Below are 144,179 nucleotides of genomic sequence, written 5' to 3' on the forward strand. Positions count from 1 at the left end.
ATGACATGAAGTATTGGGGCTTATTTACTGAAAAACTGAAACGCTGTCACACTTCGTAGCTTAAGATAGTGTTGCTTAAGATAGTGTTGCTTTCCATAAAAATAAGTCTTACATGTATTCATTTCTCTATTGTATTTTATTCCCTATTAAAGAAGAAAATATTTACCATGGTAACCTGGACTACATAAAATACATATAATTTGTTCTAAAAGTCATGGTGATGTGTAATGAAGTCTGTCCCTGAGAGGTTCTTAAGAATGTTTTCATATCATGCAATGTGGTCTCATCACTAGTTGCACAAGATTACCTGTGGGCAAAAAGAAAAGCATTAGAGGAAGCCTAAACACTTGATGAGTTATAATATCATACTCTGAAGATGGACAGTCTGTATGACAGGTTGTCTTGTATGAAAGAATTGGCTCTTTAACACACTCTACTTCTATTATCACATTTGGTAACAAAAAGAATACATGCAGAGCACATCTCAGTGAATGCCTCGGCTTCTGTTATGCAAACAGCACACACTTACTGTCTTTTCAGCACTGTAAGATTTTAGGAGAGGAGGGACCAAGGACAGATAAACAACAGAATGCAACTTAAGAACATGGCATATTCCACTAGTAAGAAACTAATGGTAAGAAAGATGTGATAAATAGATGTTCTTACAAGTGCATTATACAGTCCTTTGAAAAAATTACTTAAGTCATTCAGTCAGATATTCACAGAATTCTCTATGTGAAAGGTAAATATTAGCTATCCATGTGATCTTGAATACAAATTCAGCTTTATGGTCTAATGTAGGTAGGCACAGCTCAAGCGCCTAATGTATAACAAATCAATGAGCACTTCTGGTGCCTTGGAAGATTTGCTGTGGACCTCAGTAGGGTCAGTATTGCCCGGTATGTCTTCCATTTGTATGAAGGCTTAACATAAACTACCTTTTCACTCACACAGTATTAAAGTCTGGATTTTTTTTACAGCTGTTTGACCTAGTGGTAAATAACATTGCCTCTGCATTTTCACATGAACAGATTGAAAACTGTGGAGTACAGTATGTTGACATTTTCCATGCAAGCACGCCCATGAACTATGTCCTCTTTTTGCATAATTCTAAAGAGCTAGCTTCTGAAGAATCTAGTTTGGTATTTATGTTTTATTGCACCCTTTGGGAGCCAAACCCTAAGACACACAGCTGATGCAGCCAGGCTACACGGGGGATCATTGTATGAGAATTAGAGATGGAGGAACCCTCCCCCCTGTTCAGCGCAACACAAAGTCAGCTCCACCACACTGATGCTACAGCCCCTTGTTCCAACTAGTGCACTGCACGGTGGTATGGGGAAGTGGTAGATGAGTCGATTTAGTCACAGAGCAGCTGGACATGCCAGCTCTGCTTCCAGACCCTCAGTCCTAAATTGCAGAACTGAGCTTTCAGAGTACGTATTTAGGTCTCCACATTTTTTACTTTACCTTTATCTTGCCAGTCTCTCTTCTCCTAGAATGTTCATCTACATTCAAGGCCAACTGATAAGAGCTCTTGGACTTTTTAAAGTGCTCGGCACTACTATGGCTTCGGAGTGCTAAGGATGGCACCTGAAGATTCACACTGCTGGTGACAATCTAGAGAACAAAACCGGTAATGCCTGTAACTCATGGGAACAAGACCATGATTGAAGGAATGGGCTTTCTTCACTGAGGAAGGAAACTGCTACAAACACCTAGAAGGTTGCTGCAAAGGTAGAACTATCTGTTCGCAATGTCTTTTGTAGAAAGGATAAGAAGGGCTTAAATTAATGAAAAACCTCAAGCTCAGATTAGAGTTTGGGGAAAACTTTCTAATAGTAGAGATAGTGAAGGTCTGGAGAAGATTTCCTGGGGAGGTTTCGAGAATTTCCGTCTTTGATAACTTTTAAGAACGGGTTCAACAAACACTGTCAGGAATCATAGAGATATATTTGATCTTATTTTAGGCAGTGGTGAACAAGGTGACTACCTGAAGTCCCATCCAGCCCTACTTTTCTATCATTCTGTGATTTCAAAAGATAGTCTGTAGACAAAAAGAAATAAATATCATTTAATGCACTATTTACTGAACACAATGTAGTGAGATATTTCAGAATGTGGGAAACAAACCAGCTGGTTTTGTGTGTTTAGTGACAAAGACCAATTGGTGATGAAGTAAAATTCACAGTAAGTTACTTAAAAATTAAATTAAGTATTCAGTACATTCATGATTTGAAATATTATATATTTAACAATGGAAACTTTATAGAAAAAGAACAGAGTATTCAACACTATGGGCTGAGGTTGCCTTCTACAAAATCTACTCAGACAACCAGCTGAACTAAAAGCTGAGAATAGCTTTTGCTATGAAATGGCATAGCTCTTGGTTCGAGCTTTAAAGTAAATTGTCCGTTATGAAGCTGCTACAATATTGATCATTTACTAGAAAAAGAAATAATGTGAATAGAAAAATACATTATCTCACACCGTCTTGTCTACTATTTCTACACATACTAATCATACATATTAAAATACTTAAGAAAATAGCAACCATCACTTTAAAAATGGAGAATTGTATTAAAATAATTTTACTGGCAGAGTCACAGACATAGTAGGAGACCACAGCATCAGAAATAGCATTCTGAAATTCATCCTTGCTTTCTCTTACTACAGTACTTTTCTCAGCATGGGCAGGACTTCACAGTGCAGTATGAAAGATGGTAAGCCTATCAGGTAGAGCACTGTGTAAGTTGAAAAAAATAGACGAGTACAGGTGGGAGAGCGTTATGATGCAATGTCATTAGCTAATATAATGTGACTACACATGACAACTAAACTTCAGTATTTTGTTTCTTATAGAAATACTAATAACTACTATATAGTTATTATTTAATTATTATTAAATTTATATGTATCAAAATTGTATTATATGTAGGTTAATAATAAAATCTAATAACTAGTTTACTGAGAAAAAAAGAACAGAGGACAGCACTTTTCAGCAGTATTAGTCCCACCCCTTTATGAGACTAAAACTGGTAGAAACTTTAGAAAGTAATATGCAAATTTACTGAAAGTCCATTAAAAAACTTACATAGCATGACAGATTTCCGATAGCTGCTACATTTTGGAATACCTGTCTGTGTAGGATATTTCGGGTTATCTGCTGTTACTACATGAATGGTGCTACATCATTCATTATAAAAGCACTTAGAAAATGAAGTTTTGTAAATGTTTGACGTACTATGTCAGTTCTGGTCATGGAAGATCTCAAGGCTTGACAAGTGGCACAATTCTAGGAGATGAATGTGGTGTGCCAAAAACTAGCCTCCCCATTAGCACTTTTTTTGACAAAAAAAAAAAAAAAAAAAAAAAAAAAAAAAAGTCTTAAATCTTTTTACCCACAAGTGCACAGAAATCAGGCATAGCAACCAAGCTAGCAATACTGGCAAATACTCTTAAAATGTACGTGGATGTACTCACTAAAATATTTAGCCCCAGCACGAAAGGCTAGATTCAAAACAAAGCATATTTTAACATCAGTAGTACAAAGGTTAAAGTTAGCAGCCACTGCAAAGCTGTAATACCGCTACTGAAGTTATTTGAATAGAACATACTACAAAACCCATGGAAAATGTTGGAAGAGCAAAATGTAGTTGTGTAGTGTGTGTTTATTCCTATTAGCTGAACTGCCAATGCACACCTATTTGCATATATTTAAAATACTGAAATATCTGAAGGGAATGTGGGAAGATGGTTAAAGTGTTAAGACAGGGTTTGGTAAAGTAAGGGGGAACAGATTACCATGGAAAATATTTTGACAAAGAGGTTTTCCATGTTTTATTTTAAACTGCAAAATTAATTGAAAGCTCAATTCCCCACCCCCCCACCCCCCCAAAATGCCAAACAAGAGGACACAACTGAAAACTCCAGAAAATTATACAGGGTATACATTATCTATTAGAATAATATGATGTTATTTGCATATGGCTTTCGCTGTTAGGGCAACTATTGAAGTTTTTTTAGGTTTTACTACTGAATGTAATGGTGATTGTAATTAAAAGAAAATCTGTAGAAATAGAATAAAAATACAATAACTTTGTTCTTCCCACTATTTGAGCTGCTATTGTGAATTCAGATTTTTGATTTTATATACTAATAAAGATAAGATACAAAATACAAAAAATAAGATATAAAATGTAAAAAAGCAGAGCTAAAGATGGTGAAGAAGTAATTTTCCAATTAAATAAAATCTTTCAAGAATTTCTAAATTGATTCCATCTTTCGACAAACTATTACTTTTAGTGGAAGAGATTCTTCCTCTGCAGAGGAACTAGCAGTTTAAGATTAATCAGCTTTGGCACACAGCAGCAGACAGTTTGTTGTTATATAGTTCCCGTCAGAAGGGGTTCAATTTCAAAATCTGGCAGGACAGAAACATGAATACTTGGTTTTGCACCACCATTAAATGTTCTAAGGATGGAGTAATTGGCTGTACTACAGAGACAACATGTACAGCTGAATGCAAAGGCAGTCAAGTGGACTGCATACTATAGGACCTCTTCCCATGAGCATGTCTGTAAATCTGGGCAAACATGAGGTTGCGTGTATCACACAGAGCATGTCCAGAGTCCAAAACATCAGAAACAGGTTCCAACACTATTTATATGAAGTAAGTTAAACTGCTACATTTGAATTAGTCATTTATTTAGGGAAATAAAAATGTCACTTTTGGCTAACTCACCAAGGTGTCTATCTCGTGAAAATATCAAACAAGTTGAGCATTTGCTGGTGTTAATAAAGAGATGAATTTTCCTTAGTCCCCTGTAACCAGTGGCCTCTTTTGAGATCAGATTCTGCCTCTAGTTTTGAGCAGAATTTTTGTCTTGCTGCAAAGACTCCTACCAAAAGTCTCAGTTTTGATAAAACCTGGTCAGAATGCGTCTCGTCAGAAAATGTCTAACTAGCACTAATGTTCATTTCTTAGGCTACATTGAAGGGAACTTGCTAGTGCTGAATATTCCCATCATATTCCCCTGTGTCAAATGCTAAAATTTGCCAAAATGTGATTTGGAATTTTTTATGTATTATAGGTAAAAATGTATCTGAAGGAATTTTCTGCTAAAATATTAGATATTTCCAAATAAATGTATTTCATTAGCCTTTCTTTATCTGATTTTATATGTAAAAATTTATAGCTGACAAAACTAATGCTGATGTTTGATTTAATTTCAGTTTCACAGATCAATCTCTTAAATGATACCTTGAGGCTGGTCATCACTTTACGGTAAAGAACCTGAATGCTTACTACTATCTTAGATTTGATAGGAAGCCATAAGCACTGGAGGTTGAAAAGTGCTGCAAATGAGCCAGGCATTCTCATCCAAGCAAGCGTTATTCATTGGTCTTGGCAGAGACTGCAGCAGCCTACACACTGCTTTAATATATGCTAAATGGCTGTTGACCCACAGTGTCATTTGGCTACTAGCATTGCATGTTCTGCCACAATCTTTTCTGTCTCCGACAACTCCTCTTGTGCGAGCTGACTAGTAGGGTTAGTTGACTAGTTTCTCCTCGTTGCCCAAAAGAGAAAGAGAAGGCCTAAGAATCCTTTCTCAGGAGTCTAAAGCCTTATTTTAAATAGTAATTTTAAATATTAAAACATGTCTTTTAATGCAAGAAGAAAAGATGTTTAACATGAATAATATTTAGGATAGGAAATGATTAATTGAAATAAATTATCCTTTTCAGCTCCATAAATTCAGTACAGTAGCCTGCAGTAAAAATAAGCTCTGAGTTGATTTGTAATGTATGGAAGCAATTAAGTGGATTTCTTCATGTAGTAGGTATTGAGAGAAGATTTTCTTCTCTATGTATGTAAATACACATATCAGAACTGGCAGACACTGAAAGTTTGCTCAAAAGTGTAAGTTGCAGCTGTGCTACTAGAGATTATGAGCAGAATTAGGGTGTGCTATATAGTCCAGTTACAGAAGCACCCTGAAAAAAAATTCTTGTGGTTCACACAGTCATTTTTGCCTGCCTGATTACAGGAGAATTAACCAGTTTGTATCTTCACAGACATAAAATATAGTCCTAACATTTTGTTCATCTTGGTCACAGATCTGGTCCAGGTAAACCTCTTAAGATTGGGAATAATAAAGGATAAGAATATTTTACTGTCACGTGGTCTTTCTTTTTCTTCCAGGTCATCTGTTTTTCTCCCTAAGTCCAGCTGTAACTCAGATTTTTGAATCCTAAACCTATAATAAATTAATCACCAACTGCAGAAGTAGATCATTGACTTCTAGTGGTTAATATTGGCTAGGAAGATAATGGTAGCATTCTAAATTGAAAAAGATTATAAATACTTTATTAATATTTGCTAAATGATTGCAAAGTGTCATTATGTACTTTAATAGCACTTACTAAAAGACATTATAAAGTGTGCTATCAAAGCATTTTCAAGAAATTCTATTTTTAAGGCCTTCTTAACAAAACTGAGTTAAAACAAGTAAGATAGATAAACTATGCCTGGTTCTGCAGACACTCTAGCATGTGACTACTCAAATGAAGTCAGTGGGTAAAGGTATGGACATGCATAAGCATTTATAGGGAAAAGGAGCCAAGCACAGTATAAAGTTCCATTAAGACAATGAAGTGGATCAAATTGTTTGGGAATTGCTTCATTGCATCTATACAACTTTTTTAGAAGAGAAACATTGTAGAGGCAATCTTGATATGAAATATAATTTAAAGACTATATTTGCAATTCCTTAGCACATAGCATTTACCCTGCTGTTTGCCCTTAAGGATAATAAAATGTAACAGAATATATAGGTACCAACATGAGATAATAATGACCTTGTGGCATCTAGGTGCAACCTTTAACCTTGAATCCCAATGGTAAATGAGCTCGTAATAACCATTCTGCCCGAAACTGCTTTGCTGCTCTTATAGCAATGTTACTCTAGAGGGGAAATGTCTTTTCTAGTGGAAAGATGGACTTGGCAAACTGAAATGTTAAATGATAATGTCAGCACTTTGATCAGAGTTGTGCGGTTTGTGTTAATAATTGTGTTTACCAGACAGTCTGAATTTTCCCTCTAGTCTAAACATTTTAATGATTATATTCTCTCAACTTCATTCTGCACTAATTTTCAAACTAGCTTCAAAGGATACTCTCCGATTTTTGTGATAGTTTTAGTAAAGTGGAACTATTTTTTCATTTAACAGCCACTCAGATTAAGTCGTCAGTAAGATGCAGAAAAACTAAGGACATTAATAACCTGGAATTACCAAAAATAACAATGCTAACAACCTAGTCATTAATGAGAATTACTAGTTTTGTTACTATAGAAACAGGACTGAATCAAATAGAAATTATGTGTAATTTCTCATTCCCAGAAGTGACACATATTATGTCATTACCATAGTAATGATATTATTACTCCAAATGCAATAAACTTAAAAGCTACTTACCATGAGAGGACACCTCCACACCTGAAAAAGCTGACACGTACATTCTGATGTTGATCTTCATCGAAGCTCCACAAATAAAAAACTGAAACTGAACTGACAAATTTACAAAGCACTGGAGATGGTGGAATCATCTCAGGACATTTGCCAATAGTTTTCTCTTTTTACTTATGGCAAACTCAAATTAAGCTGTCAACCAGTGTAGATGATAAGAGGACAAAGGTAAAAGCAAGTCTAGCCTGGTGTCCTTTTTTGGTGTGATCAGTAGTAACTTGGCTCAGACTGGGAAACAAGACAAAACTTCACTTGCAAAAGGGTTGCCATTGCCACTGCAGACAGGACTAGGTGAAAGGAATGTCTGTTTGCTTGTTTACTTTTCCTCTAGCCATACTAGAAAGCCAAACTGAGCATTTCTGTAGGAATGAAAATATGTGTTGGATGTGTTATATTAGATAAACATATAGGAAAAGATTTTGGAGAGTGCGAATAAAAAAAAGATTGCCTTGACAAAAGAAACCACTGGAAACTTCTCTAGCAACCACAGCTAACCTTATCATTCCCCATCAGATTCGATGTTTTCCTGGTTGGGATAAAGTACCTTGCAGGTCAAACATTTTGAGGATGGTATCTTTTACTATCATTGCTATTACCTTTGTTACCCTCTCTGTAATCAGTTTTTCAGTGTCATGTGTGGGATAAACCCCCTAACATTAGGAAGCAACAGTAGAGTTGCTGTGGCTAATGTTTGATAGTGATGTTGCCTCCCATATTTGGGCCAGGAACCAAGAGTATTTGTGCATGTGTTGTCATTGAGTTATTCTTCAGGTGCCTGTGACTTCAGGCAATGGGTGTGCTGTTATTCCATTATTAATTCTTATTAAGGCTTTTTCAGTGCTCTAGGACTTGACACACTTCCATTGCCATAAAAATGGAAGCCAATCTGCAGTGTCTCACTGTGGAAATTATAAAGAAGGGATCACAAAGAACCTGAGAGTTATCACTTCTAGTTTCTGCTTCTCTTCATCACCACTTGTTCAGCACTCCTATTTTTCTTAAAGGAAAAACACCTTTTACTGGGAAGGTGACTGAGCACTGGCACAGATGACACGTTGTGTAGTATCCATCCTTGGAGATTTTCAAAAGATGTCTGAACATAGTCCTGGGAAACCTGCTCTAGGTGACCATGCTTGACCAGGAAGGGGTTGGCCCAAATGACCTCCAAAGGTCCCTTCCAACCTCAACCATTGTCATTCTGTGATTTTCAAGATTTCTAGAAAGCCTGGGATAGTAGTTGGTTAACTACCTAGATTTACCTTTTGGGTTGTCTCAAAGCATTGTGGCAACTCATGTCTCTTATTGATCCAAGTTGGAAGCTATTGTTATTACTTTGGTAAATCAGGTTGATCATAAATTTATGAACTCATATTTTGACACAGAGAGCTGAAAATTCCCTTGCCCATAAACTGAATTGCTCAAGGATAACAGCATGAAGGCAAGCAAGCCTTCAGACCTGCTTGAAAGTAAAGTTATGCAAGCATTTTATGTCTTTTTAAAAGCAGTCAAAGTTGTGTGAAAGCACATTGACAAGGGCCAATAATAAGGAATAAATAGAATACCAATAGAATGTCATAACTGATGAATCCCTGAACATATTTTAACAGTGTCCAAATGGGTTTACAGTGTCATTGGTTTTGTTAACATGGTAGAGCTGTTACAAAGAGTTAGAAAACCACAGGTCTTATTCTGGTTTTCCATTGCAAATTTGCTTGTTGTATCTATACAACTTAAGAAAATCTGCACTAAAAAGCCCCAACATGTTAGAGAAATGATATGCAATACAATTCTAAATGAAGATTCTGTTTATGATGATAGAGAACAATTACACAAAGCATCCAGGTGTTTTTTGTTACAATTTTGTGTCTTAAAATGCCGGAAGATTTAAATGCAACTACACATATCTCTTTTTTTATATGCCTCTACTTGAACTGGAAAATACACACCTTCTACTTTTACCAAATGCAACAAATGTTTATTTAGCAAATGCATAGTCTTGCACCTTTGGCGCAAAACATTGCAGTTTCTAAGGCAATGCAGATGATTACCTATAAACTTTACATATACACAAATGTGGTTGCTTTCCTCAAGCTGTATGCTTAAAATTAATGCAAGACAGCTTTTGCTTGCAGAGCCATGTTGATCTATTTTGTGGTTTGATGTGCTACCAAAACTGCAAATCATCTTCAGTAATAGCTCTGCCCCTGAAAAGCAAAGGAGTAGGATGCATAAGAAAAATGTTGATTTTGCTCAGAGCACTGTAAGGGAAGGAGCCAAAAATCCAGGCCTCAAACAAGCAATCGGTATTTAGAACTTACTGTGCATCGCTGAGTTACGAAAACAAGAAGAGGCATGATGACTGTATAAGCATGAACGGAACTTGGAAAAAAGCCCTAATGACTGACAACAAGTGTTATTTTAAGGATAATGCTCCAGCTCTGGTGTAAGTTGCATGAAGATATGTGCACTCAACATTCTTCTGTCACCATTCTTGGACATAGTGGCTAGCTAATAATTAATGAAGCAGCAAGTCATGTCTATGACATAAACAGTTGCTTATTCCTTTGAATAAAAAATTGTGTTCGATTGATTCAGATCGACTGTTTGCAACCTCATAAAACCACAGTCATGTACAATAACTGATTTACTCACCTCTCCAAGCTGGCAATACTGTATATTCAGAAACACTGAAGTGGGTATGTGCCTCTGATGTACAAACTCAATTAAGGTCATTACCTCTATTTATTAATCATAGGATAATATTACATTAGATAATAATTCCCTTTTTCAGTGGAAGAAATCTTGAGGAGACACCACTTGCAAGAAGCACCCAGAATACTTGGGTTTTTCTGCTAACTAGGGTATTTCACTAACCAGTTACATATTTTGGGATGCATTTGAAAACTTTTGATTTTGCTGGTCATGTGGAATGGGTCTGGTTAAAACCATATTCTAATATTTCACTCTTGTTGAGACTTTTCTAAAAGACTGATGTTATATATGTATGTAAATCAGCTGATTTCTTGCCTGATATTTTACATAATTTACTATCTTTTGAAGCTTTTAAAGATGAGTTTGACTAGCAACTTTTGCTTCCATCAAATAAATGGATTTAAGCATGAATGACACTGCCACCTATATCAGTATCTTGCTGATGCCAAGACACTAGCAAATGAACCAGGAAGCCTCACCTGTATGCAAGATACAGCTGAAGGCATGAAAATACTTGATTTTGACTCATAAATCAGTCATCCACAATCTGATTCTATAGCTCAGAGAGGGTCAGTTTACTCTTCTTTTATGGGCATGTGCATTTCTGTCCTACAAAGATATTTAATGCAGAGTGTGAGCATATTTCCTCCTTGGGGCAGAATGTACAGTAGACGCAATAAAGTAAGCAGTTGCAGGCCAAGAGAAACAAGAAGAGTATGTGTTAAAAAGGTGTGGCTATATTAGTCTTATCCATTTATGTCAGTCTTGCAAAATTATTACAAAATTTTGACAAAGCAAGGCATGACGTCGGCTTGCTCACCACAGTTTCGAAAGAAGAGGAGAAGCATAACATCTTTGTGCTTATCAAAGAAAAAACAAAGCAATAACCCTTTCTGGGGAGAATGCCTTTTACATCTTCTGTATTTTCAAGTCAGTGCTACAATTACTGAGATTGCAGTCTATTATTCTGGTGTTAGGAAATACCAGTTGTACAGCTGCACACTGAATGTGAATTATATTCCATGGTGTAATGCATTATTATGCAGGCTTTAATTATAGGATAATTGACTGGTCTTTTCCACAAAATACTGACCTCATTTACTTTGACTCTAAATATTTGCAAAACTGGCTTTGACATAATCATGAAATATCTATGGCACTTTGAAGTGTATGACCTGAAGAAGGACTTGCATGACTGAAAAGGTTTACATTCTCTGGCTGTCCTGCCTATACACTTAGAAGATGTTGGTAACAAAGAACCCCCTCTTGCTGGAATAGTTGTCTTATCTTTGGTATATGTATGACCATCTTCTGTGTTTGCTCAGTGCTTCATGCTAATCCAAATGCCCCAGGTTATGACTGAGGCATAGAGACACTGTCTTAAAATATTTGTCTTTTAGATAAATTCAACCACTTCATTATATGGCTTTTAAACTTATGCTTTCCTTCAAGCTTCTAATATAGTACAGTTTTAAAAAATATATTTATTTTTCAGGTTCTCTTTTCAAATTGCAGAACTGGTTCCTTTCCCCTTTCAAACATGTAAACAGGAATTATGAGTCCCAGTCATGTGAAATTTTATTCAGAGAAAATAAAACTAAGAATCCAGTTCTGGATGTGACAATATTTAAAACTTCCTTTATACTATTATCTAATAAAAGCTGTTGAACAAAAAATTAGTCTCATCTGTATCTGTACAGATTTTCAAAGTGAAAAATTTTCCTTGGAAGTTGGTTTCAGACTGTAAGAGAAACACCTATATACTTCAAAGATTTGTTCCTAGGTTTTTGAGTTCTTGAATTTTTTTCTTTTTGCTGCTTTTGCTTGGGTTAAATATTTCTGTGCTGCAAATATATTTGCACACTGCTGAGTAGATCAAAATACATCCTATCTGTAATAATAGTCCTTAAGTCAGCAATGTTAGAAGTTTTTTCATATTGGTAGTCAGCACTGAGTTACTTTTAAAATATCTTCCTTTTATTAAAGACACAAACCCCACCCTAATCTAGAAGAAGCCAAATACTATCAGACAACTAGCCAGATTAAGAGTTTTGGTGTTTTTTTTTTTTTAAATTGGAACTCAGGATGACAAATAGGCTTGAAGAGAAAGGAGATTAAACAAATCCTGTTCCTTACATGGAGTCAGGAAAGCAAGTAATCACAGTGACATTAATAAAAAGTCATATTTGAAATATAGTCGAAGGAGCATATAGCATAGACAGGCTGGTCTTAGAAAGCAAAGAAAAGTAAAGCACTTATTTGAAAGCTAGGTAGAATCTTTACAGTTATACTTCACTTTCAGTATATTGAAATTTCCTTCCAGATTTATTGGAAACCAAACATTTATCTAAGTAATATCTGTTCACACAAAACTTTATATTGCAAAAGTGTCAAAACCCTAGATGGATTTTTGGGCCACAGCTAGAACGAGATTGACTCCAGAAACTTGTGTGCTGCTTTCCAGTATTCCTTTGACCATTATGTTTCATCTCATTGTCACATTCTTTGCTTCTCTTTTCTCTCTTCTCGAAAAACTTTGAAAACTTCACTTTTTCTTAATTAGAGCAGGCACAAGGATCTTCAGTAGAAAAGGCAGTGGAAATTTGCTGTTTCTGAGGATGAGGAAAAAATTATTTGCATCTTTCTCATTCTTGGTATCAGAAAAGTAAAAATTGCTGTAGCAAAACAGATGTTCCCAGGTGCTTAGGAGCAAGGACCAAGAATCAGCAAAGGTGTTTTGAGGGAAAGTAAAGTGAGGAGAGGAGCAAGGACCAAGAATCAGCAAAGGTGTTTTGAGGGAAAGTAAAGTGAGGAGAGAATGGATAATAGGCCCTGGAAGGTCAGGAAGGTTTTGGAGGGCTGTTAGAAAAGAGGGGGCAGTGGAAAGACCACATGCTTCATGCATAAATCTGTGCCCACCTTCCATCCGTTCCCAATAGCTCTTCCCTCTGCAAACTCTTGTGTGCCCAAACAGGAGGGAGGGAGTGATACAGAAGGAAGGGGGAGGAAGGAGACCTGGGCAAGGGAGAAGAACACCTGGACAAGCTTGACACAAGGTGAGGCTCAAGAGCAGGTTGGGGTCTGAGAATGGTATGAGACATTCCCACCACTACTGCTTCCTTTTAGCAAGACATATCACCTTATCTACCCCTGCTGTTCCCTTGGAAGGCTATCTGTGTCCAGTTGTTGAGAAATAAAGCGAGTATGAACTGTTTGGTGGTGTACATGGCTTGAGCGCCAGCAAAGTGGACCTCAGGGCTATGGGCGCCTGTTAGCAGAATTGGTTTCCTATCCCAAGAGGCCAGGAGACTGCTTATTTTGCACAGAACTAAAATTAGCTCTAAACAAAAATTTCTCAGGTTCAGAAGAGAGTTTCCTGATTGGCTCTTTCAAACAATGATGTGACAACTTGGCAAATCCTAAGCTTTTAAAAAAGTTTAACCACTAAATAACATGTTCATATGGTCAGTGATCTGAACTGTTTAAATGGTTATGGCTGTAGCAGATCTCTACAAATGTATTACTCAGTGGAACCTACATATATAGGAGCACTCTGCCTAATCATTTTCATAAGAATTATTTTTTTAATCCATTAAAGAGCACACGCATGCAGATTAATAGAACTCAGCGACAGAGCTGATGAATGAGCATTTTTCTGCAAAATAAAATGCACACAAATATGACCTTATTGCTCTGGTTGGGGGTGAACTGTAGTTCAGTGTGAAAATCTGAGAAAGTATCTTTAAGTTTTAAATAGAATTCTCTTGGTTCACTGAAACCATGAAATGGAATTGAGGATTATTTTTTTAATGCTATGATCTTCTCCCAGACAACTATACTCTCCTCCAGCTTGTATCTGCTATGACCTACAGGAAGCTCAGCAGTGGCATATGTGGAAAACATTCATCACTGACTCACAAGAAAAATCACACTCATTCATTTTCTTCCTGCCAAAAGAAAAGTCACCACAAAAATCTATTTTCATTTAGTGTTCTCTTTCCCAGTTGCTGAGTGCCATTAGAAATACAATTGCCACATCTCAATGGGAAAATATTCTGCCCATAGTTTTGAAAAGACATTATGCTATTGACTTAGAGATCCTGTTGACTTTTCCCAGCTGTTTTTATTTATTTGTTTAAAATATTGCTACTGTGGATTTCATATTCTCTCTTTCCTCCTAGCAATCACGAGATTAATTTGTAATCTGCACAAAAACCAGATCTAAGTGGAGAGCAAATGCAGGCAATGTGTGAGGGAAATATGTGGAAGTTTTGAGCATGAAAAACTTAATAGATATTATATAAAAAATTGCAATAAATTAAAATTCAGATATACGAAAATACGGTGAAACCTCAGCATTCCCCAGGTCTTCTGCCACCCCAAGCTATGAGTCAGGTTAAATTAATATGGGAGGCTGGCTACAATGGTACATATTGCATAGGGCTGGGCCCGGAGTCCTGGTCATGACAGGCAGTTCACTCCTGCCTTTCCATCCTAATCTGTATTTACTTAAAGATTTCACATTTCTGCTGGCCTTCAGATAGACAGAGTTGTTTTATCAGGTATTAGATAATTGCCCTTACTAAGCTCAGAGCTGGACTGAACCAGAAAATTCAATGTGCCTGATTTATGCACTCACATTTTCCAATATAAAACTGCCTTCAAAGTAAAAGAAAACTATCTAAATGTCTTATTTACTTTTGTGTTTGGGACTAAAGATATGTGACTTTGTCATCAAAGGAACTTGTGATGTTGAAATGAAATTAAATTTGTGCCTAAAATGCCTAGACAGTATACAAGATTTTCAAAAACAACCTGGAAAGTTTTCATTTCTTTCTTCTTTACTTGTGCTAAGGACAAGTGACTTAGCTATCAATGATGCTTATTAGAATCCTGTAATATAATGAAAATGAAATGCATTGTGCCCAATATGCCTTAGTTTTCGTAATAATGACAACACATATGCTGCATTTCTTTCTTTGTTTTCTTTGTGTCAAGGATATAAACTGTCTTTCTGCCATCACAAACTGTGAATAATGTATGAAATAAATAAAAAAGAAAAAAAGAAAAAGAGAAGATGCGAAATATGAATAGAAATAGGCTGTGCAGGAGACCAGACCCATATGCTCTGCTTGGGGATGGGCTTGATTCACAGCCTATCAAAGTCAGTGCCAAGACTCCTGTGGAAATCAATGGGCTTTGATCAGGCCCTAGAGTCATATTTTGGGCCCTGGATTCTTAAGTAATAAGAAAAGAAACAACTCGTCAATGAACAGTATTCTTCTGCTAAGAAGCTCTGCTAAGAGCTCTCTTGACACCTGAAGTCTGACTTTCTGCAGCTTCCCATACCCGGCCCTGCTGTGCATGGAAGGCCCACTTTTAAGGATATTGCCTATGGCGCTTAGGTTCAAGGTAGGGTCATCGGGCAGCTATCAGACTGGCTGCTAAGTTCAGAGGATTATTGGTAGTTAAATGAGCTATATTACTGTCTAACTCCATATTTGTTAGACATACGAGTGCCTCTGTTTTGAGCTTTGATTTGTTAGTCCCTTGAGTCATCACTTAATACATAGTTGACATTTAAAAATAATACTTCTTGCAGAAGGGGCCAGCTTGTGTACACTGGGCCTGGAGAGCAACATGTCTGCTTTAGGCTCCTGCCCACGGTTGTAACAAAGCTAACGAGTAACACTCCGTAATGCCAGCCCCCATGAATTAGTGATGAGTAATGGGCTTTTGGCTGAGATTGCACGATGACATAGGAACCTCCAGGACACTGAGAAATTCTGGGTCCATCACAAGGAAAGCCTTTCACACTGCCTGCCTCCCCATCTCGCCTGCTTCCTGAGGGAAGGAGCCATTGCAGCCTGCTGTGGGAGGGCTTTCTCTTCTCCTCTTAGCAACCTGACACTTCTCAGTAGAAAGAAGAGAGCTGAAAAAAGCATATTGTGATGAGGTCTGTTAGCTTCTTTCCCCACCTTCCACGTGCAGTGGGCAGATCGCTTGTTCCTTGCTGTCTACTTGCTGGAAAACGAAAAAAAAAAAAGGATCATTCTGCAGTGCTCATGCCTCATCCACAGGAGCTGATAAAAGGCAAAAAAGGAGTCTACAGGGAGCAAGATAGGGTTGGTGTGCTGGCAAGAACTGACAGAAGGTTGGGAACCAGAGATTGAGAGAAAATTTGAGAGGAATGTGAGCTGAGGGCAGAGCTGAAGATAAGAACTGTTGGTCCATCTGGCTGGGTGCAGGGCGCATGGGGGTGCAAGCAGGGACAGTCTGATGGAGGAGGGGACCAGGCTTGTGCAGTGCTGAGGGAGCTGAGAAAATGGAATTATTTGCTGCGAAGCTCAGCGGGGTAGAGGAAATGAGAGATCACGTAGTGCCAAATGCTTATCATCGTTCATTTTCCATGTGTCTCCCTTACAAGGATACAATCCAGACACAGGGAATTTGGAGAAAGACACACAAGTCAAAATCCTCAATACTATTATTTTTATTATTTTAAACAAAGGATAACAACATCACAGTACCATTTTCCTGTTTTTTGAGGAGGAATATCAGGACCTAGAGGATCTTTTGGAGTTGTCATTTATGCAATCTCAGAAAAATACAAAGATTCACTATTTTTTTTATGTTTATGTATATATATTTTTATTTTTCATATTAAAATTGTTCTGACTAAAAATGGGGTAGGTTGATCCGTGAGCAGTCCAGGTATATAGTCCACGCAATGTAAGAAGCCTTCTGAAGAGTATAGTAAGAGGAAGGAGCATCACAGCAGGTGTTAGACCTAAGGCTGGCCAGACCATCCCACCAGTCTGGAAGTGCTATTTAGATCATGAGATACATGATACTAAAGGAAACCTACACCTGAAGCCATCCATACTATGGGACCACCATAGACCTCAGAGAATTCCTTTAACAATTGCTGAAAGATGTCAAAAGGACGTCAGCAGATGAAACCTGTCATCTCATAGTTGATCCTTTTTGTTAGAGACAGACATTCTTGCAAAAACTGATATTTACACCATCCCAGTTAAAGCAGTGGAAAACATTTTATTTAGGATATTGAATTTCATGAAGAAGAGAGCTTACCTTCAAATGGTAATATACATGAAAGCATCCTACATAGTCTTATTTATAGGTGAAATATGTTTCTTATTTCTAATGGAAAAGTGGAGGTGAAAAAAAACAGTGTGGATTTGTGCTATAAACATAAGACAAACTAAGATCTTTCATCTTCTTAAATATCCAAAAATAACTGCTTCTGTCCCACATTTGCAGAGTTTCTAACTAGCAGTGATGAAAATACAGGAAATTTTTACCATGGAAATGAAGGAATAACCAACTTTGAATTTTTTGTATCTGATTTGTTGCTTTTCAAACAGAAAGGTACCCTTCCGTAACTCATAAAACTGCATTTTCTTTCCATCTGAGTAATGTACTGACAATTGCAACAAAATATGACTGGGTAGACAGCAGAAAAAAAATAGACCATAAAATAAAAAGGACAAAACCAGGCTGCCCAGAAAGTTTGTGGAGTCTTCTCTGGAGACATTCAAAACCTGCCCGGATGCAATTCTGTGAAACCTGCTGTAGGTGACCCTGCTTTAGAAGGGGGTTGAACTAGATGATGTCCAGCAGTCCCTTCCAGCCCTGACCAGTCTGTGAGTCTGTGATTCCTCAGATGTTTGTCAGGAGAGAACCATTCTTGCCCATTTAAAGACTGTGTACAAGGCTGTTGCTCAAATGCAAAGTAAATAAAACACACCAGAGTAAATAAATTGCATCTGATAAAAATGTTACCTGAAATCTTAAGGCAACTAGATATAAAAATTTTTAGACGATTAGTCTTCTCTCCAAACCAATCTAGTCAGACATATGCCCACTTGTGCTCTAAAATCAGTGGTTTGCTGAAGCTGCTTGTAGAAACTTTTGGATCAAATCTGGTATTCATGTGACACTGTTGTGAAATGGATGTAAAATAAACTATCAGACAACAACTATAAGTAAAAGCACTGGAAAAATGATGGCATTGATACTGCTGATTTGGCATTAGTTATGTGAGTAAATGATTATAACAAAGGGATAGAGAAGGTGCACAGGAGAGACTACTATCAGAAAAATGTCTGATAAAATACATTTTTAGCTTTAATAATCTCTAAGTCATAGGCTGTCTGGCTAGAATAAAACTAAAAGTGGACCATACTTGTCTTTATTTTTTTTTTCGGTTGAAGAAAACCTTTGGCTGTATTTAACTATGCAGAAATGATTGACTGCATACTAATACACAGTTACACATGCAAATACCATTGGCACACAGAGCTGACAAATTTATGAAAAGAAATATTGTACAAATATTTATTACTCAGTAAGTAGCATAGAAGAGGTAGGAAGTAATAAATACAGATTATTTTAACCCTTTACAGTCAGAGTTAGACCTACTAAGATGTTAAAACCCATTACTGCTGATGGAAATTGACAGTCACAAAATACAGCTGACTTCAGCCTATATAAGCATTTTAATTATTGTCCTTAGTTTAAATAAACAAAGGCTGTGAGTTAAACTTTCATACAGGGCAAGTACCTCAATATTTGGGTTAAATGCTGAGCATTTAGGCGTGAGATGTAAAGTAGTAACTTAGCAGCATGACTCTTAAACAGTGCCATATAGCAAATACTGGTTATGTCTAATGTTTTTAGATCTCCATCGATAATTCCACATTTGAAATGGAGTATAAGGTAATTGTTTCCTATGCATTGGTGGCATGGGTGCTGACATACAGTTGAATCCTGTTTGATGAGTTCTGCACTTTTGGGTGGGCTGCATGTTTCTCATTTGCAGTTATAAATGTGAGCTTGAAATGCAAGCATTTAAAACCATGCTGCAAAGACGCTGGCACTCTTTATTGTCCCTTGTTACAAGTGCAGTGAATATATATCTATTATAGATATTTTGTATAAATACAGAGAGAGAGAAAATTAAAAGCCAGTAATTTATAAATTTGAGAATAATATGCAAAAGGTCTTAGTATTTTATCAGGAATTGTAAACACTAGATCTAATTTAGAGAAGGCAACTTCTAAGTCATAACGGAAGTGGTGCATTGTTAAAAATAATCGATAACCCATCTATATCAGCATTTTTATTTTTATTTTAAAGTGAAAACTGTAAATTGTTTCTACTTAGCAAGCAAATATATACCCCATCTCCTGGTCCCCAGGTCACAAAAGAGGGTTATCCTGTCACCACCACTGATTTCTTAAAAGTGTGACATGTATTTAGTTGTCAGTTCCTATCAGCAGCATTCACGAATCAACATTACATCAGCAGCAAAGCACACCATTTTATGCTCTTTTTGAAGATAATTAGAGTTCCCTTTTGTTGCAAATAAGATGTAAAACAGCTATAACTGCTGGTGAACGTGATTAAAGTAACCTCTATAGAACCCCATTATTCTAGACAGATTCCTTCAGATGCATAATTTCCCCATTTTAAGAAAACATAATGCATGCATATAAAATTCAAATTGTCGAGACACCTCTAACAAAAATTAGTTCTCTATTAAGGCATTCTTAGTAGCTGGTTAACATGTAAAACTCTTAAAGTGTATTTTAAAATAATCATGAAATAATAGTACATGTCATTAAAGGTAAACATTTTACAGTGAGAGGTTTGTTCAGACAAGAGCTGTGTATTAAACTTTCTTACAAAACTCCCATTAGAAGTGTATGAAGAATGTAACACATTCTCGTCTCTCTATCAGGTATGTGCTGGAACATCCCTCTTCCCTCCAGCTTTATAATCATGCATCTCTGTACACAGACAAATTAGAGAATGTCCTCTTTTTTCAGCCCATAAATTATAGCTGAAATGTCCTCATTAGACCTCATCTAATATTGTAAAAATTTTGTTCACAGAAAAAGTATTCATCTGCTGTTGGACAACATACATAACTTATTTATTTGTCACATATGGTCTGATCATCTACAGAGATAGCTGATTAGTGGAAAGATTGCCTGTGAATAAATTTTTTTAACAAGTGATAGAAAAAATTGATCCAATAAACTAGTGCATATTAGTCCAAAGGTTCTCATTATAATCCCATTTACCGGTTTTAGAAGTTATTTCAAAAAAGGCCTAAATATCTGGCTTTCAAATAATTAATTGTGATTTTATAGCCTAGAAAGGGAAACTCCAACAAATTATTTCAAAACATGTGAGTGATGTTCTTTGGCAGAAAATGTCAAGTTTCTCCTGAATGTAGCTTTGTGCATACTATGATCTGTGGTGCGGAGGGCTAGGCACTGGGGCAGGTTCCCAAATGCTGCAAGACACCTCGGGGCAGCTGTCGAGCAATCTGATTTCAGAATTGGATGGATAGAGTTTGACTCTAACCATACAAGGGCAATATGCAGTGTAGTTCCCAGAGTTAGGTCCTTGGTGATAGTTTACTTTTGAATTATGTAACAGATAATAGTTTGCTTGAAATTTTCAAATGATAATAAACTATGATGAACAAATTAGGCAAAGATTGCCAATAGAGTGACCATTACTTTTGCTGAATAGTTATAATTATAAAATCAAATCCTGGTTTGCTCTGTTGGGTACCTCAACATCTAAAGGAAATGTTATTAAAGAAGCTTACAAATGAATAATCATTCCCAACAACTCACAGCAGCACTCACAGCATGAAAGTGTAAGAAATAGGGAAAGTTTTCAAGGAGGGAACTGATTAGGGTGAGGAAGATTCTCTGTCAGAAGAATGTATTGTGCAAGTGTCCTCTAGAGAAAAAATTTTCACCTGAAAAGAAACAGCATTATGAACACTACAGAACTGTAGATTGCAGGACACTGATCTTATTAAGAACCAATGCTAATTTGCACACTGTCTCCCGCTGAACTAGAAGCAAGTTTACCACTGGGTTTGTTAATTTACGCAGGACACCATTATCTTTGGTTGAACTTAATGTATCAGAGTAGAGGTCATTAACTGCTGGGTTCATGATTATCTAGCATGAATTACAGACAGTATCACAAAAATACATTTGTTCTGAAGCTTCATTTCTCCTCATGTGATTTTTCCCCTATTGGTGTTTAATTCCATTTTCAAAACCCTAGGCATTGTGTATTACACATACACACACACAGTTGGTCTTTTTTTGGTTGTTGTTTTGTTTTGTTTTTTCTTCATTAACCATTCAGAAAAGTAATGCAATTTTAAATAAAAATAAAGTGCAATAGTATGTACTTTGCATTTAATAGAAGTAACACACAGTCAGCTTGACTTTTTCAATTCACAATTGTAGGCATAATTACAATGTAAGCTCTAAGGTCCCCATTGTAAGTAAATCAACGATTTAGGTAGCTCAGTATTGGGGAAATACATGGATAAAACTGCCCTAGATGCTATACCATGGATTTATCTCAACTGCCCACTGAACTTCTGAAGCTTTTCCTGTACCCTAAAATGTTGCTGGAGAAAGAGACTGTCATTGGAACACCATTTTCAAGTATACCTCCATAAAATCATACATCCACGAGAAATCAGGAATTTGGAGTTAGATTTGAAAGCATATTTAATAGAAATATTTGTGTTTTCTGGTTAAGTAAACACATTTTCATAAAGGTCTATGCTCAGTCTATTTTACTTAAATGGAACCAGCCATCTACAAATTCATTTACAATTTTTATATCTGTACAAGCATATTCCTAATAGCAGGGAACGCTTTTGTGTCTCGGCATGATATCTTTAGAAAGAGGTGAATTTTCATTTATTTAATGCAAATATTCATACACGGTGAACTGCTTAGGCATATATGGAGCATGTTTTCATGGAAGCTTTGTGGCAACAGGAAAATAATATAACATAATTGTACAATAAATGGAATGTTGCTGTTTCAAAATTACCCATGCTATGGTGCAGTGACTAAGGAAGAATAGAGGAAGACTGAGATACTAGTTGCTGGGGTTTGAGCTGCTTTGCTTACAAATGATTTTATTCTAGTTTATGTGCATTTTAGGAATATATCTTCTTTTGCATGAGACAAATATCAATGGGGAAGATATGCCTGATCTTCTCTGAATACTGTTAAAGCTCTGGATACTGAAAGTTGTTTGCAACATTATTGGAGGTTGAACTACTTCATATATGTAAACTGCTTGCAGCAGCTCTGTTTTTTTAATAAATTTAGCCCCTTTTCTGTTCATAGACTTTATATAAATGGGGATTTTGTGTTTTCAAAGTTATTTTCATTCCAAGTTCTCTTAATATGCAAACAATTTAAGTCTTACAGTTTGTCATGAATTGCCTGCTATGACTATAGTTTTCATTATTTCTGCCTATTGTTATTCACTTGATGTTACTGGTTACTTGAATAACATAGTATTTTTTCCTGCTACCTGCATGGTTGAAATATTCATGAGGAAAAGAAGGACTTGAAAAGTTGTGTGGTAAAGCACATGTGCACAGACGTTCATGCACCCATAAACATTCTGAGAAATGAATAACTTGTGAGAGTAGTTGTGAAAAGTAAATAAAGAGTTTGTATAAATATCAAATTGAATTTGTGGCTGAACTTGTCACATCTGTAGAATACTGTTTTTAACTGGTATAACTTCGATGCACACAATACTTCAGTACCATTATGTCAGGTCATAGGCAGTATATGAACTGCTCTTTTGTTAGGGTATGACAACAGCAAGCAACAGCATTTAGGAAGAGATTATTCCTGCTGTTATATGCTGTCTACACCATTGTGACCATGTATAGTAACTGTAAAATTCTCCAACTAGAGAAGCAGATCAGGAGGAATTCTGCTTCCTAAGACCACTCATTCTTTAATTTTTCACCGTAGGGATGTGTCAGGTTAGAGTACGCGTATAAAATCACGTAAAATAAAATAAAATAAATAAAGTCATAAAATAAAAGTACAGCCTTTTTTAGAAACTCTACTGAGCTTAAGAAGAAATTTGCTGATGTCCTAGATAATCCTCCAGATAATAGACATTATGGATATCTCAAATAGAGATTAATGACGATAAAGCTAGTTAACTGCTAGCTGGGGACAATGTCTTGTCCTTTTATTGACATGAAAACTGTACTCTCTTGCCTGAAGATTTAATGGTAATGAGGGTAAGAAAAAAGAAAGAAAACAAAAAGAGGCATCGTATGCTTTATTTCATTACTTTTTTACAAGATCTTTTCAAACAATCCATGCTAATATGCCATTTTTATGGACCATTTCAAGACCAGTGTGTTCCATATAAGATAAACAAAGATAAACCCCAGTCAATTATGTGTTTAGAGCATTTTCAGACTTATAAAATATCATGCGTTTTTTAATAACTGCTTACTACAAACATGCTCCAAATAATGAGTTAAATTCTAAAAATTCATCAACATCAACTTTCAATATTTTATTTTATTGGAGATAAAGAAATTTTTCTTGCACATGGTGCTTAGTTAGGATTTCATTTGCCATAATCCCTTTGGGTTATGACATCCCCACACTTTCGTTCTTCACTAGACTTTACAAGGAGGTTCCCCCTGCAGCTGCCTTCTGCCCAGCTAACCTTAATAGCCACCACCATATACTGCCTTTCCTCTTACAGATCCCTTCCTACAACCTTTACCTTTTATACCAAATGATATTAATTCCCCCATGGACCTCTTGGCTCAAGGCCTTTAACATTAAACATCATTGTATGAGACACCACTGGAGAAAACAAGGCAGACTGCTGTATTTGTATGATCGCCTTGCTAAATAAAGGTTGTGGGATACTAGATATTAGCAAGGCTTCCAACAAAAGCAAAGCAGTGAATGGAGGTAGCAGTACTCCAGGCATGTCACCACATGGATAAACATGAGACTGAAGAAGAAAAATTCAAGTCTGAGCTCTTTTGTTTATATTGAAATTTGTGATTTGGACTCCTTTCTACTTTTGAAACAGTTCAGGTGGAGGAAGAAGAAAGGGATGAAAAAAAGAACAATAGAATAAGGGCTTTTCATACCTCAGAGCTCAGCCAGATGCTCAGTATTTGCACATATCCATTGGCTTAAGCAGTGTCTGCCTTTTTTATACTGACAATAAATTTTCTCCTATTGAAAAAGAAATTCAGAAGGCCCACATATGTCCTTTTCTAGAGAGAGGGGGAAATCTTAGACTATATTACTTATGTTGAACTGGCACTAAATATTCTAGAGAGCACAACTACCAGGATACAGAAATGTGTCCCAAGAAATTCATTTACTCAAATCATGTACCTCAGGTGAAACAATGTAAAACTGAATTAGGAGAGCTCCTCTGGCAAAACAGGAAACTCACGGATGAGACCTATTAGCAATATTGCATGATATACCACCTAAAATAGCTCTGCTAAAACTAGCCTGGTAGAAATAGATTCCAATCTATCTGTGGTTATTCGGTATCAAGAAGCATAAAATAGAGTGTTGACTTCTTTTCCATTTATGAGCAGAGCACACCATACTTGTTTTGCTGTAGGTATCTGAACCAATAAAAATGCTTACTGCATTGAAATCCCAAAATGATTGCCAGGAACTATTTATCTACCCTGTGTTTGCAGTTTTAAATAAGAGTAGAAGGTTATCAAAAACCATAGCAAATACATTTGAGGAAGTGCTTATAAACATCAGGGAGTTTGCAGACAAGTTTTGTACTATTGTACAAGGACAAAAAAAGGGAGAAGTCTTCTGGCATAAGAACTGACAGATTATGTTACTGTCCACAACTACAAAATTAAAAGGACTTAAGCCAAACAGTACAGCACATGCAGATGACGTCATTCTTCACATCCAGGAGGAGGTCACTCTACCTGTGGGGGAAGTGCTGACAGGATGTTTATGTGGGATTGAAGTCAGATATAATTTGGGCAAATGAGGGCAGGAAGAGGGTGTGTAAATAGGAAGTCCCTTAATTTTGTTTAATTTCCTTCATTCTCTTTTTATTGTAACTTCTTTCATACCTGAAAAATGAACTCTTTTCCATGCAAGAACGATAAAAACATAAAACAAAAGAATTGTCTTTGTACACTTCAGCCATTTGTATAAACAGTCACTTTATTTTTACCTTCTTCTTTATTTGTGTTATTTAGGACAATGTAAGCATAAATTTGCCACTGTCCTTTGGCTGTATTTATTTATTCCAAGTGGTGGTGTTGGTTCACCAAATCTTTAATTGTGAGGTGATTAGGTTTTTTAAAAAGTATAAAAGATGACACTTTATACACCATTATTACCACTGCTGTTAAAAGATTCCATGGAAGATTTATTGAGAATTATTTTAACTCTAGTCAGTTGGAAACTGATGCTTACTGACACATTGCCCTCAAGTAGTTACGGTATAAAACATGCAAATGTAATGATAGCTTTGTTATAGATGATGAGTTAGAGGGAAAAAGAGTTTTGTAATAATTGCAATACCTATAATGAAACCATTATGTTAGTTTATTCCCTATTTCTTCCTCCATTTCATTAATTTATTTATTTGAAATATACCAAAGAAAAATCTGAAAGCAAGATGAGAATTTTAATGAATGTTTTCTTCTGCTTCCAGACCAGTATATGTAATGGCAATGTGCATAATTTGCTGAGTTACAATATGATAAGAGCACAACACATGCAATAGAAGAGTTATTGTGTGACCCCTAATGGAGTTCTTTGACATACCACTGGAACTGACCAAATTATTCCTTACAGATACATTATCCAGCATATTTCACCTTTTTTAATGTTCTTGAACCAAACTTGACTTCGGTAAAGGTCCATATTTGGAAGTATTCACAAAAAAATCACCAAAATAGATTTCAGACAAACTTCGTAGATTGTCCACAGTAAAACACTGGCGTATATTTCATTGACTAAAACATTTGTAACAAATTAAAAAAAATAATAAATTACCTGTACTGGATGGTGAATAGTCAGTAGCAAATACCTTTGCTACTGTAAAACTTTGAGTGCACGGTCATTCTGCTTATCTTCATCAAAGGAAAGCTTTGCATACATAAAGAGGAAATAGACAAGTAATGCAAATGGGAACTGTGAATGCAAGTACATTCACAAAAAGAAATCTTGTCCAGTTTCTGCTTTTGTCTTTTTTTTTTTTTCTGCCCTCCCCTGCCTTGCCCTCCCCACCTTTTTGCCTTTTCCCTTTTCCTTTCCTTAAATTAGGCTGTTGTTTCCCCTGTAAATAGACACCATGGAATGATACTGTACACTTTTTGTAAGAGGTAGGGCACTCCCTTTGTTTCATGGCAGATTTCAGTAGAGAGGGAGACTTACATAAATGTCCTTGGAAACTTACATAAATGTTCTTTATGATTTAGTATTTTAAAACTGGACCTTGGTCCTGCAGTCAGACAGTATGTTTCTGGACCTTGGTTGACTTCAGCAGGTAAAAAATCTGGCTGCTTACAGAGTTGAGTTGCAGGAGAATAGCTTGCTATGTTAAAGAAGAATATCCTACAGAAGAGGGAAACCTGTCAGAGTTTTCATAACCCAAGTTCCATTTTCTCACTTTGCTGTACTTTTATTATTTACAAGCTTTTAGTTAACCACTGCATTATATTTTTAAATATTATTTTACTTCTACTTAGTCCACTTTTGCATCATTAATGTATTAATTTATAGTATTTTCTTCACAGAATTGTTTATATTAACATGTTCCTACTGTCTGATAGTTCTCTGTTAAAACTAAAACTAAAGAAGAAAAGATGTTTGAAGATGGCAACCATTCCTCCTTTGAAAAAAACAGGTTCATATAATAGCACCACTCTGTTCCCTAAAACAGGTAGAAAAATTTTAAAACTTCTCTCAACACCTTCATGATCCATATGAGTCATCAGGCTACTAGGAAGCCAACATTGCTAATTTCAAGTCATTGTGTCTGCCCTCAGCTGTAGAAAGCTGGTGACACCACCACAAGGTGGTGACACCTCCTTGTGGTGGTGCCATACCCTGACTAATCATGTTAGTAGGTTAGTAGTTTCAGCAGTTGAATATTATTTAGTTGAGGAATGTAAACTGGTGACCAGCAGCCCCAGGGAACAGAGAAATTCTGAAGACAATTTTCAGCTGACACCTGTTCTTTCATCGATTTTTACAAGTTCTTACCTGAAGAACTTACTGCCAGGATGCAACAACATCATGCAGCTACTTATTAGCAGAATCCACAAGCCTGAAGCAGACACTTGGGGTTTCTGATTTGTTGTATGCCAATATGTATCCCTCATCACTGAGGGCAGTTTGTCTGAAAATCAGCCCTTTTTCAATCAATATTTTGGTGCCTCACAAGGAAGTACATGTCTTCTTCCACTGAAGATCCTCAGCTGGAAATACATAGCTCAAAGTAGATGTGTAATCCCTTTCTTTGAAAGAGTAAGGGTGGGAGGTGAAGGGAAACCATTCCCTGCAATCCAAACACACTCACGTGAAGAAATATCAAGGATGGCAACTCACTTCTACCAAACAACAGTTTGATAGTTTGTGCAATCATCCAGGGCAGACAATTGTTTTCAGTGCCCTGTGACTTCAACAGGTGCTTTATGCCTCAAACCATATATTCTTCTTAAAGGAGGTGGGGATTTCAGTCCAGCTGAACCTCCTCCACTTTTCATGCAGTACCCAGAGACAGAATGTTAATCTTTAGCCTTGTGATTGGAACACTTACCCGGCACTGGGGAGACTGGATATCAGCTCTTTTGCTAGTAAGTTTGACTGGCTTCCTCAGTGGATGTTGCCAACCTGTGAGTTAGTCTTGTTTGCTTTCACATTGCCTCTCTCTGGCTTATTGAACAGTTCTTACCAACTGCAATTCACCATGCTGAAAAAGGTACCAAGACTGGTCTTCTTCAGCTGCCTGGGTGGCATATGCTGTGTGCCATGGCGGATCCCGGTGGGCTATGATCAGGTCAGATGCAAAACTGTGCAGTGCTATTGCATTGCTGTATGGCAGTCCCCTGCATCTGGCGTAGTGGTCAAACATGGTGAGAAGTCCTAACAAGGAACGATAATTGGCTCAATATGAAGCAACCAGTCTGCAACACAGAAATTACCTAAAAAAACTTCATCCATGTTTACACCAGCGATCTGAAATTCATGGCAAAAAAATGATTGGAATGCACCATAGATTCCCCAGGCTAGGACAAATTATGAATTAATTCTTTTTCAATGGTATGTTCATCTTTATATATGGGCTTGAAGGCTCTATTTGACACAACATACTAGGATTAAAAACACAGTGCTGCTGGGCCCCTTGCTAGTATCAAGGGCTAATCAATTATCGCTATACTATTGCAATAAAGCTTTAAAATGAAGACAGTGAATCTGTTTGATTAATCTCAGACTACAAGAGAAATGTAGGTGTATTTGTTTTGTCATTATTTATGAAATCTGACCTGAAATGAAATGTTGCCTTTTGTTAGTTTCTACTGATGACTGGGTTTTGTACTACTTATACAAGTAAAATTCCCCATAAGTTCATTGTAGAGTTAGCCCTGAACCAATAAATAAAAAGTTTAAATAAGAGATCTGCCTTCAGATGGATTATAGAAAAAATATTCCACATCAACCCATGCTCCATTCATTCATGCATATACATTTCTATTTAAAACAATGGTGCTATACTTGAATGAACAGGACTTGCCCCTGCCAGAGGATCTGATTATTAAAAACAAGCTCAATGGAACAAGATCTGCAACATTAAAAGTACACCAGAAGTAACCAAAATCAGTGAAACTAACAACATAAAAGATTGCAAAATCAGGTGCTTTGTTTTTGAGAAAAAGTAGAAAACTAGAAAAAGGGAGTAAAATAATAGAATATTTACCCCTCCTTTAGTGAGAATAGATGTAGTTTGGAAAGAAAGCAGGCAGTTTCCCTACATCTGATTTATCCAGCGTGGCAGAAGGATTTACACAACAAAAGACAAAACCATTTAATAAAATTGGATGCAATGTGTGTTTATAAAGTGGACATTTCCTCTTGTCCCAGTGAATAACATAAGGATCTTGTATGCCATTTTAGTTCACAACACCTGTGATGAATTATTTGTAAATGCAATGAATAACATTACTAGGAACATGTCAAATTATACGTTGATAATGAATTTTTGGATGCATCTGCTATGTAATTGTTCCCAGCGGATGTGTATTCATCTTCACCTGGCATTATTTTCCTGATTTTGGGGTTTGTTTTTTATTATGCATTTTCATTTCTATCATAATTGTTACAGTGATCCCTGTTCCTTTGTTCTAATCAGGTCCCTTTAATGGTGTTGCACATTCTGAACAAAAGAGGAGGGGAAAACACACCAGGCTATTGGCAAAACAAAACACTGGTCTTTATTTGTGACTTTCTAAGTGCCTGCTTGGCCTCAGAAGGTTGGGTGGTGTTGACAGGGACCAGTTGTTTCCCTGAATGTGTCTGCCAGCTGCTCCAGGCATGTGTTCTGCAGAATAGGAGGTGAATAAATGCTAAAGGCTGCTCTGCTGACAGACAGGTATACACTGCTTTTGCTAAGTGCATCTGAGATTTTTTTAAAAAAGGTAAATAAAGCAAATTAGTAGCATTAGGCAGTAAGGTTTTTTCACAACACATATACAGAAATGCTTGCAATGAAAATATCTGTCGTCAGTTTATGGTTTCAGTAAGCAATCCTACATTAATTGTGTTTACACAAACTTTCTGTATAACGTACTGTTTATGATCCAAAGGTCACTTTTACTTTACAGAGTATACTTGTCTCTCAATACGAGTAATTTCAAAAAGCTGCCAAAATCAATGGATTAAATACTGGATCTATGTGCTCAGAAATTAAGCTTTTATTAGGATTTTACTTTTTTTGTAATTCATTAAACCATTTACAGCATCTGTTTTCCATTCTGAGATATTTGCTCTGCACTTTACACCCCTCTGACTTCTATATTGGTACATGCAGCAGCTGACATTTCTCTGTCTCACTGGATAGTGGTGTGAACTACATGAGCAATTTTAGCCGCAGTCAAAAGAACAGTCTGGTTCTGGTCTTTTCCAGAGGTTCAGGGTTTCTGTTCCAGGGATATTTTTGAAAGAAAGGAAGTCACAGAGCTTCAATCTAGATTTGATGACACACACCTCCCCACCTACTCCTCCACCAAATTCAGAGGGATGGGTTTCGCCCTGTCTATAAAAAACATCAGCTGGAAATTTTGAAACAAAACTTAATTGAAAAAAACACCACCAAAGCCTGAAATAGCTTGCTTTCTTCCCTTCTTCCTTTTTTCCTTTCTTCCTTTCCTTCCTTCCCTCCTTCCTTCCTTCCTTCTCTCCCTCCCTCCTGGTAACAATAATTGAATGGTTTATGGCTGTTATTTAGTATTCCATTCTCTTTTGTGGAAGACTAAATCAGAAGGTACCTTCACATAAGCTGCCTGATTTTGAAACATTCGTTGGCATTCTAGATTTTTTAATGTTTCTTTTAAACATTTGTAGATTCTTACATTCAGCCCAACAGTTCCATGAAGTCTCATTAGAATCATTTATAAGATGCTGCTCTTTTAAAGAAATTACATAGAATTCTAAATATTTGGCTTTCTGAAAGAGGATATAATATGAAGGTAAAATACAGCTGGTCTCTTTAATCAACTGGGAAATGTTTGTATTCAGAATGATTTTAAACTATTTTTCCGTCAGTGTTCTAGCATCACTCTCCCTGCATGCAGCACGGCATGCAGCTACACAGTATGCACCTAGATTTTTTTTCTTTAATTGTGAATGTGAAAAATAAACTTAGTGTTACATGACAAACATTAGTTTACAGTAATTTTTACAAGGCTACAGAACACGTCTTCAAAAAGAGCACTGCATGAATGCAGATTATATTGCATTTGTTCACATTAAATAATTAGAAAGTGAACATTAAATTGACAGTAATGTAGAAAGATGTTTATTTATAAGGCTTAATAGCTACAACACCATACCAATACTTTGTACATGGACAGCACCTCTTAGCAAGGAATATTTTCAAAAATATTAATGAGCTAAACGTTAGGGACACGTGGAACTAAATTTTTCTCTAATATGCTGACCTGAGATAAAGTATTTAACCTCATAGTTGCTTCAGGAAAATTGGGAGCAGTATCCAGTCAAACATGAGCCATTCAATATCAGTGCTTTGTAGATATGTTGCAATAGAATTTGGTTTGTACTTATAGAATGGATTTACATTTCACATGCAGATATAATTGTTTCTCTCTTCACTATCAGTTTGTGTCAGTAGGTCTAATACAATTGACAACACAAATATACACGCACAATAATTTAATAATTTACGCCAGCTTTTCCTGTTGAAATCTGTACTTTGAATTTCTTCAGAAAAAGATATACAGCTACTGTGTGATGCATATTTGGGAGTTAGCCTGAATTGCTGCAATAATCATACACAGAAAAATATTTAATTTAATCACTCATTAGTCTAATATATCTGTTCCTCGTCTGATCCTGCAAGTTTCTAACGAGGCAACTGAACATCCTCAGTTTTTGTTCCTCTGGGATTTCTTCATCTGTCAAGAGAATTTTGCCCAACTATTTCCTAAAAATTATGAAAATGAAAATCAAGTGGCTCAGTTTACAAAAGCTATAATAAAATAAATGCCACTTTCTTCATTATGCTAAACCAATTAAATCTAATTTCTCTTCTGTTTCCATACATAAGCAACAGCTGTACATGCCATCCATGGGTAATTAATTGCTTCCCACTGCCTGCCAATGAAAGTGTTTTTCTTTAAATCGGTGACACAGCACAACACAGGCCTCGCAGTACACCAGAGCACATCAGATCTTGCTGTATGTGTGACACACTACAAGGTGCACATTTCTGTGTGTGTGGCTGAGGAGCAGCACACGCTTCTGCAGTCTGTGCCCTGCAGCCGAGGTCTCTGCTGGAGAGTGACCATTGACAGGGTGGGGGCTCAGCGCACGGGCTGGACTGCCTATAGGGCATCCTATAGAGACAGACAACAGGTGTACTGTGCCCTTCCATGGTGCCCCCACCATCACACAGCCACTTCAGGCAGCAGGGAGCCATTGCTTCGGAAAAGTGGCTTGCCATTGGGAAGGACCAATACAGGTTCTGCCAACTTCTAGCAGTAGTTGAAGTTCCATACAAAATGCAGTGGATTTTGATGCAGAGACTGGAGTTAGCGTCCCAAATGTGCCTTATCAACCTCTTGCCCCCTCAATAGATAAGGCAAATGGTTTTCTTTTGGAAGAGGATGTACAGTCTGAGAGCCTGATACTATAACTGGATTGTGTCTGGTCTGGATTGTTAAAGAAATGAGTTTATGTGATCCAGAGACAGCAAGGTAGCCATGTGGTTCATAGTTAATAATAAATGACATTTTTATTCTTTTTTTTCTGTTTGAAAAATTCATTATAGAGATTTCATGTAACAAGAGATTTTTTCCAGCTCCATTAGGGAAAAAATGAAAGATGTTTGAGTCGGGGGGGGGGGGTGGCACACAGAAACAGCTTTTATTGTTTACTCTTGAAGTTCAAAAGAAGTAGCGTGTGTGCCAAGCCTTTGTAAAAGGAAAGAATAAACAATCATTTTTCAGTGAAAAATGAAAGAAACTGCAAGGGTTTAAAAAAAGGTACATTGTTTTTCCAGGCTTAAGGCATCGAGTTAAAGCTTTTAGTCTCTTTATTCTGACATGTTTTTCCATATTTGGATTATCAGGTTTTGTGCCCTGTATGTATGGATAGGAGTACAACTTAAATTGTATGTATATGAAAGAGAGGAGAGGAGACCTGATCTACCTTGTACGTACATTGATACGAACTAGGTGAGAAAACACCAAAATCTTTGCAACTACATAAATATAGAACTTGAGTAAACGGGAAGCAAATTAGGCATGGAATAAAATTAAGACATGTTAAGAACACATTAAGAGCCCTACTGGTTCAGACTCATGGTCAAAGTAACCAACCCTGTCTCTGACAGTAGAGGAGGAGATGCTATTAGGAACATACGAGCCCACAACATTCTAGTAAATTCCCCTCAAACTCCCACAGCATCCAGAACTGTTGCATCAGGGATATTAGTAGGTAGATCCCTGCCTAGTCTTTGTAAGAGCCATTCATGAACCTGTTGCTTTTCTAATTCCTTTCTGAACCTGCTCATACTGTCTGCTCTCCACAGCCTTCTATGGAAGCAAGTTTCTGAAGTTATCTACTCTCTGCACAAAGAAGTACTTCCTTTTATTTGTTTTTTTTTAGGTGACTCCTTATAAGTTTCAGTGGGTCGTCCTTGCACTCATATGGTGTGGAACTTGTTGAACAATTCCACAACCACATCATCCACTTGGTAATAAACCTTGACCACAATACTCCTTAGCCAACTCTCTAATCCCAGACTTCCTAGCCTCCTCATACGCAGTTGATCCATCTTCTTGATTATTTTGACTGCCACCCCATTCCTCCTCCACTTTCATGGCATCCCTCTTGAGACATGGAGAACAGAACCACACATAGTACAAAACAAGTGGGCACATCCATGTTTTTTTATAGCAGCAAAATTGTCTTCTATCTTGTTCTAAAACTCTTTTCTGATGATGTCCTATATTTTGTTGATTTTGACTGCTACTGCACAGTGAGCTCATGACCTCAGAGATTTGCCAGAGATGAGTCCGAGACACCTTTCCTGAGTGCCGAATGGTCATTCTGAGTTAGCATCAGGGCACAGCTCAAATTGTTCTTCCCCAATGCATTGCCTTAGACTTAGCTATGCTAGAGCTCATTTGCTACCTTCCTTCTCTGCTCAGTTTTTGTTGCAGCACTAAAAAACCTAGCGAGCTGTAACAAGGATTTTTTTACCATCACATTCCAGGTTAACTTCAATAAGTAGCTCCTGCACCTTGCCCCGGCACAGCTACCAATCCCCCACAAGGTTTCAAAAGTTGATCTACTGTCCGTGCTGTTTCTTCATTCTCTTCAGCCCAGTCCACCCTGCTTCTTGCCTCTGCTGCATCCAGAGCCTTCCTTCTCTGGGCTCCTCTCCCAGCCAGCATCTCATCTGGGCCCCCTGCTTCTCCCAGGGCCTCTCCTACATTCAGGGCACTCTCTCCTTCCCCTGCTTCTTCCAGGTCTCTCTTTATCAGATGCCCCTCTTCCATACCCCTTAAAGCTATGTAACTACTTAGCAGGAACCAGCCCCAGCTCCACATTATCTACATCAGCCAACCCACCGCCCCTGAAGCCAGCCCACAGCTGTGTATTATCAATGATAATTAACCCAGCTTCATTCCTCTATAATTCCTCTACAAGTTTTGCCACCTTTCTTCTCAGCTCTGAAGTTCCTTCAGCCAGTAGGCAATGATATTTGCCCACACAGAATGGCTTGACATCATCCTCAGAGTTGGTGATTTTACCTCACACTCTCTTCTCCAGGTCATTGATGAAAATATTCAATAAAATCAGTGTCAGTGTCTACCCCTCAGGGACCTCAGCGCTGAAAGTGAACTATCCATCCTGTAAAACAACCACAAAGGCCTACTCTTTGCTTCCTGTTCTTTAACCAGTTTGCATTCCATAAAAGACATCTTTTCAACACCTGTGGTAACAGGGTTTCTTTACTAACCCTTTCAAAGGCTTTTTGAAAATCCAAATATATTATGCCCTCTGTATGCTATTAATCCATGTGCTTACTGAAACATTCAGAGGACTCCAGCAGGTGAGAAAGGCAGCGTTTCCTGTTGTAGAAGTCATGCTGATTCTAGACAGTTCCTATCTGTGTGCTCAGTGATCTTACACTATAATACAGAGTACCCTCTTACCAGGAACAGAAGGATATGAGAACAGCTCATGATTCCTGAAAGGCTTAATGAAAGATCTGAACAATTTTTTTGTAAATCATGTCATGCACATGTTCTTTGTAATGCATCTGTGGAATACAACTTTTTAATATCATAAGCATTATTTATATTACAAATTCATTAAGAATAGAAGTTTTCTACTTGCCAGTTTTCACATCCTGCTGCAGAATTATCAATTATTCAATAAACTCTTCAGGAAGGAGTTAGAATAAAAAAGGTATGGACATGGAAAGAGTATGGTTGTGCATTATGATTCGTCCATGCATTCCAGATCTTCTCCAGAACCCAATCCTGTACTCTCTCTGGCAATGGGAAATTTTCCCTGCATGAGGAGACGAAACTCTGGCACCCCTCACTTGTTTGACAGAAAGGCATAGTAGCGTATTGGCTTTATCCAATAGCTTTAGATTTTTTATCCTGCATTTTCTGTAATAAGAACCTGTCTAAAGAATGTCTATAACAATTATACTTACAAATCAGTATTCCTGGTTAAGTTCATCATTAGAGCATACAGAGTTTTTGCCTTGACACTTCAAAAACCAAGTTCAGTGTTTCTCCTTTAGTACTAGCAATAAAACAAATGCCTGAACTTCCCTGCTAGAGGCTCTGAAACACCAGTCTTCTGAAAACTTCATTTAAACCAAGGAACATGATCAATATTTTGTTATTTTGCATGTGTCTATTATGAATATATTAAATACACTGCATATGTACAATAAAAATATACTCACTCCCTATAAATTCTATTCTGTGTACACATATAAACCACTGCAATTTAGTTATTTACTGGGTACTACAAGAGCTATAAAATGCCACTTTTTAAGAATACAACTGAGGCTTAAGTCAGCATTTTTATGATATCATCTGTACTGGGAAAACATTAAAGGCTCAATATTTAATAAACATAATAAACATCCCCATGAAACAAATTGTTCATAAACTACCTGTTTAATTTTTCAGGGTTCCTGAACCACATATTTTCTTATTAGTTGTGAGCCTGCTGGGTTGCAGGATAGATAGGGCCTGTCAGGGATAGAATATAATGTAGCGGTTTTATGAATTATTTCTGTGAGGAAAAGCCTATTACAGCTGACAAGAGGATGATGATATTAGCCCATCATCATTCAGATGGCACCACCCTTCCCCCTTTCATCCATCAGACCTCTTGTATGGAGGCTGAAAGCCATACAGTCTTTGCATAGCCAACACAAAGACAAATACTGCTCTTTTTCTGCGTCCATGAAACATTTAGTATTTCATTTTGAATCATGGCAGATGACAGTAACAAATGGCCTAATGAATCTCCCTTATTGTCCCTTGTGAATCTGAAGATGAGCTAAAAGTAAAATCTCTGTTTCTTTTTTTGGACATGCTTGTTTGGGATTGCAAGGTTTTTGCTGCATTCTAAATAGCATTCCTCTGTTACAGAAAATTAGACCAATAAACAAACCAGCAACTTGCAAACCACAAGGCTATACCACTGTAGACCATTCTTCACCCTATACTTGACAAACAGTATTTTGGGGAAAGTGCTTCAATCAATTTTGGCACAATTATTTAAAACAATGTAAATATGCAAAAAAGAAACCATGTAAAACCAATAATAAAACCAAATAATGAAATCCTGTATTAGAAAACAATAGTAATACATTGATTGGCATCATGAATTACAGATGCATTTTTACCACCTTTTTGTTTTATTTAAAAGAAAATACACTAATGATGTCCACACTTTACTGCAAGAACATGACATTGCCTGTATTAATTTATAAGACCTGATCATCTAAACATTTCTTTAAAGAGACATATCACCGAAAAACTATTACAGATGATCATTTCCCTCTTACCACCACTCCCTCCCAACCTACAAACTGAATGTTACACAGCCATCTTGCCTTCATTTGCCCATGCAGGAAATTTTACAGGCAGGAATTAATAATGCGGCTAGAAATAGTTTAGTGAGGACTGTGTGATAAAATGCTCTCATCAGAAGACCTCGCTCTCCTTGATCCAGTTGTTACATGAGCTTTTCTTTCGGCTGTGTAGGTGATTGCTGCACTTGCACAGCTGCATCCCAAACCTCATGTCAGCCAGGTCTGCCCTGCGGGGCAGGTGTGCTCAGGGTGGGCCATGAGGCTTTAGTTCCCTGGTTTTGCTCAGACTTCAGGTCAGAAATAGAAATCTGAGTGCAGTCCTTCAGTGTGCTTCAGTCTCCCTTCAGTGGACACCTAGATAGTCAAGTACAGAGGGAGCTGCAATGCTCTGCAGTAATGCCCACCAGTCCGGATGATGAGGAAACTAAGACTATGGACTGCATGTATTTGTACAGCACAGGCAGGAAACCTTATTCTTACTGGCTCCATTTATACTTTGGTCTGGATCCAAGATATTCTGAAGTTCTGTACATGCATCAATAACATGACTAAAGTTGTCAGGGTGTAACCTCTTTGCTCATTCTTACCAAAGAGCTCTCGTATCGCTTTCATGGATATATATAATGATAGCAAGGCCACGTTTGCTCCCTTTTACTTGAAAAAGTCTTCCCTTCTATTTATTTCACTTTTTTCCCCTTTAAACTTGTTTCATCTATCCCCAAAACATCATGATTCATTGAGCTTTGCTATTCAGTAATGTCTCCCCTGATTCCCTCTCATGCAGCACAGAAGCTTTTCTTCAGCAAAACACAAGACAGAGGAATGGCAGGAACTCCTTTTCATTTATTATGAAAAGTTGTGAAAGTACTTCAGCAGCAAATGCTGGTTTTGTTTTGTCAGGGAGGCTAACAAAAATGGCTTGCTTTATGTATGAAACTTTTTGCACAGCTCTGTTTGTATCTACTGTAGGCACATGTGCATTTTTGACATGACAGATCATAATGGCTCTTTCAGAGCCATTACAGTTACCAAGTAAATCCTTCTTAGTTCAAGTACATATAATTGATTCCCATAGACTGTAATAGCTCCAAAACCAAGGCAATACCCTTACCAAACATAAAAGCAGTGGCAGGACTAATACATAATAGCAGTCAGTTTTTACCACCGTGGTACTAGAAAATGATGCAGTGCTAACAACATGGCTTTTTTATTTGCTGATTTTTGGCACAATACAAGGGCAATAATTCCATGGTATTACAGTGGTATCATTCCTGCATAGTCCTGGTAAAGCTATAAATCCTCAGGTATCACAGTAGTCATCTCAGTCTCCATACGGAACATAAATTAAGGGCTTGTCCATTCAACTTCTATACATACAAATATTCTGGTAGAGTTTACTTGGGCAAGTGCATGGATAAGCTGGGTTGGGTTTTTTTGTAAATTAGGGATGCAGAATAAAAGGCAAAAAAACTAGTTAATTTTTAAAATGTTACCACAAGTTATAATGCAACAGTAATTTAAGCAGCATTCCATACACTTTAAACCATAGGAAAAAGGAGGAGGACCTCAGCTGTGCTCTACAGTCCTCTCTGTACTCAGAAAGCTGTAGATTTGTATTGCTCACAGAGGAATTGTGCAAAACCCTTTCCCAAGCACCTTGGTGAGCAGTGGTAATACAGAGCAGGCATTACATTTTTTAATGTAATAGTCTGCTCCTCCCCAGTATGTCTGATAGATTCGATAAACAGCTTGGCAAGATACATCCCTGCCGTCCTACTGCATAAAGGTACGTGAAAGGATAATCTCTGTGTTTACGAACATAGATGACCAATGACCCTGAAAGGAAGGAGAGCACCAAATGATATATTGACAAGAAGGGCCATTTTCTTTCACACACAGAAAATAGGTAGAGCACAATAAAAGCCTCCTCCTTTGCTTCTTTTTTTTTTAAATGACTTTTGAAGAACAGACAAGTTTTAAACATTTTTTTTTTTGTTCTGAAAGAGTTTATATTACAATAGAAAAAGGTGCTGTAAACTTCAAGGAGCTAATGTACCTTCTGTAAAGAAGTCTCAGTGGAGATCATAGAAATTTCACATGAATCCCATATGTTAATAATGTCTTTGAATATAAAATCCAAATTAAAAACTGGAGCTGAATAAAATACTTTTGTTAAAAGTAACATTTTGAAATGCTGTCAGTAACTATCATAAATATTTGAGAAGTTAATATTTTAATCTTCAACTATAGCTCTGAAAACATTTTTAGTGACAGACAGTGCTTCATTAATAGAGTTCTGTATGTCTAATTGCTTTAGGCAAAGTGGGTTGCATTATTTTGACACATGACATGCAATTAGTACATGGTCACACGGCTAAAGGAAGATTTTACACCTTTTTTCCTTCTACAGTCAGAGCGGATAATTAGCATATTTTTTCTGCTTAGAATAATCATCAGAGCCTTAGATCAGAAATTGCCTAATGAGGTAAAATTCCAGTTGTTGACATTAATACATGTGACATTTTTTTTTCAGTTGTAAAAGTAAACCTACTGCTGCCATTTCATTTACTCTTTCCAGCGTGTTCTTAAGATTCAGCTATGGGTTTTCTTAGCATCAAGCCACTAAATAACCATATCTTTCCAACAGAGGTGAATGATGTTTTTATATTTTAGCATATTTGCATGATAGTGATATTTTAAGAAGGTTAGATTTGGCTATAGCCTTCAGCCATCCCAGGTAGACTGCAGTTCTCTTAACACAAAAGATAAACCGCAATCACAGTATAGGTGCTCCTATACTATGAACTTCTTTGATATACTATACAAAAGATGGGAACTCATTTTGCTCCGTTATATGACCAACTCTATAGGCTGTGCATAACAGTCCTATAATGGAAGTCTGTCTTTTTGCATAAAACCACATTTTGATTACCTTATGTTAAGAAAATAATGAAGATTTATTGTAGACAAACTGATGCAACATAAACCACTTTGGCTACAGAAGTAAGTATTTTCCTAGAGAAGAGATTTTTAAAATTTTAAAAAGAATTAGATCAGGCCTTTTTAAGTAGATTTTTTTCCCCTTACATTTGTTACAATTGCATATAATGACCTTTTATGTTCAGTTTTTAAAGAGCATGTTCATTTGGAGCAAAGGAAGTGGTTTGGATCCTCCTTCCTTCAAGCTTTATTCAGGCAAACTTTCCCCTGAAAAATTTGCATGAGGTGTGGGATCTGCAACTGAGCCAGGTTTCCTGGATATGAGTTCTGCTAATAGTTCTGAGCATAGAACATCCACAGAGATTCTTCAGAACTACATCAGACACTTAGTGCTATCTATAACAAAGCGCTGACTTAACCATGAGTTGGACAGATTTTTTTTAAACTTTTAATATCCTGCTATTTATTTGAATACATAGGAATGAGGAATCATGGAGCACACTCCTGCCTTATTTCAGATATTTGATACTTACCAGAATTGAAATAGCAGTAGGGATACCACTTAACATTTATAAAGAATAAAAAAAAAAGACACAGACATTTACCTTTTTTTCATAAATTGGGAGGTAAAAGTATTAAAACAAGCTTGCTAATTCCACAAGAAGGATGATTTTATAGAGTGACCTGACTACTTCACAGACATCACAGGAGACCAAGATGCCTATACTGCTTCAAGTATGGTTAAAATTTATTTTTTCCTTTTGGGCTTTATCACTAAATTAATTACAAATAAGCAGTACTATGGTAATCATAATTACAAATAAGCAGTACTATGGTAATCATAATATTTTCCTTCAGCATAGCTGTCCCTGGCACTCTTTGCCTATTACTATTTAGTTTGAGAGCAATGATTTCTTTACCATTACTTCCTTTATTACAATTTTCAACTTCTCCTTACATGTATAACAGTGAGATTGATTTTACATCTTCTTAGATGATGAATAGTTGCTGTTTTAGACTCCTGACAATGCCAGCACTTCTTGTAAGACCTCTGTAAAAAACCTCAAAAAGTAAAAAAAAGAATCCCAAACCCTGCACTTCATCATGTGTGTGTGATGAGGACCAATGAAGAATGAAACAAACATATGCCTTTAAAGGACCAAGAGATTCTATTGAACGGAATGTAACAAGCCAAAACAATAAAGCAATATTTGCTAGCAACTGACAGAGAACAAAGTAAAGCAAAGGTCTTTTCTCACCAGCTTCACTTCCTCTTCTTAACTCATTTCAAGCAAACAATGTGGAGGTTGAAGAAAAACAGGATAGAAGAAGGGATTATGCTAGTCCAAAGTCCATTGGTTGCTACTGAACAGAATGGTAAAGGTGAAATGTCCTCCTTTGACTCAGGACCACCCACCCCACCCCCCCCCGCCCCAGTAAATAGCCAGATGATTGCAAGATATATTCCCAGAAGATAACCTTCATACATATACTTACTTTTACTTTTCCCTTATCTTCTTCTGGTCATTATATCAAGTTAGATGTGCTAGATATTCTAATACAGTCTGACTGTTCTCCTATAGCATCCATAAAATGGTATATTGAAATTGTTTGAAGATAAATTTTCTTGAGCCTTAATTAGGGCTGATAAGATATTACTTATGGTCATTTTAATTCTGAACATGTGGTATGTAAGATTATTTTATTAATATATTTTCTGCTGTGCCATAAGGTGGTCATGCATCCCTAGTGCTACAAGTAGGATAGCACAGAGCTCACAGAGCTCATGTTACTGGTGGGTATATGTAGTACCAGTTACTCAATGCATCTTCCACTGCATTTTGGAATTGCATTGCGCTGCTGTCTAAAAATGTGCAGCTTCTGATAAGAAAAAAAGGCTTTTTTAAACTACATTTATATTTGTGATGAGACTCTGATAGTGGAGTTTAGTGGCAAGATGCAGTCATTCAGCAGCAAGTCAACGAGAAACCAAATGTCCACAGATTGTATTACATTGCCACAATCTACCATATCACAGGAAATCAATGAAGATCAAATTCACAAACAGCAGTATGCAGGAAATCAGAAACACCAAAGAGAGGGTCTTTGTCTTTTTTGTTTAAGCATACGGTCACTGCTCTTACTCATTTTCTAAAAGCTAGAGAGACTAAATAAAACAGATTAGAAATTCACAGACTAAACCCAGACACAGAAAGATCCTCACAACTTAAAAAATAATGCTTTAAATTCTCAGAATTGCCTAAAACCAAACCGAACACATAACAGCAGGATTTGTTTCAACCAGGCCTATGTATAACAAAAAAAATATCTATTCAACACGTTTTAGATTGTATTCACCTACATATGAATAGGTAGGTTTTTTTGTAGCATTGATCTTGATCCATTAATTCTTCATTCTCCTATTATTATCACTTGTACCAGCTGGTAGATATTTGAAATTAGATCTGAAGAAATAATTGCATGTTTTGGTCCACTGCCACAACTGAAAAACTGGAAGTGGGGGGAGGGGATAATCATTTTAGACAGTTTAGGAAGGGTTGTTCGTGTTTGGTTCTTCTTACCCACAGAACAGTCAGGAAAAAACCTGATTATTTCATTGTCAGGTTGTGTGCTTTATTTTAAAATTATGAATACTAACTTAAATGAAAATATGAAATATTTCTTCAAAGAAGTTTTAAATGGAATTTTTTTTCCTGTTTTTTCCAATTTGTTTCTGGCTGAAACTTTCACCAAAATTGACATCACTTTTATATGCGTTTTTGATGACATATATTTTTAATTATTTATTGAATACAATATATGATCACAAACATGTGCCTAGCTCTACTTGAAATATCACTGGATTAATGGCTTCCAGAAGATTAACTTGGAGTCATATAGGAATCATTTTGTGCCTCCCTTATTCTTAGACCCCTTAGGAGAGTCCCTGGCACACATAAGGGCAGCTCTGGGAACTGCCATAATATCTGCTTTCTGTTCCTTACGACAGTTCCAGAGTGCATGTAACAGTGAAGAATCATTGAGACACATGGAAGACATTATACCTACACTGTGACCTTTTTGGCCAGCTATATCTGGCACAAAGAGCAGTAGGGCAATGTTGAATCTTAGTTTTTCGTAATCACATATAAACACTTCTCAGATATATGATCAGTTGCACTAGGCAATGTTTAATGTACTTGCATATTTTAGCCTTTTGAGGAGGAAATTAGGTGTGGGGGGAAATAGTGCAGATGCTTTTCTGATTTTTTAGCTTTGATGAGTTTTTTTCTTTGACATCATCCATTTCAAGGTCACCACATGAATTCCTATACTCCCAGATTAATGCACAGGCAGTCACTCCGTTACTGGCTTGACTAAACTTCTTTCAGTACTAGCTACATAATTTCATTTCAGGAATTTTTTTTCAGAGGATTCTGAGATTTAAAATGATCAGACTGCCTCAACATACATTACTTTCTATTTATCTAGTCTGTTAAAATATACAGGTATAATTGAAGTGGTATGATCCTTATGACAGAAATACAAAAGAGTCCCTTCCAATATTTGTTTGTATTATTGCTCTGAAAACTTTCTATGTATGCTTGGTAGAGAGGAAATTAAGCATCCATCCTGCAGAATACACTGAGTTATACTACTTGTTTTACTCTCAGTTGTCTTGCTGGTTTTCCTGTTCACCAGAAAGATTTCTGTAATATCTAACATGCACATCACTTTATTGTTTTCAAGCTAGCATAATAATTTCCCCTAGATTATGATCTTGGTTTCCCTCTTCTATAGCTGGAGTTCTTTTTGAGCATCTCTCTCCCTTATCCTTCATGAGAATGCAGTTTCCTCCACAGTCCCTTCTATGTAATCTGGACAACCCTATTTTACCACGCCAGACTGTAAATTTTGACTGAAAACAATTCTTATGAAACAAGGTCAGCTTCTGTGTATTCATGCACTAGGCATTATGTGCCTCAGAATACTGTTCGATGCCTACATCTTGTTATATAGCCACACCACAGAAAAAGATGCAAGGACGCTAACAAGGCAAGGGATCAGAAAAACAGAAAGTTGTCTAGAAAACTTGTCAAAATTATAATCTCATACATCAGTAAAAGCTAAAGATTTTTTTCAGTCAGAAACCTCTCAAAAGAAATTGTTTCCAAACTTGCTTTTGGTTTGATAACACTGACTAGGCAGTCGAGATGCAGAAAACAAAACTTTTTAATTTTTAATTTCAGAATATCTTTTTCACTCCCTTTATTCTGCAATACTTCCAGAAATGTCTACAAAACAAATTTTAAGTACATGTGCACACACACATACACAGCAGTCCCTGCTCTTCAAAGCAAATTAATCCTGTTAAATAAATTTTAAAAAAGCATCTAAATTCAGAAATTTACACTATAAGAAGAAATATCTTGGAGGTCTTTTCAAATTTCATAGGTCAAGCCTCTAATGAGAATCGGAAGATTGGAATGCTCTCATAAAATTTTATAAGAGCCACAACATTTAAATTACTGTCCTATATAAATAGATACACTAAATGTAAATAGGTGCATACGGGTGGCCTCCACTTACATTCAACAGAGATCAATGATAACTTGAGAAACATTACAAATGTATGTACATCAGCAAAGCAAGTGTCCTTTGGCAGGATACACTAGTGTATTCCAAAAAAGACAAGTACTTAATATGGGGAGCACAGAGAGAGGAGAAAACCCACCCCAGCATAATACCATTATAATGTTTATTTTAGTTCTATCTTGAGTTATAATGTTAAAAAAACAATCAGTAACATGTTCGTAATTTCAGTGTTTCTTATTCCATGTTTTGATTCTGGTCTGACACAATTGTTAAATGAAAATAGGTTGCAGCTACTTCAACCAGAAACACAAAAAGGTTATGACTTTTTTGTTTCAAAAGTCAGGACTTATAGCTGAAGGGCCTACTCTTCTCTCAAAGAGCACATATATTACTAATTAAGGGCAATGGGAATAACATGTTGCTACTAAGAGGAAAATGTAAAATTTCATTAAAATATTTGTTAGTAATAATGCCAATTTTTAAGGATTGTAGCCTCAACTTAAAGAGCTAGGTCATTCTGAGAACTTTTTGTAACACTACTTTTGAACTTAGAATAAAAAAAAATATCTGCAAACCATTTTGATAGTATTGAGACGGTAGAATGGGAAAAGGAACATTTAGTCCACAAATAAATGTTAGAAAAGAGCCTTATAGCTATTTCCCTTTGGAAAAATAATTTTTTAAAGTAAAAGGTATCTCAGTATGCTGCTTATTGATACAGATGTATTGTTATAGAATATTCAGCACCAATGTCTTGGATTTCACAATTTACTATTTTTCATCTTTGTATGATCCAGTATTCATTAATATAAATAATTAGTAAGATTAAAATCATAAAAATATTCTTAATAATTCAGTTTGTATTAAATACTTAACTGCCTGCTCAATACCTTGTTTAAGAAAATTTATGCATTCAGTTTTTAATTTTACATTACATGTCACTTGCAGAAATATAAATGCTTGAAACAACAAAATCTCAGTTCAGTTTAGGTGTTTATTTTGTAATGCATAACTTGTTTAAAGGATGGATTTAAAATATTTTGTAATTAGACACTTGGAAAGTTTTTGAAATACAGTATTTCAGTAAGTAAAAACTTTTCTTATAAACCATATATAAATTATTTACTTCGATCATTTGGGAAACTAGCCATAATGATGATGACTATTTAATTAAGGCTTCTGCAGAACTTGACAACAATGCTAATAAAGCAATTGAGGAGATACAAGTAGTTGATCTTAATTGGAAGAGATGACACTATTTACAAGAATAAATGACGGTAGCTAATCTCACATTCGTAATTATCAGTGATGGGCCTACTTCAAAAGATGTTGTGGTTCTTGTCTGCTTTAGCTGAGTCCCCGAAATATATGTGTTTATTCAGAATTTACATGTCTATCTGAATTGTAAATGTAGCAATTTTTCTTAGAGGAGGCAGCTGAGTTGCCTCCTGGACCTGAATGCTTCAGTGACACGACAAGAAAAAGCTTTTATATTTGCCACCCAAACAATCTCTCTTCCCCTTTTCATCTTTTGGAGTTGTAGCTCTGGCCTTGCAGTTTCCCAATGAAGAATGCATTTGATTATCTGGAGCAAATGATGCCTGTCTGCTCTATAGAAAAACATCCATATCCTCTGACACCGTAGGTCTGCACCTTGCCAGGTGGAGCTCCATGTGTCCTCTGGAGTACTGATATCTCTCTCTCCCTTCTACAGACCTGGCTGACAAGCTTAGCACATCAAGAATAGTGCCTTATAATTCCTGGCACCTAGTCATTCCCTCTATAGCCACTCCAAACCTGAACAGAAGTCCAGGAGATGACACCATTGGGTCAGCATTTTCAAAATGAACCATGTTATTTATAATATTTAGGGGAAAAAAATCTTAGGTGGCTATTTTTTCTTCTCGTTAGTACAAACTTTATGCTGAGTGTTTAACAAGGTCCTGAAAATACACATAATAAAGCACACTACTCCAATCTAGGCATTGGCTGAAATGATGCACAGTGAGCAGTATGTAACCTCAGTATATATTATATTTCTCTCCCTTTCCCAACAAAGAGTTTATGAGATCCTGTGGATGCTGGCTGCTCATTGCTGGGTATTTTGGGGTAATTAAGATATTTTAATTGCCATCATTTCCTGTCATGTTCTGGCACAGATAGGCAGACACTGTTTTGTGATACAGTTTCAGGCAGCAGGATAAAAGGTACTCTAGAACCAATAACTTCAACTATCGCTGTTTGTGGATCACCTCAGGGTATTACAGGAAAAGTGAATGAAGCAATTTGAATTTTCATATTTTGGAGTGGATAGTATGCTCCCCAAACTGTTTCTCTGAGAACAGGATTTACATTGAGCAGCAGGTACTGTAAATGAAATCTTAAAAGAACACTGGGAATATATTTTCTGCTTGGGAAGGATATGACTCTTCTTTGGATGGCTATATCCTCTACAATGAAACATGGCAGCAGATCAAAAGCAAACACTTTTCTCTGGTCTCACTGATAACTTTGGTAATACTTGAGCTGTTTCTGGAAACATGTGGTGGCTTTCTCATTGAAACCTCCTGGATCAGCATAACCTAGTCACTTTGTCTTCATTCAGTTCCAGTTGTTCACCTCTTGCTTTGATGGCATGCAAAGACCTGGAGGAGTAATAGTAGCAGCACTATGTTTGATAACTAGTGACACAGTAGCAATGAACTGTGACAAGTCTATTACAAAGCAAGAAGTACCATTCCCCTCCCTGTACTAATTTTTCAGTTACCTTTCACATTATAAAGGTATAATGCATATACAGAATTCTGATTTGCACTAAGGATATCTCCTATATCTAACAAAAACAGATGATCTAAGATCATAATGACTCTGATAGGAGAAGACATTACAGTTGAAATTAAGGTGCAATTCCTACCCTGACTAAACTAATTTTTTTTTAAACCTCATAAAAAAGCCCAAGCCAAAAACAACAAAAAAGAGACAAATTCTCCATGCAAGGCAATAACTAAAGAAAACAAAAAAGGTCACGCTGCAGTCTAAATAATCCTAAAAGCATTTTCTTTGACTCGGGTCCCCAGCAAATAGCATGTGAAATTCTTTGTGAACAATGGTCAAGCAAGTAAATCTTAATACTAACAAATATGCTTATGAAGAAAGATCATTTTTTAAAAAGTGATGGATCCATGGTCATTGCTGTTTCCCTTCCTCCTTATTAGACTACTTGTTCTTAGGTTCTTAAGAGTTGATTGCTCTCCATCCAAGGAATTTGTATGTCTCTCTTCTGTACATTTTTCTGTGGCTTGCATTATTGTTTTCTAAACAGCTTATCACATGCTATTTATCATGGAAATGACTTCGATACCTTTGTGTGGGCTCCACAGATCCCCTCTTCTGATTATTAAATCATGGTGCCTATTCCATCTGTATCTGTTGATACAGATCTTTAGCAATATCTAAGCCTTTCCTCTACTGTGAGCAAGTAAGTATATGTATACAAATGTTTGTCTACATTATTTTTTAAAATCTCTAGTTGGCCTATTCTAATTAAATTATCCTTTATGCCCAAACAGTTTTCCTTACATATTTACCCTAAAATTCTGCAGTTCTAGATTAGCTTTTTTTTCCCTCATGCAATCTGTCTTTATAGGTCTTACATTCCACAAGGTGTTCCCTGATTTTTCTTGCTATTTTCTAGAGTTTCTACGCCATTTTAAACTTTATTCCCCCTCCTTAACCCTGTGCTATTTGAAACTGGAGAGAGAATTCCAGTTGCAAACTCTATGTTGTTTAGCTGTGAGTAATAACTACTTTGGATCTTACATGCAACAATCTTACTGGCATGTTACAGCATGAAATTTTTCTTTTTTTTCCAGTACCATTGTTTCTTTTTTTTTATATTGGATTCAATTTAATTATTATTTCTAGGTTTCCCCCAATTTTATTTATGCAGCCAGGTGGGGGCAGGGGGAAGATTTCCCCCTTAGTACTTTGCAGTTATTCATACTGAATGACATCCTATTGATTTCAGACCCTCCTTGCAATTTATCAAGGTCTCTTTGAATTCCAGCTGTGTTCTCCAGAATACTCAGCATCCTCCTTGGCTCGATGCCATTTTCAAATTTTACAAGTAAACTTTCCATTCAGTCACCCAAGTTGTTAATCAAAATGCAAACACCTGGATAATGGGATAGATGGTCCCCTTTTTCTACAGATTGACCTTATTAGGTGGAATGCAATGAAGAATCACACCATGCTGTAGATTGGATTTCTATTTTGCTTTAACATCGTTTTAAAAGGACTTAGCACTTACATATTTTGTAGTCAGTTATACTGCCTTGATTGTCACAGCACCCCACAATGAGTAGTCCTTGTCCAGGAGCCCTATAAGTGTGCTTCATGCCTAAGGGGTTAAGCTTAATAGCACGATGATGTTGAGTCTAGTACCATTGCATCCATTAAAAACAGTATCTATATTTTAGTAGGTGATAGCAACAGACATAATACTTGTCATTGATTTTATAGCTTGAGTTTGTATCATAATATATTGACATTGTACTTTTATACAAGACTTGCTTCAGGGTGTAGCTGCATTCAGCACTGAATAACAGGCTAATAAAAACTGTAGCAGAAACAGCTTTACGACCCTCCATTGACTTGTGTTTTACATTGTATTATCTTATTGCAGACATCTGAATTAAAGGTTAACAAACACTATTTAATGTGTTGTCGGAATGAATGTACAGTACATGAATACATGCCTAGCAACATCTATCAGTTATCATACTGTACATGCATTGTGATTTGGGTGAAGATGACTGTAAATGGGTGATGGCTCCTGACTGACTCTTTTTAGTAGTATGAAATAGCACATTTTGTTATACTTCCTCCAATTAAGTGCATATCTACCATTAAAACAATCTGTCATCATTTTAACAATGTCATTAACTTCTACAGTGTCTCACAGATGCTTTGTTCTTCCTTCAAAATTAGGAGCACATACATTTATATAGAAACTTCGAAATGCAAAATAGAGAAAACAAGTTTAAGAAGCCATCATCTGTAAATTATATAAATAATAAAAAAGTGGTTACTGAGGAAATGTGACTGCTTTAAAAAGAAAAAGTACAAAGTACTTAATCTGCAAAATTGTACAGTAATAAAAATGTACTAACCTATAAAAATATAAATTATTTTTCTCTCTCTGGTAATTATAAGGAAATATGGTTTACCATACTATAAAAATGTACTAACCCTATAAAAATATACTAAATTATTTGTCTATCTATAGTAATTATCAGGAAATATGGTTTACAATAGAACAAAATGTACTAAGCCTGTAAAAATACACTAAATTATGTTTCTATCTATAGTAATTATTAGGAAATACGGTTTACAACTCATAAAAGTAGCATTTTAAATATAATAAGGTTGGCTACAGAACTATGGAATCAAAACTGAGACTGATTCTTTCCCATTGTATGCTCAAACAAGTTAAACTTACTTCAGATGGCTCGAGTAAACACAGGATGGGCTATTAAATTCCCTGCTCAGCAATGGGTGTTTAAAACAATTGATGGTTAAAACATGAACACACAGACATAAAAAAAAAATAAAATTAATGGGTTATTTATTTCTTGAAAATTTCACATTCAAATTAATAGTGATATGTCAGGCTGATAAAGTATCAGCTCTAGAGGCTAGCTTTGTTAACATTGCACTATATTTTTCTAAATATAGTTAAGCTGTTATCCTTTTAAATTTGATTTCAAACAATATAAATCAAGCATCCTATTTAGTTAAATACTAAACCACAACAAATTCATCTGCATTAAAATTTTTAATTCCTTTAAACTGAAATTGGTCAAAGATACAAAAAAAATTATTAAAAAATACATTGCACTTGCTAATAATGTGTATAATCTATAGGGAATGTCAAGGGAAAATTTTTCAAAAGCATCCAAATCATTTACTCCGGAACCTAAGTTCTCATTTCAGAATTGACTTGAGACTGGATCTTTAAAATTATGAAGCCTCTAAGTCCTTCATCATAGGTGCCTAAATGCTTTTAAAAACATGTAATATAAACAAGTGCATAAATTTACTAGCTTTCAGTGAGGCTTCTGTCACTCACTGTTGTCACTTCAGCCAATGGCACACTGAGTCTCAGGTCACTTTGGGGAACTTCTGAAATATTAGCCCTAGTTCCGACAGTAGCCAGTCTTTTGACCCAAGAGCAACTTTGCATTGTTATCAGCTTCTTTAACTACTCTGGTCAAAAAGACTATGATTCTTTTATTCCTCAATACAATTTAATGTTGGATTCATCGATGACAGGAAACTGGCATTGTTGCATCACTTCAAATGATTATTTGTACTCTAGATGTTTATCATTCTCTGTATTTTGAGTCTTTCATAGACTAAAATAATATTCTCAAAAGCTCAGAAGAACTCAAAATATTCATCTGTTACATAAAAAGCTTATAGTAATCTTCTCTTTCCATGTAATGATGATCTGATGTGATAAGATCATTGTATTTTCTTAATTACATCCTATGGATTTCACAGGACATGGAGAGGAATTTATATTAAACAAAATTTTCATACAGCACATGTTGGACAGGGATAAATTTCTCATTATAACTCTGAGAAGAATAATTATCTCCATGTTATTTTAATACCTTGGGTGGGTCATTGTTTCCTTATTCATGAGTGTAACTAGCTACTTCCTACCATTTCAAGCAGTGGAAATAAGAAACTCATCAGGTAGAAGGAGCAATTGGAGAAGGTCTTGGATACTGAGGAGGTGAAGATCCTGATCTCCCTCTCCTTCCATGCTAATAGAAGTAACAGATCAGTCCTGGATATAAGGAGAGTACTCAGGTCAGTACTGAAAATCTAGTGTCTGTTCCATTTCTGCCTTGTGTAAGATACTCTGGGGAGGAGAAAAAGAGTAGGAATCTTTCGCTTGCAATGTTTCAATTTCTGCATAATAAAATGGATACCCTACTACATACTCTCCTCCACAGAAGCTAAGGGAAACAGAATGGCCTTGTCAGTATCTTGACATAAACCCAGAAAATTCAAGGGGATGTGCCAGTAATTCTACAAGAGCCTATTCCTTGGCTTTCATCCAGCTTGATCCTACAGAAGTTTTGACACCAGTCCAGCAAGACAGAAGGCCTGAGTCAGTTCTCCAGAGAGGCCTGTGCTTTGACATCACTGTGCTATTCAATATACTGATGAGCTGGTGACTTCAAGGACACATGACCAAGCCTACCACTTTTAGCGGCACTAGGCTGGAGACCTCAGCGAAACTTATGCTCTGAAATCAGCATGGCAGGCTAATGTTTCTGACCCAGCCACTTCATTGTTACTCATTACTTGGCAGCAGACCAGAAAGTTACGGATAATAAGCCAGAGACTTTATAGTGGTTTTTCCTCATTTCAGGCTGTTCCTGGTTCTTCTGCTTCAGTGTCAGTTAGGGGAAGTTGCTGAAATGGCTGTGCCTTGTCTAACATCCAAAGTTGCATGTTCTAACACTGTGGCCTCTCAAATGCTTATTCTTTCCCATGTGGTCAGCAAACTAGGGCTGCTGAATGAGACAGTGCATGAGAATCTATGCCTTCCTATAAGGCCAGTAAAATGGATCTGAAAACTGCAGTTTCACTGAGAAAAGTAACCGTTTCACATAGGAATTCAATATCTAGCATCCCTGGGATACTATCCCCGGTACTCATATGTGCTGAGCTACCGACCCTATGTCAAGACAGAGATCCTCAGAATGGTCTTTGCGGGAGGCCAGGCCCCATATGATCTGATGACTTGATATGCATGTGGCATAAACCAACTTACTTCTAATTATTTCTGGCAAAAATTGCACATCCTTGCTTTCAACTACTTTTTTCCTTCCTAATTTTCCACCTTTGAGGCAAATTAGATCAGCAAAAACTGAGACTGTATGCCTTCCCTGACAATGAAGATAGTATCATGGGGAAAAGGACATGGGGGAAGAAGAAAACAGCTAAGTGTGGAAGCTGCTGAGAATGATTCAATGCATGTAGATAGTAAGAGGTGGCAGGGAGGATGGAGTAGCAATAAGAAGGTAGCCTGTTGGGTAGACAGCAGGATTTGAGTGAGTCAGAAAATACCATCAGAAGTCTCTCAGCATTGTGACTGTCCTTCATCCTGGTGCCTATCCAAGAGGAAGGCAGCATGGCTGTCAGTTAGCGAGGGCTCTCTTTTACCCTGTTTTCTTTTCCAACAATCTGAAGCCTTCTCAGAGTTGTTGCTTTCCTTAGTTGCCTTTTTAAACAAGTTACCTCCTGACTGTATGCATTACTTTCAGGCGCCCTCACAGATACATTTCACAGGTGGTATGTACGCAGCTTGAGAACCTTTGCATTCATTGTTCTCACATTATGGGAGGTAGGTACAATGTGAACTCTAGTGTGCTGAGGGAGTAGGGAACACCTGTGTTGTACCCCCACCCCAACTCCAACCTGCTAATATTTAGAATAATGCAGTATCCTGTTTGGTTCTTGAGCTAACAGCTTTCATCACTGGAAACAAGAAGTCTCCTACAATGGTCTTAATTTAGGAAAGAGTATGAGAAAAGTGCAAAGCATATTGTGGTATTTCCTCCATGTACACTCCTAACTTCCAGACATTTCACTCTAACATAGTGTTACCTATCAAGCTGTACCAGAAAATGAATTTAAAAGAATGGTAGATCCATATCCTTACTTGGCTACTGTTGCTCCTGTATTTGCCTGTGAAGGATCCGTGGCAATGCCTCAGTAGCATTATGGTGGTAGCTTTTGAAAAGTTAGATCAGGGAACAAAGAAGTATCTGTTAATACTAGAAAGATTCACATTTTATCTTTGTTTATTGGCAGTAACTCACTTGTGACAATTAAAAAAAAAATGAGCTGTTTTCTAAATGAGTGAAGAAAATTACATAATTACAGGAAAATGTATTGGATGCAGTATATTTTTATTCTAATTATTTATTATGCTATTAATTATATGCACACAATATTGTGAAGGAATAGGTTTATTTCCATTTTCCTAGCCATATGACAGAATTCACCTATAATTCATTGCCCTGTTGAGGATATGGTGTGACAGTCAGTACTAAATGATATACGATGAACTTCAAATAAGCAGACATCATGTCCTATTGATTGACATACCAAGAGCATGGCAGCTTTAAGAAATTATAGACAATGCAAATTGCCATCTTCCTGGAACTTCACTTAAGTATCTTTCTGTTGATGTAATTAAACTGAAGTGGCATCTGAAATTTATCAAACAAATCATGGACTTAAAATAAATGTCCCATAAAGAGTGTGGAAGATTTTGGAAGTTACATTTTGTAGATTCCCCCCCTTGCCCCGCCCCGCCCCCCCCACCAATCCAATATTGGTGAGTTCAGTGAATCAGATGAATTTTTTATTTTACTATTTTACAGATTCTTATTGTCCTCTGTTGCTAAAAATTTTTAATATTGGTTAGATTTGAAGTGAAAATATTGAAAATATTGGAATTTTCCCTCAGTGGATTACTAAACCTTTTTTCTGGTATAACATCTGCTCTTATAAAATCTTTACACAGATAATGGATATGACTGATTACATGCAGAGGGCAAAAAGGCATAAAGGGAGTATAAAGCCCTCTTACTCTTACTTTTACTGAAGGTTTTAAAGGAGATACCTAGAGACTACTCAAGCACTTCTGGAGTGGGGGTGTGCCATGGCCAAGGCCCAGGAATCGAGGTGTGTAACAAGCTGGGAAGGTGTGAAGCTTTACTAGAGGATTCTGTGCAGTGTTACTTCCCTGGGCAGCTGGTGGCAAGCTCTTATAGCTAAACCATTCAGCCCTTAAAGCCGACAAAAAACCAGAGAACACAGAAGTATTTTACCACAACTTTAATCCTGTTTCCCTAGGGTATAAGTTTACTGCACCTCTTCCCACATAGCAACTTAACCTTCTAATTGTAATCCACATTCAGATCTAAAAACCACAATATTGCTGTTGGAAGGAACAAGAGAACAACTTTTTTTTTTTTTTTAATTTAAACAATGAATATCATACAGACAATACATTACCACTTAATGAAAAAAACTGATAAATCAGAAGCTTTTATGTGCAACAGTGAATATTTGTTGTGGTTGGTTTAGAATTATCAGATAAGCAGTCTTCCAAGTTCTGTCTGCTTAATATGTTCTTTACTCATGAAGTGATGTGAAAGGAGTTATCAGGAACATGATTTCATCTATTGTGCAAAAGATTACAAAAAAGAAATAGAACTTCACTCTTACTTTTTACATTGTAGGCAATGGCATGTCTTCATGAGCTGGGACCAACTAACCAGAACAGCAAAGGCAGATATGAAAACTGTCAAAGTTGAGGAAAAAAAATATTTCAAAACTTGACATACTTGAATCTTGCTACTCCAGTACATCAGCTGTGGTCAAGGGTATTGGCTGCAGTCCAGATAAGAAAACATAAAAACAAAGCAGTGAGAAAATGAAGTGGCTCAGAAATAACTCTAGTTATATAAAGGAGCTACCACTGGAAGTTCATGTGTAAGGCCAGGTAAGTTTCTTAGTTGGCAGACAGCATGCCACTGAGCAGGGCATACAGGAGAAACACTTTGCTGTGATGAGATGTCGCATTTTGGATCATACTATATCACACACAAAAAAAAGTCTATGACTACCTAACTACTGTTTCTATTCAAGCGGGAGAAAAGTAGAAAGAAAAAAGATAATAAATTATTTCAAGTTTAAAAGAATGCTCTTAATGTAGCAAATATATACAAAATGTTCTGTTTGTTAATTTTACTTTTTGTATTCCATAGGATACAAATCATGTCATAATTTCAGTCCATTAAACTGCTTTACCAACCACAGAGAGCAACTACAGTAGCACACCACAGCATTATCCTAACAGTGAAACGTTTCTTTTGCTATTGTCTTCCTCCCACCAGACCATATATGTATTAATTGACTGTTTGTATTGGGGGCTGATGTAATGCTCTCCAATGTCACTGGGGTGTCTATAAACTCATTTTGCTTCAAGGGCTTTGCTTATACTTTTGTAAAGTTTCCAGCATATGTGAGGCAAACGTTGTTTGTTTTACCTCACACTCAGTCTTTAAACGTTGATCATTCATCCAAATTTGTCTTAGTATTAATCATATTATTAGTGAACTGTCCTTCCTCTGTCAACAAGAAGAATGACTATAAATAGCAATATCTCCTCTGAGAAAGAGTTAATTTTAATTAATCAAGAGATCCACCTGATGTTTAATAGAAAAAATGGGGATTGTCACAAGGTTGACTTGTTTTAAAACTCCTTGCTATAGTCATGAAGAGTCCAAGCCTAGCACAGTAGCAGGAAGGTTTAAGAGGAAACAGAGTGAGCAGAAATGGAACAGGGTGGAGCAAAATCAGGACTGAGCATGGGTCAAATCTTCAGGGCTTGATTTTGCTATAATATAGTGCTAAAATGAAGAACAGACTATTTGAAATGCCATGGAGTTAATGAAAAAACTACTCCCTTGAACCCTCGGGCAAAAGCGCAAGTATGTAGCTGACAGAAGAGTTGAGGACCTCATTTATGTCAATATACATTGTAATTTTACAGGTTTTGTGCAAGTGTTTTTAACAACACAAATTTGAATGTCTATGTGCAAGTGTCCAAGTGCCCTTTTATAAATTAAGAAAAAACATGATAAACGTAAACGTGAAGTTATAAATTTCAAGCTTCTCTTGTGAGAGTCTCCATACATTACAGTTAAGACTGGTAGCACTATCTTTTTAATTCACATTCCATCCCATAAGACTGTGTGACTCTGTACAACAATAATTTGGTGTTTGATTCTTGTGTAGGAATGGTCCTTTTGAACCACAGCATCTCTAGCAGACAATTCAATGCAGCAATTTTTAAAGTAAAGGAACTAGTTGAAATGATGCTGAGGTAATTCTCCAAGACTATGCTATTAAACCAGCCACTCTCTCCATTTCCTGTAAAGTGATGCCAGCTGCTCCTTGCTGAATGTAGTAAAAGATATTCAGTTACTTAAGATGTGCTATTCCATTACATGGTAAAGAAAAATGAAAAGGGGAACTATATCAGTCCTTGTTTAAAAATACCTCCTCAAGTATATGGTCAGTGAAAACCTGGCCAGATGTTAGTTTATACACAAGCATTTTAAATGCTCTTTCAGATGAATGGCATCTAGCCAGTGCACCTGTCCCATGGGGAAAATACACATGTGTAACTCAATTAAGGGAAAAGTATGTAAACGGTGTCGAAGAGGGAAAAAGGCAACACATCTAGCCTAGAGCAGTCTGACCCTAAAATGCATCCCATGGATTGATTAACGAAGGGGCCATCAAGCTGCTGTATAAATATACCCTTTTCTTCGTTTTATCTGCTATGCTACTGATCAGTTGGAATGTCTCTTCAGCCGCAAGAAACAGCCATTTCTGTCACTGCATAGTTAATCCTGGAGTGCAAGACTAAGGAAACTGTTTTCAGCATAGTGATAACACCCCTGGTATCTGCCAAGCAGGCAAAGAGTACTCTTGGTTTTAAAATGACTACGCTACTGCTGGGCAAAGTTGAAAGCATTTTAGCTGATGGATGATTTACTTACTAAGAAACCCAGTTTCACAGCACATTGAGTCTGTGTGCACAGAGTGGGTTTGGATATGAAAACCATGTTCTGGAGCACATTTGGAGGGAAGGCAGCAGTCCTATAGCTCTGCCTGAAACTGGGGCTCTACAAGCTCCCCTCTTAGATGCGCGTGCACATGGCTCCATTGCCTTTGTTCTTCTAATTGCCCCCTTTTCTCACTTGTCAGTCCCCAACGGCAGCGCTGTGCAAGTCCCTCTCCAGCCTCTCGGGCCCACCTGTTCTGAACACACCAAATGTTCTCAGGCGCACGGTTCCAAGACCCTTTCCCACCTGGCTGCCATCAGGTAAATGAGGGAAGGCTGGTGGAATGCCTCCATGGCTCCGAGCTGCCTCGGCCTTCCGTGAGCTGGGAGCTGCTCGGGGCCGACCAGGCGGCCTCCGCGCCCGGCGCTTCCGCCCCAGGGCGCCCCTTGCCCTCCCGCGCCCCTCAGGCCGCTGCCCGGCGCTGCAGCGCCCCCTGCCGGTCCGCGCTCCCCGCCGGCCCCGCAACCTCGGGGGCGGCCGCGCCTCGGGTGCGGGCGGCAGCTGCGGGGCCGGGGCAGTCTGAGGAGCCCCTCAAAGGTAGGGCGGAGCTGCAGCCCCCCGAGGCCTCGGTGCAGCCGTACCCGTGCTGCGGTGGGTTTTCTCGCGTGGCCTGTGGGTGGCTTCAAGCAGCAGCAGCAGCAAACTTTAGCGGGGACGTGGCGGCGGGAGACCTGCATGGCGGCGGCGGGCGCGGGAGCGGCCCCCGCCCGTGGGACCCCCGTGCCTCAGGGGCAGGTGGGTGGGCGCCCGCGCCACCTCCCGTGGCCTTTGTGGCTTTCTCCCTTTGTCTGCTTGCTTGCTTCCAGGCTAACCAGAAACTTGGCTCCCCACCCCCCCACCGCCCCGCAATTTTAATTTTGGTGAGAAAGCCTAATTATTCATTTTTAATTTTTCTTTTGATTGCAGCCCCGGTCTGTCCATGCTCCTCTTCGCAGTGGCTAAATACTGGTAGGTTACACGTGATAAGATGGGCACACTATTAATATCAACTGTAATAGGTCTGCTGAATTCAGTCAGACTGTTATAATTTACAGTCCTAGAGGATATGATCAAGTATCATCAGTCCCAGAAAAATGAATAATTTTCTAACCTCAGAAAATAATAATGAGAAATTAGTTTAATCTGAAACCTTTAATTCATGTGTTGCTGTACTTTGCTGAGGACCAGATTCAGAAACTGAATTGGGGAATAAAAAAAATTTGCATTTGCCCTTGTTTTATAATGGCCCAGATCGAAAGCCTTGATTATAGCATTGCTCATGGTTTACTCAAGAGGTGAGAACCAAATGTTGCAGCTGGCAGTTATCTCTCTTTTTAAACAAAGCAAATTTAGTAAGAGACCACTTGTTAGCAAGATCACTCAAACCTGTGCCAGCAGACAAATAACTGATTAACTGGCCCATAGATTTTTGAAAGGGTAACATAAAGTTTGTTTGCAAAATGTACCAGTTGGCAAAGTATTTTTAGTTTAATTTTTAAATATATTTCTTTGGTCTACCTTGCTGTTACTAGTTGCAAGCTCTCTTTCAGCTGTATGATAACATTCCACCTCATCCCAGCAGGTATGATGCTGTGCTGTCAGAGCTGCCATGGAAATTGCTGGTGCCTAGGGGGACAGGTAAATAAATGCTGCTTTCTTAGTATATAACGGTTTTCCCAAGTGGTGTATCCCAGCAAAATGGGAGACAGTAAGCCACAATGCCGACAGAATCTGAAGTACCTACTCTCAAAAAAGCAAGGTTATCATCACTTTGTTCTGAACAACTTCCCCAATATTGCTGGAAGAAGAATGGGGTCTAATGTATCTCTTCCAACTAATAATTCTTCTCCAATACTAAGCTGTTAAAGATTGTATTCCTTATGTATAACAAATAGCAACACCTCAAAGACTGAAACAACAATGTGTCTCAGTATCTGAAAAATTTGGAATGCAGTTTCCAAGTATTGCATTTCCACCACAGCAATTTCAGTTGCTTTAGCTAGAATCAGTAGTGTTGGTGTAGCCATGATGTTACAAAGAGGAAAGAAGATTATAGAGAAAAGTAAAATATTTAATAAACACAGGTGGAAAAAAATGCTTTAAGGTGGAGATGAATCTGAAGAGTGGCTTGTGCAGCTGAAGCTTCACTTGCTTTCTATGGCTATATTCAGTGATGAGTCTGGTTGAAGAAATTACCTCTCCTTATAAATTATGCTTTATTAGATTTGAAGCCCTTCAGCAGCTTTTGCCTGCCTTTAAATCCACACTGTTATGCTCTTCTAAAAATACTCTGTCCTAAACATGTCCTAACAATTCTGTGTTTTGGATTGTGACATCAAAGAGCCATCAGTAGAGCAAATATTTAATCAAGTGAATGGTGAATTTAGGTATATGAGTAGAGACTGTGAGGGGGGAAAAGGCACAAAGAAATTCTTAAAGTTTAAGATGAATGGGGAAGAATTTCTGATGTTTTAATACCTTCAGTATTAGGGAATCTTTATTTTCTTTAAAATATTTTTTGTTTAAGATAATTTGTATTTGTTAAAAAGCAAAAAAAAAAATTCACCTGTCTTTGCTGCTGTGTTGAACCTGACCAATACTAAGAAGGTAGGGTTACTTTTGGTTTTATGTGTTTGTGGAGACAGTCTGGAATATAAAGAAAATATAAGTCATCCAGCTATGCCAGTTCGAAAAAGAAGTGGAGCTTTCAAAGTCCTAAGAATTTGATAAGGAGAAAATGTAGCTGAAGAGAAGCGCTGGTGAACAAGGAGCTGGGATAGAGTGCTTTGGAGGTATATCTGCCGCTAAGGTATATATCTATAATGCAAAGCTCCCCAATGAAAAATGGTGAATGATATTCTACCTTTGATTGCATACAACTCTCTGTATTCCGTCCTCTAAACAAAATAGACATTATGAACATAAGATGGGTCTTAAGAACTTTACTAATCGAATCCTGCACAGCCTGTGCACCCCATTATTTTTTGCTTAGCGCTACCAATAGCTGTTATGATAAGAATTAAAATTTTGTCAGTGTTGTCAGTTATTTCTTCATGTGGTCAAGAAAGAGATAAGAGAGAAAACCAAGTGTGATTGCCATTGTAAAGTAAGAAACAGTTGCCTCCATCTCAGAAGTATGAAAAGGCAGGAAAATTTTTGTATGGGTAATAACAGGAAAAAATATTTAAAGAATTAATTAAAAACAGTTTAGAAGTATGTTAAGATTACTCTTAATTTGGGAGTTGACGTGGTTGCTATAAAGGGAAACAAGGTGTAATCTGAGAGGCCTAGACAAATGGTAACTGCCTCAGGTTCATGCTGATAGATGACATCCAGAGCAGACGGGTAGAAATCTGACAGGTTTTGTTACAAGTATGGCCTTTGAGTGTTACACATATAATATGTAAACCCTGTTTACTTCTTGGGAAATATCAATTGATGGTAGTTTCCTATCTAAGAAATTAAACGGAGCAGGTGTGAATTGCTGCAAAGGCTGGAGGAGGTGAATGTGAGGGCGGCCCGTGATGTGGTAGGGAAAGGGCTCTGCCTGTCTTCAGTGGACACCCGGTGCCTGACCTCCCTCCACTAAAATCGCCTCCAGACCTTCCACCATGCAGGAGGTAAAGCTGTCCTAACAGTGTACTGCTATTTTGAATTTGACAGCAACGTTTGCTCTCTCTGGGTTTCGTCTTCTGTATCAGTATTCGGCAGCAAGTTAGGAGAGCAGGCGTGCTGCTCCCCTGCGCAACAGGCAGTGGTGCCAGCCAGGGGAGCTAGCACCGCAGCTGCCACCTGCCACAGCACGCCCTGCCTGAATGCCTACCACAACTGCGAAACCAAGAAGATACGTGTAGAACTAGGCTCAATTTTTAAGTAGCATATTTGAGTCACTTGGAAGTACAGATTAAAGGTAGCTATCGCTATTCACAAATCAGTGTAATTTAATAAAATTCTAAAAATCTGAAAAATTAAGAAAAAATAATGCTTATCTGGAAAACAAGTGGAAAAATATCCAAGTGATTTGGGTTTTCATTTCTAAAAAAACCCTACTTGAACATGCTTTAAAGGATGAAGCTAATCTTTATGTTGGGAAAGCAAAACAATTTCATTTTTAAGTTGCCTGACTTTTTCTGTTGTTACACTGCTTACAAAAGGCTGGTCATATGATTTTTAATAGATTGTAAGGTAATGCACATTCTTTGGAAAATAACAGCGAGGGTCATCTGTGCTGCTGCTTGTCTCATATATTTAGATAACGTGAGCTATTAATGTGACCAATATTGTAATACTCGGCACAGATCCACAGTTTAGTTATTTTCTAATCTCTGTAAATATAGTTGGGCTTTATGAAAAGTTTAGCGATAACCAGCTTTTAAAGAGAGCAACATGGGAAAAGCCGCAATTCACTAAGCACACACTAAAGGAATTAATTTTAATTAGATTTAATTCATAAATGATTTCTTGAAAAGTCTCTGAAACTTAATTTTTGTCTAGAGATTCTGTACTACAGATTTAAGCATGATAAACTGTATTTCCAGGCAAACAAAGAGGATGAATTCTCTGTTTGAAAGCCTTACGTCTCCCCGTTCCAGCCCTGGGTTTAGAGTTCCTGTGAAAATTTGACATCAGTTGTGATGATTTATGAATCAAGTGACCTTGCTGTTGGGATATTTTCATTCAGTACTGTTGGGCTTTTGGCATGTTTGAATTAGCCACATGACATTTAACTTAACAGAAGCTTATTGGGGAAACTGTAAAGCAGCACGATGCTAAATATAGCAGGAATTAGTAAAAAACTGTGCCCTAGCTTTCAGCTACTAAGGTGCTATTTTAAGGATCATGCCAGCATTACACAACTTCTTTTCTCAGTGCTAGATACCACAAGATCAAAATGAGCACATAAATGTTAAAAAGCCATGCTTTTGGGACTGGGAGGCTGTTGTCATGCAAAGCAGATGGACACAGATTGGTGCTGCTGTAGACACAGAAGAAACAAATCTGCTTTTCAAGCCACTTTTCTTAAACCCTGGTTTCTTTTATGTTGATCTTTGCTTTCAGTGTTAATATCACACAATATTCTGTGTTAAAAATCTACTTTATTAGCTCCGTTAGCTTTTGGACGTTAGGCCCCCAATAGAAGACTTGGAAGTCACATCCAGTGTCTTGACTGAGCATGAGCTGGCTTGACCCGTGGCCCAGACCCGTACAGTAGAAGACGGCACTGGCTCCTCGGTAGTGGCAGAGGTGCTGTGCCAGCCCCTCTCTTCAGCAACACGGAGCAGCTGCCCAGGCACACTGCTGTGCCGCGGTAGCTCTGCTTTGTATTTTCTTCTCCTGTCCTTCGTTCCCAGGTGCTGAGGTCACAGGGGCTGGCCTCCCAAATTGGAAGGGAGGGAAGCAAGGAGAGAATCTGAGCTTCTTGTGTTCCCTGTTGTTTTCCCTCTCCTTGCAAAGTTGTCTCGGTGGGATTATGCATACCTACTTGTTAAGGGCACTGCTCTAATAATCTGTGAGGGGCTCTAATAATTAAGGGAGTTGCTCTGATAGATACTTTGGTAGCAATACTGCATCATGTTCAACATGCCAGCTCAGTGGTCTAAAAGTTTTTTTTCAGCCCTCTGCATTGCACAATTTCATTTACTCTGAGTACGAAACAATTCAAAAGTTATTGACTGGGTCCACCACCTAAGGTGACATGATATGGAAAGCTGGCACCACTGGCTGGTGTAGATTTTATAGCAAACCCCTGTTTCTCAAATGCTGTGGTGGTGTTTAAACTCCAGTGACAGTGACTGAAACTGTTGGATTGCCTTCTGGTAATATTTCTATTGGACAACATGACAAGTTGAATTACTGCTGTATAACAAATTCTACATACTACCACAGCTTTTAGAAAATTGTTTTTGTCAGCTAAGAAATTATTGATTGAGTAAAAAATATATTTAAAGTCAGGCAGTGAGACAACTGGTGAAAAGGTTAGCTATAGTTTAGTTTCCCAGAAATTGCCCTTTAAATTCTTCAGTGATCAACACTAAAATGATGATACCACCTCAACTCCAGGTTCATCTCTAGCTACAGAACACATGCTTTAGGAGATTCTATTTTGGTTGTACAGAAAAGAAACTAAGAAGTAAAACTTCTTACTACATTAAAATGACCTAAGTGTAACTAGTTTATGTCTTTCTAAGCCAAAGGAAAATGAAAAACCCCACAATAATTAATTTACAGGTAAAATCCAAGACTTACTCTATGTGGCAGGTCAGCAAGGTTAAAGGGAAAAAGTGTACTTTGAAGAGGTAGTAAATAACGGCTTACAGAGACAATTGTAACTTCATAAACACCCAGTATAATACTTCTAACAAAAGCGTTACACAAAATGAAACAAAACCCCCCATGTTTTCTAAGCACATTTAAAGGACCTGGTTTAACTCTGTAGGTATGAAAAGTGTAAAGCTGTGGAGTTTACAGTCACAGTTAGGGTAAATGTACAGCTTAATGGGAACTTGTATGAGTAGGAAAAGACAAAAGGAGCACAGGTGATATAGAGGGAGGGGAGCTGATTTGTGAGACATGGTACAAGTGAGAGGCATAGAGTCTGTTTCTTCAGACTCTTCTCATTGAATGCAACAGCTCTCTCTGCTTAGCACGGAATATAAAGATGGGACTTTCAAGAAGCCAGCAGGACAGTTTGAGTTAGGATGTCTCAGTGCATTTTGTCATCTGCATATAAAAAAATATACGTGTTACATAATGACACTAACTTTTAATTGTCCCGTGAATACAATTCATCGAGACCTTTGTATCTTAGGGCCTGCAGACTCTCCCCTAGTTACTGGAAAAAGTATTTTACTGTTTTGAAGAAAACTTGGTAGATGATTCCAGCTGTCAAAACCACTCCATTTTTAGGTGAATCCTTCAGTCCTTAATTTGCCTGCTTTGTGTGGCCTGACAGTGCATTTCTGAAAGCTTAAAACTTCTGTTAACTTCCATGGGAGCAGTAGGTGTGCAAGTACTGCTGGGCTGCGGCTTTACCACTTTTTAAAGCTTTCCTTGTGTCTTTACCCCCTCCTCTAGATTCTCAGAAGTTTCTGAAATGGCGTGTATACAGAATGTGTGAGCTATGTGACTAGTTTGAGCGTAATGTCTCTTCTAGCTTCACTTGCTTTCACCAGCTAGAGATTTATTTAGTTGCATATTCTAGCCCCAGATTTTTTCTTTCTTTAACAATATGATAATATCAGGCTATCGGTGTAAATACACATGCAATTGTCAGTTAACCTTATGCTATTATTTTCAGAGTGCCTGCGGCACTGTATCAGTACTGTCACAGGAAAAATACCACAGAACAAGGTATTTCCACATTCTTTTCCATGAGCCAAGACAGAAAATGGGCTCATTACCAACATGTGGTTGTCTGCGGTTCAGTATTAATATGTCTGCAGCTATCCAAAAAGCGTAGTGTATTTGTGTAATTCAGCAAAATGTAAACATGTGTTCCTGAAGAGACCAGGTGCTGCCAAAAAAAGACATTTCATTTCTTTTTAATCGGGCATAAAGAGTTTTTGTGCAAAACTGTTCAGAAAACCTTTGGACCAAGTTCAGTGTTGGTGTAAACAGTTACAACTCTGCCGTATTCAGAAAAACTGCAGCTGCTGCTGGCAGCTGGAGGCATGGCCCAGCGTGTCTTAAAATCATTAGGGAACGCGTTGGTGTACTGGGTCTGAGGACTGAAGAGAGGAAACCCCAGGTTCCCATTCTAGCTCTGCTGTAAACATGCAGAAAGGACTTGTTTAAAATTCTTTATGACACTTAACTAATCTGGCTAAATGTATCCCTACTGTAGCTCATGTACGAAGTTGGCCTTCTGTGTCAGCTTCACCACCTGTAAATGGTGATGATTATAGACACATACCTCACAGGGATGTTGTCAGGATTCATTAGTTAATGTCTGTGTGGTGCCTTGAAAATGTTAAATGCCACATGCTGCAAAGCAAGATGTCATTAGAATGGTTTAAAAAGACCATTTTAGAGATCATCTTTTCCTGATTTGTATACATACCCCTGTTGATAATAGGGACTTCTCATGCACCCCAAGAGGGGAATAATACATAGGGGCTTAAACAGTGCGGGACTAGTTCTCTTGTCATGGAAAAATGGCCTAAAAATTCAGTCACGGGACATCTGAAGTCTTGCTATTTAAAGTTCTTATGACAAATCTTGAAGTTTAAGTGGACAAGATTGGATACAGATGACTATTATCATATTGTATGATAATTAGCATATTATCATACCTAATGCCTATTTAAAATGTCATTATGAATCAGTAGTAACTTTTTTCATTGCTGTATGTCCTCACACTGTGGGCGGAGGTTTTGTACCCTTCAATGTCATCTATGGTGTAATCACCTCTGATAAAAGGTGCCTCCTACTGTAGACATTGACAATCTCCTTGTGAGATACGTACATTTTTATACTGAGTAATGGTGGTCAGGCTAATTCTTAGCAATTACCCAGTACTGTAGGCCAGATGACGTTTTATGAAGACAAGTCTCCATTATATTTGTGATGTAGATGAGATAACAGAGGTCAGAAGTTCTACCCAAAAAGAAAGTAGATCTTCTCAGTGTTGTCTAGTACCCTAGCCACTGAGTACTGTTCAGTAAAGTTACACTAGCACAGTAAAGTGTAGCCCTTTGTATTTACATTTGTGTGGAGTTGGTTGGTTTTTTTTACAATCATATCATATAAAAGTCTCAATGTATTGTATTTTGTGGAAGTCTATATGTTGGGGTTTTTTTTCAGATAAAAGTAGCTACTAGGTGCTCTTAAATCTGGACTGTGAGGGAAACAGAATACATAAAAAGTAACGCAGTCTTTTTTCTGGAACGGGGTTGTTCTTGAAAAGCTGTAATTCCACATTGTGATTCAGATATATTTGTGGTTAATCTCCTGCACCAAGTGTTATCAGGATTGTTCATACAGTTCATGGGAAGAGATAGGCATCCAGTTGTTCTGCCAGACATGCAATGATGACTTAATGAGTGAAGTTGTTCCTATTCTTAGCCATTGCTCTGCCCTCCAAAACCATATCCAAGGTCGGGCAGTCTGATCAATTCATTAATTGGCTCCCAAAGCATTGTAAGTTTTAGCTCAGGTGGATGAAAAAAGTCAGACCACAAAACTAGAAGCAAGAACCTCTTCATCTGTCTAGCTTTAATTTGTCACTGTTTATCTGTTAAGTCCTTACACAGATGCACGCAGAAGCTAATGAACTGAATGAGGATCCACCTTGTTAACGAGCAAGATACACTGAAGAAGACAAAGCTGGGTACTTAACAGGTATCTGAGTGCCTGAGCTAGGTCATCTGTTTCTCATTTTAAAACTGGTGGGGGAAAATTCAATAACCACTCACACACAGAGTTCCTGCAAATTTTGCTGCAATCAGTAATCCTGTTAGGAGGGAAGAGACTTCAGATTTGAGGATGTGGAAGAACAGTTTGAAAGCATTACATGCCTGGGAGTGTCAAACCATCACATAATTTTCTAGTTGTTTTCTCTAAGTCTTTTCTATTGAACTATTTGACTCCAATAAATTAATGTTATTTAGAATAAGAACCTTAATCTGAGGCTCATGTAGACAGCAGAGCCAGTATTTCTCTTCTGTCTTTTTGGACAGCGTAGTCATGTCAAAGACACAGAGAGCAATACATCTTTGTGTACAGTATCTGTGATACTATTTCTCACTTACCGAAGTTTTTAGTGCTATAGATCTGACTGTCAAAAGCCGACAACAAAAGTTTGACAGGCGTGATACTGCCACTCTTGCACCTCAGTGTTGGACTTGGATGCCTAATGTGACAGCAAAGTACTTGTAATTTACCTGTAGCTGTTGACTGCTGGCTGGCTAAATGTAGCATGGAGGCCACGTTCTTAAAGGAAAACGTGTACCCTTTATTGCTTACAAATGGAGGACTCACATATTAATGGTCAGAGTGCTATTTGTTCTCTGCTGTTTAAAAATAAAGCTTTGCATGATCAGGATGAGAAAACCCTCATGCCTCTGAGACAGCATAACTTTGACTCTGTGAGCACACTCAACTATGAATAGAAATACCCACCTGTCAGTCAGTCAAGGTAGTTTAAAATACCTGTACTGCAAAAGCCTATGTGTCATTATAGATTTAGCAGTACGAGCAATGTTCTCTTTGTCAAACAATGAAGCAATATGACTAATTAACACTCACCAGGGAACCTGAAATAATGATCTCTTTCTCTCTTCCTAGAGCCAATTACCCCAAATATTCAGATTAGCTACCTACTATTTCTCTGAAAGAAATGTCTTGCTTTCTTTTTCTTTTTAATTTTAGGCATTATGTACATGTAGCATCATGTTATAGGATGTTATGTCACATCCTGACAGCTTACAACTAGGGATATGCTGAATTTATTGGATAGTTAATACCTTCCTGAATTAACAAGATAACCAACTTTTCAGGAAAAGGAAATCTGGGAAATATTTGCAGTACCTCTTTCTATAAAAATTTACATGGTTGATTTAATCAGCTGTAGTATTTCATTATGGCTTCCCATTAAGATAATGTTTAAGTACATATACGTATTTATGCAGCCATTTAATTCATGGAATTTTATGATTCCATTTTACAAATGCCTACAATACCTGTAAACATACATGATGGTCCAGCATTTTAAAATAAAATTATAAAGTTTGAAAAATCCTTGATCAAGAAAATATTTCCAAGGATATTATTTTGGTCAAAGTTACCAACTTCATAAATGATAACACCGCTTGCGGAAGTCAAATCAGCTCTATTATATGGTAATTGTAAAGCGTCACATCAGAAATTTTCTTATTCTGCATGGAGAAGAGAAGGGTTTTTGCTATGTATCATTTCCCAGGTAAAGTGAAAAACCACAAAAAAGCCTGGCAGTTCTCAGTTTGCAATAGCTAAACCTTGGTCACCTGGATCTCATGTAAAAAGCAGAATGGTGTGAGATGTGAAGGCTACCAGAGTTAATGAATATAATTAATACAGAAATAAGTAATACATTTATTGCAGAAAGTTAGATTTCACAAAGATCTGAAATATGTGCAATAAAGTCCTAAAACTGGAAAATATTTTAAATATCACTTTTTCCAGGACTCAAATCAGTCCTGAAGGAAAATGCTTTTTGTGAAGGAAGAGCTGAAGATTGCTTTCTGAGGTAGAATTGTGTGCTCTGGTTTACAGAAATGGAGCAGGCTTTTCCCCCTCCACGCCTGAGATGAGAGATTGGATGGGTGTGCTGCCTATGAAGCCTGGTAATACTAGCTGGGGGTTACCAGTTGGGTTGAAAGCAAATTGTATCAAGGAATTCAGAACCTTTCTTGGCTGTCATGAGGTTGCTGTGACTGTAAGGGTGTTTTGAGATGTCTGTGTTGTCACTCTTTTTCTATTGAAGGTTTTCTGCTGGGCTGAAAAAAATCATGAATGATTGAGCTGAAAGGAGCAATGAGCATGATAATATTATCTGGAAATTATGAGGCAAAACCAGCCCAGAACTTGTCTTTCTCTCTTTTTTCCCTGTTTTATGTATTTTATGTAATAATTGTTTCATGTGATTCGCAGTCTTTTGAACCAAGAATGAGGTGGGTGCCCTTACCACCAAATCACAAGCACGTTCATTTATTAAATTGTGTATTTGAAAATAAATAGTTACATACCTGTGTTGTAAATTTTGCACGTTTCCTTTAAAAAGTTTTAGAAATTCAGTAATATTGAGGTTTTTTACTTTTTATCAATTTAACGCTCTTGAGAAGCACCTTTCTATCTTTGCAACTGCTAAAATACAAGAAAACTAAGTTCCCAAAGTGACTGCTATCCAGTTCTTACTGAAGATTACTCTGAAATTACTGATCAGATGTAACTTTTAAACCCTTTTCTTCTACCTTTTATGCAACTTGAGGGAAGATGATACTTGATTCCCAAATAAGATTGTTTGAATTAGGTGACAAGCAAAAATATTTTTGCCATATTGTACTAGCTTAGAGGGCTGTTACACAAGCACACTTGAAGTTACATTGTAAAGGTTTTGAAAAATTTTAAAGAGAAGTCTTCATTTTCAGTGAAAAATTGGAAAAGCTGTGTGATCTGATGCACCAGGTTTTCTTGTGCAAGCATTTCTTTCCGATGAAAAATACCTAGACTCATAAACATTCCTACTGCTGCTACTGTTTTTTAATTACTGTGTTGTTATTGGTGCTTTCTCTATGTATTTAAAATTTACTGTCACTATTAGACTCTAAAATCATTCTCTAGGCCAGAGGTTTACATAAGCAGTCTTAGCAGTGCATGACACTGATACACATACAGAAAAACGCTGTTTATTTTTTCACCTTTATGTATTACAACATGTAATAAGCATATTCAAGGCTTGTTGGTCTGATGTGATCAGGTGGATTAGCAGAAGTTATCCAGCTAAGGCTTCAGGAAAAAAAACAAAAAAAAACCAAAAAACCCCCCAAAACAACTACAAAGCTGGTCTCTGTATCCAGCTTTGAAAAGAACATATGTGAACATTTTTTCTTTTATTTCTGCTTGTGGGTGACAAAAAACCTGGCTGGGATTGACAGAGGTAGTGACATTGAAGTGACATGAGGCTGCCAAGTGGGAAGTCAGTTTAAGACAAAAAGCAGGGCAGCTTCCATTGACTTGACTGGAGTGCACTCTGTAACTGTAAAGGGGAGAAGTGTACTATGTCCCTAGTGTTTACAAATTAGTTCAGGGGTGGCAGATGCTTTTAAGTTTCTCTGGATGTCAAACTTATAGCAGCAGAAGAAGAAAATAGCAGAAAGTGTTGTGTCCTTTTAATCTGACTCAAATTTACATTATCTTTGTTATATCTACACTCACCTTGCCTCTGATTTACGAAAGTTTAGTGTCCTACAACTGGCGGCTCTTGGGGCAGACCTATGAAAAGTCAGCTCTGTCAAGTTAAGGCTTCTTCACTTATACCATTCTGCTGTATTTTTCTTAACTTAGACACACTTTTTCTTATTAAAAAGCTTTAGTCCACCAATACCATTTGAAGTGGCAGCATAAACCTGTTATATAGGACCTAAACTTAATGGCACTGAGGGGCTGCCACAGGCTTGTATTGCTGGCTTTCTGCAACTTGGATCTTCTGGAAATAAAGCAACTAATAGCAGCTCATCCTGCTTAGGGATTTTGGGCTATCATAGTACAAGAAATTGCAAGATGTTGTAATATACGTTTTATTATAGACATTTAGTGATTATTTTCTTTGTACCCTCTCTATTTCTAAAACAAAACGAGCTTTCTTAACCTTCTTTGCATACCATGCTTTACAGAAAGCTGTTTGCTGGCTGGCGTTGTAAACAGAATACTTAATTTGTTGCAGCTTCCATCCCGTACTAGTGCTCCTGCTGCTCTTCTATCTTTAAAAACTTCCTTTTTAGATGATGAAACAGGATAAACCCCCAGAAATGTTTATTCTTTCTCTTTCTTCAGGCTGCATCGTATGCCCCATATTACAATGACTAATGTGATAAATTATATGGCATTGAGGCTGAAACAAAGGTACTTACAGGAGTTGGAAGTACAGCTGTACAAATAATTTTCCATTACCTTTTCAACTGATAGTTCTATAAATTTTCTTGAAAGTTCTTATCATTCAGCAGATCCTAAGAATTAATTCCAGTTAATGTATCTTTGTTCAGAGCTGTGTGGTTTGGCTGGCTTATTGGCCACATGATTACAAACCAAGCTAAGAGTAACCTCTTCAGCCTGTCTGCTGTGTGTGTATGGGAACCTGCTGAACCATGTCACTGTTTCTGTGATTGCTTTAAACCACAGACAAATACTTGGAACTCCACAAAGTACAGAACAAGTTTGTAAGTGACTATGGTAAGTTAACACGCAAAATAGCATGATGGCCTAAAATTCTTTTGTTATATGCAATGCTGCTCACTACTCCCTATAGAAATTGCTGCCTTTAGTTTTCTGCTTGACTTCTGCAAAGGCAAGAGGACTATGATTACTGACTAACCACACAAATGTTTGCTAAAATTATTATGGAGCTTATTTTACTGAGCCTCAGAAATGTAAAGGCCAAAGAGCAAAAGCATCTCAGAAACAGCATATGAAAAGTGTAAAAATAATATTTCTGAATTTGTTATATGCTGATCTCCCTCAGTTCTTTTTGAACTCATTGCCATGGTCTTTTTAAAAGCACAAGCTTTTAGAACCATGACTCATTCAGGTAGAAGTTAATTACTTGCGACTTTTGCGAGCAAGTTTGAACAATGGAGAGTAGAACAGGCAGTCTTACACAATTTAGAAAGAACATTTCTACATTTTAGTTTGAAAAGCTGTGTTACTAAAAATGTTCCTGCCAGTGAAGCTTTCCAGTATGATAGCACTGAGACTGCAACATTTTCCCTTGATAGCAGTCTAATCACTTCAGGATAGGAAATTATGTTTGAAACAGGTTTGCTGTCCTTTTCTTGGTGTGCTTGCTACCAGGGAATAACAGAATGCAGGTCAAGCAGACTATTGTTTTTCTATTCCAAATGAGAAATAGCTTTTTCTAGCAATGATAATTTTAGAAATGACCACTATGGTAAGAAAAAATGCATCAGTGTTCTGCAGTTTGTGCATACATCTCAAATGACTGAACCTTAATAAGAGGACATCATTTTTGTTGGGTGTTTTTTGAGCTGCATCAACTATTGGTGCTTCTTTCACTATCACCTTTGGTATTGTGTTTGGCTTTCTAGCAAACCATAGTCAGTTCTGTAGAGTTGCAGAAGTCTGCTAGGAGTGTGCTGGAACCAAAGTTGATGCACATCTTAAAAGCCAATTGTGAAATGAATACAATAGTTATTTTTCTTTGCCATCCTGCTGTGTGTGGCAGAAGGGCTGTATCCACGTGGCCCTTTGGAGCTGGAGAGCTGTTGAGTTTGGAGGATCAGGTGCTCCCACTGCTGGCTCTAGTTAGCGCAAAGCAGAGAGAGGAAAACCAAGAAAATTCAGTGCTGATTACAGCTGCTGTTGAACTCTGGATCCCTGTCTTTTCTATCCCTGCTACTGTGATTACAGTGTTTGCCCCTGCAACCTTTCTGGCTGAGTTACCTCTGTGGTAGTCTAGGGTAAACTTTCCCTGTTGGCTCGCGATCCCTGAGGTGTGACTCCTCTTGGACTCACAAACTGGAGACTTTTGCTTTATTTTTTTTCTGTGGAACAGTATAAGCTCTTTGACAGTTTATGCTGTGTGCTGTCACCCTGTGGAGTCTGCTTGCTCTTGGAGGTTATTGAATCAGTTTGGCTGTATTTTGTTTTAGGAGATGAATACTTTTATTTGGATTATGATAGCATGTATTTTTCAGGACTCTGTAAGTGTAATGGGATGAGATGCTTCAGGGTATGCTGTCACTACCTAGAAGGGTAAAGGAGGAGTATGTCCTTCTAATGGACAACATTAAAAATGTGAGGACTAGAAGCTAAGGACAGTCGCTCTTGACTAAATATGCATTGGTCATTGCAGGATACAGGACATCAGTGATGGAAAAGATGTATGCTGAAGCACTGATTTGTTCACGTGGTCTCTGCTCATGTTCAGAATTATAAAAGTTAACTGTGAGGGTTTTTAATTTTCATTATTGCATTGTGATCACATGTTGAATAGTACGGTTCCAATAAAAAATATTTGAAAGAAAACTGTGCACACAGTAGAGATGACAGATGGAGAGGCAAATAAAGTCCTGCATGATTTCAAGTTTTAAGTGATTTGTCTTGCTAAAGGCTGCATACTTAGTGCAGGTAACCACTTCAGTTAGATTGATACAGTTGTTGTTTCAGAGCTTGTCCAAATAGCCTTTTATGTTGCAATCAAGTAATAGATGCAAGATTGACAAGTTACAAAGAAAAGGAGCTTTCAGTCAACAAACAGACTAAAATCCATTATTGTGGTGTGTACACTGTGTCCTGGACCTGTAAACACATCTTCATTGATCCCATGGAAAGATAGAAATATCTCCCCTTGTATGGTTCAATCAAGACCCTTTTCACAAAGGCAAAGTGCAAACAATATTGAAAAAGCAGAAAAAGACTGACATTACAGTCAAACAGTAAATAATGGTTGTACTCAGGAAGCCTATCTATAACATTTCAAACTGCTGTCAGCTCAGATGAAATGTATAACCTCTCTATTACAACCTTAAGAAAGATCAAAACACAGGTACTGTACATTTGCCTTACTGTCATACCCTTTTTACTTACTGACCAAATCAATAAGAAAAAAAATCTCATTTTTTTCAGTTTTGCATGTTTGTGGGTGTCTTAGGTCTGGAAAAATAATTGAGAAAAAGCTTTGCTCTTTGTATTTATTTATTTTTTTATTCTCATCATTGTAGTGTCTGGGAGAAAATGTTGAAGTATTTTTAGCTGAGCTTCATGTGGTTCAGCAAAGGCATATAAGACATGACCTGAGAAGTCATTGTTCTTTTTATTGTTTTTTTAAAATATATTTTATCATGTACATTAAAGTTATATTTAAAATTATATGCACAGTCAGAATTTATTTATATAATTAATAACAGGCATATTCTATTACTTTGCATATTTAGGTCTAGAAACCACACACAATGAGTTCACAGCAAGTGCACTACCCTGGCAAATGACTAGCTTAGCCACCCCTTTCGCTCCACATCCCAAAATCCCATTTAAATCCTTATTTGAAACCTTAAGTGGAATTGAAATCTAGCATAAGCTTTGGTCTGTCTCAACAGTGGCAGCAAATTTTATGCATATTGCACCAGGTGGTGCTAATAACTGTAAGGTTCTGCCCAAGGATTAAGCATGGTCTATAAAAAGATTAATTTGCTATTTAAAGTTAATATTGCTCATCTCGAACTGTCATCTAGATGGTATGAGGCTGCCCCTCACTTTCTTGAGCACTGAAAAGGGGCCTTTATGTAATGAATAATTACAGCCTCTGGCTAAGGTCACTGGAAATCTGTCCTACAGGAAACTTGGGCAAATGCATGGAGTTATGATATCTTTTGGAAATTTTCCTTTATGAATTGAATTGGAGGCCAATAGCTGTTGCTGGCTGACATCTTAGGAGGTACTGCAGGGGGCTGTGATTACCCTGCTTTATTAATCTACTTCTGTAGAAGTATTGCAGGCACCTTTTCTTTGCGAGGTCAAGGTAAAAATTTGATCAGTAGTATTTGGTAAGAAAGTAATAATAACATTTACTTGGGCCAAGTAGTCTAAATCTGTTGGGTGAAAGTTACAGAATCACAGAGTGGCTGAGCTTGGAAGGGACCTTTGGAGGTCATGTGGTCCAGCCCTCTTGCTCAAGCTGGGCCATCTAGAGCTGGTTACCCAGGACCATGTCCAGACAGCTTTTCAATATGTCCAAAGATGGAGATACATCCACAACCTCCCTGAGCAACCTGTGCCAGTGCTCAGTCACCCTCACAGTAAAAAAGTGTTTCCTGATGTTCAGGAGGAACCTCTTGTGTTTCAGTTTTTACATGCTGCCTGCGGTCCTGTCACTGGGTACCACTCAGTCATTAGCTTTTGTTACTATCTTTTATCTCATTGCTATTTGCTTTCTGTCTAGAAACAGTAAGCATGGGAAATCTTACAAGACAAGTCACTTTATTATGAATTCCTTTTTGTTTCACAATCAAAGTGATTCAACTTGGTGAAGGAAATTTCAGATTAACATAGGGGTGAAATCCTGGGTACATTTATATTGAGGGTAATGAGACTGTTGCTAAGGCTTCAGCAGAGCTGAAAAGCTTTGTATCACCAGATCGGTCCTGCTTATCATTTGCTCAGCATCTGACTTCCTCACAAGAATGAGGGTATCATGACCCTAGATTACATTTTTAATATATCCAGATATTTAAAGTCCTTCCAGTACAGCAAAAGGCAATCCTTATTTTGTATGATTTTTTGTAAATAGAACATAAAATAGATAGCAGTATTTTCATTATGATAAGTTGTAGGAAAAATTTTACAGGGGAATGATAGTGAATGGTACATATTGCAGCTGTTTGGGGTGAGGGAGAGGGAAAGACTGAGAAAGAAAGTTACCATTACATAGGCAGAAAACTGGATGGATAGATGGATGGATGGTTAAATAGCCATGTCAGGAATCTTGAGCAAAAATAAGGGCAGATTCCTTATCAGGTATTGTATGAATTACTAGATGTGGTTGTGTGGCCTATGCTAGGTAGAAGTCAGAGCTGGCTGGACTTAACAACTGTGTGTCTATTAAGCTCTGAACTTTGCACTAAAGGTTCATGTTTAATGTTTATTCATGGATGGGTCCTAACAGCTAACTCTTCTGTTCATTAGTAACTCCAATTGTTAAATGTAATCATTTTCCCCAGCACCTTTATACTGAAGGCAGCTCGGACTGAGGGAAATTTCTATGAAGTATAATAATTTCTGCACTTTCTTGCCCAGTAAAACTCTGGCTATTAAATTAAGGAAGTTAATACATGGTGGTAACTAAAAAAATTATATGGGAAAAATGAGGCTACTGGATAGAAGCTGATAGCTGCTAATATTAGAGCCTTTCAATAGAGTAAAAAAAACCAGATGTGCAAGATTAGAACAACTCACAATGTAGCAAACACTTGCCTGCTTGTTATGTGGTATCTCTGGTAGATGGAAGACCTAAATTAAAGACCTTAATTAGCCTGACTAGGTCACCTACATTCTATGTAGGTGCAACAGTATAATGAATCTTTAATTTTTTACAATATTGAGCTAATTAGAAAAGCTTTGTCCTACTCAGATATACAGCTGAGTTTAAGGAACTCATCTAGAAAATGGGAGCCTAAGGTTAATCCAAGAGCTTGAATCAGTAACTCTCACTAATGGATATTGTCTTACTGGTGTTTGCAACTTGGTGGTCTTTTCTTCCTTATTTTTCTTTCATTTTTGCCTTTCTTTCCATGAAAGTCCTTGGAAAGTACTGGATTCTTCCTGTAGTGTACTAGTGGGGAGAACTGTTAAAATTGGGGAAAAAATGTCTATCCAAGTCTGCAACTATAGATCCAGTTAAAAACTGTGGGGGCTAGAACCAGTATGTAATTTTCAGAGTTCTGTTCTGCTTGCTTATTTGTCACCTTACCCTTCCATAAAAATAAACCCAGAGAGAATGCTTTTCTTTCAGTGTTGGTTGTACACTGGACTAATGTGTCTAGAACAGCAGTACTGAAAATCCTAACTGGATATTCAAAGTGAGAATAGCCTTGATTAGCAAGAATTGACTCCAAAGCGCCAGATGTGAATTGTGTGCCCCAAAATACTTCATGGCAGATTTTGAAATCCAAAATTTGAAACAATATCTGATTGTTTTGTAGTTGCATTCTTCTCTGTTCATGGTAAGCCTGCTATTGTAGAACAAGTCAGTGTTAAATGGAACAAAATTTCTGTTTGAGGCCCAATATCTGTTCAGCAGCAATGTCCTTTTATGCTTTGTTTAAGGTGGTCTCATTAGAAACTGCTCGTTTTGCAGCGTTTCTTTGCTTGGCCATTAACATTCACTGTGTACTGTAATTAATATGGTTTTGTAGCACTGATTGAATGATAATACAGATTGACCATTTTGGATTCCAAACTGGAAGAGTGTTCTTACTTATTTTTCTTTTATTGCTAGATACATGTACTACGTTTAAAACATCTTAGTCTCTCTGCTTGCATTTTAATACTTTCTGTCTAGGACCCACCTACCTTCTCCTTTTAGGCCATTGCTCTGAAAGAACTCTACAGGCAATCTTTCTGGAAAAACAAGAGAGTACCAAATAGTCTTTTTGTAGCATCAGGATATAGGAATGTGTATGGTGTTTGAAATGGAGAGAGAGCTCTTGAACAACAGGTTCATAAATTTGCTGCACAAAGCAGTAACCATAATGATTTAAAAAAAACCTCCCCCAAGAAGATGCTTTTCATTTTTGTTCTTTCCTGCAAGTATTAAAAAAATAATGTCCTAGATATTGTCAGATCTTTTAAACTTTGTATTCTATCTATGAAAACTACATTAATTGGTAATATCTTAGTACAACAGCAATTCCAATATAGAAAGTAAAAAGGCAAAATTATCTTGTATGTTCTAAGACACCAGCCTCTCAGAAAACAAAAGTGGTCACAGTGGCTCTGTCTACATTAGCGTTTCCTTTTGGATAAGGATCATGTGAACATCCCAGTAGACTCCACTTACCGTGCTTTGGCTCACATCTTGGTGTGGTTTCTGAGTGTGCCAGCTGAAGTCCTTTAAGGTGAATGCTAAAAAAGATGTGTTCCCTAGGTGCTGCCAGTGCACGGGAATTACTAATGAGCAGTAAGTCCAAGGGAGCAGGCCAGAGATAGCTAGAGAGCTAGAGACAGCTGATGTAAACTCACCTGACACGTTTAGTGTATGTAGTGGTGGTGGATCCTTGGCACACACTGTTCTGTTCCAAAGATCCATTCTTCCTTGATCACTTTACTTGCTTGTGCAAGCACAGACTGTGTCCACAATCTTTTCTGTGTCAGCAGCCAGTGGCAGAGGTGTCCAGAGGGGATGCAAAGAGAAAGGCAAACATAAAGGTGCGTATTTAATGTGCTCTCCCAGCCACTACCAATGCCCCACTGATTTTCTAATCCTGATCTTGATCGTCTCATTCATACTCAGTACAAAAAAAAAAGGAATTTAGGAGCTGTGATACCAAACTCCGATTATTAAGTGCTTAACCTAGAAGACTGTGGAATTGATGTGCCTAAAGAGGTGCTGCAAGAGGTCTCAGACGAGAGTCTCAAAAAAATATTGTGCAACCAGAATAGACAGAAACCTCAAACAAGCACGCTCAGTCCAGCAGTGGCTGGGGCGAGGCTGTAGTCATACCCTGCAGACTGCCTTTTCAAAGCTAAGAGTGGTACTTCCTTTATTTGAGACTCACATCGCTGCATCCCATCCTGTAGTTAGGTGCCCAGGATTTCAAAGATGTAAACCAGAGTAGTTTTTACTTTTAAAATGTCAAGAATGGAGGGGATGGCACTTAATGCAGTAGTTCAGTGGTTATAACATGCATGAGTGTGAGCGTGCATGTATGTGTGTGAATGTCTTGGTTCAGTTTCTTAACCTGAGACTGTTTAACCAACAACCTATAGGTTACTCAGGGAGGGAGGGTTACTCAGCATGTGAGGGGAGATAGTTTAGTTGATATTAGTGGTATTTATACCTAGAACCTAAAGAAAGAAACATACACCGTAGGTGCACTGAACGAAGAACATCTGAACACTCAATTTTATCAGTCCTGCCCTGTCCCCCCAAGTAGATCCCCAAAATAAGATGCTTAATAGCCTGTTTTTAATTTATGAATAGGAAAAGTAAGTAAAGTTGGCAAATAAGCTGTTTGTAATGAAGGTATCTGGGACTATTATGACAATACCTTTAAGATAAGATTGAAAAAGAAAAAAAAGTAATTTGATGAATACCTGGATATATAAGACTGTAGAAATTAGCTGATGTTTCTTGAGACACAGTAGATTTTCAAGCACTTTATTGTAATGAAGCATCAAGAAAATTCAGTGCAAAACTATGATTTGGACACTGGATTATTATTTTTTTTTGTCAATTGGTTGTTGACTTTGTGGTCAGGAAATACTGGTTTTCTAACATTATTTTATAATACTAAATATTTACAATTTGAGGATACTTGTTTCCCCAGAACGTATGTATAATATGCGCCCCAAGATAACTGTTAAGCCCTCGGTTGAAACACTGAGTGTAGAAGCATGCCTACCCTAGGCTCCCTTTATGGAAAATGGAGGTGTCAGGCACCCCAAAGGGTAATTCCATTCATCTGAGATCTGATTTGCCTTTTGGCAGTGCCTATCAGTCTTCATTGACAGTATAGAGAGCCTCAGGACAAATGTGCATCTAAATGCATCCACCTAACTTAGGTGCTCCAGTTAAACACTGAATGTTAAGTGGCATAAACCTGAGCACAGTGAATTGTGTAAATTCTCACTGATATTTAATTCAGTTCTGTCATAGACCAAGGTCATTATAATAATAAAAGTGAATTACAATCATTTTTTTCATAGACACCCATATCAGATAGCCTCAAGCAGTATTACATATAATAATTAAACAGATACTAACCAAAATAGTATATTCAGTTGGACAAACAAGTAATGCAATGTATGAATATTATTGTTGGCATCAGAAGATTTTACATGCATATTTATTTTTTAATTAAAGAAATAAGAAATTCATGCAAATTTTAAAATGAAGGTGTGGTGTTTTTTTTTTTATTTCTGGAGTTTCCATTAAAGATTTTTTTTTAAAATCAAATGATAGAAATTGCTTCTAGCTCCCCTTCCTATTTTCTATTATAATATGTTTTTAATCAACTAACAATAAACTTTCCTATATCTTCAGCTTTCATGCAGTTTCTTTCAGTAGCTGGTTCTTTATTGTTCTGTGACATAAGCCTAGATAATGTATTTATCTAGGATTTTAGCACTGGACCAGTGCTGAAAAATGCACAGTACAGCATGTTCAGCCTGTGGGAGACAGACATGAGTTAAAATAATTAATAAACTATCTCTGCTGGGTTATCCTTGTTTGAGGTACCCTCACTGCGGTGTTCTCACAGAGAGGGTGGATGTGAAACAGAGTACTTGAAAAATGGCTTGGATTTCCATATGACACCCAAGAACAATATGACTTCCAATAGTCAGTAATGCAGTAAGAATTTTGTAGCTTGCTTTCTGTAAAAAATATCAATCACTTGTGATTGAAAAATGAATCTGTAAAGTTAACCTACTCTGTCAAATTTGATTTATTCAGAGGTAAACAACATTCCAAGAGGATTTAGTGAGCCTGTGTTTGGCAAAGGGGTATGTTCAGGTTGTGGCACTACATAGATTGAATGTCCAAACATTTAAAAACTCTTTTATCATTGGCCTGAATACAAAAACGACAGCCTTCATTTGGTGACCTTAGAATGTCCCTGCTATTTGTTACGGGCTTTCTGTGTTTAGTTTAACCTTCCATCATGCTGGGGTTAAATAAATGACAAGTTGTTATTTTTCTGATTTTTAGATTAATATTGAGCCATTAAGCTATAAACATATTGAGCAAGATCTCAAGCCAGTGTAAATCAGCATAGCTTCATTGTTTCCAGCGGAGCTTTGCTGAATTGCATCAGCTGAAGAGCTATCCTGTTATTTGGAACAGTGCTGTATCTTGCTTTCCTACACAGCTTCTGGCTGGAATGTTTGATCTGTAAATCACAATATTGTCACTGTATTTCTTACCCTAAGCTCTGCCTGCTCCTTCAGACATGTCTTTATTCTTACTTAGGGCTGTTCTCCCCTTCTTTCCTTCACTTCTGAATATTTGGAAACCAAGTAATATCCCTGATATATACTGGTATTTATGAGGAGCAGAATTTTGGAGTGGTAAATCTAACTGTGCCTTTATAAATGTGGAGTACATTTAAAAAAAATAATCAAGGCCTGAGGTCAGTTTCCCCACTATATTTACACTTGCAATTACCATAAGTGTGCATGCAAATGGGGTGACTGAATGCAAAACCAGTGAGATAGGTGTCTGTCTAAAATAGATGGATGGTAATTACATGCAGAAATGTCAGGGAGCAATTGCGCACAGACCTTTAGCCTCCCTTTCAGCTGAATTTAGCCTTTGAACTATTTCCATTCTTTTGCAGGCCACAGTAGTCCCTTAAAATCTAAGTTGTCTTGAGGAAGGCAAGCAGACAACAGATTTTGTATTCTTTCATTGTTTATTTTTATTTGCAACAGGCGGTGGTTGTTGTTACTCTCAGGAGAAAAGTAGCAAAAAAAATTTACATACAGATATACTTTTCCAAATCTGTAGCACGATGTATTTCTGAGTTCAGTATCTCCAAGCTTTTAGGTGCTATTACCAACTAACCTGGCATTGTTGCAGATCACACAGAACCCATTACACTCTGATTGTATAAAAGCGTATGCCTGACCTGCTACTCTAAAATTTCAACACTCACATGGCTTTGGCCTTATGGTTCAGAGAGTTGTGAAAACAGGGTGTTTCCATCAGACGAGTGGCAGTAGTCTGTGGTGGTGCTGCTATAAAAGCCATTTAAAACAATTACATCTGAAAATAAAATTGCCTTTGAAAGAACAGATAAGAAAATATGGCAATTATTGTATAAATTTTGTATTTGTGTGCCTTAAGTCATTAATATCAACCTATAAAGAAAGCAAGTTAAATTGCTGTATCTCCATTTTCACCCCAATATTTTTACAATTATGTTACAGTATTTTGAATAAATGATACACGTTTATGCTAAATTTAATTTTATCATATTTATAAGCCTGTCTTAATACATAAAATCAATTTCCCTCTCAGAGAAGCATGTTACAAGTTTCTGGGTTTTTGTATTCCCTCTTTCCCTTCTTTATTACAAAACATACCCTTAGCTCCTTTTTGTATAGTGTATATGTTGAATGTCCAATACGAGTCTCTAAATCTAAAAGGAAATACCTATCACAACATAACCAACATTTTTTTAATGTAAAAGCCTTTCACAGTTAATACACTAATACCGCTACTGTAAAAATAACTTCAAGGAAACATTTGGGCATGGCTGTAGCACAGGTGTATGGCAGAAAAAAATACTAGATAATTTTGAGTATGTTTCTGTGAGCTTTAAAGAGTGCATGAAATAGAAGGGGCTTATTCTTTCATGTAAAAAATGTTAAAAAATCATACATTTATCAACTTCTTTCTACAGTTTTTTTATCTGAGTGGATCTGGTTCTGCATCTGCTCAAGCACTATTCAGTAAGGAACATAATTCAGTGTATGTTTTACATCACCATCCAATGACATGACAGGGCTTGGTCTGCGGACCTGCTGGAAAGCCTCCTTTTAGATGTTAATCCCAAATAGAAGTGGTTGCCAGATATCTCCGTGCCACCTGTCTGGTTCCCTGGGCAACAGAAAAACTTACCTTTCTGTTTTCCCAGGCAATGCACTTGTTTTATTTATTTTTTGCCCAGTGTAATACTCCCACTCCTGAGCTGTCTGCCCAGCACCATGGTGGACATACTTGGTAGTGGTTACTGTGCTCCTAAGCCCCACAGACCTCTAAAATACTTCAAAGATAGCAAAACGCTTTTTGAGGAATTTCCATATACTGGAGTTATCTTACTGTTGTCTGTTCATGTGGGTTCTTAAAATGCCTTTAGTCATGCAGCCCAATGCCAGATGCTTCTGACTAGAAGTTGCCAGATGTGGACAGAAGGTCCTGTGGGGCAGCTTGCTGCCTGACTCTAGGAGCTGACCCTGGTTTCTTAAGAATATGTTTAGTGTGCACATTGGTATGCTATCATGTTACAGTTTTCATATTATCTAGGGAAGGAAACACATTTGAAAGAGTCACTTTTTTTTTGTTTTTTATTTTTGTTCTATGGAGTGATGAAAAATATGCTTGTCATTAACATGACATATTTCCCTCAAGTTTACCTATTCAGAGTTTTCTTCACTGTTGTTTAAAAATTACTACATCTCGATTTACTGTTCATGAAAACTGTGGATTGATTATAGACAGGCATCGCAAGAAGATGGGTCCCTGAAAAGTATGTAGCTTGTGACCTGTGATACCATTGTTGTTCGTATCCTGGGTATTTCGTATGGAAAACACAAGAACTAAGAGGAGACATCAAGACTCAGTTTCAATGCGAACTGAGCAATGATTTGTATTGCAGTTTTCTTAAACAGTGAATGGATACTGTACTAATTTATTCTGCCACTAGGTCCCTTTGCTCATTCTCTCATGTAAAATTATGCACTGAGAGCCTGAACCATTCCAGGTGCAACACATGCTCCACCATCACGTGCATGTTAGGCATGATATGGCCTGCTGAAGTTGTGTGCCTGGGAGCACTGAGGAACTGACCAGTCACTTACGCTGGAAACCCTTCCACATACAAAGGAAGCTCATGTTAAGATACTTTTCTGTTGTAATCTTCAGTCCCATTCAGCCACTGTTTCTCAGCGTGCAGTCTAGTTCCCTGTTCTGAATATTCAGTTCTTGTACTTCGGTGTACAGCTTTGCATTTAGTTATGCTGATATTTTGCATGGAGGGACTCAGCATACTATGCTATCTTGACTGCTAACTATGGCTTTCCTGATCTCTTTGTTACCTGCCAATTTTATCAGCCCCGATTGTTTATTTACTGCCATATGGTGGATGCAAATTTTAAGTAGGGTCAAGCCCAATGCCAGTTTCAAACAATAGAAACACCCTCGTTCAGTGGTGTTCGTTCACTGAAAATGGCCTGTGGGACTGGTCAGCTGGTCAGTTCTTACTGAACAAAGCTTATGTGGATTATTATGTATATATCAGTGTTCTAATATCTGTTCTTCATGTCTGTAACAATTGTGAAAACTTCTCAAGGCTGGTCTTATTGCAATTACAGAGTCATTGTGGGATAGCTTGCACGGCTGGAGTGCTGTCATGGATGGCTCTGTACTTGTTAGGAAAGACAAGCCAGCAAGGAGAGGTGGTGGAGTTGCTCTTTATGTGAGGGAGCAATGAGAATGTATCGAGCTGTCCCTTTGGGTGGATGCAGAATGAGTCGAGAGCTTATGGGTAAAGATTAAGAGGCAGGCCAAGACGGGTGACACTTGTGGGTGTTTGCTACAGGCCACCTGACCAGGCAGAGGAAGCCAATGAGGCCTGCACAGACAGCTGGAGGTAGCCACACAATCACAGGCCCTGGTTCTCATGGACTTCACCCTGGTATCTGCTGGAAAGACAACACAGCTAGGCACACACAGTCCAGGAGGTTCCTGCAGAGCACTGATGATAACTTTTTGATGCAGGTGGTGGAGGAGCCAGTGACATGGGGTGTGCTGCTGGACCTTGTGCTAACAAACAAAGAAGGGGTGGTTGGGGATGTGAAGGTTGGGGGCAGCCTTGGCTGCAGTGACCATGAGATGGTGGAGTTCAGGATCCTGCATGGAGGAGGCAGGGCAGTAAGCAGGATTGCAACCCTGGACTTCAGGAGAGCTACCTTTGGCCTCTTCAAGGACCTGCTTGGAGGCTTCCTATGAGTTAGGTCTCTGGGAGGCAGGGGGTCCACGAGAGCTGGCTAATATTCAGTCATCAGTTCCTCTAAGCTCAAGATAGATGCATCCCTATGAGTAAGAAATCAACCAAAGTGGGGAGACGTGCATGGATGAGCAAGGAGCTTCTGGCAAAACACAAGCAGAAGAAGGAAGTTTACATAATTTAGAAAAAGGAACAGGCCACTTGGGAGAAATACAGGAACTTTGTCAGAACATGCAAGGAGGTGATGAGGAAGGCTAAGGTCTGTTTGGAATTAAATATGGTGAGGGAGGTGAAGGACGACAAGAAGAGCTTCTTCAAGTACCTCAGTAGCGAAAGGATGACTGGCGGAAATGGGGCCCACTGCTGGATGAGGTGGGTGCCCTGGTGACAAAGGACACAGAGAAAGCAGAGTTACCGATTGCTGCCTTTGCTTCAGTCTTTACTGCTGAGGCCAGCCCTCAGGTTTCCCAGATCATGGAAGGAAGAGAGACAATCTGGAGAAAGGAAGACTTTCCCCTGGTTGAGAAGGACCACTTAAACACACTTGACACCCGCAAGCCCATGGACCCTGATGGGATGTACCCCCAAGTGCTGAGGGAGCTGGAAGATGTTATTGCTAAGCCACTCTCCATCATCTTTAAAAGGTCATGGAGGACAGGCGAGGTGCCTGAGTACTGGAGGAAAGCCAGCGTCACTCCAGTCTTCAAAGAGGTCAAGAAGAGGAAACTACAGGCCAATCAGCCTCACCTTCATCCCCGGAAAGATGATGGAAAAGCTCATCCTGGATGTCATCTCTAAGCATGTGGAGGAAAAGGAGGTTATCAGGAGTAGTCAACATGGATTCACCAAAGGAAAATCATGCCTGACCAACCTGATAGCCTTCTGTGATGGCATGACTGGCTGGGTAGACAAGGGGAGAGCAGTGGATGTTTACCTTGACCTCAGCAAGGCTTTTGACACTGTCTCCCACAACATCCTCATAGGTAATCTCAGGAAGAGTGAGTTAGAGGAGTGGACAGTGAGGCAGACTGAGAGCTGGCTGATGGCAGAGCTCAGAGCATGGTGATCAGCAGCGCAGAGTCCAGCTGGAGGCCTGTAGCTGGTGATGTTCCCCAGGGGTCAGTGCTGGGTCCAGTCCGGTTCAACTTATTCACCAGTGGCCTGGATGAAGGGGCAGAGGGTTCCCTCAGCCAGTTTGCTGATGGTACAAAACTGGGAGGAGCGGCTGATACCCCAGCAGGCTGCGCTGCCATTCAGTGAGACTGGGACAGGCTGGAGAGTTGGGCAGAGGGGAACCTGATGGAGTTCAACAAAGGCCAGTGCAGGGTCCTGCCCCTGGGGAGGAATAACCCCAAGCACCAGTACGGGCTGGGGGGGACCTGCTGGGGGGCAGCTCTGCGGAGAAGGACCTGGGAGTTCTGGTGGGCAGCGAGTTGCCCACGAGCCGGCAGTCAGTGTGGCCTGGTGGCCAAGATGGCCAGTGCGACCCTGGCCTGCATTAGGGGCAGCGTGGCCAGCAGGTCGAGGGAGATGATCCTGCCCCTCTGCTCTGCCCTGGGGAGGCCACTTCTGGAGTGCTGGGCCCAGTGCTGGGCTCCCAGTTCAAGAGGGACAGGGAACTGCTGGGGAGGGCCCAGCAGAGGGCTATGAAGATGCTGAGGGGACTGGAGCATCTCCCTGATGAGGGAAGGCTGAGAGAGCTGGGCCTGTGTAGCCTGGAGAAGAGAAGACTGAGAGGGGATCTTATCGATGGCTACAAACACCTTAAGGGTGAGCGCAAGAAGGACGGGGCCAGGCTCTTTTTGGTGGTGCCCAGTGACAGGACAAGGGGCAACGAGCACAAACTGCCACACAGAAACTTCCTTCTGAATGTGAGGAAAAACTTCTTTACTTTGAGGATGACAGAGTGCTGGGACAGGCTGCCCAGAGAGGCTGTGGGGTCTCCTGCTCTGGGGACATTCAAAACCCTCCTGGACATGATTCTGTCAACCTGCTGTAGGTGACCCCGCTTTAGCAGGGGCTTGGACTAGATGATGTCCAGAGGTCCTGCCCCTTCCAACCCTGACCAGTCTGTGATTCCTTTTGAAAACAAGTGTGCTTGTCTCAGTTTTTCTGTCTTTCTGTTTCTGTCCTCTGCTAATAACTTCTGAAACCAGTTGCAGATTTCCACTGAATTTCATAGAGTAGATCTTGGATAGGCTACCAAATAATGTAAAAAAATGTATTTGAGGTTCCAAGGGAAGGAGAAGACTGCTGTGATCATTCACACCTTAAAAGACACAAGAAAACCCATGTGGGTGAGATGCTTATATAGTGGTCCCAGTGCAGTTGGGGTCTGCACTTTTTTTTGATAGCAGAGTCAACACTAGAGAAATCCATGGAAAAGTGAATTTCAGTGGTTCAGGTGATGAACAGATGATAGGGATTTTTACAACTATTCACAAACACAAATATAAAGGCATCCCATAAATTATTCTTTGGAATAACCCAGAGAGAGGTGAAGCAAATTATATGGGAATGTAGGATCCTGCATAAAAACCTTTTCAAATCAGTTTGGGAAGCACAGACAGTTTGCCCACACTTGGCCCACACTTGGCAGACTTGACAGATTTTTTGGCAAAGATAAGGGTGGATCCATAGAAAAGGGGAGAAACTTATCTATAGCAAACAGCCACATTCTGTTAATACAGTTTGTATCTTCTGTGGTTGAGGTTGCAAGCAGGATGCTGCTGAGTACAGTATAAGCCTGAGAGCTATAAAGGCATACATAGTGAGAAGAAACTGCAGATTTCAGAATAGGCAGAAAAGTGTGTTGCACATAAGCCAGATCAGGCAGGCTACAGGAAGAATTGCTGGGTTTATATGTAGTGGTATATCTACATAGTTCTTTTTATGGCGTCTTAAAGTGCTTGGGAGAATGTGTTTAGTGATTTAGATGTTTTGATTCATTAAGTTGCTGTTTGACAAGAACCATTTAAAATAAATGTGAAATTACAAAGCAGGTTGTTGCTTACCTTAGCTTGGATCATGTGTAGAGTGTACAAAGATCCATTGCATGCTGGCCTTGTTTCCATTTCTCTCGCTTTCTGAATTCTTACCTGGCAACTGAACTTTCCATTAGGCAGTGCTGATGCAGAGGGGCTTTCTCATCCATCCCTGAAGAAAGGCAAGTATCAAGAAGTCCCACAGAGCACTTCAGCGTATGTCCTGTTACACAAAGCAGAAAGGAAGGGGAACGTAACTGGAAATACCTGCACTAGCCTGTGTGAACATCTATATTGTCTATAAAATTGTTCATTTTAGCTTTTATTCTCTGGTATTATTTGGACTGGACATAAGCTGCATACTGCAGAGTATTTTAAAACAACTGTTTAAAATTTTCCTGAAATTGATGAAGGTTGGTCGAGCACAAGACCACTCAGGGCCACAGGACGCAGTACTGGAGTCTCGTTTCATTGTAACTTTTTTAGAGTCCATCTTTTTTTTTGTTAGTTTTTTTCAACATATGTCCATAAATCTTGAAGGGATTATTTTCAATGTTGTTTCTGCATTTTTCAGCCTTATCTTACTTTTATGATGGTAAACAGTCATGTAATATCTAAATGGAATAAAGTGCCCGAAATTGAGGTACTAAATCTTGTCACACCAAAGAGAAATGTTTTAAAATTTTCATTTAACCCAAAAGAGAAATATTTATTTTTGTATATATGTACATATATATATATAAAAATATATAGAAATATTTAATGGTGTTAAATTTACTTTAGCTCATCAGAACTAACCACCCAGCTGGATACCTTCTCCCATATTTTGGATTTTTTTCTGACATTTCAGGAAAAAAAATGGATTAAGAATTGATGAATAATCTTGGCTAAAGAGACCCAGCTGGCTAAAAGGGAAAGAAAACTCTGCTTTATTTTAGAGTAGAGCACTGTTTCTTAGCTTCTGACTGTATCTACAAAACACTGTAAGAGTCAAAAATAGCATTCAATATTTCAGTATAAGAAATAACTACACTCAGACCCAGAATCCAGTAATCTAAAATGCAGCTACTATGCTGTTTTAATGGTCTTATTGAGACAGTTTTTATGACAGTATAGATCTCTTAATTTATAGTTAACTTTATCTATATGTGCATATACAATGAGTTCAGTGTTTTCAACCCAGTCCCTTGTGGACAGTAATCTACATCACAAAGCCACCACACATAATTCACCTAAATTGGCAGTCTTTCCTCAAAAGAGTTTTGCTCAGACTTGACCTGTAGCAGCAGAGGAGCTGAACTGCTTTCACTTCACCCCTGTTGCTCCTTGTTTAAAGTGTGGTGTGCCCTGATTGAAGTTGAGGTCAGTGACAGGGCAGAGCCAGAGTAAGTACCATTACTCTGAGCTTGTCCATTTCCTCCCTCTTGGGTTTGAGGCTGGATGTGCAACCTTCCATGTTGACAGACCCTGTAAGTGCATAGAGTGCATAGACATTGCATATGTTAAAAAATAGAAAATATTTTTTTTGTTATTATGTGTAACCATGAATACTCATTCTGTGCGTTACAGCTCTAAGGCAGGAGGAGAATGGTAAGTGTTACACAATGGTTGTGCCGTAGGTACTTTGTAGTTAAGAGAATCAATCAATGAACAAAATCCTCATCCTTCACTGCTCAGTCAGCACCTTATTATTCTATATGTAGGAATGATTGAAGTGCAATAATTTGCCAAACACTGACACAGCAGTATGTCATATACGCTACTATAGATGTTTACTACTGGATGTGCCAGGTTGTAATCTCTCCTGCACACTTTCTTCTTCATCTCATATTGCACAGATTGTAAATGGGACTCCAGCACCTCTTGGCCTGCTTCATGTACCTGGTGCAGGATATGGTGCTGGACAGGAGGAAGAAAAAAGACAGTGTTGTACCTAGGGTCTGTGTTTCTTAGTCATGCCCTGGGCTGAAGCAGAATTAGGAGCCACTGTCCCCCATACATTGGTATGTAATAGCCTCTCTACAATTGCACGAATGGATGTGGTGCATCTGTTATGGCCCTCCCCATGTGGCTGCAGTTCATATTTACCCCTACTCATGTGACATGGGGTCTCATGCCTTGGCATGTTAGAAAGTTAAAAAGCCTAGTTCTGTGCTGTGGAAAACCATAGTTACACAACTTCCAAAACACCACTGTAGAGTAACTAACAGCACTGGAGTGAGAGAAAACTTCAGGTTTCAAGAGGAGACAGAACCAAATGAGGAATGTGAAGTGGTGGGTCTGCTGCTGAGGCACAGGCTGCAGAGCTCAGGCTCCTGAGAATATCTAATAAAGCTCTGGTTAATACATCTCTGCTTGCTTGTCATGTCACCTAGAGTAGTAATGGAGCACATGTGAAGCCCTCAAACCTGCAGGCAGACCCGCAACTATAACAGTAGATGACAGAATGCTCATCCCACCATGCTGCTTTGGGGACCTCTTCCAAATGCCAACAAGTGTATCCAGGAAGCCATGCTGTAATGTCAATGTTCTTCTCTTCAGGGCTGCTTGGTAAGGGACTAGAAGAGACATGTAGAAGTTAACAGTGGTTTTAGCTGAAATAGCTTGAGTAGAGAGCTTTGGTGGGGAATATAAAGGAAAACGCACAGAGGAAATCACATCCATCACAGATAACCTACAGAGTACTAAACGCATAAATCAAGCACCATGTTTGCTGGGTACTGATTTACACTCCTTTTTGCTCTTTTTTTCTGTGTTAATATAGTAGAACAGAACATGGCCTTTAAAGGAGTCTGCTTTGGTTTAGCTTCTGTTTCAACAGCAATTTCTTTTATACTGTTTGGGAATTACGTACATTATAACTTTCAAAGTACAATGCTTGCAGCACTGAAATAAATAGTAAATCTCTCATTGGCTTCAATAGAGCCACAACTCTGGTTTTATTTAGATTGTGGTGTTTCTCACATTGTAGGCTTTGTTGTTTTTTTGCAGAATATGAAAATGGATCAGAAGTATGATTTGATCAAAGTAAAAATGGTACACAGATTATTTTTTTGTGTGGAAAATAAATGTGGACTGGTATCACCTGACTTTTTCCACACATAGACCACACCACCACTCTACAGAATATTTATAAAACACTTCTTGATCAATATTATAACAATTACAGAAAACACATTGTAAATATACTAGGGAAAGAGGCAACCAGATCATAAATTGAATGACTTTGTTTACTTGAATAGTCCCTGAGCAAATTGTAGTCCATGAGAAAAAAAAATCCATAATTTCAAGCCATTTTGCACAATTGACAGCCCCAGGAGAGGAAAAGATTAAGGAACAGAAAGATTCCCTACCTTGATAGTAGAGAAGACTCACTTATTTTCCCTTTGCTTACCGTCATTAGCTTGGAGCTGCAGACTGTATTATTCAATTATTGTATATCTCTGGCAAATTACCTTGAAATACCTTGATGTTTCAAAGCACTGTACAAACTGGATTTTTTGTTGCACAAGATAGTTGCTTATTATTGTACTTACCAAGTTTATGTGTGGCAGGACCCAATGTGCAGTACTTAGAAAAAATTATAGACTTAGCCTGACACTTAATCTCTTGAGCGCGTGGTGTAAGGTACATGGTGCAGGTGCATTCCATATGGCTTTGCAAAAAGTGGGTATCATGAACTGAGGCATTCTGGTTTTCTATTAGTAGGACTTTCTAAAACAACTATTCTATAATTTTCTTTATTCTAATAGTGGTTTCTTCTCAAGCAGATCTATTCTTTTTAATCAAACGAGGAAATATCTTTTTTAATACAAGAAAGAGGTCCTTGCCTTTCAAATGTAGTATATTCTATAGACTTGAAAACAGAAAGTGTCAGAGAAACAAATCTACCTATACCCTAACGGAAAAAGGAAAGGTCTACATGTATAACAGAAAATGATTTTTCAGCTTTCGAGATTTCGTTGCTGTTGGAATATATATATCTCATCATTATGTTTATAATTTTATTAGAACCGGCAGAATATTGAATGCATCTGAAGATGTAACTGAAGTCTAAAACTTATGGAATTGTTAAATGCATTACTACTAGGGCATCTTACTTGCAATTTTGGGGAAATGGAAAAAATTGCAAAAAACCTAATTGCTTAAAAAAATACTGATTTTCTTAATTTCTAAGCAGTGCAAAACAAACATGGGACAAATGTTAGTCATGTGTCTTAATACACAGTAGAAGAGACCACTTAATACACATTCAGGGAGTACTGTGGTGAATATAGTATAACCGGAAATGCAGAATGGGGAAGCATGTCCTGAATAACTGCATTTGTGTGGAGAATATGCAGGTGTGAATAAACATACCTGTCATTGGGTGTTCCCTGTTCATAACTTGCTAGTCCAAAACATTTGAGTCATCAAGGAGCTACAGGGAAAAAAAAGGTAACTTGGATGACCAGTCACACTGAATACGCTGCAAAGAGTCAAAATTAATATATTGCAAATAATCTGTAACCAGATATAGAGGAATGAAGCTGGGTTAATTATCATTGATAACATACAGCTGTGGGCTGGCTTCAGGGGCGGTGGGTTGGCTGATGTAGATAAGATGCAGCTGGGGCTGGTTCTGGTAAGGGTTTGGGCAGCCAAGGAAGAGGGGGGAGGAAGAAGTGGAGAGAGCGAGTGTGCCCTGGATGAGGAGAGACTAGGAGAAGGCAGCAGAGGGACTGGCCTGAGGAGTATGATGGTATGTGATGGTAAAAGACCTTGTTGTAGCTGGTTAGTTTGGAGACTGTTGCGACAACCAGATATTAATTTAAATTCAAGCATTGCTACAGATGAGAAAGTGGGTAGCAGAAACCAGCTACGTCTTTAGGGCTAGTAGTGTAAAGATCTGTGGTGCATTGATTATACACAGTGAATAGTTCAAGCCAAGTCTCATTTTTACACCCCTTTAATGCTTTCTGGTCCAGACAGTTTCACATGTGATGAGGGGGCAATAACGTGTTTTCATAGTCTTTCTGTAGGAACAAGCAAACAAAGGCAGCATTCTTACTGGCTAGCTGGGATTTTTTAACACCATATCCTCTTGGAGAAGTTTGGTGGCTACAATGCTATGACCTCAACTTTGAAAAAGAAACAGTAAATTTCTTCATAGTGTTGCATAATTCATGGAGGTTACCTCCAGCATGGAGGGATCAGTGCTTTCAGTTGAGAGAGAGAGAGACACAGCAGGTGTCCACAGAGTGATGGCTAGCTGCTAGAGGAAGCACAGGACATGAGTGCACCTAAATTGATGCCCAAAGTGAGGTCTGATGAATTTAGAACAAAATCCCCACAGATTTTAAACATTTTGGAAGAACTGTTTGTACCTGGTAGGCTTTCTTGAAGTCAAATAAAAGAAGTCAAACTGCACAAATCAGATGTACTGACCTCAGAAGGGATATACAAGTTTATAGCAGCTGAGAATCTGGCCCTTTGCATGATAAAAATGGAATTAGATTAAGTTCATTATTCTAAATGTCACTATTACAATAAAAAAAGAACTTGAGAGTGACTGCATGACAAAACCCACTATCAAAGTGTAACGGGGGTGAAAGACAAAAGAAGTCTAAATAAGTCTGCTTACCACGAAACCAGGGAATAATAAGCAGAAATCATAATATATGTAGAGGAGAGAGAAAAATCTGTATTGGACGGTTTTTCTGCTTGGGAAAGACTTAATTTAATTTAATAGGGCTTAAACCCAACAGGTTTCTAGGTAGCTGTGTAGGGTTCTTTAAAATTATTTTAGGGGAAAAAAACACCTTAACACAAAGCACATAAGTTGTCAATTGCCACTTATCAGTGTGGTAGCTTTGCTTTGCTTGCGTGTTGCTTCTTGCCCCTCGCTCTTAACAGTATATTCACAGAAGTGGTAGGAGAGCTTATTTCAGTACAGATAGGTTTCTTCAGCTACTTTTAATCTCACTAGAGTAGCTGATGTTACCTAAGAAGCAGCAATTGCACTTTGTTTCACAGGGTAGCCATGTAAATAACTGTGCTGTATTTTTGGTACGTCAGGATGTTCTCCGTGACTCCTGCACCCCTTGATTGTCACTTTTTTTTTTCCTTTTTAATGAACAATGTCCTGTCTCCTAGCTGCTATCCTCAACACCTACCAGTTGTGTTATTGTTTATTGTTACAGTCTCATATTGTCTATAGGAACCTGTGAATAGTGACAGAATAAAATAATTATAATGATATTTACCATTATAATTTCGTTCACATTTCCCTTCCTTAAAAATATTATTAATGAAACCTAAAATAAAATTCCATGCTATTGTGGCAAACTGAGAAAACTGCCATATTAAGTTCCTGGGTAGTAGTGAAGGATGCTTTGTATCTGGTTATTTATTACAACATGCTCCAAACAATAGCTTAACAATATTTGCACATTATTAAGAGAAAATGGGGAAACTTAGGTAAGAAGAATATTATTTTCCTGTTTGTGTTTATTAGTTCCATATAGTTTCTGTCATTCTGTGGGAACGTTATCAGTTAAGATTAGTGAACTATTAAGAACCAGTGTACAGAAAGTGTAATATGGATTCCCCTTTGAGAAATAACGATTCCCATGATGAGTTCTTTATTTTAAGCCAGATGCTTGGATTATGGGCAATACATTGCTCATTGTAATGCCTATGGCATGGTTTGCATATAATGCTGATAGAAAAGCCTGCCATATAGCTCTGATGAAACCAACCTACAAATCAGTTTCCCCGAAATGAGAATTAATAGAACAAGCAATAACATCCTAATTTCTACACGACAACTAGAGTAACACTTAAAAACATTCTGCATTACCAGATAAATACACCATTCATTTTCACAAATGGAGTCTGTTTCAATTCTCAGCTGTTGGATGATGATTTGACTTGGAGCAAAGGCAGCATAATTGGGTAACAGCTGAAATGTGCTTCATTGAAAAGGGTTGAAAGATCCATTGCTGGATTTCCAGGCGTGTGAATTACAATTCCAATAATATCAGAAGCAACTAATTCTATTCTTTAGAAGTGAGGACATAAAAGAAGTTTTAGGTTTTCTTATTTCTAGCTTTAATTGAGGCCTAGGTTGTAACTCATTTTCATCCCTGAATGGGTGGTAAAAACATACACAGTAGGTAATTCACACTACCTCAAAAACTGTTAGTGCCATAAGAGGACTAATCAGGGTAAGCTTCCAGTAGCAAATTATCAGCTACAAATTAAAACCTTGCCGCATGTCTGGTAAAAGCAACCTTTTTTCCCCCCCCACTAACATACATTTGTCTAGTTTAGTAACTGTTGGATTACTACAGGATATGAAGAATAGAGAGCGATCTGAGCAAGCCTTCAAAACATTGCATTTCAGAAATGAACAGGGAACAGTTTAAAACTCTTTTGTTTAACTGCCACTTGCACATCTGAAAATGTCAAAGAAGCATGATTTTTTTTGCTATTAAAGTAATTTTAAAATTTTATTCGTAATACACATTCTGGGCTATGAACTAAGGGAAATTATATATACATTTGGAAAAGCACCTACACTCCTGTGGATACATATTCAGGAAGTGACCTATCCCATCCACTGCTTAAGCCCTTCACCCTTTTCAGGGGCACATTAACTAACAGACTGCAGTCTAGCGTCAGAGGCCCTGAATTCTTTGAAATTTTCAGGCATTTTCCATACCTATCAGAGACTCTCATTCCCCTTGTGATAAACTATTGGGTTCATTTTGCCCCTGAATCTTAATTTCTAGTTTTCTGTTGTGTTTGTCATAATATTCTGCTTTTACATCAGATTTGAAGTCAAAAGAAAATAGAATTCCTCAGTCCCATCAGTAAAGGAATGAAACATAGAAGAGCAGGAAGTGATCACATTAAGGATCATGTGTCATGTATTCTATCAAATGTCATTTTGATCATATACCTCTAAATATCTGTTCTGAAAACAGCTGTTTAATGAAAAAAGGGGTGGGGGAACATGACTATTTGAATGTTCTTTATGAGGATAGTCTTATTGTTCTTCTTCCTAGCTCACATAGACCTATTTGCATGCAGCGTTTGTGTTGCTAGAGGAGGTTTTTTGATATTGAGGGCTGGGGTTTTTACAAAACACAGATTTGCTTCTGCTTTACTGTCTTCCACGTAGAGTCAATTTATGGTGTGTGTTTGTTTGGTAGTGGTGTTTAGGTTAAAAGAACAGTGTTTCCTGAAAGAAAGGATTATCTTGTACTCTTTGCAACACCTTATTTATGGATTGCTGTATACATAGCGTGAACAAACAAGTTATAATCAGAAATGGTCCTGAATATCTTTCCCAAATGGTCATTTCATCCCCTGAATTGTTTCATAGACCCAAATTCCATAAAGTGCTTAAGCCTACGCTTAACTGCAAATGGTCTGTTCACTCTTTGGCTTTAACTGGGGCCATGTGCTATGCCATGCTATAGGTAATTATGATGAACTTTTTTGGACTCCAGTGATAGGAGTAAAGTAGCTAGCGCATTGGTGCCAGGTGAATTCTTCTAAGTGGCCAATGTAACAGCAATGTGAGCAGATACAGCACCATTGTTAGGGAGCGTGTTTTTCAAGTGAAGATAGTTTATGTGCAAAGATTGTCCATTTGTCCAAAGCCTAATCAGGAAAAAAAAATGCGCTTTTATATATATATCTCACACATGGAGGCTTTCTCTTGTGTATTTCATAATTTCAAGTACCTTATGTTTTTCTTGATAGAAAAAAAAAAATAATCCAGGATAAAAAATGGTATATTTAATCAAGTCAAAGGGAACCTGAGCCAAATTAAATGTATTGTATTTGTTAGGTCTCTATATTTCCAGATGCTTCTCTTAATTAAGCTTCATAAGTGTTAGGACTTTTCATCAAACTAGTCATCATCTTGCATCAGGGTCTGGGCGAGTCCCAGACAACTGAGGTAATACACAATACTTTGATTTTTGAGGTTCCTGACTATTCCTCCTAAGTGTTAAGTTATACATGAATGCTCATTAAATCTACTAAGATAACTGTTTGATGTGTTACTCAATAGATGAAACATAAAACTGTTCTTTAAAAAATCAGCAAAATTGCTTGGAGGAACAACAAATTCATACCATCACCCCATTCTTTATGTTCTAAAGTGCAATTTACAGGACTGAACTAAAGCAAATGTCATACCTTTAATTTTGTAAAAAGTTATGTACAAGTCTGTGATTCAAAATAATCACATAACTGGGAAATTCACTGAACAGCTACCTTCCTGCTCAGCAGGGTGCCATTTTATAGACTTTAAAATTCACTGAGTTCAAGCAGCTTTCGTTCTCAATAATACATGTGCTAAATATGTCACATTAAAAGTGCTTTTGGCATGTAAATGATCCGTTTTCACATAGAAATGCTTTTAAAAGAATCTGAGCTCACTTTTTTGGAAATTATAAGTGCATTGAATTTCATTGTCCTACAGAACCATGTAGAGTTGATCGAAGTGAACTACAATGACAAACCAACCCTTGTCAGCCCTTATATTTATGTATCATTTGAGCTGTCAGAAGTATATTTAGTTGCATTTTCTTCTACATATTTTCTACTCAGTTCAAAAAAATAAAAAATAATAAAAAAAATTGGTGTAAGGAGGGGGAGGTGGGTTTGCTTTTCCAGGCCTAAGTGCTCACAAGCACTTGTGTGCATAAAAAGTTAACGTTTCACTGGAAGACTTGCAGCATGTTAAACTGATTTCCTAAGCTTGTTAATTTTTTCTTAGAACTCAGCAGTACTTCTACTACTGCTTTAATGTTGAAAGATAAGGCAAATGTTTTACAGGTGATTTAGGATGCTTATCCTCCCAAGAACGAATTCTGAATTCTTATGCATAATATGAATAAAACTGAAAGCATAATCTCTGTCTCTCACTGCTTCATTATACTGCTGCATACTGAACAAATTCTCCATCCTCTGTATACTGCAGAGCAAGATTCTTTCATGATAAATTGATTGTACCTATTCCCATTCTCTGTAACTCCATGTAAGGGACCTTGATAATGTCAGACACATCCTGCTCTTAAAAATCTTTTGTTCCTTCTTATTAGAATAAGAGAAACAACTTGAATGCTGTTTGGAAGTCACTGTGTTATTATTCTGGTTACCTGTAATACAGTACATGGCTCTAGGGTTCTCACAGATACTTGTTTAAGAAAACAAATTGTCAAAATATTCAATTCTTATTTTAAATATGGAAACAAACTTCATGAGAGGACTCAAAAAAATTAAACTGGAAAGCTTGGTTTCAGGGAAGGAGAAGGAAAAGAAAAAAGGAAGGAAATACATGTATTGGTTGGTAAGGTCCAAAAAGAAATTAAGTAGAATTCTTTTAACTCAGTGGAGTGGATGTATATTGGAAGCCATATCCAGGCCTGTAGTAGAGGTCATTGTGGGTAGGCATTAATCTTGGGTGCCAAAACCTATGTGGAAGGAAAGCTGAAGTCCGTTGCCCCTTTGTTTTTGCTTATCCATAGCTGCAACTCTAGAAGGCATAAACTGTAGCTCTGAGCTGGGTGTAGGATTCCATTTAATTCTCTTTCCATAAGTGAGATGTGTCTTGATACATTATACATATATAAATGAGCATTTCTGCACGTCTGTTCAGTGTAATTTGCAGTGTAAATAAACAAAACATTTAAAAAGGGGGGATGCAATGTGACAAAGTAAAGGCAAGAGCTGAGTGTCTGTTTGGTGCATGTTTGATTAACGTTTTTAATTCATTTTTTGTCTATATGTAATATAATGTAATCTCAGTCTTTTTAGCATTTTGATTTTGGGGTAAGAAAACATAAATATTTTTCTACCTTTAGTGCTCTGGGGCAATGCAAGATAGAGACTTGAGGGATTTAGATTCATATTTCTCCTCTTTCTTGGAGACATTCCTTGTTCTTTACATTTTATCTAAAATTAATCTGAACTGAGAATAAAGGTTGATCTTTTGAACGTGGAATATCTGACAGAAAGAGCTCCAAAAGCACTCAAGCACAAATTCTCCATCCCAGTAATGGCTGGTTATTGGCTGGTTATATGCAGCCATCCACTGAGGAAAGTCTGCCTCTGGAGAAATAATTGGCCAAGGCACCCTGAAAGTTGTCCGTTTTACTGTGGTGATGTGTTTCATTTTCAGCATTTGGGGCTCTCGGATTAGCTGTTGTTGATGGTTTTTGCATCAGAATGCTAGATTTCTACATGCTTTTGTAATACCTATTTGATAATGAGGAAAAGCATTGTATTGAAACCTCAAATATTTGTTTTACCATTTTCCAGCCTTGTGTAATTTTTTTATCAGCCATGGCATAGCCTTCCAGATACTAAAACACAGTAAGAAATGTAAAGGACGTTAGCCTACTTAATCATGGCTTAATCAATGTTTCTTCAGGATCTGGGTCTGAACTGACGTTGCCCACATACTCCTAGCTCTTCAAAATAGATAAACTTCCACTTAATGAAATGCTTTTCATCTTCCTTTCAAGAAAACAGCTGTTGAAGCTCCAAATGTGTCTAAACATGTTCATAGCTCAAAGACCCACCAAAGTATCCTGAAATGTGAAGTAATTTCTTCAAAAATGTTGCCCTTGTATGTGAGGTATTTATAAATTCTAGTTCTCAGTAGCTGTAACTCAGTATGGGATATTTGTTATAGCTCATCTATGTGATCTCATGTACCCTATGAAAATACCATACAGAATAAATAACAGAAATGCAGCCAGTAAGAGTCTACAGACATTGAAATGGCTTCCTTAGAAATTAGCCTAAAAGCTGATAGTCTTTAGTAAAAAACTAGACCTGTTTGTCTATTTATTTTTTTAATCCTTTGGCATAATATTTTATCACAAATCCTGGTTCATTTTTAAATTTATTTTGGGAGAGTAAGCAGGTTCTAAAATGATAGATTGTAAATTTAAATACAATCTGTGGGACTTCTTTATAAGGGTTTGTTAATCCAACTCGGAGTTGGTGCCAATAAGAAGCACTTTAATATATTTCTGACTTCATACAAATGCTATCTAGCTTTGTGTCTGGCATTCAAAGCCATTTATGGGGATTTTTGAATTACTGACATTTTTAGGCTTTTAGATGTTGTGGATACAACACTGAAAGTAGTGATTTACTTTTTAACTTTCTGAGGTATGTTTTAATATAAAAGAGAGCGAAAAACATTGCCTAACTTAGAACATAAAAGAAATCTTGGTCTCATTAAGTCAACAGTAATGCTCTCCTTAACTTCAAAGGAGACCATGATTTCATCCAACATATCTAACAGTTCCATAAAACACACAATGAAAATCACTTTACAATATTGGCAGGCAGAGTATGAATTTTGTATGCATCTCAGTGAAGAAGAGGCACAAGCATTCTGATTTATTTACTAATGCATGCCAGCTAAAAATTAAAAGAGCAGAGGATTTTTCAAGAGACATTGTATTATAACTCTGGGAGTATTTAGTGTGCAGTGCCTCCATTTCAAATGAGACTTAAAATCCACACTATGAAATTACAATTATGTTATCCTGAGTACTCCTTTAGTTGTTGGCTGTGAAGTGTGGTGCGTGATTTCTCTTAACATAGTAAGAATGTTCAAGGTTTGTGGGTGAAATACGCACACCAGCAGCCAGCAACCTGATGAGCTCAAAGCTGAAAAAACTCCAGTACAGGTTTTGCACAAGTACAATACATTCGGTCATCTAAGGTTAGGTGAGTTAATGCATATTCTGTTAGTCATTTTCCTGTGCTAATTATAAAGCAAGTCTAAAGCCATACCTTGAAAGCAAACTGCAAGAAAAGGGAAAAGGCTGGATAGAGGTATTTTAGTGAAATTTAATATTGCTAAGTGCAAGTACTTTAAAATGTATAGCTTAGCTTAAACTGGAAGTGCAAAGAAGGGCTTGAGAGCAATAATTTCAAGGCTGCAGATGAAATTTGTAGAAATATTTTATAGAAACAATGGAAAACTCACCGGAAAGCTAGTATTTACTATCACTGACTCTGATGGTATCACGCTTTCTTCCTTGTCAAGAATAGATTTCTAATAATGTAGGAATAGTTTGAAAGGATTAATTGAATTCATGGTGTTGCTGACCTTCTGGAACAAAATTTTACAGCTCTGCTCATGTGTCTGAAGATCTTAATTGCATATAAACAATTTCCTTTTTATAAGAAAAGGTTTGCAAGCCTCTGGTGATTTATAATAATCTTTATCTGATATTTTCTGCTCTGAAAACTGCTACGTTTTTGTATATAACTTTATTTCAGTTGAGTCCTTATATTGGTAATTGTTTCCAACCTTCCCTTCTCATAGAGAAAGACATCTAACACTTCCACATTTTTACCTTAACCCCAGAAGAGTCATCTGCTTATGAAAAGCTTTTTTATTCTCTACTTACAGAGTATGTCTAATAACAGGTTTTTAGTAGAAGGCGTGTGGAATGATAATACAATGCATCAACCTCCTGAATCTTACAAAACCTAAAAAAAAGTGTTGCAACTAGTGATTAGAGATTGTGTGGCTGTGTCTTTGTCAGCTGAGATCTGTTCTTCAGTCTGAACCGTGTGCTGACTAATGTGTTGTTACTGCCCCTCACCAGGTACCTTAGTGCATGCTGGTTCTGTCCCTGCACTTCCTCGTTTGTGTATACCCCGTATTTCCACGTGCAATCTCTTTGTCTAGATCTAGTTCATTTCTAACTGGGAGGAATTTTCAGGAATTCACTCTTTCTCAGCTGTTGGGTATCTGAGCCATGCTGTTTGCTTACATGAGCAGTGTTACGCTGTTTCAGCAGACACCGAGCAGGTTACTTTAAACCATTGCTGAATCACAAAGTGTGGTTTAAGCTAACATACTTGTCTTCACATGGGAAAGGAAAAGAAGTGCTGAGATTCAGGTATCACATCACAGATGGTGAAAGTCAAGAGCAGAGTCCACATTCTTCCTTCTGTTGTGTTATCTCTCACTCAGCTCAACCCCTACTATGCTTTACTGTTTGATGTTCAGGTGATTCCCAGGGGTGCTTCTAGGACAGAAAGAACATCACTGCAATTAAGTGTGTAGATATAGCTCTTTTAGGGCTTTTTGATATTTTACAATAAGAATATAAAAAAGGTGCTGACATACATATCTCTGTATCTCCTGCTAGCATTAAAAACCAACAAGTCTCCAAAAGAGAAAGGCCATCATTAGACAAAAATGCATAATTAATGGTGTATTCTATTTTTCACTTGAGAAGGGGATCAAAGAATATTGCATATTCTTAAAATCACAGAACCCACCTTTTGAGGATAAAATTAATTTTCTGATCTTTAAAATAATGTGTTCAAGAGTTCTGTAGAAAATGGTGTTGGTACTTCCATAGGTTGTGTTATGATACATGAAGAGTCTTGTATGCAGGTGTGGCATGGAGAAATTATTTGTAATTAAGTGACTGTAATGACCCTCTTTATTCTGTGGAGAACTGCCATGGGGGAAACTTGTGGCGTTCTGCAAAATCTGTATTTGGTGCAGCAGCTACTCACTTGGACTGCCGCTTCCTCCGAGTTCTCCTTTCACATGCTCCTTTTGCATGGGGATCCTAATCTCTGGCATCCAAGAGTGCTACTACAGTACAACTGCTGGAAATAGTTAGGCAATGTCTGGCTGTATATTCACAAGCAGCAGCAGCTTAACATAGGATGACTGTGGTGTTTCCCATTCCCTCATGTTAATGTTGCTCTTTCCTAGATGTTCCTGCCTCCAGTGTGAAAGACAACTCATCTGCTCACATTGGGGTTGTACCACTGTAGTTCAAATATTTATATGTCAAAGTGCATTAATCCTGATTTGGGATACTTTAATATTCTAGGATTTGTTTGGCAATTGTGGATGCTCAGTGAGTGCTTGATTGTTACATAAAGCACACAGTCATCTCTGAGGTGAAATCGTACAGTCAAGATCTACTAAGAGGGGCAGGAAAATTGACACATCCCAGGATAAACAATTTCCACTCCTGAATCAGGACATGTCTGTAGATTAGAAATGCCTCACACACTGAATCCATGAGAACTTGGACCAGTGGGTTTCAGGTGCTACAGCACCTGATGATATGGCCCACACTACACGCACTGGATGAGTATCCTACCATACTTCAGAAGAAACAGAATTTGTCAAGTTTGTTGTTCTGTCTGAATCTGAGTAATTCCCATAGTCCTGAAATTTGAGATATATTGTCTTTTTGGTTGAAGAAGTTTAACAGGTTTTTGTTTATTAGAACGCATAAGCTTCACTCAATCTCAGCAGTGTCAAATTTTAGTAATATTGAAGACAATCCCATGTGGATAACATAAGCAAATAATAGATACTTGGTGGGAGCTCAAACACACACTTTTAATGTAGAGGTAGTTTTGCATTCTTCAGTTTGTTCTTGCAAGGTTTGAAAATGTGGTTTGAATATATTTTGAGAAAGGGTGTGAAAAATAAGAGATTACACAATGTTTTTGTTTACTATGCAACTCCCTCCATACGCACACATTCAATTAGTAAGAGCACTAAACATTTTCTGGTGTTCCTGTTTTGCAGTACAGGCTTTGCCTGCTTTCTGTTTGCTGCTTACAACATAATGACATCTGCTGGAAGAGGTCACTAGTAAAAAGGTGTTAGCAACTGAGAGAGAAGTTGAAATCCAATCTGGATAAACGTATGTTTGAATCTTTACCAGTTATCACCTAAACGTGTATTTACAGCAGATAGAGAAGTAGGTGAAAACAGTATAAAATAGTACTACCTAAAATGTATTTAAAAAGTGATATTTAAAATCATAAGACATAAAAAAAAAAAGTCTGTGCTGAACTTAAAGGGATAGGGATGCAATCCAAAATGCAGTTATATTGATTTGACTCATTTGAGAATAGAGTTAATCAGCAAAAACTGATTTGTTTTATGTGAAGTATCTTGGGTTCAACACAGTACCACTTAACCCAAGGAAGGGCTTCAGTGGCATTTGCATGGGTTCCTGGGAATTTCTCTCAGATCTGGAGCAGGCTGTTTCCTCATTAGCAAGCAATTTGGTGCAATACTAATTAATCGGTAGGTTGATACTATTGGTGTTGAGGCCCTTCCCATCTCGATTACTTGTTTCAAGGAATTTGCATTAGATGACCTTTTTTTCTGGTCACTGGACCAAACATCTTTGGTACACAAAATGGTTTGAGGCTCTCTGAAAGGAAAAACCGCTATAGTGGTGCAGCCCACACCCCTGGTGTGGAGCCTGCCTGGGGTGCTGTTGGAATAGAGCTGCTGGTTTAGCTTCCCCCAAAAGAATCCGCGGTCAGGAAAATCACCCTGTGAAGCAAACCAGCATGTGATGAATGGAGATGATCAAGGGATTTACACAAGCAGAAGTTTAACTTAAAAACTCACTGTTACTCGGAACCATGTAGCTAATATAGACTTAGCTTTAGGAATACTGAGTCTCAGGACAAAATATAGTTTACTTGGAGTGACTGTAAAATATCAGTAACTTACAGGTTTATAGGAAATTTAATACCTGGTTTTAGATAGGTTCAGGAAAAAAAAAAAAAAGAAATATCCTTCAAATCTGAAGTCTTGCTTTTCATGTTCGTTGTTTCAGTTTTGTGCTGGATACTTCTGGCAATAACCTCATTTTCTGAATTATTTGAAAGGAGATGAAATAGTGTAACTTACGTAGATACCTACAACATGGATGTAATTCTTGAATTGCACACAAAATATTTGCTTCCATTTCTTGTCTTCTTTCCGATCATATTTTTTATTCTAAATTTATTGTTCATGTGGAAGAATTGCCATTTAACCTTAAGTGTCATAGATATGTAATTTCCATGCCTGAACTCTCTAAGAAGTTAAAAGTGTAAAGAGCTAGGCTGCCTATTTTGGTACCATTTGAAGTTACAAAACATAGTTACTGCCTTTACCACTAATATACTAGTATACCAGTTCTGCATAGGAATTATTCTCTCTACCTCTGATAACATGTCATACTCCCTGTTTTCTTTTTTCATGGCTATCTGCATCTGTGACCTGTTCAACTGACAAATACTAACGTAGGTCTCTAAAAGCTTCAGTCTGCATTTTGAGGTATCCCACACTCCTTAATCTAGTCAGGTCTAAACAATGGACTTCTCTTTCGTGGTCTTCAAGACAGTCTTCAGTTTTCTCCACCCTATTGATGTGGCTTGTTTACATTCAACATACCATATATTGATACATAACTTATTTGGGGACTTTACCATTTCTGGGATGCTCAGCACTGAGACATGGAAGGGCTGTGCCTCAGGCCACCGAACAGCTCCAGAAGAATCAGCAGGGAGTATTTCAGCCCAATAGCTAACTTCATCTTCATAATGCATTTATTTGGCTTCTTCATCAGAGAAAATGAGAGCATTTGCCAGATAGCGTATACCTTTAACATATTCTTGTCCAAGTCACTTTATGGATCCTGAAGAGCCATAATTCGCCCATAACTGGGTCTTTCTAGAGACAGCATCCTTTTTACCTGGGAAAAAATGGTACATACACTCCAAGATTCATTTTACCACAAACAGCTGAGTCATACTGCTGTTTTGAGACAGCAGAATACCTTGGAGAAGTTGGTAGCAGAAGCAGTTTGTCCAAGTAAGTCCCTGTAGCTAGGGAGCAAAGGCTGTTTCCAAGGCTACTTAACTCTTCTGACTTCATGTCAGAATCAACATTAGGGTGGTTTTATGTTAAAGCTTTGAAAAATTCAGCAATATACAAGGGTGGAATCCATATTTAACAAAAGAATGAATTTAATAGCAGAGCTGTAGATAAAATATTAGAGGTCAAAAATACACAGAAGAACAATAAACACCACTGATACAGGAAACAGTGTAATGAACAGAATAAACACTGTACTAGCAGTTGAAAAGTAGTAAACACTACTGAGATATTAATCAAGAGGGAATGTAGTTTATGGCTGGATTTGCCTTCAGACAGAGTAAGATATAAAGCAATTTATGTAATATATTTTTGTTTCTAATATTTTCACAGCCACCAAAATGAATATTTAATAAAACAATTAAAGACTTACCCTTTTTGATGTGATAAGAAACTAAGAAACAAAAGCCCATCACTAATAGTTCATCTTTGTGGAAATACTTATCATTATTTTGACATGAAGCCTGAATTATTATTGAAGCAAATAGAGAAGCAAGGTCTCAAAGCTCTTGGATTATTCTTTTATTGCTGTCATTGTCCCTGCGTATTCTATGGCAATGAAACAGCTGATAAATTAAGGCTCACAAAATCAGATAATCTCTAATGTTCCTTAGAAAAGCATCTTTTTTCTTATGAAACTATGCAAAGGATGCATTTAATTTCCCGTTCTTATATCTAGACTCCTGATTCTTTAATGCCCTGGACTTGGAGGGATTTAAGTGGCTGAAAAACCAGGTGTTTTGAGTCTGTATTTCCTTTTCTACTCTTTATCAGTAATTTACAGAAAGTTTCTCCCAAAGGATTTGTATTTACACAGGGAGAAATCTAAACCGCTAAGAAAAAAAACACCCCAAAACCCCAAACCAAACCCACCACCAAACCAAACAACAAAACAGAACTTTTTCCCTCTGACACAATTCAGGGACAGGAAGCCTCTGAAACAATGCTTAAATAATACTGACCCTCAGCAGCACACAGCCGGCTGTGTTTAAAGAGCTGCAGGAAATGAATCAGTGTCTAACTAAAGCTAGGCATTTCCAAAGCCAGAGGATGGAAAGCCTTTCCATAGTGGAAGGTATCACTAAGAAGTTTGGGGGTAACACAGCAATTCTGTAAACTGGCCGTAGTCTTTTTGCTTTAGAAACCACCTAAAATATTTCTAAGCTACCTAGAGATGCCACAAAAGCCTTTGTGTGCAACTGGTCTAAATATATTGCAGAAATAAAGCCAGGTCATCTAAAGGAGTAGCTCGTGTGAGATGACACGTTGTGCTTATTTTACATACCAAACAGAAGGAAGCAACAGAAAACAAACACCAGTTAGAGCCAAGAAAACACTGTTCAAAACAAATAATCCAGATTTTCTATATGTACTTTGTAAATGACACAGATGGACACTTACCCTCCAGTGTAGAGGTTTAGCCTTCAAAATACAGGATATATCTTTCATCAGAACTTATCTTCCCTTTCCTAACTGGACAGCAAAGATGCCAAAAAGATAATTTAATGTTTGTGATTTTGTTCACAGCTCCTTATAAACATCAAAAGTTAGTGCAAGAAACGGGCAGCATTAGAGACAAGAATGAGTCTTTTGTCTTTTTAATTTTGGAGAAAGTCACCTTAAATTCATGGGGTTTTTCTATTATAAAAATAAACATGCCGGCACACATTTGGAACCCCGTATGACTATTTTCTTCCCAAGACAGTATGTTCAGAGGAGTTTAATATTTGACAGTCATTAGAAGCAGAGAAGTCCATTTTTCTTTACCAGTAATATCCTTTCACCTCATTATAAAACAAGAGTTGTCATACCAAAATTGATGACTTGTCAACAGAGTGGGGAAAATAATTTTTAATTATTGTGGATAAAGCTTCAGGATGATAGGAAGTGAGGAAGTGTGATAATTGAAAGAATTACAGACAATTCTTGAATTAAATCATGTACTTTTAGCTGGTAAATTTCTGTGTGTTTCTATATTAAGAACAATGAAAAGATTTTGCTTGTAAGTAGATGCGCAGGATGGATCCTTTTTAATTGTTTCCATTGTTAGGATGTATGCTGCAGTCGTAGAAGCAAGCTCGAGTAAGTACACTTCGATTCTGGATTTCAGCAAAGATTTAAGGGTCAGTGAGTAGCAAAAGACATTCATCAGAAAAGACATACTCAAATTTGATTAAAAATCAGATGTTTAAACTCTTTTAATGTATAGTTCTGAATATTGGGACTGTTGCCTCTGTGCTTCAGTAGGTCCTTAGATGCTTTGATAAGATATACAATATATGATAAAAAGACTATTAATATTAATTAAAGTTACAGAAGGGCAAAAGCAATGGAAAGATTATTGATTTTTAAATGGTTTTTACTGGTAAGGATATGTTTACTAGGTGGACTGTCATTTTACCTTTTCTCTTTCAGGCACGAATTATTCAGCATTACTAAAATACTAAATTGAAGAAATAAACATTAGTAGTAATTAATAATAGTGTACTTACAGCAGCAGAAGTACAAAATTGCCATTAGTTTCTCGATATCAACATCTACATTTTATTATAGTCCATCAGTATTTTACTTTAGTCCTCTCAGTCTTCCTCCTTCAGAGAAGTCTATAGCATAAAGTAAATGGGCCACATTAATATGCCATTTCCACCTGAGCCAGTGCAACTGCACTATAGATAGCCATGGCTGGGTGCATTTTCACTGGTAGCTGCTAGGCATAATTTAATCCTTTTTAATAATTTTATAGATATAACCTTTTACTCAACTGCTCGCTCTGTTACATTAATTATTAGTAAGTGAAAATATAATTTAAACATGAGTCAATAATCTATGATATATTTCTTGTACATTCCCTTCTTAGGGAGCCCTACCTAATAACAGTAATAAGATTTCTACAATATTTTGGTGTACGGTTTATGTGAATGAAGGACAAGTACTAAGAGAATATGTAGAGTAAAATCAAATTAGTTTTCCAAGTACTGCATTTGACATGGAAGATTAAGAAAATATGCATATATTAATTCAATCTGTTAAGAAAAAATGATACATCAAAGTCCTCAAAACTTTAACAACAGACTATTTTAATATTTGAATTAACATGTTTCTAAAATTCAGTTTTTACAGTGCTGAGAGATCCTGGCTGCATACAGCAAACAGAAACATAGCCTTCCTTCAGGTTGGGAAGGTTTTTCATTGTATTGAAGGCTGCATCTGTCCTTCCCACGTAATCATTTTCCCCTGCTTGCATTCAGGAGCTTGGACCTTTACATTCCGCAAAACCAAGGAACTGGAACCGTGTCGTGGCTATTTTTAGGCTTTGTGCTGCTTGTTGTATTTTCCTTTCTATTAGCTTGTAAGATGCTGCTAGCTTTTGGCTTTTCTGCTTATTAGTTTTGTTTTCATTTTTTATTTTGGGAGATCTGACAGTCTTATGAGTTCAGAAGATTTTACTTCATTTCTTAGAGCACAGAAGAATTGGGAAAAATTGAAGGACAATATTTTCAAACATAGCCTGTAAGTTTGGATATTGAGTAGAGAAAATGTCTAAGCAGAGATATCCTATACCTGATTTTTTCATAGGCATTTAACCAATTAAGCTCAAGGTTATTAGGAACTGGTGGGTAGTTGGTATGACTGAACACAAATCCCATTTTTGAAACTGGACATGAAAAATTAGAGAGAAATTCTGAAAATCTTCTGCCATTTTATCTGGAGAGGTACTAAGCACCTGCAGTTGCTATACTTTTTTCAATTCCAAATCAGTAAATGTATTCCATCTAATTAATATTTCATGTCAAATACATGAGTCCTTTGAGAGCGATCGGAATACAGGTCTCTTCCCAGGGAAAAGCATTCATCCCATTCTCCGTGAGAAGAGGGAATGAAATCTAGGTCTCCTACTTCCCAGCCTCCGGCCACCAAGATCTTAAAAATGAGGTGTTGCTTCCTTCTTTATTGTGCATATATTAAGAGAATTAGATGTGTAAAAGCAAGTCAGGCTAAGTGAACTCTGTAAGACAACTTACGGAATAAAATCCTTCGGGGAGCTTGGTCAGAGAAGCAGTGATTTCTGGATCTGAGCTGGGCTTGCATGAATAAATGCATTATGATTCAAAACTGCCTAAATGTTCAGATGTGAATCTGACATCCAGGTCCTGATTTTAGGATCTTAACCACAACATCTCTGATACTGTGGACTTTTCCATTAGCTGAGTGGGGCTTTGGGGTCATGACTCAGTGATACACACATCAGTCCTTGCTTGCATCCTTGCTTTGAAGTTCTTAAGCTTAAAGCAGAAACCACCAAAGGTGCTGCTAAAAGGCAACACAATCACTAAACAACCTACAAAAGTATGTTACAAAGATTAGATAATACAATTACATTTAAAGGGGTGGGTGGGGAAGTTCAGTTATTCTGTGGATGAAGAGAAGTTTGTAGAAACGATAATGAAAAGAGTTGTCTTTGGTGGGTGAATAAGAATACTTCTTTCTGCTTTTTCTGAACATAGTAAGAGGAAAATAGCTGCACACCTGCTAACCCTGCCCACATCTCAGCTCTGCTTGCCTTGAGGTCAGGGATTGGGTTTCCGTACTGTTGGAGAAGATACACTGCTTGGATGGATGGATGAATGGAGAGAGCCATTGCAGTCTTGATTAGCTAAAAAATTGTGGGAAGGAAAGTGTGGAGATTAATACGAAATTACTAATTCAGCATGTTTAGTGAAAAGCAAGTCTTCCTGCTGAAGAAATACTCCTTGAGTGTTTAGAGCCAAAATTGAGACTTTGATAAGAAGCAGTTAGGAGATCAAAGACTTAAAAGCACCAATTTGTGGACATGTGTATATTCCTTAATTTGTGATTGCATCCATTAAATCCATCTGTTGAATTAGATCTATTTAATCTGTTAATGATCTCTTTTATCCATTTTTAACTAGTTCTGTTTTCTCTTTAAGGCAAAGTTTATGGCTCTCATAGGTGACTTCACCCCAAGTTAGTCCCTATTCCTATGTCTCAGTCACTGGATTGTTTTCTATGTTTGCGTTTGTAAGGTACTTTAGAAATTGTAATTACTCTTCACAACACTCCTTTGAGAGAGAGAAAAATACAGAGAAATGGATGTATTTACAGTAAGTGTTTCAAGGCCAAGAGGAGAACTTGGGCATTTCTGGCTCCTGGGGTCAGACTTCACCACCTATTAATCAACTGAATAAAAATTTGACTGTAAAACAAATCATAAAGTAAACAGATTATCTACTTCATTTCGAGCTGAAGAACATGTTCATAGGATAGCATGCTGAGAGGCTTGTAATGCTAGGAAATTGCAAGGCAAAATGGCTCATATCTTCAACAATACTAACAGCATTCACTGTCCTACCTTAAGTGGAAGTGTTGTACAGAGGTAAGAGGTTCCAAGTTTGAACAAATGTTTGCATCATTTAGTTGTGTGGTGTAAAAGTGCTGCTGTTTTTGCTGATGACAGGGAAGATGCTTAAGTGATCTGCTAGATAAGTCCTTGCTGATAAGACAGTGGAGGTGAAAACCCTCTTCTGACGGATTGTTACCTGCTGATATACTCAAAAGGAGGATCATTTGGGTGTCGTTGTGCAATTCATATTTCACTGAGTTTTGATCTTAAGACTGTGATCAGGGTGGTAAATAACGTAGCTTCAGGCATGGGGAGGATGAAATTTACTGAGTGTTGTTCTGACGTCCCTGGTAACATCACGCTGGTCTCCACAGATAGCTTATTCATAAGTAAATCTCATCTTCAGATCTTCTGAGTTTTGAAGCCAGCTTTAGGCTGTCTAGTGCAGGAATGTGGGCTATGATCTATGAGGAACCAGTCTGTATACAGTACATGAGATTGGGGGAAAAACAATCATATGTTATGAATAAAAAGATACAGTCCTGATTGGAAGTGAGTAAAGGTGAAAGCTTCATGGCTGTGCAGTCACAGGCAGATTTCACTGTAAGCACCACATATTCTTTGGCGATACAATGCATCTTGAGATTAGCGGGTAAATATGTGTCTGAACTACACTATGTTGAACGGTGGTTTTGAGATCTATTAATTCACATCAAATCTGTCCCATTTTTAAAGCATTGCACAGACTATGGCAAGTGCTATTCAGGAAACAACTGATTGACAGTTATGAATGTTGACTGCATTTTAGTTAAAAAAGTGAACAAATACCTTTATTTTTCTGCTTTGTTTAATCATGTGACACTTCCAGACATTCCCGTTATAACCTCACTGGTTATACCTGGCCAAGTGGCGTTTATATGATTTGGTTAGGTTTTTTCAGTGTATTTTTACAAGTTTCCAAGTGATACACATACCAATGTTATGTACTTGGTGTATACATAATATATTCAAGAGTCTTTGAATCTCTGTAAGCAGTGATTCTTAAGGGAGAGATTATTGGTTGCTAGGCTTGAAATATGAAATTCTGGTTTTTTCTATAGAGTCCTTTTATCCTCAGTCTACAACCACAAGATCTCTGTGCTATGAGAAATCAAAATAAAACTTGTGTTCACTGTGACTAGTGACATTATCTTCCCACTGATGGAGTTTAAGAGATACCACTTCACCACATGGCCCTTAATTGCACTGAAACTCAATGCTCTGTTTTAAACAGACCAGTTTAGTAAAATAAGTAGCTACTAAGTACCTCTCATCATTTTTCTATTTTAACTGCACCTCAAGGCTGAGTGACAGCTCATATTGATATGTGCCTTAATATTCCAGAAAAAAAATCAGATGCAGTCTGTGTAAAGGACAGCCTTTCATGACCTTTATTACCCTTGATAAAGGCCATCAAAGGATGCTCTTTATTGGATGGTCCTTGAGCTTTGCATATATATCAAGAAAAAAAAAAAAAAGTAGTGCAGTGGGTGAAGCAAGATATTTGTCTGTATCTTTGGGCACTAGAAAAGAAATGTAAGAAATTAGAAATGCAGCATCTCTTCAAATTAGCAAATAAATCAGAACCAATAATACATTATGATTTTTCTTTTTAATTAGGGTGTTTTCTCTGAATAGTTTAGTAGTGTGAGAGGGTATTTACTTGAAATTGTCAGTATTCACACAGGCACATACCATGTTTCTCCAGTTGGACTGAATAAGCATTCAGCAACCTTTGTGTAATACTTTCATTCCAAATTAAACAAATGTATGCTTTAGTATTCAGTAAGGATTTACAATGTGTGATCAGTTCTCTCATTTCTTTTTCTGCATAAAGCTGTGGTGCTGTACCATGGGTCCGTAAAACCTCTAAAAATACTGATAAAAAGTTATATTAATTCTTAGTTCCTTTGACTTCATTAGGATTACTTACACAAGGATCTGGTCACATTACGAAGTAAGGGTCACAGTATGCTCCTCTAAAAGGAGTCTTAGTGATTTTAAGGATCTCGTTCTATATTATTAAAGGGCAACACGCATACCTTCTTTGAAATTAAAGCACCTCAACGTTACCTAGGTTTTATTTTGTTAGAGGTTTCCATTTTTTTTCAGGAAAGTTCATCTTTCATCTTTCTTCTGGCCAAGAAAAGGAGGATTTCAACATGATAGTCATAACTATTTCATGTTTACTGTATTTGTGAATTGTCTAATGGCCATATATTTTTAATAAGGTAATGTGAAAAAGCAGAAAGCCTATTTGTGAAAAGGTGTGTTTCTGATGGCAGTCTACATCTGTCTCAAAGCAAGTGATCTTGCCAGAACTTCAAAAGAAAAGCAACAAGTTGTCAGTTGTTTTTTCCATGTCTTCGTGGTTTCCCACTGACTTTTAAGGTTAAGAAAGGATCAGATCATGACTGCTCATCAGCATCTCCTCTTCACTCTGGTCATAGAGCCCATGTTTTCTTCCTGTCAGGCACTGAGGAAAAACATCTGTCACTGTAGTTACATTTTAATTTAAGCTAACCATTGTGCTCCTCATTACTCTTTGCCTTCAAAAGATCTTGCTTATATACATTCTGACTTGCCATTTCTGCATCCCCACTATGTAACTTCCTCACATCTTCCATCCTTCACAATTTCAACTTTTCTCACCTGTTAGGGACTCCCTGCTCGGAAGCTTTCTGTCCTCTGTTTCACCCCTTCAGTCCACTATTTATTGCTCTGTGGGATGTTGACATAATACAGATATGACACATTTTTTCAGTACTAAAACAGCACTTACAAATCTAAATTAGCTATCAGAAACCCCTTTTTGCAAGCTACTGAACCTGCAGATAACAAAAGCAGAAAACCCTCACCCCAGCTTCTTGCATGGAGATCTAAGACAAACAAACAAGATATAAACAAACAAGCAAATGAGATGAGTAGAACAAGATAGCAGTTAAATTACAAAATTTTGCCTATGAAGCAGTTCTCTCACACCCTGACTTGTGAATATCTAGCTCCAGGGTGACTTTATTTTGACTTCTCAGATGAGAATCTGCTCTATGGGGTTTATGTGAAGGCTATTGTAAATGTTACACATGAAAAAATAGTGTGTGCATTTTTTTTTAGAGCAATCGTTGTTGCTCTATAATAGAAAGGTCTGTATAATAAACAAGTTTATTCTTTTACACCGGTGAAATTTTTCAGATGTGTTTTACTGACTCATCTATGTAAATATTTCTGTTGCTTCCTCCACTGTTGTAGCTGAATCCTTAGCTTACAACCATTTATTTATTTATTTAAAAGCTTACAGAAGAAATTCCTAAATCACAAATGAAGTTTTAGTTACATGAATATTTTATTGTAAATCTGTAAATGTTTTATACAGAAATGAAAATCCTTTATGGGGCTTAAGTGCAGTTTCTTAAGATTTTTAATCTAAAAGAGATTTCCACTTGAGTAGTGCACTTCTATAAATAGTTCTTTATAATAATATGATATCTAATATAATATTTACAGTTGATACGCTGGTACAGCATGAACTCTAGGTATGTGAGTGTTGCTTCTCTGAGAATATGGTTTATTGGTTAAATATAAGCAAATTCCAGAAGAATTTAGTACATTTTGGTACTTGAGATTTATCAAATTACTGAAAGTTAAGTTTTGTTTCTTTTTTGTGCGCTTTGAATATGATTTTTGTGATCAAAGTTTTATCAGCAGGATCAGTTAGGGGGAGAATTTGTCTCTTTTTTTGTCTCCCGGTAAGGAAGACCCATGAAAAATAATTGTCTGTTTTTCCATGGTACAAGGTACCATTGCTTAAGCTAATACGAGAGAAATGTATATTATATTTTCATGCTCTTAAAATCAGTAAAAAGAGCTTTATTTGATTCAATTTTCTGAACATTTCAGTTTAAAACCAGGTTTTTGAAGAGATACAAGGTACGTTCTTAGCTTTTCATTAATAAATTAATTAATTGTTGTTTAAAAGATGCCAAAGTTTCAGAGGTTTGATAATACTCAAGTATCAACTAAATCATATTGCAGTTGCTCTCCAATACATTTTTGTATGAGCACCAAAACCAGAAACCCTTGCTGCTTTTTAACCAAATGTTTATGCAGTCTATACGCACAGCAGACATCTGGTTTTCTTACTATAACCTACATAATTGACTTGCTTTGTCTAAAAAGGAAGGAAGTAATTTTGGCCTGCAGTGGTAAATTATTGTATCTACAGTGAGCCATATGGTCATGGAAGAGTTGTTGAGAAGTTACTTGGTTAAAATTCTCACTCAAAGCAGGAATGAGGCCAACAACAAGTTGGGTAAACCATGACTTTGTCTTGTGAATCTGGACAACCTTCACAGTCTCTCTGGACTGAGGAACTGTAGTGACTCTAGGAGGGTGCTGCTGAGGTGGTCGGGGCCTAGAGAACATGTCCTTTTAGGAATGGATGGTAGAGGGGGCTAACCCTGTTGGTGAAAAGGGACAATCTAACAGCACTTTGTCACTGCTTGAAGTGGAGTTACAAACATGACAGTACCAGATTGCTCTTAATAGTGGCAGATGATGTAATACCAGGCAGCAGCCTCAGGGAGGTTCGGTTTAGGAAGTTGTTTGGTCATTAGGAAGCTGATGAAGAGCATGACTCAAAAATTTGTGAAAACGTAATTGTATTAGTGTTAATATTACATTTTAAATTTGTTTCAGGTTTTATTTATTCCTCTGGTCTTAACACTTCATGCTGCCTCTCGGCAATGAAAACTGGGTAGGTGCCTGGGGTGGAATCCCAGGCTGGGTCCGTTTTTCAGCCCTGAGAGCGAGGGACACAACATGGTATTCTAATTCTTATTACCCATGGGGAGCAGTCGTGGTCTTTCATATCTCCTGGGCTGTGTGTGGGCACTGGTGGGAGAATGTAGATTGACATTAGCTGAAACCATGAAACGGAGTACGGGTGTGTACTCAAGGTCATGCCATCTCTGGTGGGATTACTAGTATATGTGTAGCCCCAGTGACTTAGAACTGTATTCTGAGACGCAACCTTAAGTGTCAGGGCCTAAATTCATTTCTGCTGTTTCTTTTTTAAAATTCAAATTAACTTTGTGACAGAGATCTGGACTCCTCCAAGCAGAATGAATATATCTGAACGCATTTGAGGTGATGCAAAAATAATAAGAGACATCTTCAAATTATCTTCAAATTTTACATCCAGTATCCATTAATATAAATCACGTTTTCCCCATAAAATATTGCAGGGTTTTTTTTGAAAGCAGATTAAGTATTATCCTGGAGATTGGAGAAAGACAACACCATTTGCATTTGCAATACCATTTTCATGTAGTGACTCTTCAGGTTATTGCTATGTAGAGAGTTATAGAACTATCTGAACAACACTGTTCCCATTTCTGGTGAATGGTAATTAACCTTCAGGTTATGAACTCATATAAAATATATTAAGGTTACTGTTATCCAAATAAAATACCAAAGCAATATAAAGTTTCAGGGAAGAGGATCCAGGTTGTTCACTGTGGAGAAAAAAATATATTCTATTCCACTTTCAAAGCTGCTGCATCATAATCTGGTTTAGACTTCATCAGTTTATTTGGTCATATACAGGGACAGAGTGTATTAATATGGGACAAAAGCAGGAGTGTAAGAGTGGGATTTTTGCATGCATACTGTACTGAATTAATTTGTGTGCTGTTAAACTTTCATTCTTTCACAAGCGGAAATGATAACAACTTCCTTATCAGGTATACACGAAGTAATGCATCAGTAGCATTTACATATTTGAGGTGGGAGCAGCTCTGTGCACAGAAACCTGTGTGCTTTTTCCCTGCAATTGGACCAACACTACTGACCATATACTGACCTTTCAAAGCAAGAATATAGGACCATAAATAAATGGATCAAAATCACAGTCTATACCTAGCACTGTACTGTACTGTAGGGGCTTAAGTAAGTCCTGCCAAGTTGTTGTAAGTTTGGGATGCAGTAACAGACACCAGATCAGCTTTATGGATAAGCAGTTTATCTCTAACAGTATGGTAACAAATATAGATCAGTAATACAGTTACCTGGGTCGTTACAATAGCAAATCCAGTAATCTACCACAATTGGGCTAAAATTAGTATCTGGGCATGCAAAGACTTTCATAACTGCGGTTGTCAGGAAGGTGAGCAGGAAGCAGGGCATGGCTTCTTTTCCAGATAATGAGCAACCTGGACGAGCTGATAGGCTCAGAGAATGCCAGGCTCCCTTATCAGACTGTCTTTTTTTTGTTGTTGAGTGGCAGAAGCACTGCCTGGGCTTGTTAACCAGTCCTTGCATCCCACCTCTGCTTCCATTCTGTGCTGCTCTGTCCTTGGTGCGCGCCAGTGTCATGGTTTAACCCCAGCCAGCAACTAAGCACCACATGCTGCTCGCTCACTTAGGAGGGGTGGGGGACAGAATCAAAAAAAGTAAATGTGAAAAAACGTATGGGTTGAGATAAAGACACTTCAATAGGTAAAGCAAAAGTGGCACACGTAAGCAAAGCAAAACAAGGAATTAATTCACCACTTTCCATTGTCAGGCAGGTGCTCAGCCATCTCTGGGAAAGCCAGGCTCCATCATATGTAGAGGTTACTTGGGAAGACAAACACCATAACTCCAACTGTCTCCCAATTCCTTCATCTTTCCCCATCATTTATACTGGGCGTGATGTCAAGTGGTATGGAATATCCTTTTGGTCAGTTGGGGCCAGCTGTTTGAGCTGTGTTGCTTCCAAACTTCTTGCGCACCCCCAGCCCACTTGTTGGTGGGATGGAGTCAGGAGCAGAAAAGACCTTGGCTCTGTGTGAGCGCTGCTCAGCAATAACAATAACATCCCTGAATTATCAACACCGTTTCCAGCAGAAATCCAAAACATAGCCCCATACTTGCTGCTGTTGAAGAAAATTAACTCTACCCCAGCCCAAACCAGCACAACAGGGCAGGATATCCCATATGAGGCAATGCTAGCACCATGTATACTGTGTGAGACATTTTAAGGATTGTTACACACTCTGAGTTATTTCTTCAATAAATCACAAAACTATGTAGCATGGGGTTTTTTTGTAATTGTGATACATGCAGGAAGCTAAGAGTTTATTTGACTTTAAAATTCTACTTAAACTGTCTCAGTATGAACTTCTAACATTAAATACACCCTAGTGATAAGATAACTTTATTATTTTATGTTATCAAGTACTTGAAATTTGAAAAAGCACATTACTTAACAAAATTTGTTGGGTCAACCCATCACTTGTTGGATACAGTAAAATGTCAGTTATGAATGTTTTGGAACATTTTTATCCAAAGATAAGCATTGGATTTTTGAATTTATTTCATTGGTTCACTTCAGTCCTGATCTCACATAGACACATCATGATGGGGTTCCAGGTATTCTGCAAGCCACTTTTAATATTCAGATGCTGGCCCCAAAATCTTACAATTAAAAAAGAGGAGGAAGAGAGAGGAAGGGCAACCACACAAGATGAAGTGTTCTTGTATGTGGGTCCTCCAGGGGGAATAGGCACAGAAATGGGAAGAATCATGCCCCATGTACTATGATTTTCCCTGTTTAAACAAAGCTGACATATCCAGGTGCTGCTGAGGTCACCTTTGTCCTTATCCTTCTCTCTCCTCTTCTTAGGTTCACATTTCCCTTTTTTCTTTCTTCCTTGATTTCAGCTTTGAGGACATTTCACTCACATCTTTTCTTCTATCCATTTCCCCTCCTCCCCTGTACATGTCAAGTCTAATTTGTTTGTGGTTGTCTGGAGAGCCACTGCTCAATTCAGTGAGGCATTATCCAGAGACCCTGAAGCTCCTACAGACCATGTCAGCTCCAGAACTTACAGAAATACAGGCACTTGGGCACAGTTATGCATCTGGAGTGGTACAGTGATGGACAGGATCAATTAACCTGAGAGCAGTGCTATATTAAAGCTGCCGGGTTTTTTTGGAGGGCTGGGCTACTAATGTGGCGTAGTGGTGCACTGTGGCATCTAATGTACTAGGTTGCTCAAAGCAATCTCATGAGTCTTGTTCACTTCGAGTGTAGAGTCATGAAGATACACCCAAAGATATTTAAATAGTTACCAAACTTTGGCCACAGGAGAGGTTTTTTAAACACTCTGTATGGAATCAGAGTTTTTTAGGGAATTAGAGTGCAAAATGAATATAATTTGTTGTATATTCCTACACTTAGAAATCCATTGTTACTTTTATTGGGCTTGGTATATTTCTTGAGTAAGAAAAAGAGTGATGTAGCATGTGCTGTATTGAAGAAGCCTAGAAGTGTACCTAGATCATAGAGGAACTCTGAAGGACAGAGGAACTCTATTACTCATTGAAAAGAGTAGCATGGAGAATCCTAGAGGGCCCTAAGAAAGTTTCTCATAATCCATTTTGCAGTTGTTTGAGCTCTTATTCCTGAGTGTTTCTGTGGATTACAAATCAACTTCCCTGCTTCACCCATATCTGTCCTTTTGCATGCAACCTTAACGATATAATGGGATAAGTAGGCCTTGTCTCTGGCCTGTGAAGGGAATTATCTCTCGTTTCTTCAGAAGTCTGGTTTGGACTAATGGCAAATCAGTCAGATAAAAAAGTAAGAGTTACTTTTTCCTAGGCTTTTCTTCCCCCCTCTCCCTTCACCAAAAAATAGGGCTGGTAAAGATTTATTTTAAATACAGAAAATTGGTGAAAAGCATAGGTTAAGTTGGAAAGATTGAAGCCCAGGAAGAGGGAGCAGTATCTGCAAATCCCTGCTGATTCAGGAAGGAAGTCATTCTTTAGAGGATTTGTCATACTAAAAAGGATTGAAAGAGATGTCTGCCTGGATCCTCTGTTATGTGGTCCATCTTTAGAGCTTGGAAAAGAGGTTTAAATTCAGACTGAAAAAGAAGTACATTGTTGTAAACATTGTGTAGATATGTAAGTATTTATTGATCATTTGCTAAATCTTACCATGCTTCAGTGGAACTATCACATCTCTTAGATTCGGTTAAAGTGCTCTCATAAAATCAAGAAACTAGATTGGATTTTTTTTTGCTGATAAAAGGCAAGTAGAAAAAATACGGTAGAATGATAAAATGAAGATTTTGAGACTGTTTTTGCACCTCATAAAAATGGGAGATTGGAGAGCAGGAAAGCAGCTACAGAATCAAGTCACTGTTAAGTACCTGTTGGGCAATGAACTTATTTCTCTGTCTCCTGTGGAAGTATCCTGAAGGTTTTCTGGCCCCACAGTTAGCTTCTAATGTTAGGGTTGAGATTTGTGTTCCTATTTACGGTGTGTTTGTTTTTTGACTTTGTGCTCGTTTTGTTTTGCCTTGTAATAAATACAGTTGCAAATAGGACTTTTTCCTACATATTTATAGTTAGTGAAGGTGTACTTGCTTTAAAAGTACCAAAGGTTAGCGTTAGCCTGAAGATTTGTCTTCAGGCATGTTAAAGTAATAGAAGTATTATAGCCCTGTCATGAGGAAGGGTATCTGCCTCTCCACAGCTAAAGTGAATAGACATTGTTGGTAGCAGAATGTGAAGGTAAAGACAACCTTGTTTGTCACAGCCTAATCAGTACTTGTGGTTGACATCCCTGACAATATTGCTGCAGGTTGAGTAGTTCTAATGCTACCTTTTCCTTGGTTTCTGTTGTGAGGAGTTTTTGTTGGGTTTTGGGAGTTTACCTGCTGCATGTGACTTCAAAATTTTGCTGAATCTTTTCTCTTCCTTTATTCTTTAGCCATTTTTTTGAGTCGGACATTCAGGCATAGATTTACATGCATGCTACCGTGTGCCTGGGTTTTCTTGCATAAAAATAAGAATTCCCTCAGCGTAATCAGGATTTCCATAAATAAAACATGGGTAAAACTTACGTACGTAAGGGTTTAGGTACTGACTTACTTTTTGCTATTAACTCTTAAAAGTTGCTTGGCACCAGATTTGACTCATTAAAATACTTTAGGGACAATTTAATATTCACTGTCCAAAACCACCCAGATAATAAGCAGTCCTTTGTTCAAATACCAAATGACTGTTTGGCTCATTTCTTTTGTTCAGTGTTCAGGATTGCTTATGCTGCCAGATGACTGCCCACATGTAGCTTTCTCCCCTATGTATTTACTGAGAGTGGCAGCAGCACTGTCCTCCCATGAAGAATGATGGCATCAGGTGAGGAGGAAATGGCTGTACTTGGAAATGGAGCATGGTGCATCATTACCCACCACCGTGGCGAGTAATCCCACTCTGCACAGTGCAATGCTATGAGAATGCACTAGTTCAGTTCCAGCTAGAGCCTGGATGCATTAGCCTGGCACTTCAAACTGGTAAGCTCACTAGAGTTGACTAGGTTGGATTTGTGAGTTCTGGATCAGACCTGCACAGCTTTGCAGGGATGGTATGTTACATGCAACTTTGGATATATTACTAGTATGTACACAAAACTGCCAGGCCCTGCCCCTCTGCATCTGTTTGAAAGGATTTAATCTAAGTACAAGACTGCATAGGAAAACCGTTACTAAACCAGGAACTGAGATGTATGTGCAGCGTTCTGAGGCAGAACATAAGCATAACCATATCCATAATCCTGAACTGCAAATGTTGTTCCATCAGAATGGGTAAAGCAAGCTTTGTCTTTCATCTTCAGGTAGAGATATTTGTACTTGTCTCTATATTACACCTGTGTTAAGAATAGGTAAGGGTATTTTTAAAAACGAACATGGCCATGTTATATTAACAGTTTGAAATATAACTCTTTGAAATAAATATGCTGAACAGAATAGGTTTATAAAGGGCTAGATATTCAATGACAAATTTAATTGAATTTCTTGTGAATCCTTTAATTGCTTTTAATGGCTGTTGAATGAGGCCAAATATGTAAAGTTAGGAAATAAGTTAGAAAAAGCTGAGTATACTTTTTTCCACTTTTTTTTTTTAGCTTCTGTTGTAGTTTTCCAAGTTTTATGACCTGTAGCTGTAACACAATAAATATGTCTAGTGTCCCGCATTTCTTTCCAAGTTCTTACTTCTCTCTGTGTGCTGACTGAGCATTTCCTTGACATACAGCTGCTGCCATGGTCTTGGATCTCGGACCAGAAGGAAGTGCAAAAAGTCCTTCTCTAATTTTTTTTCCAAGTCAAGGAAAATTTTTAAAAATGGAGAAAAGGAAGGCCCATGGAACTATAGGCCAGTCAGTCTAACCTGTCTGCCCAGTAAGATCATGGAGCAGATCTTCCTGGGAACTATGCTAAGGCACATGAAAAATATGGAAGTGATTGGTGACAGCCAACATGGCTTCACTAAGGGCAAATCACGCCTGACAGATTTGGTGGCCTTCTGCAACAGGGTTACCGTGTTGGTGGATAAGGGAAGAGCAACTGATGTCATTTACCTGGTATTGTGCAAAGCATTTGACATATGACATAGTCCCATATGATATCTTTGTCTCTAAATTGGAGAGATGTAGATTTGACAGATGGACTACTTGGTACATAAGGAATTAGCTGGATGGTCACAGTGGAAGAGTTGCGGTCAGTGGCTCAACGTCCAAGTGGAGACCAGTGATGAGTGGTGTTCCTCAGGGGTTGGTATTGGGACCAGCGCTATTTAACATCTTTGTTGGCAACATGGATGGTGGGATTGTGTGCAGCCTTAGCAAGTCTGCCAATGACAGCAAGCTGTGTGGTGCAGCCAACGTGCTGGAGGGAAGGGATGCCATCCAGAGGGCCCTTGACAGGCTTGAGAGGTGGGCCCATACAAACCTCATGAAGTTCAGCAAGGCCAATTGCAAGGTCTGCCATGTGGGTCAGGGCAATCCCAAGCACAAATACAGGCTAGGCAGAGAATGAATTGAGACCAGCTTTGAGGTGAAAGACTTGAGAGTGTTGGTTGATGAGAAGCTCAGCATGACCCAGCAATGTGCACTTGCAGCCCACAAAGCCAACTGTATCCTGGGCTGCATCAAAAGAAGCATGACAAGGGTCAAGGGAGGTGATTCTCCCCCTTCACTCCGCTCTCATGAGACCCCACCTGCAGTACTTTGTTCAGCTCCAGGGCCCCCAACCCGAGAAGGATGTGGACCTTTTCAAATGACTCCAGAAGGTGGCCATGAAGATGATCAGAGGGCTGGACCCCCTCTCCTATGAAGACAGTTGGGATTGCTCAGCCTGGAGAAGAGAAGGCTCTTAGGGTCACCTAATAGAAGCCTTCCAGTACCTAACTTTCTTGTAGTGGGCCTACAAGAAAGCTGAAGAGGGGCGTTTTACAAGGTTATTTAGCAACAGGGCAAGGGGTAATGGCTTTAAATTGAGAGTGTAGATTTGGCTTAGATACAAGGAAGAAATTCCTCACTATGAGGGTGGTGAGGCACTGGAACAGGTTTCTGAGGGATTTTGCAGATGCCCCATCCCTGGAAGTGTTCAAGGCCAGGTTGGATGGGGATTTTGAGCAACCTGGTCTAGTGGAAGGTGTCCCTGTCCAAAGCAGGGGAGTTAGAACTAGATGATCTTTAAGGTCCCTTCCAACTGAAACCGTTCTATGATTCTGTGAAAAGGACACAGGTAGTCATACAGCAGATGTTTTTCTGTGTTCAGAGTGTTCACAAGCTTCCACAAATAGTCCCTTAATCACTTGTTAACAATGAATTTGAGTGTTTGACTATCCCAGTGTGAATGTGACTATTAGGCTATCCCAAAAATAGTTTAAAAGAGTTAAATCTAGTGACAGCTAATCTTGGCAGTGTATTGAGTCAAATCCGTTAACTGAAATAAGAACTACTGGAGGGCAGGCCAGTGAACGTAAGTAGTTAGCTTGAATGGCTAGTTAAATATGATGAAGTCTCAAAATAGTGCTTATATATGTTGTCTTTCCTTCTTTTTGCAGATATATTCTTACACTAAGACAAAAGAACTGAAATGGGATTGGGAAAAAATAATTGTTACTGATACGTCCGGAACAATAACTTTAGTATTAAGTTGCAATCCAATAATTTTTTTTTTTTTTTTTCTCTCTTCCAGTAAGTTTCATGTTATTCTGTTAGTTATTCATGCACCTCTGTTATCTTCAGTGTAAGGCAAATAGACCTATCTGCTTACACAGTGGCTCATCAGTAGGATAATGACAAAGAGGAGGGGCTTGCAGTTGCAGAAGTCCAGGCAGAAATATCCTTAAGAGCTCTGAAATGTTCTGCTAGTCCACCCACACTGGTGATGGACTATGTACTAATTAATATATCTGTCTATATGTCTGTGTCACTGCAGCTGAAAACAAGTTATTTGCTGTTTCTGAAGAACATGCTTGAAATTCCTGCTCCAAAATGACCTAGGCAGGCTAGAGGGCAGCACCACCATTGTGGCAATCTTCTCCAGCTGTGTGGCGGAAGAGACTTCTGATAAAACATACTGTCAGTTAATTCCACAGCTCATAGCCCCGAAACTGACTTTTAAAGGAGGCTCAGAAGCAGCATGAGTGGGCACAGCTAGGCTGACCATAGGCCTTTGTATTTTCCCGTTTTGAAATGCCACAAAATTCAGCTTTACACGTCAAAGTATATTAAGCCAATGAAAAGAAAGAAGAAATTAAAACAATCACCAATTGTTGTACTAATACCTTTAGGTATCGTTTCTGTTAAGAGAATTACTCTGCTTTTACAGCAAAATGGGGAGGGAGGATTTGCCCTTCAAGTCAACCAAAAGTCTATTGCTTTAATTCCTTATTGCTGCCTTTTTTTGGTCTTCAGCATCAGTCACAGTGTTTACCAGTCAAAGTCCCAAACCATACAGCAAATATCAATTCAAGAGCTACTTAATCTATGGAAAAGTAACTGAGACTGTCTTTGTATTTAACTGAAGCACTGTGGGGAACTAAGAACTGGACTGACAAATTAGACAAAAGATATTACTAATCCTATTCACTGTATACTGTTAAATATGTATGAAGAGGATTTATAACCAGTTCCTGAAGAGTTACTTTATCATTGGTTTCATTTGTAAAGAAAAAAAGTGGAACTATTTTACAGCAGACTTTTTCCCTGTGTTTGGCTTCCCGAGTTTGCTTACCTGTACTCTGTCTTCTGTTGACAAAGAATCACTTGCTAGGAATCTGCCAAGGAGTAGTTTATTGACTCTCTGAGTAACTTAATAGGGCTCTCATAGTAACTTTCAGTATCAGCCTTTTCAAGTTTTATTCAACTGCCCAAATGCCAGCTTACTTACATGATCTTGAAGTAAAAGAACTTTTAGCTTAGGAGTGTTAAATAAGCACGGGCAAAACTAAGATAGACTTCTGTTGTTACACGGTTTGATCAAATACTGAGGTGGAGTAAGCATTCACTTGAGTTTAACTTATAAATGTCCAAGTACCAGAAGAAAAAGCAGATGCTGTAAGGTACATACAGTTATGAATGTATTTGTGAAGAAGGAGAGAAAGCAGTCAGGAGGTACGACCTGCTGGTTTTAGATCGCTTCTGGACTTACCCTGCAGTCCTCACTGGCAAAACAGCCATTGAAGTCATTCAGAGATGCTTGAAAAAGGAGTAAAAAATTTTGTTCTGATCCAAAGCCCATTGAAGGTAACAGAAAGATTTTTTTATTATTATTATTTTGAGGATTTGGTCCATGTTCTGCATTTTATAAACATAAAAAAAAGAAAGGTGTGTTTTTACAGATGAACTTAAGGGACTTAAAAATCAAAGTGTCATTGAAAATCTGTGGGACCTAAGTTTCTGAATAATTTTGAACCTTTAATATGAGTGAACTCACTACCCAGTTCCACCTGAAATGCTTCAAACTGCTTTTATCATTACATATTCCAGCAAAATTTAAATTGGTACCTGCCACAAAGTTCAGCCAGATGAATTAAAGTCATTAATGCAAACACATTATTCATAAAACAGGATTTTTTTTTCCTTCCCCAAATCAATCATTAAACCAGAAATAATTTAGTTCCTAGCAAGCAAGCCCTACTTTCTCCATCTCAAATAAAGAAAATTAGGGTTATATACACTGTTCCAAAGCAGTCCACTGTTTTGTGTACTTCTCTGAGCCATTTTCCTAAAAACCAGCAGAACATTAAATATCAAGTCCAGATTTCTTTGGAGCTTCTCTTTTCTGCCAATGGAGCATTTCTATTTGAACACATACAAATGAATGAATATGGGTTGTCTTGATGCTGCTGTGAGTCGGCTCAAGAAATGAAAAGAATGCTCTCCTTTTGTCTCTTGAATAGCTTAGGTAAGGCTTATTGTAAGCATGGCATATCATCCCTTCATTATGAAATATCGAGAAATATTGAAAGTTTTTGTCCAACCAGGATATCTGTATACACACACTTATTGTGTCTCGAAGACATGTGATAACATTTGTAGTTTCTTTTGTTTTCCTGGTATTTTCCTTGCAAAGATTTTGATAGTTTTTCTCTCTTCCCTTTTTGTTCCCCCCCTCCCTGTGTATTTCTTTTTAGTCTAGCTGAATTACGTGAAGAATTAAACTGTATAATACAGCCTTATTATAGGCAGAACAAAATGAAGATGATCTGATGAGATAAATCGCTGAAGGTTAATAGCTTTTTTAAAATCAATCTTCCTTACAAAGGAAAAGGGTAAATGGCTTAGTGGATGAAGCCTTGGCCTCTCACCTTTCTGACCATAGTTCAAGTCTAAACTGTGAGGGTCCTGAGTTACATGCTTTATTGGGCTGAGATCAGTCTCTAGTGGGCAGGAGTCTGTATTACAAGATTCATGGATGTATTTTTCCATACAGGCGGTAGCAGAACCGAGAACAGAGGCTGATAAAGACTACTCTATCATCTCCCTAAGCAGTGAGGCCGACGCACCAAAGTTAGCGTCCCCCTGAACAAAGCGTGAGGACATTCCAACTTGCAGCCCTCTGTGCTGTGTCCACACCATATACTGACTATGGGGACGGGCTTCCAGAATGCCTTACAGCCTTTTGTCAACAATAAATATAATGGTCTCCATTTAACAAACAAAATGAGGTGACTTTTTTCATAATAATTAACAGATTACTAGGGAGCTTTAATAATTATAATTGATCATTTTTCATATCAAGTTCAGGCAAAGAAATAATTTATCTCAGCTGTTATTCATAAGGAAGGCAAAATTTTGGAGAACAAAATAATTGAAGTGTCAATTAGGAAGTTTAAGTAAAAGTGGGGAAATTAAAAAAACCCAACATTTCTAGCATAATTTATTAGCATGTTAATCAAGTTTTAATCAGATATTAGTCTGATAATTTATGTATTCCCATCAGTCATGTGCATGAAATGACTATTAAATAAGCTTCTTTCTGATTTGGTTTTAATAATATGTTTTAATAGAAAAGCACACTGCATTCTAAGCAGCAAAATGAGCAACCCAAACTGTCTACTGAATAAACATACAAGACACACACATAAAAAAAGCTTTCAGTTAAGGAAGCTGTTGTAAGCGTGATTTTTGTAAGCAAAGCTATGTTCCCTTGGGACCCAACTAAAAGCAGAATTTCTTAATCTTATGGGAAATTTTATTTTCTAAGCCAAAACAATATAGGAAAACCCTGTTACTTAAATGTGAAAGTGTTTTGGTTTACCTGTTTGGCCTTTGCAGCAAGATACATAAAGTCTTGTGTGAAAGTATTCAGCTGTGTGTCTGTGTATTTTGGATGATGTGCTTAAGCTTAAAATCAAATATATAAAATATGTATTCTTGCTACTGAAAACACTGGACATGCTTGTAGTGATTAATAATTAATATACAAATATAAATTGAAAGAAATGTGTATGCTAAGACTTAGGAATTGAGAGTATGTTAAAATGTGCATACGTTCATGACACTAACATACTCATCCCAGTGATTTTTAACGATTATTGCTTACTGTTATTTCAAAACACCTGCAAGTCCCTTTGTTTTGATCAGAGCACTTTTTCTCCTTTGAGACTGATGGATGGCTTTGTAATTTGTGAGGTAATATGTTAAAGGTCATGAGTTAATATGTCCTATGGAACTTGCTCTTCTTCTTGCCTTCATTTCCCAAATGGGTGAAGGGAATAGCTTTATTTTTCTGTGTATGTGGAACTCCTGTTCATATTTACCCTAAATGTATGTGTGCTCACATTTATGCATGTGTTTATGTGTGTATCTCAGTGTGTATACATACATACAAATGCACAGAGTCACCTTTAGGACAATTTTATGCAATACTTCTTTTTGCAACAATCTATCGCTGTCTGAATCAAGTATTATTATTATCCTTTTTAAAATTAAACTACCCACAAAACATGCATTTACTTTCAGCTATAGAAAATGCTAATAATGCTTTTAGAATGGTCTTTAAAAAGTCTAATTATATCATTTAAAAACGGAGAGACCAAAGGGCAAGCTAAATTCTCCTAACATAAATCAGACTTTTTTATTTCAATGACTTTAAAAACCTCAAATGCAGTAATTTTAATAGCAATGAAAGAATGAATAAGTCATAACTCCGCCTGATCACATAACTGTCTATAACTGTTATTAAATGCTCCAAAATAAGTGAACTCATTATGTTTCTGCACTGCTTTTAGCTAATCTAAGATTCTGCTCACTTAATCATGCAGAAAAGGCTTTAGCACAGTTTTAGACCCTCAGCAAGGTCACTTCAATGCCTTTTTTTTCTCTTCTGCACTGATCATTTAAGAACAGCACTTTGACCCGAAACTGATGATCTCTCATATAAGCTTGAATGCTTAACCCCGAAAGGGCTGTGTTTCAGATGTACATTTGTACAGCCTATTGTCATATTTGCTGCAAACTGAGCCAGACTCTCTTTTCAGGGAAGGAGGAAATGCCAATCAGAATTTGTAGGTGTCATGTGCATGATGAAAGTACATTTTATGATACCTTCAGAGACTGAAGTAGCGATTTTTAAAACACATGCTCTTCCTATGAACTCTTTAATGAGTTCTAATTGGCTGTAGAGGTATGGCAATTAAATGTTGTTTTTTACGATATGTTTCTGTCAGACAATATATAAATCTTGCATGTAGAATTGTCCTAGAAACCTAACTCATTTAGGCATGATAGCCCATTTAGACAACTCTTGCCTACAGTAAAACTATAAACACATCCAAAACTGTGAACATATGTTGTCCCTTCTTCTCTTCATGGTGTCTGTGCTACAAAACAAAGTGCTTTTTAATGTCAGTAATGCATCTCCAGAAATGAGGAGTAGAGGCCAAGCCCTACACCACGGTAGCTAATGGAAAAACTTTTATTGATTCAGTGGCAGCAGGCTTGGGCTTTGAATCGCAAATGAAGGCTGTAATTCTCAAACACTAGTGTACATGCTCAACTTCACTCATCTAGTTTGCGCTGTTGATATCAACAGGATGACTTCACCTGAGTAAAGATAAAATTTCATCCTACAAGCATTTCTTTCCTGATGTGCGCTTTCCTTTCCTCATTTGTGTACACAGTCAGGAGGCATAACACAGCCATAGCACATACGTGGAGTGCTTATCAGGCCTGTTATAAAAATAATCATCGTCCAGCACCACTGTCTTCCCTACACAAGAAGAACAAAGGTGTTCTTATTGGTGCTATAAGGCTGTTTCAAAAATACTATCTTTTTTTTTTCCCGTTTTCTTTTTTTTTATGTTGTAAAGGGAGAATGTGATGGTGAATGAGGAATCATTGACGTTATCCCCCCCCCCCCCTTTTTCTGAGGCTTAGCAATGCAAAAAAAAAATCTTGTTTTATTACATTTAATTACAAACAAGGAAAAAATAAAAGAAAATAAATCCTAAGGAGGGCACTTTGCTGTATGTAGAACTAAGGAGTTCTACATTGCCCAGTACAGCTTTTCCAGCTGTCATGGAAAAGCTATAGCTTACCTTCTGTGGAGAGCCAAACAGTGGTCCCTCACACTTTCCTGGGAAATGAAATTATCTTCTTTTCTACAGATATAAAATATACTTTGCAATTGTATAATTTCTGGCCATTCAACGCTGCCTGAGGTTAGAGTCATAAAATCTAGATTGTAGATCTATTATGGTTCTTCCCCAGAGACAGCATTGGGTGGGAAGAAACCCTCCCTGCCCTGTGTTTCTGGCGTGGCAGCACTATGCAAAGGCATTTATACTTCATGGCAGTGCATTTGTTCCTCAGACTACTTGAAGAATAGCAAGGATGTGTAAAATGGTGTCATCATTCCCTCAGACTGTGGGATGACGGGTGCATTTACAAAAGAGGTGTACTTTTCAGCTGTATTTTTCCCTGTACTGCCATAAATCTTATGGCTATCACTGCTCCTCTGGGCCTTGCATTGGTCGTGTCTGTTAGGGATCCGCAGCTGATTGTTTGGAGTCATGCTACGGTCTTCACCCATAAACTCTTCAAGACACAGACTATTCAATGTTTTTACTATACCTAAGCACAACTGGTCCCAGGCCTATAGGCACTACTGTAATGCACTTGATGTAAAGGCAGTATAGCAATTCTCAGTCACATCCCAACTCTTGATGCTTTTGCGACACTTCAGGATCCTAAGATAAAAAAAAAGGTTTGGGATTGCAGTGTTAAAAAAGAAAAGTAGTATGTATTTCTTCTATAAAATTGTACTTCGGCATATACTAAATGAGTATTTTCTGGAAAGACCAGCGTAAGAATTACATTATGAATATTCCACAGTCGAGTAGCTGGTTCACAGAAACAAACAAACAAAAAAGAAAACTAAAGGAACAACCAAAAGCAATAAATAGTGGAATAACCCTTCAGCTGGACATAGAAGAACAAAATAATATTATATTTTAATATTGTTTGCTTGAGGACAATTAATATTTAATTAAAATGTAAATTTTGGTTCATGCTATTTAGATAAATGATTGAGCTTTGAATTGGTGCTCCATTTCTCATTTTAGATAAGAAAGTGTACAAATAGAGGTTTGAGGGAGACAAGCTTAAATATGCCTCAAGAAGAGGAAGGAGTTTGCTCGGTTCCCACCGGTGAGCCCCTTTTTTCTATGTCTTTTCTCATGTCTATTCAGGAACTTCAGAAAACATGTTTGGTGAATTGTGTAACCAGGGGTTTGTAGGGCCTTTGCAGTGTTGTGCCCTGTCCCACATTCTGTCTGTGAAATAAGGCCACTGAAGCACTTAAACAAGTCAGATTCATACTGCCCTGTTCTGCGTATGATAAATTATTGTGACACCATGGTACTGCCACTGGGCAGTGCCACAGAATCATTGGTGCAAGGAGAATCTCTTCTATTTAAGTCTGTGCTTTCATCTAAACAGGCTAGCTCTTCACTGGGAAAACAAAATCCAGCTGCTTAGCAGCAAGAAAAGTCACATCTTGGACTGAATAAATAAAAGCTAAATATTACTACTAGAATGGCGAATGAAGAGATTTTCCACAGGCAAGCACAAAGCAAAATCCCATTCTAAGCATTTCAGAGTATAAGCAGTATCTGCATCCAAATCAGAATTGCGTAAATGTGATCCACATTCTTAATTCACTAAATCTAAATCCCAAAATCTGATGATTGTGTGTCTGTGTCATGTGGATAGGGGAGGAGGAATTCTACCACATTTCATCTCTTGTGTTTTGCTGCTTGAGTCTATCCGAGACTTAGGAAATGCTTTAGGGCCAGCCAAAGAGCAGTTCTGCAAGCAAAATTACTAAATTCACATGGTTATGATTTATGAGGACATAACATTATTTATGCATATTTGGGTAACTGCTGTGTATTAGCAATCATGTTTATAACCCCCAATGTTTAGCATATTTTAGCATGAATTATTATGTATGTGAAATACTGTGAAGTTGTTTTAGAATATTATAAAGTATTTCCTCCTAATAAGCATGTTTGCAAATATCCAGAGTGTCCAGTGAATTAAAGCAGGATGAGGGATGAATCTATACTCATTGAAGTCAGTATGACTCCAAAAGGAACCACATCAAACTCCAAAATCTTTTTTTTTTTTTCCCCCTAGAGACTGACGAACTATAAAAACTGAAACTGGTTAAACTGAAAACATCATGAAATGAAAATATCCAACCATGCAAAATTCTGGCTGTGTAATCAGCCACTTGTAACTCTTTTCCTGCTGATTTTGTTCATAGTATTGGAGCAGCAGACCTGAATAGACTGCTTGTAAGTTTTTGGAACAGATGCTGTGCAGGATTTGTAACTGGTACTTGCCAAAAGTGGTTTTTAGCAGTAGTTCTTTTTATTTACCTTTTCTATCTAAACGTTTTTCACACTGTTGGAGTGCAGAGAGGTATGGTTTCAAGGCCTTATTTGAAATAGTAAGTCTTAATTTGGATGCAGATCAATGCAAATTTTAATTTGTATAAAACACATTAATTTCACATCTGCCAGCAACACAGAACTTGGACATTTAAGTTATTTCAAGTGATTTGTAAACAAATTTGTGTTGATTCAAGGTTTTTCCATGGGAATCACTGAAACTACATTAAACTGGTATTTTCATTGTGGTTCACATTTTGTTTCCCAGCTAACTCTGGAAACAGCTCCTGTATCCAGTGTCATCCTAGCATGAGAATGAAGAAACTGTTCAGAGCCCCTAACAAACCATTTTGTTAAATTATTGTTCATGTTTGCAGTGTTTTATAATATGATGCACTGCAGTGCATTATAGCCTACTGGTATCCCAGATATCCCAGAACCTTTCATATCAAATTACAGATAAGCCCAGTTGAAAAGTGGTAGTATGCTGAGGTAAGGCAAGAATGAACAGGGATGCTTGCAGTCCAAATTATTGAATGGATTTGCAGTGAAACAGGTATCTGCTGGAGGAAACAGACAAAGGTGGCTGAGAAACACGCTGAAGCTCACAGAGTTAGAATGGGATAGGTAGACACAGCTTCCTCTTCAGGTACAGAGACACACAATTTAAAACCTGTACAGTACATAGTGTAAATATATTTGAAATATCAGTTAAATGATCAAAAAAAGACAGAAGCTTCAGTCAAAGGGATTGCAATTTTTAGAGGTATCTGGAGGGAGAAGACATTAATCTTTGTACTTACATATAAAAAAATAATTAAAGAGTAACTTGTTTCTTTAAGAAACAAATAAAAATATGTTGTTAGACACCAGTACTTTGATTAATTAAGCTAATTTTATCTAAATTGTTGATTAATCTATCAACCTTCAACAAATATTTCTTTCAAAATCACATGTATGGTGATGTATTGAAGGAGCATTGCACTTTGCCTAGTCCAATAATGTGAAGTATTTTTTCCAAAACCTGAAATGAGGAGAAATCTTAATTTTCTCCTTTCTAATGGCATATTCCTGTGCAGGGAGGAGAGGCTAGTCAGCTACCTCCACTTTAGTAGCTTTAGTAGTAGCCGTTGGACAGTAGTTACTCCTCCACTGTATTTCTATCTGTCCTGGTCCTTTCATCAGTCAAGAGTCTAAAAGGGATCTCTGAAAGAGATCTCCATATAGTCAAGACGCTGTAGTAACTAGCAGCAAGTTTGCACTTCTCAGATAACATAAAACTTCTCAAAAGTTGGCTTAACATCACCCCAAGGTCACTTTTGGGTGGAAGGTGTATTTAACCAAAGTTAACTCTGAGCTCTTGTGTTACCCCTCTGCCTAAACCACTGTAAGCAGCGTAGCCAAGATGATCTGCCAGAGAGACCAGGCAACAGAGTGCATCCAGGCTGTTGTAGCTGGTGTAACACAGAACAGCTTTTAGATTGCTTTAATTTGGATTTTGGACTGGGCCAGTACCTGTGCGGCTTCAATTTTGGAGGTATTTGAAGGTGTCTTTTCATGTTTGACTCACGTCATTTCCTGTTCTAAAAAGAAGAGAGATTTTTCCAGTTCTGCTCCTGCTCCTGTAAGAAAAAGGATGAGTGAATTCTGCCTTTCAAGCAACAAGTAGTCCTTATATAATGAGTGTACTGGTGGTAGTTTTGGCCTTGGAAAGTACGGGGAAAATATTTTGATAGCATGGAGGTAGTATAGGATTCTTTTCCCCCAGATCTGAAAGTGAGAGGGAATAGAAGCCACTTCTTCAAGTCCTGGTTGAATATCATCAAATATCATCAAAACAACCGGCCAATCTTAGTAGGCATAAGGGAAAAAAGAAATTATTAATCCAAGCCTCTGACCATTCATGATGTCAAATCCACAGTTTTCTAGAATTGGGATGAGCATTAGAGGAAAAGGGAGCCTAGAGGGTTTTCTATGTTTAATTTCAAAGCAGAGCCTTTTCTACCAGTCATTTTATCGAGCTTCCACTTAATTTCTGTATTTCAATAAAACAGAAGTTATTCAAGTACTTGCAACCACAAAAGTGTGAAGAGACCCAAGATCAATGTAGATTAAACTTTATGTGAAATTTATGAAGACTCATTGACCCAAAATGCAGGTCCTCAGTTTTGAGGCTTGCTAAGAATCTTCAATGAAATCTCTTTCACATTACAGATTGTAGTGATTTTTCTTCACTGCTTAAGTTATTTGTACTGTACAGATCATTATTATTTTTCATATATATGTTATTTTTTTCTGTGTAATTAGTGTGGCACAAGGAAAGACAATAAAAGGTTTAGCTTGTCCATAGGTGAAGGATAGTTCATTGAGCATGAAAGCTTAGTCAAATCCTTTATTACCTTTTTTGGGAGAAGTGGGAGTGTTCCTATCCTACATCATTATCAAACTAACCATGAATTCTAAATATATTAGTAAATATCTTCACTGATTGTGAAAATATGTTAATCAGCTTGATGTATTGTAGGTGAAAGTATTGCTGTAATTCTTAACATCTCCTCACCCATCTGTCCCCAAATTCTTTGATGATTCAACTAACTGCAGGTGAAAGAATAGTTTGGTGTCCTCTCTTCCACCTATTCTTAGTTTCTCCAAGAACGTCCACTTGAGTAAATTGTGGTCAAGAGATTTTTTTAACAATATTACCAAGCTTTGAAATTAACCCATCTGTACGATTCTTGTGTGGTCTCTGAAAATCTGTAAAGAAAGTATACTCATTTAACAGAGGATCTTAATTCATCCTCTGGGTTATTTTCATTTACTTCAGTTCTTGCAATATATCTGCTTATTTGGATGAATTTACCACAGTAGACAGAAGAAGCTATTTACTTCTGAAATATGTTGATTTTTTTTTTTTTTTTTTTAATGGATAGAGTGTGATTTGTAAGTGAAGAGCCATTTTCACAGGTGTAGAATCTTGTTGAAGGGCTATTTTACTTCACAGCAAACACAGTTATCTCTGCTGGTGTGGTCATAGTTCTACCAGACTTTAATTTATGCCCTGTAGTGGAAAATAAACTTAATCGTATTGAAGCAGATAACAGGAACACCCAAGATACTCTAGGTCAACCAGGATGGCAATGTCCTGTCTCTTTGGCAATAGTGGCCCTCTTATGTCCATGTAAGAGGTCACACTCAATGTTACCACAACTTAAAACATGGTAAACAAAAGATTAGTATATTCTACTACAAATAAATTGTGCTTTTTAAAACAAAGTTTAATTTTCTTGTTTTATATTCGGCTGAGTTATTAGAGGAAGTGATCAACAGAACATCACACAGCCCATGCTATGAACCAGATTCACAGAACATTATTCTATGTGTGCCTTGCAGACAAAGGTGCTCATCTAAGGAACAGTTTTCAGACATGTGCTTTGCTTTCAAAAAAAAGGGAGTATCAAAAAATTCTTAGGAGAATTTCTCCTTGCTTTCCCACTAACAGATTTTTTGTAAGCATACTGTTTGCTAGATATATATCACAAAAATCATGCACAGGGATTCCCTTTAATTGGTAGAAACTAATTGTTTCTCTATCCATATGTTTTAGATAGCATGTAAATCAGCTATTTTTAGCAACTATTTGGAATGCAAAACTCCCTCCTTTTCTTCCTCTCCCCACCCCTTCTCTTTTGCAGGAGAAAGGCCAGCTTCCCTTACATGTCCATTGCTTGTTAATTCATTCATGCTGCTAGGCATGGTTAGCGTCCTTAGACATAATACCTTAATGTGCATGTTTTTAAACAATGACTTGCCTATCCTCATAACATCACTAACTTGATTTGTTCTTAGGAGTATATGGAGACCAAATATTACAGTACTAGAAAATGGAATTAGAAACAAGGTGCCAGGACTATGTTTCATTTTTAGCTTAAGGAAGTCCTGGTTTGATCGTGTTTTCTCGTTCTCCCTCCCCTCCCCTCCCCACCTCACCAGAATTGTCAGCACTGTTTCAGAACAATATAAGTAGTTTCTTTGTGAGAGACTAATGATCTTTTTGTTCCTTTTGAAACTTACCATGAGTTAAGTGATTCATGGATGCACATAGGCATCTGCTGATTAGATCAGTTTTCTCCAGTGAAATACACTGTAGTTTTAGGCAGCATTTAATCTATTGCCATTTTGCAACAATATCTGTAAAATATGTTGTAATGTTTAAATAAAAGGCATTCAGAACGAAATCATCAGTGGAAGCACATTTTAAAAGATGTCAGCTTACATTTATACTAGTGATAGGAGCAATCCACTCAAACTGGATGCAAATGGCTAGCAAGTTAGAGTATTTACAAACGCCTTGGATGTTTTAACATTTGCACTCTTTCTACCTGCCACAGCAAATTTGAACTAGACATTCCAGCTGCTGTCAGATCCAAAACTAAGAGTGTCCTTCATCATGAGCACCCCTACCAGGAATCCTTGGCAATATATGCCTATCTTTCGCATGTATTCTCTGCCCTGTAGCTTGCAATTAGTTGATAGAGTAGAAAAGGAAGGACTGCAGAATGATAGAAGTGCTGATGCTTTGCATGCCTGGTGGGGTATGAGGGTCTTTAGAGGCAAGTTGGATGTCAAAAATAGAGACAACCCCTCCCTTGCTTAAAGGAACAAAAAAACCCTCCAGGAGCAGGTGTGCATGTTCAGCTTTAGGCATATAATTATGTAATAGACTACAGTGATGAGTAACAGCTTGCATTTCAGTGTGGCAGAGGTAATGTAGTACAATGATTGGAAATACGTTTTTTGTCAGTCCTGTCCTCAACCACCACCTTCACCTATGTTGCTTTGCACTTCATGCAGCCGTTCTGATTAGGCAGTGTTTTCTTACTACTTGAAGTGGTCATTATAACACCTTAAAGAATTACATCTAAATTAGGCCTAATGCTCTTTTTTGTAGTCATAGGATTCTGATGGTATATATGGCTGCCTTAATAGCTGATGTTTCCCCATAATTGTTTGGGTTCTGAGAGGATCCTTATTTTCAACCAGAACAAGTTTGTCTTCAGTTCTTTTGTAAACACTCCAAACAATTTCGCTGCTTTTGACACATATCATCAGAATCTTTTGCTGTTGGCAAACTATCATTTAATGAACATCGGGAAACATACTATAACATTCATCTAAATGAATCTCTCATGCCTAAATGGGTAATATTGAAACACAAATATTTTTGTGTTTGGGAGAGTTTCCCTTGAGACAAGCATACATAAAATGGAAGCTCTGTGAGTAATGAGTGACAGTTTCTTAAAGGTTAATATTTTCTTTAATCTATTTCCATAACAGGAGAAGAGAAGAAAATACTGTGCTAAGCATAAGGTGTGCTTTTGGGATTAGAGAAGCAATCTCCGCTAGTATGTATATCTCAGACCACAGGGAACAATATGCACACCACAAACACATTTTTATTTTGTTTAATCAAATATAGAAGTGTCTTAAATATTTTTTCCATGTTATTAAAAGGATTGAGGATTCCTTAGATTTTCTCTTTTTTCCTTTTTTTAAAAAAAGAAAAGTAAAACTGCCCCTAATGCTGGACTAAACTCTGTGATTGTCATGTAAGGTAATGAAACCATTAAATGCACAGTATTAAGAAGAGACGAGATGCAATTAGCCAAGAAATTACTCTGATCTCAGTGACATTTTCAAAAAATCATAATACAATATACATTGCAGGACATGATTGACAGTCTAATCCAGTTTTGATGGAATGTAGTCCACATACTGAGAGTAAAGCAGTACACGGCCAGATAAAGCTCACAGCTGTGAATCCCTGATATGTCCTTACAGTCTTGTCACCCAGGAAATTCCTCAGGTTTAAAAGATGATGAAAGTATCGACCATTAATGACAGGATCATCTCCTACCCTGAAATAAAATGTACTAATCCCTTTTGCTAGGTCTATGAATTCCTAATATAAATTATATAAACTGTAGTAATTCATCTCTGTTAGCACAGTTGTGTTTGGAAATTGTACAGCAGTCTTTGCCCTGTTTGAAATGCTAGATGAAAGCAAGACATGTTCTTTAAGCTGCAGCATAAAGTAATTTAACACAGGGGACAGAATAACTTCTGGATAATGAGCAGTAGATATGTAAAAGAAGGAAGTTCTAAAGTTCTAAAGTGGCCTGATGGATTTATGCCTGATCTTAGAAACAGGCCAAAAATGTAAATATAGGAAGTATGGTTAAATGCAGGTGCTTTGTTAGACATTTGTAAGATGATTTAATGATTGAGTCATACAGAATACATCCTCTGACTTCAAAGAGACATACAATGGTCATTTATGTCTTACAAATAATTTGGATGGTAACCTATCCATCATTTTAAAATACAGTAATGTGGATCATACTGGATTATACTGCAAGGGAAAAAAAAAATTAAAAATGAATTTGAAGTGACATTAAAAACACACTTGAATTTCTGTAATCCATTTTTGATAATACATAGGCTGCACATATCTATCAAGCTGGACTTGAAGCCTTGTGCTCATATGTCATTGACACCTACAACATTGCATGGAGAAACACTCAATTATGAAGGCAGATAGCCTTCTAAAGGACATTCAAGGCATCTGCAAGTAGTACAAAGCACAAAGCTGGATCTTGGATATTTTTCACACAAGTAATGACGATACAAAAATGGAAGGTTATTAAAAGAAATATCTGGGATGCCTGGATGTAAAGTAGAAGCATTCAATACAACATGTTTCAGCTGCGATACTGTGCTCATGCATAACAACATATACTAGTTTTAAGAGTAAATACAGCACAGAGAGAATACTGCTAATAAATAATATTTACATTTTCAAAAAACACATTTGCTGTAGAGGTAACTGTTCAAAAGGATTCTGTTTGGTAGCCTTTCTGTATTCTGAATCTGGTGGAAGTCTGCAGTGGAAATCATTCTATTGCACACACACACAAAGCAAAGCCTAATGTTATTCAGTGCTCTGAGAACACTTTAGGAAGCAGAACAAGGGAGAGTGAATTCTTTTATGTCTGACTAGCATTGCTTTTGCCAGTTATGTTCAGAATCATTGTAGTAAGATCAAAAGCTAACAGTATACATAAGTTCCCACAACTTGTGGGATTAAAGATATCCCACAGGTATGATGGGTTACAACTGATTCAAACTTCAAATTTCAGCAGGTTTCAGCAAAGCTTGAAATATGAGCCAAACCACAACTGATTGCATGCCATTCTGAAATGGCCTCAAAGAACCAAAAAAAAACCCCAAAAAGCAGCAGAGGTCTATTTTGTATTAGTCATTTGAAATGTTCAAATATGAATTCTGTAGATAATGTCAGACAAAAATACAGAAGTCAACTTTGAACATCTACCTTAGCTTACATGCGAGGAGGTGAATAATGGATTAAGCCACTTTATGAGTCAGACTTAAAGAAATATTACATTTTCATCCTGAGGATTTGATTTATTCAGGATGGGTGGTACTAGAGATGAATATGACTGGGTTTGTAAGAAGCTTGTATTAAATTCAGGGGTTTATGTGCTGTTGTTTTGTGTTTTTTTTTAAAGTTTACTAGAAATTGCAATTTAACACTAAATTCTGTTTAAAAGATGTTTAAATCCCGAATAGCCTCTGGATAATTTTCATTTGTCTATGTTCTATTTATACTACTTAACATAGACATAATTTTTACGATTTTATCTAACAAGGTCTTGAACATTTGGAAGTACTGTTGACATAAGGCAGAATTAGAAAGCACAAAATGCAGCATTTAATGACAAGATTTTATTGCAATAGTGTACGTACAAGAATACAGTTTAGATTACTATCAGAACTAATAAATTGCAATGCTGTTAAGAAAATACAAGAAAAAGAATGCTTCATAAATTAGCAGCTTGAAACTGACAATGTGACAAGTACCTTTGATTTCGCTTAATTTGGTAGTAATCAAGGGCTCTCAGTGACTCCAAGAAGAGCTTTGCACCCCACAGCATCAGATCCTAAGCCAGAAACACTGTAAATTAGGAAAGCATATTATAAAGCAGCCCTGCTTCTACTGCTGCACAATATCTTCCATAAGCCTTCCATGAATTACTTAAAACTCAGCGAGGCCTCTTCAGGGAAGATTTTTCCATTCCTATCCTGAGTCAGATATTGTGCAATCTTTAGCTTCAAATACATCTTGCCTACACAGTTTCATGTCACTAGGCTCTGACTTTCTCTCTTTTTATAAAATGAACAAAAATTGAAGTGTATTTCATTCAGAATCAAGGGAAAATGAAAGAACATCTGTTTTTCAAGGGCTAGTTTGTTCTTATGAGTTCTCCCAAGTAGAGATGCAGGGGAATGAACAATAATGTTTTGTGGGTTTGTATACTAACTACTTTTACGTTCAACAATGGTACAATTGTATTCTTTGCTTTCAAGTGTGACTGTCTTTATTTGAGGCAACTGAAGATCATTGGCCCAAATAGTTTGAAATTGGTTTTGATTACCCATGTTCTAATCTTGAGACAAACATACTCAGAACTGCCTTTTCCTTTCCCATGTGCACAATCTGATCATGGTTTTCTATTTTTATTATTACTTAGGGAATATGATAAAAGAAGATGGCTTCAATTTTAACTGTTTTAAAAGTAAACAAATATGTTGAGCTTTTTAAAAATAAAAAATACATTGACATTTTTGGATGTCTTCCTAGGTTTCAGTACTTTGCCATTCATATTCAAATTTAGGCAATCAGCTTCAATTTTGGCATAGTAATTTATTAGAGAACCCAGATTCTTTCGAGAAAAATCAAAACTGATAATGCCAGCAGGCTCAATATGAGAGTATAATGCAAATGCTGTTATTTTGCTGTATGAATGTTTAAAGGGAGGGAAGAGGAAGTTCCTACTGAAAAAAAAAAAAAAAAAGAATACTTTAGTAGGTGATGTGCTAACTGTACAAACTTTGCTCTTTGTATTCTTCATAATCTTAGATTTTTAATACATATAAAACTATACAATACCTAAAGTTCTAGGTTTTTTAAACATAGACTTCTACACACTGAAAGTTAAATGGCTGAATATAGTTTTCATGTTCAATTTCAGCATCAGCTGCACTAGATAGCCTTTTAAATTTTTCTACTTTTTTGAGTATTGTCATGATTTGTTGTTACTTCTGCAGCAAAATCACAGTAGCAAAAGCCATTATTTGTTAGTAGTTTTTATAAGACCTAAATTTCTGATATTAATAGCCTGATAATAAAGAAGATTATAGATGCTGCCACTACTAGTGGTGGAGTAACTGAATTTGCTCTAAGACTAAATATAGGATTATGGAAATGCTCTTTATACTTCATTCAGAAGACACTGCACAATGTTTCTATTTGGCCCAAACTCCTAAGTAACTCCCTATAAATGTTATTATTTTGATTTAGAGAAAAAAAAAAAAAAAGCACTGAGGTTAATGTATTCTGAACTGTCAAGGACAGTAGATAAAACACTACACAGACTTGTTGATGTTATATTCAGGGGGGGGAAAAGACTAGTGATGGTCTCTAGCCAACACTAGATAATAACAGTTCACAGACTACAGTGCTTTACATTTTCAAAGCTCTGTATAGTCATATGAAAAGCATAAGAATAATATGAAAAGAATAAATCATTCTCAGTCTAAAAGGATTCTGTGTGCTTCTACAATTAAAAGAATGTAGCAGAAGACCTGAATGCTGGTTTTAGGGAATGCATACATGTGTACAGGAAACCTTGTTCACTTAAAGGCGATGTTAAATATTTTTCAAGATTTGAAATCACTTTTTGACAGTTCTGTTATGGTTAATTAATTATTTTTATTTGCTTTAAGTTATATGCTTGAAGATGAATAGTGCATGATAACAAGGCTAGACTGTGTGAGGAAGACCTTTGACAGTCTATACAGTGTGCTGCCTCATTACAGAGCTAGCTATCTGCAGGAAGCCTGACATTGAAAGGTACCGCACATCCCATAACGCCCTCCCTTAACTGTGATGATTGTAGTTTCTTCCTAAAAGTGATGATTAGGAGAGAGAAAAGCAAAACTGAATGCTGTATGAATATTTCATGTAAATGTAAGCAGGCACTTACTGGACGTAGACCTTGATTGATGCTAGAGTGCCTCTAAATGCCTTGACATTGAAGGGTTTAGACTCCTCTTTCCACAATGACTGCTTCAAGAGCTGCAGTTAATAGTGGAATATAGCTGTATTTAGCTGAAGAGCTCTTTATTACTGGCTAATATTAAACAAGACCATAGGCCTTAGGTTTGAGTAAGTGAATCTAGATAAAAGAGTTAGTGGATATCTAAATAAGATAGTTAAGGTTTCTTCTCCTTCTGCCTTCCCCTTCCATAGCTCAATTCCTTGCATCACTTTTAAATTCCTTCTGTGCTGAAGTGAACCAGCAACACACAAGTGGCATCAGCCATAAATTGTTGTACAATACCTCTGTTCAACAAAGCACTGAATGGAAATGTCTAAACAATTTCTTACAAGGAGGCAAGTGTTTTTAAAAGGCACTAAAATTTATATAATTATTCAGCTTTTAAAAAAGCTAGAATTTTAATATCTTTCCCAATAAGCATTTCAAACTACCATTGAAATACTGATCAAAGAGAAAAATATCTACTCTTTCAAGGATTGATTTCTCTTTTGCTTTCACAGGGACACAATTATATCTGTGTATATGCTAAGAACCAGATTCTGTGATACTTTTGAATTGACCTGTTGAAAAGAGAGTGGCCTTCAATGCATAGTTTTAAATGGAATATAAATGTGTGCAAGTAATTTAGAAGCTGAAATCAGTGTTGCAAAGGAATCATCTTTCAAAATCAGTCAAATGAAGGAATGATATTTTGAAAGTTGACACTGAGATGTTTCATAGTGAGAACGAGGTGATGGTTGTAATAGGTGTTTTCCACGTCTTATTAACAGACAAATCACCCTTTGAAAAAACCTCTGTGATTACCATGCACTTTCATCATGGTTACGGACTGCACTTTCCAAATACTTATTTTTTAAGCATTATATAACAAAATGCCATATTTTGAGCTCTGCTGCATTTAGGCAGAAAATTTAATTGATATGGTAGTGAAGGAAATGAAATGACTCCTCACCATGAGTTGAAGAGAGCAGAACATACCCACATGCAAAGTGAGTTTGACAGTTCTGATGAAATACCTTGCTCTTGAAATCTGCATATATAAGACTCCATATCAACCACTGGCTTTCATTATTGCAAATCTCGAAACAAAATACTGGGGGGTGAAAAGATAAAACAAGCAGAGTCCTACTTCTGGTAGGAGTGGAAAGGCTAGAACCAGTGTGAGCCATCTCCTCTGCCATTCCAGGCATTTGTGAGTAGTTTTGTAGTGGCACTCCCCAGCTCTCTGAAGGAGGAGTAGGAGCAGCGTGCTTCCCCCTCTGTGCCTCCACACCAGGAAGGCAATTATAGCTACCATTTCTTTTTACACCACCCATCTTAAATCCAGTAGACCATAAATAAGAGGACTATGGGACCACCTTTTCTGTCCCCACACAGTGTTCCCTCAGATGCGTAGAGGACTGAATTGGCCCTTCCCAAGCATCTATGTAGGTGTGTGTTCTTAAAGCTCTATCCTTCTGCACAGCTTCCAGTAAGTTGATTCCTCAGGTGGTTTGAGCTGAGAAACAGCTAAGCTGGTTTTGTCCGTTATTATCACAAAAGTGAGAGTGATTTTTCCATAGATTTTTTTTCCAGCAAATTTCTAACTATACCAGCAGAAGACAAGAATTGGTTTGTTTTGGGGTGTTTTTTTTTTGTTTGGTTTGTTTTTTTTAAAATCATTGCATCATGTAATTTTCTTTGCTCTAGACTCAGGCACTTTCACTTCACATGTGTTTTGCCAACAGATGTCCACTAGCTAAAAATAAAATAGAATTTAAAATATATTTTGATTTCTCTTTTTCTTGTGACACACTGTAAAAAATAAAGCAAAATTGAAATAGTTAGGGTTTCTTATAAAGGAATATGTTGGACCTTGGCTGTTTGTAGGATAATAGGCTACATGGAAACAGATTTTTAGCCACCTTCATCACATAGATGACATGTAGGATTGCTTTCTTGTGAAATAAAGGGCCTGGATTAATTTCCTTTTGAAGTCAGAAGGACTTTTAGCTACTTTTAGCTACTTTTTAGCAGGACTCTAGCAGCAAGTGGCTGAAGCCTGGTAGATTTTCCAGTTTCCCACGTACTTGTTTTTTACTTCAGGAGTTTCTTTCAGGAAAATTGTAGAAGCCACCTGACAGCCACTGCAATGTGATTTCATTTTTTCCAATGATACATTGAAATCACTGCTAACTCTGTGCTAGTTAATAAGGTTCTGAGCACCTTCCAGCTGTGATTCATC

This window comes from Falco punctatus (genome assembly GCF_963210335.1).
Source record: "Falco punctatus genome assembly, chromosome: 7".
Classification (NCBI taxonomy): domain Eukaryota; kingdom Metazoa; phylum Chordata; class Aves; order Falconiformes; family Falconidae; genus Falco; species Falco punctatus.